This window comes from Mytilus trossulus, chromosome 2 (assembly GCF_036588685.1).
Source record: "Mytilus trossulus isolate FHL-02 chromosome 2, PNRI_Mtr1.1.1.hap1, whole genome shotgun sequence".
NCBI lineage: Eukaryota > Metazoa > Mollusca > Bivalvia > Mytilida > Mytilidae > Mytilus > Mytilus trossulus.
Genome location: NC_086374.1, coordinates 8,212,669 through 8,356,847, shown reverse-complemented (window position 1 = coordinate 8,356,847; position 144,179 = coordinate 8,212,669). Strand labels below are relative to the sequence as shown.

Genomic DNA, 144,179 nt, shown 5'->3' with positions numbered 1-144,179 from the left:
ACGTCTTTCTTAACTGTCGTATTAGACTGACCAGTGCATATCGCGCATGGCACTTTAAATGTATTTTAGCGCGAAAATTAACGTACATTTAGCTGGATTGATTGCCGTCGTAGTTCCATCTTGTCGCCTTCGTACTTTTATTCGATGGCAACACGATGGGATTACAAGGTCTTCACGAAGTCGTGTTGCCATCGTAAGACCTTCAGGTAGCTTCGTGATTCATTCGTGTAGACATCGTAATGTCAAAACTGTCCGATGGAAACGATGGAAACACGAATGCAATACGAGGTTCAAAGATGCATTCCCGGTGACATTACGATGGTGGGGATGGTGATACGAACTCAATACGAACCCTCAACATCGGACGCAACTTCGGGGATTTTTTAACATGTTAAAAAATTTAGAACCCTTCCCGACGTTGTCCCCGAAGGGTAGAAAAAGTTGCGGATTGTTCTACGATGGTTAAAGATGGCACTACGAATAGCCCGATCTGGATACGATCAGTCCCGATTTTGAAAATTTCCATAATCGTGTTGTTATCGGCGTAAAAATCGGGACAGTGTGACGCGGGCATAACAGAAACGATATAATCACTTATGTGAACAAAATGATAAATAAAGTTGTATCGTTAAAACCAGTAAAAAAGTAATACTACGTACAAATGATCCCAACATACTGTGTGTGCAAACTTTTTTCTTTGAGACAAAATATCCCATTTCTGTATGAGCCTTCATCAAGTTCACTTAAGGATCACTATGACATATCTTGATATCTTTAATATACACAATTCTGTTATCATGACGCAGAGGAAGGAAAATGGTGTATAAACATAATATAATTGTTACATAAGGTGTAATTTCAATACAACCAGCAACAACAACAAAACTGTAAACCATATGTAAAAGGGCAGATGCATTTTCAGTTAACCTTCATGTGTTTTTTCAAGTACTATTCAACAACAGCGATGTCTTCAGCAGTGGAAGTCGTACAATGAGCTATATATCTTCAAATTGTCATAGAAACAACTATTGTTAACCTAGAACAATGAATGTTCTATGCGTAGGTCTGAAAAGTAAATTTTTCATCTGCTAGAAGTTGTGTTATTGATAATCAAATATAATAAGGTAGGAGTGGTGGAAATTGTAGGGGTCAATAATAAAATGGTAGACTCTTGTTGTCGTTTTAGGTAATTCGCCGCCGTGCATTGGCCCAGTTGCAAATTGAAATCCATCATGCATTCCTGTGGTATGTAATTTCGGAGGCAGACTTTCTCATAAACAATTCGTTGGTTCCCTGTACAGAAAATCGTTTTCAAGGACTTTATGAATGTTTAAATGATGATTGTCTTGATTAAGTGTTTGTCTTCGACCTTACATGATATAATTATTACACAGAATGCATTGGGATGCGTCCGTGTTACAATTAATTCATACAGATGCTAACGATTCCACAATACACTTAATGTAGTACTATTCTCTTTCAAAAAGATATCTATAAATACCTAACTTTTCTCGGTCAAAAAGATACCTAACAATACCTTACTATTCTCAGTCAAAAAGATACATTACAATACCTTACTATTCTCTGTCATTAAGGTACATGGCAATGTCTTTCAGCCCATATATCTATGATGAGTTCATTCACTGTTCTCGGTCATAAAGGTAAATTGAAGTATCTTTCCATCTTGGTATCTATGATGAGTTCATTCACTATTTTCGGTAATAAAGATACATGCCACTGGTGTCCATGTTGAGTTTATTGTTTATTTAATATTCTAAGTCATAAAAATACATGACACTGGTATCCATGTTGAGTATATTTACTTTTCTCAGTCATTAAGATACATGAAAATGTCATTGTATTCTTGGCTAAAACATGAAGACTACAATGTCTTATTGTTCTATTCTATAAAAGAAACATTGCAACGTCTTACTCTTATCGGCCAAAAAAATACCCCTTTTACAATGTCTTAATGTTATCAGATACATATTGATGTCTACTTTTTCTCGACCATAAAGATAACTAACAAGGTCTTACTTACACAGACATTAACGACTTATCACCAAAATACTGAACTCCGAGTAAAATGTCTTACTATCTAGGCCATAAAAGATGCATTACAATGTCTTATGTCTTTTGGCCATGACGATACAATTCAATGACTTACTTTTATCGGCCGTATGGATTAATTTAGATGTCTCTCGGCCATTAAGATAATTTAAAATGTCTTACTATTGCTGGTCACAAAGGTACATAGAAAGTCCAAAATAAGTATTCTTGGTATTTGGACATGTTTTCTGGTATTTACTATAGATTATAGTATTACAGGTTTAATTACAATGCCTATTTGGTGCTGTATTCCCTTAGCAGAAAGTACGTAGATCAGATGTCTACACGGTATTACGTACTCAGTTTTATCAACCTTAATTGACTGGGATAATAAATTAAATGTAAAATATCATTAGTAGACTGTGATAAGGCGGGTAAATTATCGATGCAACCCTGACACATAATGAATCAGGAATATTTCAATTTAGCAATAAACAGTTAGTAGATAGATATTGAATAGATACAGTTGCTTGTAATTGTAGACAATGGGTTCAAATGATTTCGTCTTAGATGCATAATTATAAGTTGTTAAAAGGCTTTGAACAAGCTGTCAGTAACTGCGACTACTTTCAAAACTGAAATTAGTGTCTTTTTGTTGTTGAGATGTGCAAATACCCGGTCCATTTACTCTGTGTTTTTGTTAAATGTATTTCTTTTTGTACCTATTTGATATATAAATATGGAAAAGAAGGTGTGGTATGATTGCCAATGAGATTATTTTTTTCACAAAAGACCAAAATGAGACAAACATTAACAACTATAGGTCACCGTAATGCCGTCATAATGAACAAGGCCCAGAAAAGCTCAGTAGTCAGCTATAAAAGGCCCCGAAACGACAATGTAAAACAATTCAAACGAGAAAACTAACGGCCTAATTTATGTACAAAAAATGAACGAAAAAACAAATTTGTAAAATATAAACAAACAATAACCACTGAATTACAGGCTTCTGACTTGGGACAGGCACATACATAGAGAATGTGACGGAGTTTAACATGCTATCGGGATCTAAACTCTCTTCTAACCTTGGACAGTGGTGTAACAGTAAAACATGAGAACAAACTAAAAACATCAATTGAAGAATTTATTAGATTGATAAAAATACAAATAAAATTGACGTGGCCGGGTACTTGTACATCCCGACAAAAAAAGGCACTAAGTCCAAATCTGAAAGTACTCGCAGTTACTGATAGCTAGTTCAAAGCAACTAACAACTAATTAAAAAATAATATATCTAAGACTAGATTATTCATCAGTAAACACCCAACATCCAATGGATTAAGTGTAAAGACGTCTTTAACAGTCAGAGAAAAATATAACCTTGTGCAATGTCAAGATACAGGTATCGAAAAATTGTAGATCCATACATGTGTATATGTATAAAACAAAAGTATTTAGTTTGCTTGTAATTTTCTGATAAAAAATCCAATATTAATACCAATAAAAGTAAAATTCAGGGATCTTAAGCCTTTTTCAACTTATAGTTTGTTATTATGTTGTATTGTTTCAACATTTTCCTAATGTAGGGGATGGTTAATATCCCGCTCACATGTTTAATCCCGCCACATTATGAATGTATGGGCCTGTCCCCAGTAAGGAGACTGTAATTCAATAGTTCAGTAAATTCATTGTGGAAGGCCGTACCATGACATATAGCTTCTAATTTATGTGTTGTTTGGTTTCTTGTGGAGATTTGTCACAGTAGCAATCGTACAACTTCTGTGTATATTATCATAAATACCAGGATCGAAAATGTGTAAAAGACTCATTAGTAACGATTGAATTAAAAAAACTTTAAAGGCTAAACAAATTGCGATGTTGAAAGGACTGAGAACCAACTATTACCAGAGGTTTTGGCAAATACAACTCAGGTAATCTATTCATGAGGTAAATTGTTCAGAGTAATTGTAAACATTCCTCTGCATTTCATACCATACAAGAGGGAAAAAAGATACCAAAGGGACAGTTAAACTCATAAATCGACGAAAAACTGGCAACGCCATGACTAAGATTGAGAGGAACAACCAGACAAACAATAGTTCACATAACTCAACATAACAAGAAAACTAAAGAATAAAAACCACGAACCCCACCAACAACTAGAGGTGATATCATGTGCTCCGGAACGGTAAGCAGATCATGCTCCACATGTGGCACTCGTCGTGAGATAACAAATCGGGTAAGCAACTAATTCGGTAGGTCACATTTATGAAAGGGAAGGTGACTGTAGATACGACGTAAAGAACATATCAGATATCATTTATGAAACGGTAATTCCATTACGGTCAACCAACTCGTGGTGGCGTCCGTAAAATTTACGAAGACATGATATCAATTTCACCATTTGGAACTCTTGATTTTATAGCTTCCTTGTGAGCAACAACCCTCTTACAAGAAAATCATGATAAGAAACGCAAGCACGGGAATATAGTATCAATTGGGAGATATATACACCGTATGCAGGTGCTGCTGAAATGTTGATACTAAGAAATGGAAAGTTCACAATTGGAAAGCTGGAATAATATCTTTTGTCGTATTGTTTTCAATCAACCCTCATTGTCAATTTCTAGATGTAAGTCAAGATAAGAGGCCGACTTAATTGTATCTGTTGTACCCTTTATATCTAGTTAAATCGGATAGATGCATTCAACAAAGTCACCAAATTTTGAATTATTTAGTGAAAGAACATCATCTATATAGCGGGAAAAAGGGTTAAAGGATACTGCCAACTTCTTATCTTTCTTCCTAAATAGTTCTTATATGAATTCAGCCTCATAATAATAAAGAAACAAGTCAGAAAGAAGAGGGCATACTTCGTTCCCATTGGAATACCGATAGTCTGTTGACAAACACGTCCTCCAAACGTAACAAATATGTTGTCAATCAAGAAATCAAGCATCTTGATAATGTCAGTTTCAGAGATTTTTTTGTTTGAATGAGAGTGATCCTTTACAAAGTAGGATTTATCCCTCCCTAAGACAAGATACTTGTATCTACGTTAGTCATTCTTTTTTATGAAACACAGCAATACCAACTCTTTCAATTTGTCTTTAGTATAAAGTGTAGAAAAATCAAATGTTTTATTACTATTACAAGATGAAAGAAAGTTAAATTGTATGTACTCTAAAAGATCTTTGGAATTTTCATATTCTACCTAATCAAACATACAATGTATTCTAGATTTGTAATATTCATCATATACTACAATATCATTTATTTATAAACAGACTAGAAACAATTGGGATAATTAGTTTTTCAAATTATTATTCTTATATTGTCGTCCATATCAAAATAAGAGTAAAAGGCAAATTAAGGTTCATGTGAGTGTCTAATGTTATTATCTTTTTGAACTTTTCTCCGTCGGTCAGGGAGTTACATCTATTTAAGTCCTACTCACAATCCTTTACCCCTTTTTGACGTCATTTATATTATTTATTTTCTTTAGCTTTCTTTGTTTGTAAATAACAAAACCTTATTACTGTCGGTTATTTTACTTTCCCTAATTTTCTGTTTTGATGGCAATTAGATTTACAATGCCAATGAATACAGGACAAATTGAACTTTGAGACACTCATATCAGAAAGATTACTTTTCAATAGAAACTATTAATCATAAATAAACTAACATGGTCGCGACATGATGAGGCTTTTAGAGGAGATTGGATTTGATTGGTTTATATTCTTCTTAGGAGACTAATATGTATATCTGTTTTGACAAAGGGCATGAATTATACTACAACTCTGTTTATAGCACTTTACGGTATTTTGTACCGATTAAAAAAAATCCAGTTATACATTAATCATTCATATATCTTTCTAAATACAAATAATTATGCTTTATTTTCTAATAATATTTTGATTGTACTATATAATAATGAAATGTTTCCTTAAAGAGCCTTGGATATGAGCTGTGTATAGCTGAGTAGGTAATTAGATTTAGCAGTTGATAATAGGACTCATTCCGCTTTACAATCAAAACATTTGTCTACACAATCAAATATTGTCCGCTACATCAGTCTCATATCGTATTGTTTAAAATAATGACATATCTTCTTAAACGAGCTTTAACTCTGTATGACATCTCTAATGTAACATTTTTGACAATCTTATTGGAAGCAATGTCAGAGATGAATTAAAACCTGCCAGATAAGATAACAGTAATGCAGACGTAATATACATCCAGTCATTGTATAATTGAATACCGTAAAATTTGTTGATTTTTTTTCTTAAGCTAAATCACTGCTTATTATTCATTATATTTCCATGTTCGATGTGACTTTTCCATTCTGAATCATGAACCGCTGTTTTTGAATAAGAAAATCAACTGAGTCACTCAGGTTACTTTTGAAGTGTGTGCTCAGGATATTGAGTACTATGATTACATTTTCTATTTTCTTTGAAATTCTGTTATTTTGTAGATATCATAAGGTAAACAAAATATTGTGTTTGCAAAACAAAAAGTTGATAGCCAAGTATAGGTTTGTTTTTCATTGAATTTGCTTATCGTTTTGTACTAAAGTTGTGACAGCAAGATGAATAATAGTCTAAATCAATCTATCATATTAAACTGTATCAGAACATTGATTAAGTCTAACCTACAATGTTATATTCTTCTACATATAAAGCATTTGGTAGTGTGACTTAGTGCACACGTATTTTGTAGTTTTAACAGTCATACTAAAGTCGGATGTCTGTTTGGAACTTAGTAATAATAATATCTGCAAAATAAAAACGTATTTATCGTCAAAGATGATAATTTACATATATTTCTTGTGTCCCGGGAAGATATGAAGATTTGTTCACTCAAGAAAAATCTTATTTCAAGAGTGTGAACAAATCTTCATATATCCCTAAACCAAGGGAAAGGAATGTTTAATGTCCTAGCCTATACTTTTTTTTCACTTCTGAACATAAGATATAAGTTTACATAATTGTTTTCTTATCCGTTTCTTTTAAAACTAAACACAACATACACTATGATAATCAGTACCGATGAAAAGTTACTTATTCATTTATTCTGATTTCGTTTAGATTTGAAATATTTTTTAAAAACGAAATTACTATACTATCTATTAAAAAAAAGAAAAAAAAACACTTTTTAAACGCGGGAAACGTCACACGAGGCAATCCCGACGTTGAGAAAGGAAAATGGTATGCAGAAGAGATTATGATGTATTGTTTGAAGTCACGTGGAATAGTTATGCTACATTATAATTATTGAAGACGTGAATGACAAATTATTTAATCTTGAGAAACCAAAGAAAATATGTAAGCTATAGACATTTTGGCAAATCAATGATTACTTGTTTTAATAAAAGAGTTTGCTTATAACTAGGGATGTCAACTAGTACTCAAATACCCGAGTATAGCTCGGTAGTACCTAGTATCGATTACCAAAATGATACTAAAATTTTCGGTTTCCTGTAAGAATGTTGTTGTTTTTTTTAAATTTCCTTATGCAGGATATATGAACAAGAGGATTTTTGCAAGGCTAACACTTTTAGCTAATCATAGTCACCCACATATCAGTAAGTTATAATTGTCACCCCTTTGTTGATCATTAAATGTGTGTTTTTTTTAACGGTTTCCATATACCGTTGTTTCAATAATAATTTTTATTTATAGATATTCATTAATGACTTGATTAGATTATTACCAGTTTACATAATTAGTGCATGTAGTAAATGCGCTATTAATTTTGCAATGGTATAAAATTCCTTTGACTTTAATCTAGTTCAAGCTAGTAATGTGAAAGGCTGACGATCATGAGACAACTACCTACAATACATATAATAATATAATTATGTGTTTCCATTTTGTAAATTTTAAACCGAGCGAGTACTCGAGTATCGCTTGGTAAATCCAAAGAGTAATCTATTGTTAAATCTTGACCGAGTTGACATCCCTACTTATAATCGTAAGAAAATGTGATTTAAAACAAAAAGTTGTCCCACTCTGTTAAAATAATGGAGTCATATAAAACGTGTTCAGCTGATGTTACAAATCTCAAATTTGCAAGATAACGGTACTAGTTTACTTGTGTCGTAATTTATAGAGGGTCGAAAGATACCAGAAGGACAGACAAACTCATATATTGAAATGTACAACATTTAGAGGGGCGAAGGTACCAGAGGGACAGACAAACTGATATATTGAAATGTACACCAATCGGATCTTGTTTGTTTGTTTGACTGCCACACGTCGAAAAAAAGGATTACTGCTTTCCTTATAGATAAAAATGATGTTCTGCTATAAATGATTCAACATTTGGTTAATATGTTGAACGTATCTATCCCATCGATCTTGAGATAAAAGATACAACAGTTACAATTAAGTCTGCCTCATATCTTGACTAACATCTCAAAGTCGACAATGAGGATAGATTTAACAGCAAAAGAGATGATTTAAGCCATTCAAATGCGAACTTTCAATTTCTAAATAGTTTCGCCTGCATACGGAGTATATGTCTCACATTTGATACAATATTATAGGGCTTGTATTTTTCTATCATAATTTCTTGTTAGAAGGTTGCTGTTCAAAAGGAGACTGTTTAACCAAGATATCCAAGTATAAGCTTAAATCACCCCTTCGTAAGTTTTACGGACGCCATCACAAATTAGTTGACCGTTATGGAATATCCGCTTCAAAGATGATAGCGGATATGTTTCTTATATCATTACTACAACCCGCATCCCCTTTTGCCGAATGTGACTCACCGAATGGTACTAGTAACCGGATGATCTTACTATCAGGAGCACATGCGACCACTCGTGTCGATCAGTCTTTGATTTTCTAGGTTGTATTTTGTTTACTTAAGTTTGTATTTTTTATATTTCTTTTTGAGCCATGGCGTTGTCAGTTTTTTTTTTCGACTTATGAGTTTGAATGTCCCCCTTGTATCTTTTGTGTCTCTTTTAATTAACCTTATGTATATACGATTGTTAATCCTATTTCAACATGTAACCTAACATTAAGCATATGGTTTTCGTTAGACTTTGGAATCATAAAGGCTTACACGCACTCAAAAACAATTATACGCAGCATTTGAATCACTCCATATCAAAGAGGAATTAGATAACGTGTATGTGATAGAAGGGTAAAAATATATGACGTAAAATTAATATAATACATGATGAAGTGAGTTTTTGTTTAAAAAACACCAATCATATGGCAAGTATCCGTTTTATCCATTGACACATAACACGTTAATGATTAACAAAAACCAGTTGGCATTCCCAATGGAAATATATGTGCACCCTTTTTGTTTCTTTATGCATATGAGGCTGACTACATACAGAAACATCTCAGCAGCATTCTTTGACTTCATTTTACGCTATATAGATAATGTTTTCTTACTACATGATTTAATATTCAGTGACTGTTGAAAGAATACAGCAGTGTTGAATGAATACAGCAGATACAGTTAAGTCTTCCTAATATCTTGACTTCCTTTTAAATTTGTCATGGGAAACAATACTTTACGACATAAGATGATTTAAGCGCTTCCTAATTGCGAACTTACAATTTCTACAGCGCCATCATACGAATACAATTAAGAATGGAAATGGGGAATATGTCAAAGAGACAACACGACCATAGAGCAGACAACATTTATCCCAGCTGATATGATATTCCATGACTTGCTTTTTCTATCGCGAGGGTCTTGATGGAGGGTTGCTGCTCACAAGAGAGTTAATAAATTAAGAGATCCAAGTGATGAAGTTGAAATCATCCCTTCGTTAATTTCACGAACGCCATCACTTGGTTGCCCGTTTTTGAATATCTGTATCACAGATGATGACGGATATTTGTTTTCTCTTATTTTTGAGTGTGAATTCACATTACTATAAGACGTGTCGCGGTACTTATCTATTCCAAATTCCTGTATTTGGTTTTGATGTTATATTTGTTATTCTCATAGGGTTTTGTCTAATGCTTAGTCCATTTCTGTGTGTGTTACATTTTAATGTTGTGTCGTTGTTCTCCTCTTATATTTAATGCGTTTCACCTCAGTTTTAGATTGTTTAACCGATTTTGGTTTTTTTACATGGAATTATGAGTTTTAAACGGCGGTATACTACTGTTGCCTTTATTTATATGTTCTTATGTTCTACAGTCTTTAGTATTCTACGCTGAGTATTAAGTAGTAGTGTTGTTTTTCTGTATGTGTTGGTTTAATTCCGATATAGCGAAATACATTGGGATAGCTATTATTCGAAATTTAACGGAGTTTATTGAAAAGTTGATTCTTCAACCCACTCACAAACTCAACAGTCCTTGAAATCAATTGAGTTTTGGACTGAGTTGGCCGAGTTGATATATCACTATGTTTCGAAAGAACAACCTTTATTGTTTTATAAACGATACGTATATATAACCGGTAGTAGGACTATAAACAATTTTTAATACATGGTTATGCATTTTTCCCTATTTTTTTTTATTAATTGTACGTTTGAATTGAAATTTTTACTATATATACATATACAATCTTAAAGTTTGTGCAACGATATGATATGGTTATATACGAACTAGGTGTAATAACGTTTTATATACAAATATAACAGCTCGACAAATCCTAATTGGTGGTCAAGTTGTTTATCGTATGTAATACAATAGGTGTTTATCTAAAATATGCTTAATCATACAAGTCATTTTTATAAACTATTGATTTAACTGAAATCTTGAATCTGATAAACTAAACATTATTGGTAAGGCTGCTCATTCATACATCCAAACATCCAAATCCAGTCTGGGAAAATATTTGAAATAATTGTTGAACACCTCAATTAACGAAAACAGCTAATTTTTCTTTGTCGATACCGTTTGGTTGACGCACATTTAGTTCTTGTATTGACATAATTTACCGACCTGTTGCATATCATGACTTCAGTCAATATTTGTTCTTTTACTAGAACTTTATTGCGGTTAAATTATTCAAGGTTTAAGTGTTGTAAACTGGGACAAGTGGTGTCTCCGTGATAACACACATGTTGACAATGGGGTGTTGGTGGTCAGACTGTCTTATGTTTTGGGTAACTTGGACAAGTGGCGTCTCCGTGATGACACTCATGTGGCCAATGGGGAGTTTGTAGTCAGACTGTCTTAAGTTTTGGCTAACTTTGATAAAGTGGCGTCCTCGTGAATTCACTCACGTGGCCCATAGGGAGTCTGTGGTCAGACTATCTAAAGTTTTGGCTAATTGGGACAAGTGGTGTCTCCGTGATAACTCTCATGTGGCCAATGGGGAGTATGTGGTCAGACTGTCTAAAGTTTTGGCTAACTGGGACAAGTGGCGCCCCCTGATAACATTCATGTGGCCAATGGGGAGTTTGTGGTCAGACTGTCTTATGTTTTAGCTAACTGGGACAAGTGGTGTCTCCGTGAAAACACACATGTGGCCAATGGGGAGTTTATGGTCAGACTGTTTTTAGTTTTGGCTAACTAGGACAAGTGGCGTCTCCGTGAAAACACACATGTGTCCATTGAGGAGTTTGTGGTCCAAATGTCTTAAGTGTTGGCTAATTGAAAGATGCGGCTTCTTTGTGATATCACTTCTGAGTGCATTGAGAAGTTTGTGGTCTGACTTCTTGATCAATCTTGTGACCATTAAGGAGTGTATATGTCTTCGAAGAGTTAGGAGCAACGTAGTGTTAAAAGATCTGTGTTCATTGACGGGCTTATATAACGTCGCATTGCACAAGACGAATATTCTTAAATATGAGATTGTTTTCACGTGATTTCAAACGTGTAAAATGACACAGAAGATGTTTCCATAAGATGATTATAGATAAGAATACACGAGGAACCAGAGCTTTGCATAATAAATTCCTTAACTTAAAAAATGTCCGAAATTTTGAAACATTAATTTTCATAACATAAAATCCGTATCGTACCTAACCGGTAGTAGGACTATAAACAATTTTTAATACATGGTTATGCATTTTTTCCCTATTTTTTTTTTTTATAATTGTACGTTTGAATTGAAATTTTTACTATATATACATATACAATCTTAAAGTTTGTGCAACGATATGATATGAGTTGGTTATATACGAACTAGGTGTAATAACGTTTTATATACAAGTATAACAGCTCGACAAATCCTAATTGGTGGTCAAGTTTTTTATCGTATGTAATACAATAGGTGTTTATCTAAAATATGCTTAATCATACAAGTCATTTTTATAAACTATTGATTTAACTGAAATCTTGAATCTGATAAACTAAACATTATTGGTAAGGCTGCTCATCCAAACATCCAAATCCAGTCTGGGAAAATATTTGAAATAATTGATGAACACTTCAATTAACGAAAACTGCTATTTTTTCTTTGTCGATACCGTTTGGTTGACGCACATTTAGTTCTTGTATTGACATAATTAACAACCTGTTGCATATCATGACTTCAGTCAATTTTTGTTCTTTTACTAGAACTTTATTGCGGTTAAAGTTAAAGTAAAGGTTTAAGTGTTGTAAACTGGGACAAGTGGTGTCTCCGTGATAACACTCATGTTGACAATGGGGTGTTGGTGGTCAGACTGTCTTATGTTTTGGGTAACTTGGACAAGTGGCGTCTCCGTGATGACACTCATGTGGCCAATGGGGAGTTTGTAGTCAGACTGTCTTAAGTTTTGGCTAACTTTGATAAAGTGGCGTCCTCGTGAATACACTCACGTGGCCAATAGGGAGTTTGTGGTCAGACTATCTAAAGTTTTGGCTAATTGGGACGAGTGGTGTCTCCGTGATAACTCTCATGTGGCCAATGGGGAGTATGTGGTCAGACTGTCTAAAGTGTTGGCTAACTGGGACAAGTGGCGCCCCCCTGATAACACTCATGTGGCCAATGGGGAGTTTGTGGTCAGACTGTCTTATGTTTTAGCTAACTGGGACAAGTGGTGTCTCCGTGAAAACACACATGTGGCCAATGGGGAGTTTATGGTCAGACTGTTTTTTGTTTTGGCTAACTAGGACAAGTGTGCGTCTCCGTGAAAACACACATGTGTCCATTGAGGAGTTTGTGGTCCAAATGTCTTAAGTGTTGGCTAATTGAAAGATGCGGCTTCTTTGTGATATCACTTCTGAATGCATTGAGAAGTTTGTGGTCTGACTTCTTGATCAATCTTGTGACCATTAAGGAGTGTATATGTCTTCGAAGAGTTAGGAGCAACGTAGTGTTAAAAGATCTGTGTTCATTGACGGGCTTATATAACGTCGCATTGCACAAGAAGAATATTCTTAAATATGAGATTGTTTTCACGTGATTTCAAACGTGTAAAATGACACAGAAGATGTTTCCATAAGATGATTATAGATAAGAATACACGAGGAACCAGAGCTTTGCATAATAAATTCCTTAACTTAAAAAATGTCCGAAATTTTGAAACATTAATTTTCATAACATAAAATCCATCCGTATCGTTTCATGCCAGTACCATAGTACTGGGTAATGGGCTGGTGATACCATCGGGGAGTATCAGTCCACCAGCAGAGACTGTTCTAAGGGTAGTAATAACATTAAAGATACCAATTTTTTGCACCTTATGCATATGTTTGGTGTGTGCGTAAATGAACGATATATATCACAGTGTCCACTATTGCAGACATTAGGAAAGTCAATGATACTTTTTACTATACAAAAGAAACACAATTGAATAATATCTTGTAGGAGTCTTGTCAAAGAAGAGATTTTGGAGCTTACAATTTTTGCCGGCCAATTTGTTTTATAATAGTAGACAGACATAAATAACTAACAATATAAAAAAAGCAATCAGTGTCTTTTTTCAGGAACTAATCACTTATATTTGATATAACAGACATGGATATAATACTTAGATTCCATAATAAGATGTAAATAAAGATATAGGAGTGGATTTTTCTGATAAGAAATGGAATATAATCTGTTGACATTGAGCGATGAGTTATGGTGTTTGTGTATTAAAATAAAGAATGAACAACATTGCAGTTATATTATGTCATTACTATTGTTTACAAAGCTTTAAATTGTCTGAGCAATCCATGTCATTGTTAAGTGTTTTAAAAATAATCAACTGACAGTTAAAAAAACATAAAATTTTTAGCTGTGGTACGATTTATAAGATAAAACCAATAGTTATTATGCAATCATTATTTTTTTTTCTTCACTTGAATTATTTGCCTGTTACGAGCTCCATATATTGATAGAGATAAATTTTATGCTAGATAATGTTTCAGACCTATAATCCTGATTTTTTTTTATATCGATACAGATGTATGTCAGATTACAGTGTCTGTCTCCCCAGCATTCCTTTAATTGTGCTTGGGCAATCTATTATATACAACACATAAATAAATTTAAAAAAAAAGGAAGTAAGTAATGAGATTGCTACATTTGATAATATGCCTATTTGTGCATCTTTGTTAAATATATCTTTATTTTGATTGGTGTGAAGATACTTGTGGTACATGTACATTCTGTCATTATTGTTTATGATATTATCGTATTCTTGTCTTTCACTTTGATAATGTGCTTTGTCTATATGCCTTTTGGTGTAACTTCGAAACTTGTTTGTTGCTCGTCTTTCATCTTTGCTATGTGCTTTGTCTTAATGACTTTTTATGTTTCTTCGACGTGGCTCTGTAATTATACATCTTGTCATTGTTTTATTGTAATATGGTACATTATTGTATTCTTGTCTTTAAATCTTACTAATATGCTAGGTCTGTTTGCCATTTAGTGATTAAGATGATAGCACAATGTGAGCTGCTGTATTATTGACTTTTTTACTGAATATGTCTGTTTGTTTTGTTCACACATTGTTGTCATTATAATGGAATTTGTTGCGACTGTTATAAAAGTAAGAGGTTAAGAAAGCTAGAAACCCAGCTTCAATCCACCACTTTATACATAAGAAAATACCCGTACCAAGTCAGGAATATGAAAGTTGTTATCTATTCGTTTGAAGTGTTGGAGCTTTTGATTTTGCCAGTTGAGTAAGAACTTTCCGTTTTAAACTTTCCTCGGAGTTTTACAATTTTTAAATGTTATTATTTCATACATATTTAATGTTTTTGGTCAACCAGGTTTTAACAGTTTCGGTTATTTGACATCCTTGACTTGTATATGTGCATTTGAACATTCCTGATGAAGATAATTTGTGAAGATAATTCATCGCATGCGTATTTAAAAGTGTTATTTTATTTTTTAAAAGCACTGGGTCGATAACTTTGCTGGTGGAGTATCAGTCCAAGTGTATTCCCAGCTCAATAGTTCATAATTTGTTGAATTGTAATTTTATAGATTTATAAATTGTTTAATTCATAAAGCTCTTCAACTTCGTACTTTATTTGGCCTTTTTAACTTTTATTTCGTTCGAGCGTCACTGGTGAGTCTTTTGCAGACGAAACCCGCGACTAAAGCTGAAACAAAATTTCAATCGTGGTATCTATGATTAACTTATTTACCGCGATTTTATATTTTCAGGTAAATTGTGTGCAACGGAAATATTAAAGCAAAATCAACATAAATGCGAAAAAAATAGATCTATAGAACAATCACTAAATAATACAACTATCAAAACCGACAAGGCGTGAGTTCTTTATTTTCATAATAATTTTTTTTTAACAGCATGGAACACATACTACTATCACAAGCAACACTGGGTGGGATACATGGTGTTTTGCGTGTGACCCAATAATGATTACACTCAAATGGATTGAATAGAAAAATACTTTATCATGGAGACTTCAACATTTATTTATCGTATAACCTTTATCAAAGATAAATTAAGCTATTATACAAATCTAAACGATAATTTTGAACATCAGGATGTGTTGTTATATATTAAATGTTTGCAAAAATATGAATTATTCGAACTACTTAGGATTTTCTTATCTGAGGCTTAGATTACCTTAGCAGTATTTGGCACAACGTTTTGGAATTTTGGGTCCTTAATGCTCTTCATCTTTATAGTTTTTGGCTTTCTTTCTAATTTGATCAGAACGTTATTGAGGAGTCTAATGTAGATAAAAAAAAAGACTGGCGATTCCAATTGTAAGCCTAGTAATAGGAATTCATATTGCACTGGTTTTAGATTACCATTCAAATTGAATTAAACCATAGATCACCAATGAGGCTCTACTTTCGTTTTGTGAACCATGCCATTGTCTTATCTCAATAAAAAAATGTGTTTCCTCATGTTAGATTATGAATTTTGTAATTGCAAAGAGGTAAGGCTGATACATCTTCTCCATGATGATGCCATTTTCAATTATTTTCAATTGAATGTCAAAAAAATGTCTTCTGTCAGAGTACCAGAGCTATATCTGATTTTAAAAGTAGTTAATCTAACTGGAGGAAGACATACATCTCGATATCAACAAAACAAAAATGATAAGAAGAAAAGACAAACAGCAATACAAACTACCCCCGCCCCACACACCTCACAGATATCAAACGATTGAGAAAATTAACATGTTTATAAACCTGGGATGAAACTATATCTATAAATTGGATTGAGTTGCATTTTGTGATGGGCAAACATATAGGAATGAGAACGACCATTTCAACAAATGAACAACAATATGGTAATGAAAAGAAATTTAGAAGACGTATCCTTTTTATATAAGTAAGATTTTTCTAAAATGTACCAAAATCAGTTATTCATCAGAAGTTTCACTAACTATATCCAACATATTGACATTTCTTTTAGACCTTGATATCCAAATGTCAAATATGACACGAGGTGTGGAGTGATCTGTTTGCTCGATATGCATATGTTTGCAGTTGCATATCAGTATTCAATGCGCGTTTTGATGAGTTAAAGCATTAACAACAAAGATAAGAAGTTTGTTCATTTGTAAAAACCTTGATTTCCATAAAAAATGAAAGGTTAATATTACATGAAAGAACGTATATGATTCTATTTGGACAAATTAATTAAACAATTGGTAGTTCTAGTATATTTGAATAGTAAACAACTATAAGTAGGAATAAATCGAAACGTCAGTTTCAGCCTAAATACGTATTGATAAAGGTTATAACTTTCCCTTTGTAAAATTAGTGTACATATGACATGTGTCAAAGATGTTGCTGTTTGAAATGAACATTCGAGTAAAGGATTTATTGATTAGGAATTTTGAAGTATTCTTTATTTGTACCTCTGCTTTTGTCATTTCTATTAAGGTAAAGCGCCCAGTGTTACATGAGTGAGTGTTATTACATATGTTTTTCTATGTATAGTATTGTAACTCAATTTATTGAGGTACAAAATGTAAGAATGTGAGGCTAGATAACTCTGCAAACTCTGACCAAGCAGCATTTTATTGTGTATGTTCATTGTCAATATCAGTATACTTAGCTCAGGTAGCTAATTTGTTGTGCTTTTCCAACTCGTTGTTAATATCTTTATCGACAGAAATCTCCTTTTAGATACGTGGATTTGCTGTGTATGGCATATCTTTTATAGTTTCTGGTCATATACTCGCTAATATAAAATCGAGGCTAAAACATGTGGCATAGGTACTGTTCTATTATCAAAAAATACACATTGAACTGTTTAATTTTAAAATTTGAGCTGCATTTGAAACAAAATTTACACATTGACCTCTTATTGTCCAGTTTGATAATTTTGCTGACTGGATTGAAATAAACACACATCCCACTTCTGTCTTTCTGTAAGATCTAATTGAACGGTGCTAAGAATTAAAGTAAATCAATGCACATATTAACGATGAAAAGAAAACAAACCAAGAAAAATAATATTTCACTTACCAAATGCCTCCATAAAACCCACAAACAATAATGTATAACAGCTGTAAATCATTTCATGTATTCGTGTAAATAATTGCTTTTAGTGAAAATCGAGAAACGATTGGAGAAAAATATCAGAATATGACAACATCAATATCTATATAACGTTTCATAATCATGTTAAAAAAGTATAATATAAAACGGAATTTTTATTAATCTCTCGAAAAATGTCGATGCTACGTATCTGAGGACAGCTATTTCAAAATGATACGTTTTACTCTTGTGCACATATCTGAATTCTGTTCTTATTTTCTGTGGCAACCAACACAGTATATTCAATCATTATCAAAATTTGTAAATTACAATAAATACTTTCTTATAATTCTTGTGGGAACTTGTTGACGATTGACCAATGCGTGGTAGTAAATGAAAGACCCCATTGTTATCATTAATAACATTCATATGTAGATCTATAAATGAAGGCCTTAAGGTGAATTATAGTTGCATAAATCCTTGCCATTTTGTTTGTCATTGGCAATTTGACCACATCTCCGCATGTTTTAACAACTGAGCCTATAAAAACATTTAACACTACAGTAGTAACAACATAAAAAAATAAAAAATTCTTGTAATTAATAATCGTTTTTGTTTTGATGACATTTAACACTAATTTGGTTTGTAAATGTCAAAAGATTAAAGTTCAAACTGTTGATTCAAAGTTATACGTTGATAATATACTACTAACATTTTGAAATGTCAACAAAATAAGAAATGACGAACAATACTTGTGAACAACATCAAGACACATACAAACATACATCTTCCTACAGGGATTTTTTGTCAACTAATTGTTCCCAATGACATTTTAAAGTAAGAATAGTACCAATATTAGTAATAAATAAATAGGTTTAAAACTACATTGACTTAGTATCATGCAAAAATGGAATATGGAGATGCTAATTTGTAGTAACAATATTATATTTTCTATTAACACATTTTTGGACCCTATTTATCTTAAAATCCATACATAATGAAAACAATGACAATATTTCCATCTGACATAAGGCTTACCAATTTTTAAATATAAAAAAGGCCTTTTTGGCATAGTGATCTTCCCTAAAAGATTCACAAGTTTTATGCTTAAAATGTATATGTTATGAGAATGTTATCACACCTACACCTGTACAAGAACTATTTCTGTTTATAGAATAGGTAGTAAAATTAATAACATAGTGTGTGGCTGAGGCATTTAGATTGAGCTTCCGTCTTAGCAATTGTGTTTGAAAGGCGTCAAAGGTCAATCGATTTAAAAGCTACAAATCAAGGTTACAAACAAAAGGAGGGAGATACATGAGCTGCCGGGGAGAGACCAGGTTTGTAAAAAGTAAGTGTATACGGCTCTGCATCCACGCTCAATAAAACGGTCATATTTCAGCACCCCAATTATAAACTATTCATTTCTATGTAGCAACATACCAGCAGCGCCTGCATACGGTGTATAATATATCTCTCAATTGGTACGACATTCCCGGGCCTGTATTTTCTATCGTGATTTCCTTGACAGAGAGTTGCTGCTCACAAGGAAGTTATTAAACCAAGAGTGTCAAATGGTGAAGTTGAAATCATACCTTCGTAAATTTTACGGACGCCATCACGAGTTGGTTGACCGTTATGGAATATGCGTGGAACAGATGTAATCGTATTTGTTCCTAATGTCGTAGCTAAAATCCCTTTTCACGAATGTGACCTACCAAATTACACTATTCGCCGGGTTTGCAATAAAATGAACAACACGACGGATGCCACATCTGATTGCCTCCAGTTTTTCGTAGGGTTCGTGTTGCTTAGTATTTAGTTTTCTCTATAGTGTCTTGTGTACTATCATTTTTCAGTTTTTCTTTTTCTTTTTAGTCATGACATTGTCAGTTTGTTCTCGGATTATGAGTTTGGCTGTCCCTCTGGTATCATAAGCCCCCGGCCCCTTTTATGGAGACTAAGATACGATTGGTTCATTTTAAGATAAGACAAAATTTCTGGTATCAAAAGACATAAGACCGCGAAAGTAAGTGAAATTGAAAAGATTTGTGATGTTGACTGTTAAACTTATATGTAGGTCCATGCACACTGTTATTTCGTAGTGCATTTCTTTAAGACAATAAAAGATTATTAAAAAATAAATCCCATCTGCACTTTTTGAAGTATAATTTTACAGTGTGTTGTACTACTTTTGGAACAAATTATATCAAAATTATGGAAAATTTAATCTGACTCAAAATATGGACACTTTTATGTTAAGGGGTCTTGACATCTTTTGATAGTTCCCTAGGTGATAATTTTTAACCTATTCACGCTGCACCACATAACTATTTTACTTTGAAATTCATGACCCAAATATTTTTACAGTTTCATTTACCCCCCTTGCTATTTGAAGCATAAAACATGGAGAAATGAATTTGAATGGAGTATAACAAAAAAAAACAAGAAACACACTGTCCACACTAGGGACTATATTCGTTGAAAACGAAAATCAAAGGACGACAGCTGTGTACTCGGAACTATTAATATCGACTTCATCAATAGTATGTGTTGTTGTTGTTTTTATGCCAGGAGAACACCTGTTTTATGAAGCCGGTATATCTATACTACTAAAACTAAGATGTCCAATTATTTAGCCGTCACGACGTTGAAACGACAAATACAAGAATTTAAATATAAAATAACTCATATAGGACATTTAAAAATAAAAAAAAATACACCATTCCTGGCCCTTTTGATTTCCACTTCATTGATATAACCAAAAATTAACAAGTGCCGGTTCATATCTGATACCGACACCAATAGTGTACGTCACATGTAGTTTTCTTATTACCTTCTATTTAAGACTAATGTCTTTCACCTCAAAATCATTATAATATTAATATAAATCTAATTTATAGTAAGTTTTTTTTATAGGAAGACAACAAGGACGGATTTAGAAAGAAAGATGTTGAAATATAAGATAACTGATAACCTAGCAATTAACATGTCTTTATCACATGACAATACGAATATTAAAAATCTCGTTTTTTATTCTGCGTTTTAATAATGCAATTAGTGTTTTTCATTTGAAATGTTTTACATTTGTCATTTCGGAACTATCTATTACTACTATTCGGTATGAGTTTTGCACACAGTTGAAGTCCGTACGTAGACCTATAGGTGTTTTAAAACTTATATTTCATTGATTTTCTGTCTGGTTAAGAGTCGTCTCATTTGTACTCATATTCTTATTTTTATGTTTATGATGTTAACTCTATAATTTCCATGTAGTATGTTGTGGAATTGTTTGTTTTGATATCGTCCTTCGTTTTTGGTGTTGTCACGTCATATTCTGCTTGTGAGTTTTTGCAGAAAAAATATTTTTTCTCTGTCATGTTTTTGAAATTTTGGATGACGGTTAAAGATTCTTATTGTATTGGTTACCATAGAGTTGTTCTTGTTAAAACAAAAATACAAACTGGAAATAAATCCCACTGTATGGTTCGTGTACAGGAACGTGTATTTAAGCAAGGGCAATAGTAGTATAAAGCTGTTCAAAGGTCATAAATTGAAAGAAAACAATTCCGGGTTGCTATTCAAAACCAAGTAAAAAATCAATTAAGGAGGAAAACAACAGAATAACAGAAACACTGGAGTGCAAAAAAAACCAAACGCCAATGCTACATACATAGAAAAGAACTATTTGATAACAGGTGCCACATTCCTGACTTCATACATTTCAAGACAAAAATAGTGGGTAGAACAAGTAATATATCATATCAAGGATACAAGTCTTATAAATTGGTATGCCAAACTTGTTCCTTCATAGGACTAATCTGAGACAATTATATTATAATAGTTGAAATCAATATGAAATTAAGTAGCTTTGAAAACCAAGAGTTTAGACAAATCTATTCATGTTATCCATGCCTGGAGTTGAAGAAAACCTTGTGTATATACACTGTCAGTATTCAAATAAGACAAAAACGGGTGCGGGATTTTTTCACTGCGTTTAAGATCCATTGGTGGCCCTCGGCAGTCTAAGGAATAGATTACAATAGCCGTATTTTGCACAACTTTTTGGAATTTTGGTTCCTCAATGCTCTTCTAATTTTTATTTGTTAGGATTTATAACTATTTTGATCTGAGCGTCACTGTTGAGTCTTATGTAGACGAAATGTGCGTTTGGCATATTAAATTATAATCCTAAAACCTTATATGACTATTTACACCGCTGGGTCGGTACCACTGCTGGTGGACGTTTCGTCCCCGAGGGTATCACCAGCCAAGTAGTCAGAACTTCGGTGTTGACATAAATATCAATTTTTTGGTAATTTTTATAAATTTCTGTTTTCAAAACTTTGAATCTTTTGCTTAGTTTTTCTCATTCCAGGGATAGATTACCTTAGCCGTATTTGGCACAACTTTTTGTAATTTTTGGTCTTCAATGCTCTTCATATTTGTACTTGTTTGGCTTTATAACTATTTTGAACTGAGCGTCACTGATGAGTCTTATGTAGACGAAACGCACGTCTGGCGTATTAAATTATAATCCTGGAACCTTTGATAACTCATTATGCTCTTTGATCGGGTTGTTATCTCTTCTTTATATATATATATATATATATATATATACAACTCGTCTAAACATCAACCCAACAATGTTAGATCTGTAAATTTGCTTTCGCAAATTTTTGGTTCTTCCCTCGCCGGGATTCGAACCCATGCTACTGTGATATCTTGACACCAAATCGCCTGCACTGCAGCCGTCCCGCTAGACCACACGACCACCTGGGCTCTCAAAAAAAGAGCTTTCGGTGGCCATATGTTACCTTTCCACGTCAGTTTTAATCTAGCGGCGTACTACAGTACATGATATATAAGACATGAAGATGTTATATATATATATATATTCCTCATTTCCAACTGTATATTCTGTAAGAATAAATAAGATCACTGTCCACTAGCAATCAGCATGCCTTTATCAGATGTCAATACGAATATGAAAAATAAGGCATATTTACTTTAAATAAACTGAATTCGAACAAGAATTTCTAAAACAAATTAATCATGACCATCAAATTATTGATAAAACGTACGTAACAATACATAAAATGGAAATCAGTACATACAAAAAAAACTGTTTACGTTTATGAAAAATACCCCAAAAAAGTGATTTTTCATAAAAAATGCCTGTAACAAGCTTGGAATATGACAATTGTTATTCATTTGTTTGATGTGTGTGAGCTTTAGATTTTGCCATTAAATTAAGGACTTTCAGTTATTAATTGGCTCGGCGTTCGGTATCCTTACAATTTTACTTATTTGACAGTGCTCAAAATGATGAGTATTTAAAAGGGAATAAAAATAACAGAAGTATATCGCTGCTCAAAAGTCATAAATCGATTGAGAGAAAACAAATCCGGGTTACAAACTAAAACCGAGGTAAACACATCACCTATAATAGGAAAACAAAGAAACAACAGAAAACTAAAAATATCTACGCTAGTTCCCTTTATAAACAATATAAGAATATATAAATACAACGGCTATTATGAGTGGATAATTGTTTATATTATCAATGTTTTTGTTTTACATTTGTACCTAACTCGCACTGCGTCAAAAATATCAGATTCAACTATCTGACCTACTTTTATCAACGAAAATTCTATGTATGAGGTATATCTTTTAATGTCAAGTTGTGACTTTTCAAATTAAGTGACAAAACTTAATTAAGCTGCATTGGTATACGGAGAAGTCAATTCTATATGTAAATAATGTGGACATTTGCATGTCTGTTTTGGTCATGAAGTTCTTCAATCCTTTCGGTTCTTATACATCGTGGCTTTCAAATATTCGACGTTGAGTGTTCATTGTGCTTTGGACATTCGAAATTTTCAAAGTGTTGTTTTAATTTCATTTCATATGAAAAGGTTATTTGTAAATTAACAGAACATATAGAACAACAATTCAATAAATGTAAAAGGTTGCAAAAGTTGACATGTATCAAAAAAATTGTTACTTCAACTAAACTTAAATCAATGGTTAAGTTTGAACTTGTAAAATATGAATAGTTTGAGAGCACCAAATCACAAATGCTACATGCTAAATATTCTATGGTCATCTCTTCTCGATGAGATTGCTACCTAATCAATTGTTTTACACCGGAAAACTATTATGCCTGCTAGAACTTATGTCAGATTTATCCATCTGTTACATTTTTAAAGTAATAAAATAACAGAAAAAAATTCAGGGATTGAACGCTTTTTAGGTATTTGCGCTGCTTGTTTGACAATATCAAATAAGGAGGAGTCTTGATATTAAGTTACAAAATCAGCCTTAATATAACTGCGCATTTTCGTAGCCTGTATAACGTTCTCTCCTCCGTATCGTGTATTACTATTTGCACACAAATTGATTACAAAATTGTCAATAACACTAAAATATTTTAACTCACGATAAGTTTTACATATTTTAAATATTTATTTCTCATTAGTATTGCATAAAGCCAAGAATAAATAAAACCAGAAATATAGTGATGATCGATTATTTATTCCTGTAAAAGACTCTTTCTTTGGATTTTATGGTCGCAGGTAAATATGTTTCAGGGCACCTGTAAGTTATATGCGGAGAAGATACAGATTTTCAACAAAAGGAAAACCAATGCAATATTGGATGAACTTTTGAAATATACAATAATAAGTGAAAAATTACTTTTACAACTCTCTATCTAGACACTGGAAGAGAATTTGTGGTAAAATATCGCCAATTACTGTAATACATTCTAAATATATAAAAAGATCAACGTTCTAGACAACAAAGTTTATATTTGTTTTAAATTTACAAGGAATAGTCAATTAAATTGTAGGTGATGTAACTGACCATATCTACAATGATAATAACATTCATGACGCCCCTACAGACATGTATTCTGGGAATTTTTTCACGTGAAGACTGTCGTCTGCAGTCAACAGACTGAACATCATTAAACAGAGCAGGAGAGAGTGTCAATAATTATGGAAATAAAACTTAATATAAATTACAGTGAACACGATTTTGTTAAAAAAACGTAAAATGATACTATCCATAAATATGTTGGCGGAAACCACCTACTGAAAATATGTTTGGAGTACAACATCCACCTTTGAAAAAAACCCATAATATCCGTAGACTTACACTCCTTAGTTTAGAAATACATATAATTACAAAAAGCTTATATATTTGTCACGACGAAAAGAGCTATCATATTTTCATTGATAACTAAATCTTATGTATTCTTCAGCAGTGGATTTTTTTTACAACCTTAAGATACTAGAACCTTATTATTAGGGAAAACAATTGATAAAAATGTGTATTTTTTTTAGTATTCATATATTTAACTTCCATTCTTCAATATCAACATACCATTTATGACAGAAGCAATTCCGTTTTACAATTATTGATATTATATACATTGTCATAAACACACGAGAAATTTAATCAACAATGTTAAACTTTTGTAGCAAATTAGTGGTAACACATAACCATTCTTCCTACTGTTGGATTTATATACTTATATACTTCTGAGACCTCGAAGTAATTGCGCCTGCACTGTCTACTAGACTCTTTGGCCAAGTAAAATATATGTAATATTAGTTTCCCTATTCGGGTGATGTTTTTAATCGTCGCCTCAATCCGGGGTTGAAAAAATATATGTATGGTGGAATATTTTGCAGAAATGAATTTTGCTTTTGCGCCAATTGTTAAGGTTGATAAAACTTGCAAATAAACTCATCATAGATAGCAGGACTAAATTTAGAATATTCGCCAGACGCGCGTTCCGTCTACAAAAGACTCATCAGTGACGCTCGAATCCAAAAAAAGTTAAAAAGGCAAAAAAAAGTACGAAGTTGAAGAGCATTATACTGATATCATTTTTTTTTTAAATTTCAAACGTACATATATTTGACAACAATATGGTAGATCCGCGATCAAACATTAAAGACGTGTTCAGAGCAAACATCACCAATAGACAACTTTCGAGTTCGATGCATTTCCGTCAAAAACTCTGGTTTTAGTGAACGTCATTTGTGCGTTTAGTGGCGTCGTCACTTCCATTCCAATGTTGAGCGAGTGGTTGGAAAAGCATAGATCCATATTGTACGAAATATACGGCAAATTGAATTCTCAAAATTGACCATTAACACTGCTGCCATTAGGGAATAATCATTAAGTACCTTCATAGCAACCATTATTTTTAGTTTATCCTGAACAATGACGATCACTAAGACGCTTGATGAACGTAAATAGTGCAGGGATACAGGCGATCCCCTCATTCTGGTAAATGACGTCATAAAGGTGCGCATAATTGACGAGTTTTTTTCGGTGACGGATGAACTCGAAAGTGGTCTATTACTGTTACCCTGTTTGAAATTCAGTCCAATAATGTAAGCTGCAAGTTTTTGGTTAGAAAGTGTTGTCCTCCCCTTAGCTGGAACTTAACCCTTGTCTCTGTGTCACCATTGCTACGTTACCATGCAGTCAAATCAACATTTAATCATTTGAGATATACATGTATAATTGAATTGGAACATCGTGGTAGTTTGTTCATAATAACTCAAAAAAGGTAGAGTAGATGAATCTAAGTCGAGGTGAATGTCAGACGTTGCTGGTTTCTAATTAAAGCACATCGAACATTATGTCATAAACTGCAGAATGAAAAATTACTTAATTTAATTGATTGATGCATGAAGTTGAGGGGTATTCTTTTTGTACGATCAGTATTTAGAGTATTTAAAGTAAAAGTTTGATTTTTTTTTTATGAAAAATGGTAGTAAACAACACAGTGATAAAACAGTCCAGTATTTCATCGATGATGTGATTAAATTCTACTCTTTTTCAATCCATATAAATTAATCCAATAATTGGTTTGAGTCTTTATCATAAGTATAAGGTTCATTTTATTTTCATATATTTTCATATATTATAAAACAAAACAACGTTCAAATGTTGGCAAATTATGCTCTTTTACACTTTGGGATGCAATAAACAGAAAGAGTGTAATTTTTAGAACAACACTAGTAAAAACAAATAAAGAAACAAAAGGAAAAAAGGAAAGACCAAATAAAAAAATCATGCTGAAAAGCAGTTGATCTCACTATAATCTGGCAGAATATATTTTTTTCATGTTTGGGTTGTTTAGTAAAATCAGTCAATCAACATCAGAAAAAAACCAGACCATAAAATTGACTGATCTACTGTATAAAGTACTGATCTTTTAATTTTACAGTCGTTTTATTCGTTAACTCTTACCTCCCCATAAAAAGCTCTATAAAAATATAAAGTTGTTAACATGACATAAAATACCTGGTAATAAGAAGATAACTGTATTGTATTTTAAGCTTGGCCTTCGTAAAACGGAGATTTTACTGTCGCAAATTGAGTTTACCTAGCGACGCGGAGAATAGATAAGTAAACGGATATTTGCGATAGTCAAATCAAGTTTTACGAAGGCCAAGCTTAAAATACAACACAGTTATCTCCATTCTAATGACACATATTAAAATAAATGTCATTTAATAAATATTTTGGCTTAAAAACGGCATAAATGAAAAATTCCGCGAAACTGTTGCATTGTCTTTAGCATCTAAACAATGTGACGTCATGTGTTTACTCTGGATGTCAAACATGAATACTAAACGTATTTTTACTTTTCATACGCTTCAAAATGGTTTCAATATAGACAAAAAGAAGATTTTGAGGCTCATCATGTGAATATCTTGTTTATTTTTTGAGAAATTACATATCCCAAAAAATATCGGCATTCAAAATGGTGGCTTTCTTAGTTACGGACCAGAAGAACGTGGAATCTAACCCCTCAAAATATTTATCAACGTCCAATGAAAAGTATCGTTACAAACTAATTGCATTATAATGTCATATTCTAAGAAAATTATATTACATTGTCGTTCTAGTATGTTTGAAGAAACTGTTTTAGTCAAAGTTTTTACTTTTGTTTATCAGGTTGTACAGACTTCTCCTCTGTTTAAATATATTTTGGTAGGTCGTATATTTTTGATAATGTATATTTTACAGATATAAAGGAAACGTGTCATTTTCTCTGCAGTGTTGTTTTTTGAAAACAGCGACACTTTTACTATGCGAAATGAGAAAAGTACAGCCTAGTTAGCTGTTACAATTTGCCATAGATATTCTAATTTGTTTAAGTTAAGTAAAAAAAAGTTATTAAAGAATATGAAAGTTGTTTTACGATTGTACCTTTTGTTGATTTCGTTTGGTGATGTTAGTTTATACGGACTACTTTTTTTGAATTTACCTTTGAGCTTGGTATATACGTAATTCTTTTTACTGACCATTTAATCATAATTTCTGACTATTTTTTAAATTTTACTAAAATGTATTTGACCTTGCCATAAAACACTTACTTACTGCATATTGCTACTTGGTGACTTAATTGTATCGTTGTGACTTAAAATATTTTTTTATAGTGGTGCAGTCAAAACCATTAGGAAATATAATGAGGCATGTAAAAAGTAAAATCACAAAAAATACTGAAATTAGAGCAAAATCAATTCGGAAAGTCCATAATCACATGGCAAAATAAAATAACAAAACGCATCAAAAACAAATGGACAAGAACTGTCATTTTCCTGAATTGGTACAGGCATTTTCAAATATAGAAAAGGGTGGATTAAACCTGGTTTTATAACGTTAACCCTCTCACTAAAATATTTTATGTATATGAATTGTCTTCTAGAGCAATGTTTTTTTCCATTGTAACGAATTTTAATATTCTTAAAGCTTCTTTTCCGAACTGAAGAGTTCGGCTAATGTCATTTTCCAGATTTTTTAAGACTTAATCGATTTAAAAATGAAGTCGTGGCATATAAAAATAAAAAATTATCAATTAAAAACAAATTTAAGAATATTAAAAAAAAATCACAATTGTCACAATGGTCCATATTCACATACTTGTAGATTCGACGTTGACGCGTACGGTTGTGATTAATTGTTTCTCTTAAACATAAAAGTTAGAAACATTAAAATCTCGTCTTCTATTCAATTCACTATTATACAAAATTAAAAAAAAACATTCAAGAGAATAAATATTCTCATAGATAATAAAGAAGATGTTAATAAATAAGGTCACAATTGAAAATAAATAGAGACAACGTTTAGTGTTCAACAATCGTTAAAGTTTATTTGAGGTCAAGTACACCTAACATTTGATATTAGGTTCGATATATCTGAAAAAATAAAAACGACTATGTTATCAAATTGCAAACATCAGAATATATGTCTAAACTGTTAACATTTTGATACTTGTATACTCAACTGTTAAATGTAGTAAGTCTTGCGTAAGATAATGCATGTTATGGATATAAACAATATCATGATTTTCTTTCAATAGTTAGTTCGTGATCTGAATACATGTTGTGCAAAATGTCATTTACATTTTAAGCACGTATCATTGCTGATGATTTTTTAGACCTTCAAAGAGACTACCTATGGTATAAAATCTGATCCGATAGAAATCGGTTTTTATTTTATTTTTTGCAGATGAACATTTTATAGCTAGTTTAAAACTAGTAAATGATCTCCTCAAGACAGCTTGAAAAGAAATAATCAGCTTATTTAGTATTTTCCAGGTAATTGTTGTAATTAAACCATACTAGTCAGCATGCTGTAATATATTTAAGAAGTCGTCATGACATATGACACTGTCTGACTAAGCATGTCAAAGTTAAGAATTTGGTGAGGTTGCGTCATAAGATACTCATTGACACGTCAAAGTTAAGAATTTGGTGAGGTTGCGTCGCTGCATGGTTATCTTTCTATGAGAAAATCATTTCATTAGATCACTTCAAAGATGCAAAACTCCAGAATGATTATTGAAAATGAACAAGAAATCATTACACAGAATATTTATAAACAGTTTGATATAACCATAAATAAGATGCTCCTCAATTGAATATTTAACATAAAAGATAAAACATGTAACGACATTTCAGGACAATTGTTAGGTCTGTATTTGAGTAAATGTTCGAAATGTCTACATCGAAACTTTTAAACTCAATGTTTAATATTCAATATCACTCTAGATTCAAATCAATTCGAAATTCTGAATTCAATATCCCAAACAAAATAAAACTAAGTTATGAAACTATTACGGGCAAAGGAATATCATGCTAAACAATTAACACATGATATCAAGGATGAAATGATAACAAATGAAGTTGAATTGATTTTGAATTTACTGCGTCTGATTTTATCGGTTTTTAAACTTGATCAGGTACGATCGTTTTCCAATGATGAATAAATACATGGAAAAACATTTACATTCAATATAAATAATCGTATCATATTTAAACTACTCAATATGTATGTGTCTGTTATGCAGATGAATATTTTTATTTAAACATAACTGTAATCGGCTGGAAAAAATATTTTACTTGTTGTACCAATGGAAAATATGTTTGTTAATGTGGATGACTATATATCATGATAATAGAAAAAGTATAACAACGTTTTTAAGTGAACTTTACCCTGCGAGTATTTCACACTAAGAAGAAAACTTATTCATAATATTTATGTTTTATACAATGGCGAATCTTATTTTCTTTCATTTCAAGACTAAATTTGTTTGCTAATGTAAATTAAACGTTGTTATGTAGACCGTCTACATATTATCATGACAATTCTCAAGGGTACCGATATGTTTATATTCGATCAAGATTTAAGTTACATCCTCAATGCATGTCTATTAGTCTAAAATTTCTTGTTGTCATTGAAATTCATAAAAGTATATTAGATTATGAAGAACTTTCCTTGTGACAGTAATATTGACTCCAACATTGATAATGACCTAGCCTTCATCTCGGGTATTATCAATACTTCTGTCAATATTATTGTCCCTGGAGCAGTCAAAATATAGTCCTAATGTCCTATTCATGAAAACTATTCCATGTACAATAACATTGTTGACGTCTTCACATTTTCACTGTGACGTAGATGTCGTCATACTAAACACATAATTATGTTGTAATTCCTTTTTTTGTGAATTTATCTTAAAACACAGGTTTAATGGAGTTGTTGAAAAACAACTAAAATTGACACATGAAACACAACGGGTGTCACCTGTAGAGAAGAATCTTCCTACCCTTTTAGAGATTCGGAGACCCCATGTCTGTTTGGTGGGGTTCGTTGTTCTCAGTCTCGATGTTTTTTATATTATATTTTGTATACTGATTTCTGTCTGTTGTTTTTTTGTCTTTTATTTGAAACATGGTATTGTCAGTTTATTTTATCTTATGAGTTTGAATGTCCTGTTTGTATCTTTCGTCCTCTCTTTTACGATTTTATCGTAATTACGCCTGATACCACATTACATGTTCGAAAAGTTTGAAATGGGTATGCTTTAACCCTGCTGACTGCCAATGGCGATTGCCAAATAAAATTGATCACAAGATGTAACAAAATGAATCTTAATATAAATTATATATATATATATATTTGGCAAAACCTCTCGGATTTGAGTCCTTCCTGCTTTTCAACTCGTTACTTCATTTTTCTACGTTTTTCATTCGAGTGTTACTAATAAGTCTTTTGTAGACGAAACGAAAATCTTGCGAACACAATTTTAATCCTGGTATTTATGATAAGCTTATCGGTAACTTCTGTTATAAGATATTATGGTTTATATCTCAAACAAAAGTTAGTAATAAGTAAAATCACAAAAAATGCTGATCTCAAAGGAGAATTCAAACGGAAAGTCCCTAATCATATGGCAAAATCAAAACCTCTAACATATCAACCAAATGGATAACACCTGTCATATTCCTGAATTGGTACAGGTTTTTTCTTATGTGGAAATGGTGGGTTGAACCTGGTTTAATAGCGCTAAACATCTCACTTGTATGACACTCGCATCAAATTCCATTGCGTTGACAACGATGCGTGAAAAAAACCAAACAGACATAATAGATAAAAATTTCAAAAAAAGTGGTGTAGCAGTCAATATTGTGTTAAAATCTTATTCACTATAAAAACAAACAAAGAAGCCCAAAAAGGTTTATTTCATATATTGAATATAAAACATATAAAGTAGTCGGGTTCCAAATATCTAATCATTCGTTCATTGCTTTCGTAGTTTGTTGACACATTAATAATTTTCTTTTTCAACATCTTATGTTTTATTTTAGAAAATCAAATTTAGATTATATGTGTGCTTAATTAAAAATTGATAACCAGATAATTTGATAATCAAGTGACAACAGATGCCTGGGGTTAATCAATGAAAATATAGCAGAATAACAATACAATAATGTTGTCTTTCGTGTTGATATATAAATTTAAAAAGCATTGGTGTTTCCTCAATACTTCTTTAAATATTGAAACACACACACTACTAAACAGATGTGTTTAATAAGCTACAAACTACTGTGAGTTTGACTGTCCCTCTGGTATCTTTTGTCCCTCTTGTAAACATATGAATATACTCTGCTTGAATATAATATAAGTACAGTTGAGGCAGAGGAAGAATTAAAAAAAACCAATCAGTTATAAATGGTCCGAGACCACCATTGTCGTCCCTTGATTTTCGTTGTTCACAAATATAGTCCCTAGTGTTGACAGGTGGTTCTTTGCCATTAATTTGTATACCCCTTCCAAACTTATTGCTCCATGTTTAATGCCTCAAAATTCAAATAGGGGGTTAAATTACACTGTAAAAAAATATGGGTCCAGAATTTTAAAGGAAAGTAGTGATTTAGTCCAGCTGAAAAAGGTTTGAAATTAGCACTTCGGAAGCTGTCAAAAGATTTCAAGACGCCCTACCTTTAAAATTGTCCATATTTTGAGTTAGAGACAATAAAGTTTTCTATAATTTTGATATAATTTGTCCCAAAAGTAGTACAACACACTGTAAAAGTTTCTTTGGTAAAGCGCAGGTGGAATTTTTTTTATTTTCATTTATGTTCTTAAAAAAATGCACTACGAAATAATTGTGGTCTCGGACCAAATATATATTTATAGACTGAAAATAATATATTTATTAAATGAAAGATTAAAATGGTGAAATAAGGACATTTTGATAGATAAAGTCAACAGAAGTATACCGATGTTTTATAGTCATAAATCGATTAAGTGGAAACATCCTTTGACAAGCAATCAAATTTGTTATATATTATTGACCTTTTAATTCAAGATTTATATTTCATACCCTTTTATATCAATATATATTAATTCTGAATTTTGTCTTTCAGTTTTGCACTTGCATGTATACATAATGTGGAAACTAAAATTTCGTTCCAAAATTGACAATGGCAAACACTGTTTTATTTGAAACATTTGAATTACTGAAGGTTCACTTGCATGGACATTTAACTGAACCTGATATCAACAAACATTTACCCATGCATGCATACATAAATGATTACAAACGCGATGGAATTTAGAAAGCTTTGAAGTTTGAACATAGTTTGCATTGCTTATAATGACCAATTCATTATCTTCGCTGTTTATCTAAATGTTTTTATCCTAGAGGTCTGAAAGTATGAAAAAATTAAACAAACGTATGTTCGGATATTAAGATTTTTTACAATCATTAAATTGTTCAACAGGCAAATATAAAATGAAAATGTGGTTTGATTGCCAAGGAGACAAAATTCACGATGTCACAATAGTTGAGCATTAATGAGGTCAAATGTTACAAATTTAAAACTTTAACGACTGTATCGTAAAAACAAAATAGCACATTCACAAAATTTATGAAATACGATATCGATATCACGTAAATTGAACATATTGAAAAGTCGATTAATGTATTACTTTAAATGTAGCTTAACATATATAAAAAATAGCATATACGAAAACTATTTCAGAACATCAAATTGAAGAAAAAACATATTAAAAAGTAGTTCAAAAAGAGTAAAATCACAAAAATACTTAACTTAGAGGAAAATCAATTTGGAAAGTCTATAATCATTAGCAAATGATCCTAAAAAAATAAAGCGTGCAGACATTTTTTGTGTATGTTTAACGCTACACGAAAAAGTGGTGTAATATTACAAAATACACAAAAGCTTTTTATCCTGTTTCGGGTTGGTACTTATAACTGACATAAAGGGTCACAATCACGTGTGGAGAAGGTTTTGTGGTAAGTCATTACCCTCATATAATGAATATTTGTTTTAAAAAAGAATGCATTGCAAAATATGGAAGAAAAATATTATGATATTGACAAAAATGATAGACATGAGTTCACACTTTTAGATAAATTACGAACACAGAATGTGTAGCATTATAAACACACGTTTATATGTTTAAAATGTCTATGAAAGGCACAAAATATTTAAACGTGCAAACTTGAACATAGATGGATTAGGTTTTTATTTTTATTTTTTGGTGATATAGGTCGCCATCGGTGCTGGTTCCTGTAAATCCTTGGCTTTCAAATATTTGGCTTTGATATGTTAATCAAGAAAACTGATCGGACGCAATGAATTTTTACTGCATTGTTTTCATTTTTAAAAGTTGCTGTATACCATCAGCAGTGGAGAAAAAATATTTGGAAGATGAAATGAATTTGGATATCGTGTTGAAAATTTGGTTCAGTTTCAAGATATACTTTGTCAGATAAACAAGTTGATTTTCTGATTATTTCATCGATCTTATTATGCAATAATAAATTAAGATTACATGTAAATTAGTTATATCATGAAAAAAACGTGTCTAGAAGGTGGAATTGTAGCTGAAAACCAATATTTTAGTTGATATATCTATCAAGCAAGAACCATGTTTTATTCGCTGTTTATTTAAATATTTGTCCTTGTAAGTATATAGGTTTTTACTGGTATTTGACACTTAGTCTATACCAGTATTATGACTATTCTGACTGATGATCAAAGTGGGAAAATATCTTTAAAAGTATAGGAATAATCTTACAAGGATCAAACAATCTATAATTTTTACGGTTATTTAGTAAATAAAATTGAGAATGGAAATGGGGAATGTATTTAGTAGTTCATTAATTGAAAATATTTGAATTTAAAGTTGGCCATTTGATAATACCGTGTAAAGAAATTTGTATTGATAACTTGACTAAAAATATCAATAGTCAAACCTTTTCAGTTGTATTATCGGTTTACCTTTCAGAGACAAATAGGTGAAAAGTATAATTATAATATTTTACAACTAATGCAGATGATGTGTGAAGGCAATCACACACAATCATGAGTTTGGCCTGCAATTGCTTAAAAAAAGGAGTAAAATCACAAAAATACTGAACTCAGAGAAAAAACTAATCGGAGAGTCCATAATCACATGGCAAAATCAAATGACAAAACTTAGTGTTAATGAATGAATACTTGAATATAAAAAAAACATTTACTAGTGAAAATAGAAATGAGAAAAAAGTTAACAAAAAAATAAACTCCAAGGCAAATTCAAAAAGGGTCCACAAAAACTGAAAATAATTCAACACTATCAATCAACGGAAAAAATGAAAAACAAAACTGCCATATTCCTGACTTAGTACAGAAGATGTGGTATGAGTAAAACAAAACAAATATCCACCTAAAAACAGAATGAAAAAATAAAAGATTGAACTTTTCTTTAAATGCTTTTTTTCAGGATTTCGAAGCATCTGTTTACGATACATAAAATCCACGAAAGACTGTTAACAAAAAATGCGCATGTAAAATTAATGAAACCTGTATGTAAATGGTTACTGCAATTTTTATACCTTAGTTATAAAAATGCTTCCGCCAAAATGTACCTACTATTTTATTAAGTTTGACACATGCGTAGATTGTATAAACTTGTAAACTTAAATTTTTTTTTCTTCAACAAAACAATAAAAAACGAAATGAAAATAGATATTTTCAATATTTTTGCTTTCTGAATATAAGTCTGTCCAAATTTTGGACAATTTGTTTTTAAAATGATATTGGTGTCTAAAAAAACCAGTTTGTTTGTAGTTTTTTGTAAATTGTTTGTTGTCTTTACATCGTTTTTCCTTGGAACACTGTATATAAGTTTTATCTTCGAAACGGATTTTGATTGTCCCCATAACTAGCATCTTCTTTCTTCGTTCATACAACCAACATGTACAGAAAACCTCCAAAGTAATCAAGGATTTAGATTGAATAGTATATAAGGTATGTATTACCATATTATATATATAGGTTAAATTGTAACTTGACTATTTAATAGAATATAGACGTATCACAAACTGTTAACCAATATACAATTACTTATTACTACTTTCTTGTTAACCAACAACTAAAGTCACAAAAGGGAGACAAAGGTCGATCATATTTCCTGGTTTATTTGTTTAAAGCTGATTTAATGCAGTAACAGTTTATTTGAGTTATACAAATATAAAGAGATAAACCTTCTTGAGACTTGTTACTGTACAATCAAATAATGCGACTATCAGGAATTCAAACCAGAATAATAATATGAAGAACTGGTACCAGAGAAGTCACTATGAATGAATATGACTGATTGTCGATTCCAACTTCCAGGGACTTGACGTTTCAGCTGTAAATGTAATATTTTTAACTCAAGTGCTCTTGGAATTTGAAATCAGTCCAAGATTTGTGATGTTAACAGATGTCAATCTGACATTATCATCGGATGTGACGTGTTCCTGATGAGTCTTATGTAGACGAAACGCGCGTCAGGTGTATTAAAGTATAAGACTGGTACCTTTAATAAGTTTTTATTTGTGTATTTCCCTGTCCTAGATGTTCTTGCATTTATTTGTACAGTAGTCCTGTCCTGTAATGTTGTCATTTAAATACAAAATTAAGTATTATTGAATTAGAGTTTATTTAGTGTTATATTTGACATTGCCATAAACGTGTGAGTTTTGACTAGCCACAAAACCAGGTTCAACCCATCATTGTTTTTCTTAAAATGTCCCGTACAAAGTATGAAAACGGCATATGTAAACTTATAGTTCTTTTCTTTGTTTGTGTTGCATTGTCGTTTGGTTTTTTGTTGCACTTCAGTGTTTCTGTTGTTTCTTTATTTCCCACTTATAGTTGATACGTTTCCCTCGTTTTTAGTTTGTAACCTAGATTTGTTTTCTCTCAATTAATTTATTATTTTTGAACTACTGTTGCCTTTATGTAGATCCTTGCAATATGATCATATATCATGTGACAGGTAATGGGTCATGCCATTTAATATCTGTGAAGATAGTGGATGGTTACATTGTCAAAGAACGCCGTTAGAAAATTTCCAGGCAATTTTCAATTCCTTTGTCGCTTGGTTTAAACCCTCCAAGTGCAACAATGGTGCTATCAACTCCTCAATTTTACATATTAAGACAAGGAAGACCCCTAACAGACAAGTATATTATAAGAACATCCGTACATTACTGTCCCCTAAGAAATAACTTTTAAAATAGCATGCACATCTTTCGTGATATTAAATGTTATGACCCCTTGCATACACCACTCGAGCCATCTGACAGATGTTTATCCTATTTTTCAACATTATACCTGTAAATATTAACTTGTAGTATGTCACAAACTAGAAATTTAAATGTTGAAGTTATTTTATTCAACTAAACATCAGAATTATACAATTTCCAATATAACCTTGATAATGGCATAGCAGTAGCACAACGGTATGTAAATATATACACCCAATGTTAACATATATATATAAAAATAAAACAATTTGTATTGAACAATAATAAATATGCCACATTCTTCAATGATCGTAGTTTGAGGACCTACCTTAAAATAGTTACATCAACAAAGATTGAAAGATGCAGTACTCAGTTGCAATGAAGAGGAGAATTGTGTGATATAAACAAGAGGCTCAAGAGAGAGTGTGTCACTCAACAAGGTATACGTGCAGTTTTAACATTTAAAAGATTGGAATCATGATAAATCACGGCTGAGATAGATTAATTTTTTTTTTTATAATACATATTTTTTTCTGTTGCTCTATATCAGCTATAGGTCTTTCCAAATATAAGTAAGATAATTGTCGTAACTGGAGGAAGATATTGTCTTGCTAATCATTTTGTTGTTCTTCTTTTTATATTTTATATATTTGTCCAACACATTAGAAAGCGTAGAGTATATCATTCTAGGACAATAACTGATACTAAGGAGTTAAGTTTTCATTTTGCAATATTGACTTAGTCGTATAGCTGATCTTGTTAAACATTTTAACAGTTTTCTTGATCGACTTTATTTATTTGTAATTAAGCCAAAACACAATTTGTAATTTTAACACAAAAACACTTAAAATGAACAGAATTAGAAGTTCAGCCACGAATAAATGTATATATATATATACTCGTGTCATGGTGATCATTTTTACTATATAGAGATTATCTTTATCTTCTTCATTTAAGTTAAAAAATGCAAAATCTGGAAAAAATGTCATTTTGGAACAACAAGTCATATCAGGAGTTGTTGACTATACCGGCTATTTAGACCAATTGTATACCTGGTTTTATTACTCGTTTTTGTTACTGTAGGTTTCTGTTAATTTTTTATTTTGTTTTAAATGTTTTTAAATTATCAATCAAAAACGTGAAAGAAAAAATTTAATAAAATGACATCATGGGGCAATATTTTTTGTAAGGAGTTGACTGACGATTTCGGAGATGCTGACTAAACTTGCTGGTTAATTTTGGTATCTCGAACTGAAGATTGTTTTTTGCACAAAATTTCTCAGGGACACATGCGGACTAACAAGTATTCTGAAGTTTCATGAAATCAAATCGTTTAATTGATTTTTGATCTACTATTTTAAAATATGAGAACAAATATTAGTTTTATCTTTATTTAAATTATTACTCATGCAGACTCTTATAAGATGAACCGGTTTACTATTTTTAAAATATTTTTATAACTTTTGATTATAGAATAATATAAATTATCTTTTTCATGATAAAGATGGGTAGTCTGACAACTTTTAGAATACAACAATGCAAGGTCTACTTTCGGGTTTCGTATGTAAATACCTTACAACACACTTTATATATTAGTATCTTTTGTGTAATAAATATGAATGTAAACGATATGGTGTCATTTGTCAAAAAATATATGCAGTGTATTCAACTGTGCAGTGAAACAACAGAATACCCATTGAATTCGCTCTGTCGTTTAAGATGATGCACTCATTGTTAGTTATACGAGGATCGTGGAATTTGTAGACTACGTATTGTAACGATGCTATAGTCTTATCCATGCCTATAACATTATATTCCATGCTAACTTCATTTGGTACTTATTATTTCTTTCCTACATTAATTCCCTGAAGTTACAGTATTTACACGTACATTATAAGTACTTTGTACTAGCAATTTAAACAAAATTTAGAATAGTCATTTAGGTGTATGAGTTATATGCTATATTCAGTACTGTTTATTATTAATTTCTCTCAATATTAAACTTATGATTGGAAAATTAATAAATTGATTTAAATATGTACATGTGACTGTCTGGTGTCGCATGTTTATCGATAGTTATTAGTTTAATAAATTAGTCTTTCCTGTTGATCAATTGTAATGGTAATTGGTATTGGTATTGTCATTGCTTGTTTATATATTATAACTTAGTTTGTAAAGGAAATATTTTAAACTATTCACTTCAAAAGAAGTTTGAAATATAAATTACCATATGACGAAGGTATATGCATAAACGTGTTGCAAAATTTGCATAAATGCAATCTACAAATTAGATATATCATTTGGGGGAAATTATTTATTTCCAATGGCTCTTTACTGAAAAAATTTGCCACTGAACGTTCAGCAATCGAATCAACGTTCAATAATCAATCTTTCCACAATTTAAGAAATTTTACGGATTGTTGTGAAGAAAAGTAAATAAAACTAATAATATAAATAATTTTAAAATGGTAACAAGAAAAGTAAGAAACGTTTACTTTGTGAAAATATGTTTATATTTTATAAAAAGGTATGATATTCTGTCCTAAATTACTAATTGCTATTTATAATAATTTACTGCCAGTTACTAGTTATGATAATATACTTCCAATTACTAGTTATTATAATAAGCTGCCAATTACTAGTAATATAAATATACTGCCCATTTATACTAGTTATAATAGAATACTGCTTACTACTAGTAAAAATAAAATACTGCCAACTAATAGTAATCGGAATAGTTTTTCTTCAACAACGGTATGCAGTTAGATAGTCTAGATGTTATGGAAAACAAATATCACATACACGTATTATATACAAGTCGGTAAGCTCATCTGTCCAATGGAATAGCCTTTAGAAAATAAATTGTTTACATACAAAAAAAATAAAAATAATAACAGACAAAGACTATTAAAATGGGTATAATATTGTAAGCTCTATGGTTTAAATGGCTTGACATTTGATGACAGATTGGTACAAAATATACCAGGGAGAAGATACGAAACCAAATATGAAAAGGTCGTAACAAGTGACTCGACAGGTGTTTAAACCAATGAAAACTGATGTTTAAAAACACTGAAGATATAAAGTAAACTTCTGCAATATTAGTTCCTTAGACATGCTACCAGCTGTTCGGGATGCACACCATGCAACAAATGTTTTGAATGTTTGTATATATAAATATATATAAATATATGTAAATTAACGTGGTCCTTTCATTTAACTTCTGAAGATATTTTGCATATGCGTTAGAACTGATCATGAAAACAGAAGATGGCGCGTAAGTGACCTAGAATAAAACTAGCAGAATGCAAGACATTCTGGTCAATAATAGACAAGATTATTTAATCTGTATCGTTTATCAAGACCTTAATCAGTACACGGATAATTCTTATTTTTAATGTATGAGATAGTTCATTTTAAAAAGACCACCATGGAACCCTATTTATTGACCATGTGTTCACGGTGCGACATACCATGGAACCCTATTTATTGACCATGTGTTCACGGTGAGACATACCATGGAACCCTATTTATTGACCACGTTTCACGGTGAGACATACATTGAGCTTAGTTGAAATCCTTTAACTGTTCAGAAACAAGAAGTTTACTGTTTAACAATTTTGGCTCATGGCAATAACAGTTATCCTTTTTAATATTTTGTTGTATCGTTACCGTATTTTCAAAATCTGTAAACAGAATTCCAAAATGTGGCGCATGATGTATTTTTGAACAGATGTGCATGTAATTGCAGATATTCTGACTACACAATAGGCACAACTGTGAAACCCTGAAAAATACTGGACATACAATTCACGAGACGCCATAAATAGAATAAGAAGGAAGCAGAATTTAAGGAAAAATGGTTGAAGATTTTAGGGTTCTAAATAGCATATATTTAAGTTGTTAATACAAATTTTTACTCCCCATCGTTATATATGTAATTTCGGATTTCTTATATAATAAAAATCAAGATCAAGGAGCCAAAGTTTAAATATTCAGATACCAAAATGCATACCATGTTTCAGTTTCATAAAAGGAAAGCTATACAAGAGTGCAGATGAGCTAAAAGTACAACGATAATTTTCAAAACAATTTATACAATAAGGACCAAAAAGATATTATGGAAAAGAGAAAGACACGAATTAGTTTATGGCGAACGTTCTGATGTAACTGGATCAGTGGGATTAAGGGGGATTGTCCTTTCACAGAAATCTATATGAATGCATACAATGTTAATCAATAATGACAAACAACATTAATTTGATGCCTCCGTGATGAAAAACAATATTTTATGAATATATGGCATGTGGAATATACATACGGACTTTATGAAACATTTGTTATGTATATATTTCTTGATCTTAGCAGGTTATTTGATTTCATAATAGTCAATTATGCATATTGGAAATAGAAAGCTCTGTAGAAATGGCATATATTTTGATCAATTTATCGTTAAATTAGAATTATTCATAAATACATAACATTAAAATCATAAAAAAAGAAATTAAAGGTATAATGATAAATAAGTAATGCGAAAGTTTGTTATACTGATCATAAAATTTATTTTAAATAAAATGAAATGATGTGAACTTTATCTCTGCGATTTTTGTGAGTATTTGCCGAACAATATTTTATGAAAAGCATGTCGAAACTCAGGACTAAAAATTGTGTAAATTATAGGATTCAGCAAACTATTAAAATAGCCCAACCAAAGCACTATCGAATGTAAAGCAGGCGGAAATTCATATTGTCCTAAAGGTCCAATTAAAGCTATCAGAAAAAATGGCAACCAGCAAACAATGTATGCACCTGTGATTATTCCAAGAGTCCGAGCTGCTTTCCTCTCACGTTTCATTTCTAATTTTTCCTTTGCGCGTTTAGCTTTAGCAGCAATAGAATCTCCCTTCGGTGTTGGCACTTGTTCTACCAAAGCATCTGAATGAACTTTTGAGTTGTCGTTCTTGTCTGAACTTCCGTTGACCATTCCATTGCACGATGTTTCGTTTATCAACGTTATGTCTGTTGAACACGTATGTCCATTAATAGGTGATGGCGGTGCTTTTAAAAGACTACTTTTTGCAAGATCGTCAACATTCTTGTTAGCAGCATATTGTTTTTTATGAAAGTTTTTCCGCCGAATTCTAGATCTTGCTACTTGGAAAATTTTAACATAAATAATTAACATTACAACTGTCGGCAAGTAAAAGGCACCAATAGTTGAAAACACTGTGTAACTGTCTATTTGGCTAATGATACATTTCCCCGTGAATTCAGGCGCAGGTGCATCGTCCTTCCAACCAAACAAAGGCGGAATAGAAATAAACATTCCAACTGTCCACGCCATGGCGATCATCAACAGAATTCGCCTTGCAGTTCGATTTCTAATATAGTCAATGTTGGTAACGGCCCAATATCGGTCAACAGATATTGCAACAAGATGTAAAATAGAAGATGTACAACACAACACATCAAAGGATATCCACATATCACAGACTTCACCTCCTAAAAACCACACTTCACTAACCTCGTACACTACACTTAACGGCATCACTAAGGTGGCTACCATCAGGTCCGCTACAGCCAAAGATAATATCAAATAGTTCGCAACATTATGCAAGTTTTTCTCCAGAATAATTGCGGCTATCACAAACACATTTCCGATTATTGTGGCTAATATCATTAGTCCTAATACAACGGAAGTGCTGACTAAATGTCCCAAGCTTTTGATTTGGGGACCACCAATTTTATGCGGTGTTTCCGTGATATTTTCTTGGAAAGTTGTATTGTAAAATGTTGTTAATTCCATGCCTGACTAAAAACTGTAGAATATGATAAACTGTCACTTTTTTTATGTAATATTTCCTATTTCATTTTATTTTTATTCTCCATTTGAAATGCCAAGCTGGATAATATTCCTGTTGTAAAGCATTAAGTCATTTCATATTTGCATAGAATATTTGTCGGTAATACTATTCATAATTCTGAAGTTTATTTACGGCATATTTCTGTAATTTCTACAGAATCTTCTTGTTATATCAACTGACGACTCCTCCACTTAATAAAACCAAGCATGATCATTTTCATTTTAAATAATCATTTGTAAATAACGTTGATGTCTAGTAATAATATTTACATTTGTATCTCCAAAGGTCATTGGACGATTGCGTTAACCAATCAATTGACAAGTTACATATCTATTCGAAGATCACTGGTTGTTATATTTCATTCAATCTGCTTAGTAATCCTTTGACAGATCAATAATACCCGAGTGATTCTCTTCATATGCTAAGAAATATAACAATGCAGTGTTTATTTGGCAATTATTGACGACTTTTGTCGTTTATTGTTGATCGTTATATCCACTAATAGCTAGCTGTGTTCATTCCAATGTTAAACATAATCCGGAAATGAATATTGTTGCACCACCATGACTTCGTGTTTTACATAAAACGAATACTTTCAATGTAATTCAACATTTCCGCCTTTCAAGCACACTGATATTTTATTCATACTTACATCTTGTTTGAATGTTATTTCAGTCAGATTTACAGTGCTTATAATTATTAACCGATACCTTTTCCATTTTGTTCTTATTGATCCTAACTGTCGTTCTATGTACAGCTTGTTTTAGCTGAAAATAAAATAAACACATTGTTCATTTTAGTCATAAACCCAACAAGTGTAAATTGGAGATTTCGCAGCTTTATGAATAAATTGATAATAACAAATTGGAGTAAAGTTCTACAGGAGTGTAATTTAACACATACATTCCTACGCCATAATAGCTTGTTTAATTAATATACAACTAAAGCCACTTAATTCTATTACCAAAATGCCACTTTTTATTGACAGTTCGGTTATAAAGAGATGTTATAATAGAAGCGCTGATACATTACTAACAAAAGCGACATGTCCATAACATAAACTTATCATTAACCATTATGTAAACGTTGCCTACATTGTATTTTATGAAAATTGAGACATGTTGAGGATAAATACAGATATATACGAATAACAATAATTGCTTCCGACAGAATGTTGCGTAACACTGCTGTAGAAGCTTAAATTATAGATAACCTTTCTGTAAAATAAATTTGTGTGAAGTGATAAGAATATGATCGATTTCCAGCATCCTTCCCCACAGGTATACGTTTGGTGTCATTCGATGTAAGATCACATCCTAAAAGTTGATGGGCAAAACGTTATCTATCACCAGTGTAAAAGTAATAGCATTAAAACGTAATATAACATTTCTCCGTAATGGAAAAATGAGAGTGATAATTTTAGTAACTATTATCATTAGAATAATATCTGTGATACAGCATGGTCTCAATTAAGTAATTATTATTATATAAGTTTTGTATTTAAGAGAAAGTAAAGACGTAATTAATACTCATTTAAAAAAAAAAGAAAAAAATAATTGACAGGAAAAAGTCCTGATAACGATAGTTTATATTTAATATATTCAGTAAAAGTTCACGGTAAATATTGCACTCCACGACTGTGCAGGTGGGTTGGAACATAGCAGTGTATCACCATAAGCTATTGTTTTATAAAACAACTATAAAGCATTTGTATAAGGTATATATATAAATATTTACATATACCTTATACAAATGCTTTATGATTGTATAGCATTAGGGTGATACACTGCAATATTCAAACACACCTACTCAGTCGTTGGGTGCAATATTTACCGTGAACTTTTATACTATGTAGAATATATCTATATATGAATATTTACTCGCCCTGAATATGAATGGAATGTTTACCAATGGACAATAAGCAACCAACAATCAATCAATATAAATATTTACAGAAAAGATATGACTTTTAATTTTAATATGCTGTCGGAAATATTGTCTCAATATACACAATGTGTAACCTATAATCATTTCGCTTTCTTAAGAAACAATTGCACAATATTCATTTATCAAATATTGTCTATATAGGGACATCATTTTAAATGGAAATTAGTCCTTCTATGGACATTTGTTTTTATATATGGGGACACGGTTTCGGGTTTTAAAGTCATGAAATATTGTCTTTGGAACAAAATCATGAAACATTGTCATGAGGACAATGCCATGAAATATTGTCATTGAAACAAAGTCATGAAATAATTTCTTGGGGACAACAATTCGTAGGAAAACATCTTGCTTTTATACATAATAAATAAATAAATTTGAAGTATCTTCCATTTGGTGCTTTATTTCAAGGCATGTATAACCTTTCATTATTTTTCATAGTGGGTTGCTACAAACAAGAAAAACTGAATGAAATGTTCTTGAAGGTAATAATCTCTTGGAAAGTTTAACAGATCTTATTATCATTTGATTAAAGGGTATGTCAAGGTTATGTCACAACGCAATCCTCTGTTATGACGTGTCGTCGGTTTTGAATTATCATGAGAAACACTATGGATACCGCTAGCAGAGAATTATCTACATGTTTTTGACCTTTAGGAGCATTTAATTTCAACCTTGTTAGGTTTACATAAGACGCAATTGTTTTGTGGACTTTTATATATTGTTGCCAGCCAAGATTTATTTCATCAGATTTAAAATTCGTTGTAAAAACTAACATATTTTAATATTTACATGCACGTGTTACATTTGTTATGACTTTTTAAAAAATAGAACGAGAATTGCCATAGGACCGTTTTGATCAACGCTAGACATTTATTGAAAAATAAATCAAGTTGTCATTTAGACAGCAATCAGAAAGCGCTCATAGGGCGAAGATATAACAACTATAGGGTAGTAAGATATAAGAAGATGTGGTATGCGTGCCAATGAGACAACTCTCCATCCAATGCAAAATACATAAAAGTAAATAATTATAGGTCAAAGTATAACCTTCAACAACACGGAGCCTCGGCTCATATCAAACATCAAGCTGTAAAGGGCCTAAAAAATAACTAGTGTAAAACCATTCGAACAGGAAAACTAACGGTATAATGATCTATAATCTATAAAGAAAAACGAAATACGAGAATACGAGAAATACTTTTGAACCACATCAACGAATGAAAACTGTTCGTTACTTAGGAATGGTGCAGACAAATGCAGCAGGTTTACACGTTTTATCTGGCGCCAACCTTCACCCTAAACTGAAATAATAGTGTAACATCACAACATAGAAAGACAAACTATAAAATATCAGTTGAGGTTCTTTCTTCTACAATGAGCAAAACTAAAACTGTCAAGTTGGCATTAAAAGTCCATGGCATGATACAACATGAAACAATTCAAAATGTCATTTCCAGTGATGATAGTTATGAAAGAGTATGCAAACTAATGGATTACATAACCATCGCAAAGAAGTTCCCAGACAGATCGCCAATCAATGTTAAAATTGCCTGTGTATAAATTTTCAAATTATTTAGAAACTAAGGTTTCAAATCCTCATGCAAATTGAACTTAGATGACTATGTTTATGTCATTTTTGGGCGTAAAGCTCTTCAACTGTTTCGTTCATGTACAACGTTGGCTTTCAAATATTTGGCATTGCACGTTCATGATGAAGGTAAATTCAGAAAGGCGCTTCAGTCGCATGTTATAACGTGTTGTTTTCCTTTTTTAAAGGTTAACCTCCTTGGGTTAACTAACCAACACCTTAAGTAAACTTATCTAAGATGGTTACAGATTAAAGATAGAAATGACAAGATTAATCTTGTAAGCATAAATAAAACCAAGGAGGTTATATGAGAATTAAAACTTTATGTTTTTATTTGGACAGTATATCAACTGAAGAATGGTTCTGCTGTTTGCTACATCATACTTTAACAGAGAGATATAGCATCACTATTTGTAGATCAGACAATTAACGATTTGTTCTAATTTATACCATGTCGTAGTATTGAACATAAGATATATTTCATCATTTCCAGACTATGATCAAACAATGAAATACTCATCAGATATTGACAAACCAATTAGACTTCATCAAATTATTTACACGTTACTTTAATTTAATATATTTTCATGTCTATGATTAATTATCTCCCTTAGACAAGTACATCTCAGTAATCGATATTGCTGAAAATGCATACACGTGTATTTAATTATCACCGAGGGGGGGGGGGGGGAATAAAAATAAAATAAACAGATTATAATAAAAAACCTAATTATGAACTAAATATTAGTATGAAATATACACGTTACAAGTAAGATGTCTGTCATTCCCCTCGTTAGATTTAAAAAATAAATTCTAAACCTCAAATTTTCAGGAATTATGTAACCACTGTAGCAACAAGTTGGTTTCCAGGACGATACGTTTATGTTCAGTTTATTACCATAGATATTCTATACACGTGTTCATTTATTTTAATCATTAAAAAGAAGTAACGACAAGTAGTTTATAAAGAAGCAATGAAATATGAGACAATGTAAAAGCTCTTCCGAAGTATAAAAGAAATTAAGTTCTAAACGACGAGAGCGGTAATAGTCGAATATGTCATTAAGCAGTTGACAATCTTGACAGTTACAGAAAAACAGCCAGAGTTATTCCGCTTTACAGCAAAACTGTACAGCTGTAGCAATCAACAAAGATATGGTCAAGTATTGGAAAAATAATTTATAAATGATTAAGAAACTTAGGAAACAACTCTTTGGTTGATTGATTGTTGGTTGCTTAACGTCCAGTGGCAAATATTTCATATATATTCAGGACGAAACAACTCTTTGAAGGAATGTTGTTCTTAGAAGTATTTGGATTTTCTTTATATATCATTGGCTTTCAAATATTCGGCTTTGAGGTCTCAAGATGAAGGAAATGCAGAAAAGCACTTCATCTAAAGTATCATTCAGTATCATTCAGTACACATCCAACATCCAATAGGTTTAGTGTAAAGACTTCATCTTAGGAAAAAGATACATAAGTAGTATAATTACTAAAACAGATACTAAACCTTGGATGTTAACTGAATGATAATTTAGACGCATGTTTTTTTTAATTAGTTGTCAGTGGATTTTAGCTAGCTGTCAGTAACTGCGAGTACTCTCAGATCTGTACTTACTGTCTATTAGTTGTTGATATTGTCCAAGTTCCCTTTTTTGTAGTATTTGTATTTTTAGTAATCTGATGAGTTAAGCCTTTTTCAATTGATTTTTATAGTTTGTTCTGATGTTGAACTGTTACACCACTGTTCCAGGTTAGGGTTGGGACCCTTCTAACATGTTTAGATCCGCCACATTCCCTATGTATGTGCCTGTCCATGTAAGAACCTGTAATTCAGTGGCTGTCGTTTGTTTAAATGCTACATATTTGTTTTTCGTTCATTTTTTGTAATTTGACCGTTAGTTTTCTCGCTTGTTTTTTTTTACATTATCGTTTCGGGGCCTAATATAGCTGATTATATGGTATGGTCTTTACTCATGGTGAAGGCCGTACGGTGATCTATAATTGTTAATTTCTGTGTCATTTTGGTCTTTTGGAGAGTTGTCTCATTATCAATCATACCACATCTTCTTTTTTTTTTTTTTTTTTTTTTTTTTATCTTAGATAGATAATTTATTCACTAATCAACTTTTTATTTAAGATGAATACTAATGGACAAAATTATTTTGTACAATTTCCTTCACAATAGATAATTCATCTGTTATACTTGATGATAAGTCGGCATTAAAAAAACCTGTCATTATTCTATATATAGTACCCATTTCAGGGAACTAAAATATATTAAAACGAGGAAATAACGTAAATTTGGCAATTTTTCATCCGCCTGTCACAACTTCCTTATTGTTTATGACTACGTGACGCTCGACGTGACGACTCTGATACAATTCAACCATTGTTCTCCTAAGACCTTCCTCACATTGTACAGGATAAACAACATTTCCCTGTCCCCTCTTGTTGCATAACACGTTCCTCTTTCGCTTTCGTAATGTTAGACCGATGTCATAACAGGAAAGAAAACATATATATTAATAGAATAAGGCCAACAATTGTAAATCATCATATAATTTTGATGCAATACGTTTTTAGTACATTTTTGCATCGGAGGACCATGCTTCTCAATTTGTTATAATATTTTTGGATAAACCCCAATTATTTTTTTACACCAAACATGGTGTGTCAATTAAGATATTTTCTAGCGTGTTAAATGTGCTCATCTGTTTAGAAAAAAAACCACCATAAAAATTGTAAGATTATCAAAGATCGGAGATGTGATACTTAAAATTTAAATTAAAGTAAATACACCGAAAGTCTTGAAGATAGTCCTGCTGTGAAATAAATATAAAGCAAATTGACAAAAGGTCGAAACATCAAGTAAAAGGATGAAAATAAAAGTATTAAGGCATGGATAGCGATGGTTCAGTATAAATGGGGTTAACAATTAGTACGCTGCTGTTATTCCGTCTTTCGAAACCATATCAATATAATACTGATAGCCAAAAGCTTTTTACGTACCCGATGATTCACAGTGTAAACGTTATCTATTATTTTTTAAATGATGGAATTAATATTTAATGAGAAGCTATTAACAGTAATATTGAAGGATTGTATTCGTTGCAGACAAAAACTTTAGTAAATTCAATATCATAAACATTTTGAATGGACGTTTGAAAACAAAGGTTTTGGTATGGATTATGTTAAATCGAAAATATTATATTACTATGGTAGTACATATGTAATACAATACCTTACTTCTAAATATTTTTCTATTTTTCTTTCTAATTTCAATTTGAAGGCTAATGAGTATTATTTTCTGATAAACAACCAGGCTTTTGATAAGGTTCACGGTATTTCAGTTTTTTTTTTAAATGAGTTTCTTTTACCTAGAAATAGAACCAGGCTATATATATTCCCTGAACTTGAAGTTAAACGTTATTATGATAAAAAATATTGCAGTCACTTATATGTACCTAGTTCTTCAATATTGTCTCGATTTATCTATAAAAAAAATAAGTTTACAATAGAAATATCTAGAAATAGGAAGATAATACAATGATCATGTAATATCATAACTCGTTTGGTTGACAACGTCATGACATTAACCAACAAATAATAAAGTCAACTAAGACATGGGAATACGTCAACTGTGGCATGCCAAATTTTTCCACAACCTTTTTCAACACCACAATTGAGACATCAAACAGTTATTCAGAATTAGGCATAAGTAATGAGCCAAATGGTGTGGATAACATCGGGCCACCAAATTTTACATCTTCACCCTTACCAAAAAAACAGGGGAAATACAGAAATAACAAAAACAAACCTAAAAATTTGGAAATTAGTATGGCGTTCATTATCACTGAACTAGTATATACTTGTTTAGGGGCCAGCTGAAGGACGCCTCCGGGTGCGGGAATTTCTCGCTACATTGAAGACCTGTTGGTGACCTTCTGCTGTTGTGTTTTTTTATTTTGGTCGGGTTGTTGTCTCTTTGACACATTCCCCATTTCCATTCTCAATTTTAATTTTACTAATCCATGTAAAACACCACTGAGAACACTTACCATCAATTTTCAGTCTATGAAAAATAAAAAGCCTGAAATAGAACAAATAATTGAATCTTGTGAACCAGACATAATTTATGGCACAGAAACCTGGCTCTCAAATACTATATCACCATACGAGTATATATCACCATCAAAGTACACCGTATACAACAAAAATAGAAAAGATGGATATGGAGGAGTACTACTAGCAGTATCAAATAAATATGTATCATCACTAGTAAATGAATTTGATACAGATTGTGAAATAATTTGGGCAAAAATAACATCACCAAATAATAAAACGCTCTACTTAGGTGCCTACTATAGACCACCTTCAGATAAAGGGGAATCATTAGAAAACATGGGTATCTCTCTTAATACTGCATGCAAGAAAACAAATGCAAACATCTGGCTGAGTGGTGACTTCAATCTAGGCCACATAAACTGGGAAAAACACTTGGTATTACCAAACAAACCTGATCCAGCACTACACCAACAACTGCTTAATATTCTGGATGATAATAACCTAGCACAAGTAATTGACAAAAACACAAGAAATGACAGAACTTTAGATCTAATGTGCATGACAAACCCATCATTTATCAACAGAGTTGAGACCCTCCCACCAATAGGAGGAAGCGACCATGATATTGTCTTTTGTGAAATCAACTTTGCTATACCAACACCAAAACTACAACCACATAAAGCACTAATATACAAAAAAGCAAACTGGGAGAACATAAAAAAGGCCTTATTCTTATATATGATCATTTAAAAGCAAACAAGACAAATATGACTATCGATGATCTATGGACCACCTTTAAAACCAAAACAACAGAGACCATCAACAAAAATATACCAACTAAAGTAATTGGAAAAAAATCAAAATTACCATGGGTAAATAGAGACCTGAAAAGACTCATAAGAAAGAAAAAACAAACTCTATAAAAAGAAAAGTCTAGACTCAAAATTCAAAAATAAATACAAAGAGATAAAGACCAAACTCCAAAAAGAGATGAGAATAGCATACTGGGCATACATTGATAATATGATCTTTGACATCGATATAAAAGAACCAGATCAGCATTGGTTCAACAAACAACCAAAAAAGCTGTACTCTTATATAAAAAGCCAAAGAAAAGAAAGCACCGCCATTGCATCCTTAATACAAACCCCTCTCAAAAAGCCAACATACTAAACCAACAATTTCAATCTGCTTTCACATCAGAAACTGACACAGAAATACCAACGAAAGAAGCTAGTACACACCCTAAAATGGAACTAATTAACATCAGTCGGGAAGGTGTATACAAACTCATAAAAAAACATAAACACCAATAAAGCTACAGGACCAGATACTATCGCTGGCAAAATACTGAAGGAAAACATCGAAATAACCTCAGACATATTTGTAATCATTTTTGACAAATCTCTTGAGACAGGCAAAGTACCATCAGACTGGAACCATGCAAACGTTACACCAGTATTTAAAAAAGGAGACAAACATCATCCTGTTAATTATAGACCAATCTCACTTACCTGCATCTCATTTAAATTACTTGAACATATACTAGCTAGCAATATGATGAAACATCTTGAAGCAAATAACATCCTATATAAACTACAACACGGTTTTAGAGCAAGAACATCTTGCGAATCTCAAGTAATATCTCTTATACACCAACTAGCTCAAAACAACGATAAAAATATACAAACTGACTTAGTTATCATGGATTTTGCCAAAGCATTTGACAAAGTGCCACACAAACGCTTACTTTTCAAATTAAAACACTACGGCATCTCTGATCAGGCAATAAACTGGACCCAGTAATTTTTATCTAACAGAACTCAAACAGTCCTTCTCGAAAACACGACATCCGAAAAAATTCCAGTAACATCAGGCGTTCCTCAAACCACTGTACTAGGACCAATACTCTTTCTTATCTACATCAATGATTTACCTGACTACCTTAAACACAGCCAAATAAGACTCTTTGCAGACGACAGCATTATCTACCGGCCTATTACCTGCCAAAACGATTGTATTAGCTTCAAGAAGACATAGAAGCAGCTATTAAATGGGAACAAGACTGGCTCATGTCATTCCACCCTGACAAATGTAACACATTAAGAGTATCAACAAAGAAAAAACAAATACACTTCTATTACAAAATGCACGGTCATATCCTAGAACAAGTACAATCAGCTAAATATCTAGACATTACAATCTCTTCAGATCTCAAATGGAACAAACATATACAACAATCAGCAGCAAAAGCAAATCAATCTTTATCTTTCGTCAGACGCAACCTAAAAATTAGTTCAAAATAAGTGAAGGAAAGAGCATATCAAACTATAGTAAGACCTAAACTCGAATATTGTTGTACCGTTTGGGACCCATACACATTAGAAAATATATACAGACTGGAACAAGTGCATAGAAGAGCTGCACGATATACATGCAACAGATTTCACAACACCAGCAGTGTATCTGATATGCTTCAAAATCTGAAATGGCAAACTCTACATGAACGAAGGCTAAAAACCAGATTACAAATGTTCCACAAAGTAATAAATAACGAAATTGCTATACCATCACAAGATATTCTGATAAAAAGCCAGTCCAAAACAAGATCTACTCATCAATTAACATTCAGACAGCTCCAATACAATAAAGACAGTTTTAAATTCTCATTCTTCAGCCAAACAATCAAAGACTGAAATAAACTACCACCTGAAATTTAAACAAAACTTCTACAGACAACTTTAAGGATGCACTTTCCCATGAAGTACTCCTTAAAACCTTTTCTCACTTAAACTAAATGTACCTATTGTTTTTATCTTAATTAAAAAAAAATAAAAAAAAAAATGTAAAAATTAAAAGTTCAATAAAAATTGTAAAGCTTAAAAATAAAGAAAAATTGAAATTAATTTTAAACAGCAACCTCAATCAGGCATGCGCCAGAATGTAATCTTCAAAATGTTGATGGTTTTCTGTAACTAAAGAAAAAGAAGAGCATTCCATAGAATAAACAAAGTGCCAAATTGGACCACGCAAATTCTCTCCGCCCACAAAAAACATCAAAAACAAACAAATATAAAAAATACAACCAAGGATAAAAAAGGGAACCGGAAGGGTTGTAGTTCTTTCCTCATTAGTTTCAACCAATAAGTCCACTCAGATAATTCGGTCCGAGAACACAATTAATTCGTAGTGCATTTCTTTTAGAACATAAATGAAAATTAAAAAAATCCCACCTGCGCTTTCTCAATGAAATTTTTACAGTGTGTTGTACTACTTTTGGGACAAATTATATCAAAATTATAGAAAACTTCATCGTCTCTAACTAAAAATATGGACAATTTTATCTTTAGGGCGTCTTGAAATCTTTTGACAGCTTCCGAAGTGCTATTTTTCAACCTTTTTCACCTGGACCAAATCACTACTTTCCTTTAAAATTCTGGACCCAAATGTTTTTACAGTGTAATTTCACCCCCCTACTTACAATTTGAGGCATTAAACATGGAGAAATAAATTTGAAAGGGGTATATAAATTAATGGCAATTAACCCACTGTAAACACTAGGGACTATATTCAAATCAACGAAAATCAAGGGACAACAATTGTGGTCTCAGACCAGATAATTCGAAATTCGTAGTCAGTATACCTGTTTTTCCGGATGCCTCCAAATTATATAAAAAGAAATGGCTCTTATCAGTTCCTGATTTGTAATTGGAAGCAACATAAATCAATCAAAACAGAAGGCTAGCAGATTCATGTTATGTTAAAGAATCCGAGCAAGTTAGGTGGAGTTCTGTCAATATTTTTTTAAAGACAATACCGATGGAGACAAAGATATAAGCAGCAATAGCTGAGTCAATATTTTAATACTCCATAAAAAGTAATTGGATAAAAAAAATAATAAACTAGCAGATGCAAAACTGTACGTACTGTAAAGAATGTGTACAAGTTGCTCATTGTTGAAGGCCGTACGATGACCTATATATATTAATTTCTGTGTCATTTGGTCTCTTGTGAAGAGTTGTCTTATTGGCATTCATTCTACATCTTCTTTCTTATAAGTACGGAAGAATTCTGTTGCACTTGGGTTACACATCGTTTTGTCTTTGAATCAAATTTAGATATTTATAGATTATTTATGTTTTTTTAAACGAGATGCATTTTCTCATTCTCATCTCATCGAAGGGCGGAGCCCTGAGATGAGATGAGAATGAGAAAATGCATCGAGTTTAAAAAAACATAAATAATCTATTTATCGCTGTTATTTGTATTTTCGAATATCATTTAATTAAAATTTCAGTTAAAAAAGGTATTTTGGACGATGATAATGCATTTTCTTTTGTGGTACTATTTTTTTGGCGTAGGCTTATTTGATATAAATATGTAGTCGCTCAGAATGTTCATTCATTTGAAAAAAGGTGTCCCATTTGAACATTCGACGTGATCAAGTATGGCGAAGACCATTTTCACTGTTTACAAGCTGTAATTTGGTGTTTCTGCGTATCAAAATGAAGTGAACGATTGAATATATAATGTAAGTGTATTTTAAGTAAGTGTCAACCCTTTTATATCTGTAAAATGAAATTTATTGTGTACGAGACGATATATCATATAGACTGCATGCAGCATGGTCAGTAATCTCGGACTACATGGTCAGACAATAAGTTAATATCCCACACATTTAACAGATAAATGTGACAAACACTGCCCTGTTGTCAGTACGATTACTGGTTATTATACAATACATGTATGGAAGAAGATGTGAAAATGTCCTTCATCAAGGCCTCGCCCCGATCAAGCTCCCCCCCCCCTTTTTTCAAGCTGGAGAACCATGTCTCTTCGGTCCTTTTGATATTTATTGACAATTTGTAGACAAAATTAATAATGAAGACCATTAATAGTTACTATTTCCATCCACAGCTACTTTTAATTATGAAATAACCAGTTTAGAAGCAAAATTAAAGATATACAACACCAAAACATATTTCATTTGTATAATTTGGACACTTCAATTGCCTCATTAGCAATCATATCACTTTTATCTGTTTAACCCAAAACCTTGCAGTCTGTATAAATAGAAATAATTTGTCAAACTTATCCAATAACTTATATCACACATTGTCAAATATATATGTAAACTGTTTAATTAACTATAACAATAATTGAATTGTAACAAAATAGTCCATTTAGAAAACATTATGAATTTTGATTATTTCATGTATGAAACAAATGTATAGATTAATATATCAGTAGATCAGTCACTGTCTGAATCAATAACCTGAACACGTCTGCGCTTGGGTTTTGGACCAGCATTGTCATCTTGGCAAGTACTTGAAGTAGTTGAATTTCCAAAATTGAAATTGAAATTTCCTCCATTTATTATAGTTCCCTGTGGAAAGAGCATTGCTGAATTTTTAAGTTGAGAAGTGTCTGCATTGTTGTTTTGATCTGATTTAGTTGGTACACCTGGACTTTCAGATCTTTGTTCTGGTTGACCTTTACTGTTTGATACTGACTCGGAAGAACCACCATCTAACACATGTGCTATTTCTTTTTGTTTCTTAAGACTGTTTTTCTGATATGATAAGAGGGATTGAATGTTTTTATGGCCTGTATGCTGTTGAACAACAGTTAATGGAAGGCCCTCTTCTATAAGACGTGTTACAGCTGTCCTACGACCAGAATGATTTGTAAGTTTTTTGTCTGTTATGTTGGCTTTTGTTGCTGCAGATTTCATCAGTGTGCGAAGCTTTCCTTCCCCCATAGGCATGTTTTTGTACCAAGTGACCGCTTTGCCTTTTTTAGAATGGTTTATTCCAAGATAAAATGGACTGGTGTCATTCTGCATTTCTTGCGGTCTGTGATTTTTATACTGCAAAATTATTAGTAACATATTACAAAAGATATACATTGCTAGAAAATTTAGACAAACTATTCGTTTCAGGATGTTCGCTACTCTTTTTATATTATTTTTTTTAAAAGACTGGTATAAATTAATAATATTCAAATACAGGATTGCAAATTAAGGGTCTTTTTGGTTGTTATTGAGATGTAAACCATTGGTAATTTTTGTTTTTAATTGGGAGGGGGGGGGGGGGGTGCGCATAAATCACAAGATTAATTATACATTGGCACCTTTTTCCTTTCAAAAACTATGAAATAATGACAATGACTTTAAATACGGTATACATTGTATCTGTCATAAATAAAAAAAATTATAGCGGACATCCTCATTTGGCAAATGACAATAAAGTATCTTTCTAAAATGTATGGTACATGTACTTATGGTTTTGGCCTCAATTGTATGGTTCACTGAACTTAGTAATGTGATCATGTAATACAAATGGTCCATTTAATATCAGGTTTATAAAGCGCTTGGCATGGTAACAGTAATGAAGCAAAATATGTTCATTTTTGGAATGGTATTTCTTAATTGTATGTACACAATGTAATTGTAGTGTTTAACCTCAAATTCATGGTTCACCGAACATGGGAAATGCCAGTGCTAGTCTCTGAACTATCATATGGACACATTTTCTTAGTTTTATAGTAACATGTACCCTATTTACAACATTTTTTTTATCTGATCAAGTCAAGCTGATATATATTTATTTTCGAAACCTTTTACAAGATACACGAGTACACAATTGTATAAATTTCATACAACATTGCATACGTACAGATTAAATGTCCTTACTAGGAACTGCCAGTGTGTTGAGTTATTTTTCTATCTTAACACCTGATAGTTGTTGGATAGGATGTTATTGTTCAACTCATCGTGCATATGTATGTGTACAATATTTGTATACTCTTTTTTTGTATTCAACTTAATATTTAGAATATATCATACCTTCTCGTATGCAGATACATGACATTTTTCGGGATTGTCATGGTTTATCCATGCTTTAGGCGCATATGCTCTGGTATTTTTGCAGTTTGTTCCATCCCTTGTTTTTGTGAGTCGCTCATTATAGACCAGGTGTTTTTCTGGGGTAGCAACCAATTTAACATCCCCCCACTTCAACTGCCTATGCTCATGGCATCCACGTAGTCCAAAATTTCGTGTATTTAAGTACCACAGGAGAGTGACCAGACCTTCAGGGTTGTCCATGCCTAATGACCCTGCCTCTATCATGGTCTCCTCATCAGATAATTCCACTGCGTCTGAAACATATGGTCGGTTGCCCATTCCCATCTCTTTCAGTTGTTGTTTTTTTGCTTTGAGGCAATCTCTGGATTTCTTAAACTCATCATCTATTTTAATGTCATATTTATATCCATTTTGCTTCAGATATCGGCAAATCATGGACATGTACCCATCAAGTGTGCTGGGTTGATACTCATTGGATTCGCCTTCTTTGGCATTTTCTTTTCTGAGACCAACATAAAATTCTTGTAGATACTCATCTAACTGTTTCGGATCAATATTAAAGATCTCCTCTTGAACATTTCTGATACTTAAAATGTAATCAGTAAAAATCTTTACACAACTTTTCATTTTTCTTTTAGTATTGTCATTCTCTCTGTCAAGCATAAATTGCTCTCTTTCATTTTCATTTATCTGTTCAAATCTCTTGTTGAATTTATCAGACTTTGAGCAACTTGGAGGGGCAATACATGTAGCTGTGTTGTTGACATTTGAAGAACATGTAGCTACATTTATATCAGTACCAGTATTTGTTTCAGATATTGTCTCTAGAATTATATCATGAAAATCATTGCTGTCTTCCAGAAAGTCTATGTTAGGTGGTAAATTTGATGTGTGATTGATATTTTGTGTTGTATCTTCTTGTTTTTCAGTGTCAGTAGTTTGATTTGTCTTAAATGTCCAGTGATTGACATTGGGAATGTCTAGTGAAAATGTTCCAAATGGTTGTGTACTTAAATTTTCCTGGTATTCAAAGTTTTCTATGTTTTGTAAGGCTGTCTCTAGGTCGAAATCTGAATCCCACAATTCCGATGTGTCCATGGCTGAGCTTTTGGGATGTATTTTCAAAGCAGACGAAGAAATGTACATGTACGAAGAAATGTACATGCAGACAGACCTACGATGATTTGAAGTAGACTTATGTAAAAAAGGACATTTGTTATTTGTTATAAACATGATATGATTACTTTTATTAACTTCCAATAAATTATTTAACGGCGAAATTCACGGTAAAATATTAAAACGAGAAATCATCTTTTATTGTTGACATTTCAGCGCAGTCATTCGATAACATTTTTTTTATAGTTCCGGCTAACCTTTTCTGATTGGCCGACACTTTAGCGCATGAATTAGATTATTACGCTGTTGCTAAGGTCCTTAGAAACTAGCGATAATTTTCATTCTCACTCTACACGAGTGATATGAAAATTATCACAAAAAAACATCAAAGGAAAAATACAGATAATAGCGATAATGAAAGATATGGGGTACTTATCAACCAAACAATCGTATTTCTAATGTATCGTGCTTATAAGAAAATTGATATGCAAGAAAAGAGACATAATTTCTTCTTTTTACTTCCTAAAAGTGCTTTATAAGAGCGATTCCTTCGGTTATTCTAGATATATAGATACAAATAATAATCTGGCACATGTAGATGGTTGAGACTCCCTTATAAAGGTACACTAATACCAAATGTCAACAGTTTAAGAACCTGCATATAGTTTTAAAAAATATCAAAGTCAATCCCATTTGTTTAATTTTTTTTTATCATATCTTTTCAAAAAGTACGCGCCACAAACCATAACGTTTAGCTTATTGCACCATGCTACCTGAAATAAGGACAGAGGATATTTAGATAATAATATCGCTGGGTTTTTTTATGATGTTAAGAATAATAGTAATTTTATATATTGATGGTTGTCTAGTAGATCTGTTAGATTTGTTGTTGATGATTATGTAAGCATTTACCGATGACTTAAACATATCCTAAATATTTTGGTAAAGATTATTAAGCGCAAAAAAAAAGAGAAGGAAAACAGTAAGACAAAACACTTCACATAAAAACGGTTAAACTTGCCTAGTATATATGTATTTGAACACGATTGGTTTAAAAAACGCAATGATCTACTATTTGCTATTTTTTTGTGCTCGTTTTTTCCCTCAATGTCCTTATTTATACATAAATTGAAATACAACTTGAGGAATAATGAAATAATAAACATCATGTATATTAGTATTATGATTACTGTACACTAACTGACAATAATTCAGTCGTCAAGACACAAACTGATCAAAATAAATCATACTCTGATAAGGAATAAATACGAGTCAGTAATCTATTAAAGGGTCAAACATTTCCAATTCCAAGAAAATGAACTAGTAATTGTTCTCTTTATTATACTCTTAATTCGTGTTTCTTGGTAAAATCCTTGTATTCTACATGATACAAATATAATGGTTGATTTAATGTGCACTTTTAACGTCTGTTTCAATTATCATGTTTTGTTTCCAACACTTTCAATGTATTATTTAAACATACTTAATATATGGATAGAATAAATATTTAAATATCAAGATGCATGTTGATGTTACAAGGATTTTTATCTATTTCAATGACAGTGTCCAAAAAATACTGTTCAAATATAAAGTACAAGCAATATCATTCAAAACCATTAAAAATGTATGTCTCAGTTGTTCAACAAACTATGTCCGTTTAATTACAATGAACGAAAATGCAAGATTTCAACAAAGTAACAAACAATCTAACTAAAAACGAATTAAGATCTTGATGGCCTTTACATCTGACTGTCAGTCAGCAGGGGGTTCTGCAGCCTATTTTCTTTGTAATCGCAGTGGATACACAGTGGATACACACATTTGTGATACGCTCACGACACGTGGTTGGGGTTGTGTCTCTGAGTATCCTTTTAAATACACAGGTGTATATATATGCAGACGTGCTACTGTTTGGGCCACTCTTTTGACATGTCAAATATACCATTTGGGTACTATTTCACGAATATACTATAACATTGGTGTATGTATGTCAATGATTTATATATATTCATCTTCAGTTAAGCTGTCTGTAAAAACTATGTACTTATCTTTAAATCTTCTTCTTAAGAATGATTCCTGTCGTTAACATCTAATTTAGATGTCAATTGTATGTCTGATAGTTAGGAAATGTATAAATAAGTGATCGTTTTCATATGAAATTAATGCATTGGTAGGTATCTTTGAATACATCAATATAAATTCGGTTGGTTTTTAAAGGCATAGTCTGACGTCTGTACCAAATTTGCTCACAGTTAAAGCACATTAAACACACCAAAACGAGCTTAAGTTTGATACGGATACCGCTAAGCATTCTGTGACTGATTATAAACATTAACCTTGTTTGTCTCAAGACTTGAATGCCTCCTTTTATTGAAATAAATGTTTTATTTGGCATTTTGCAGACTCAGCGATCGTTGTTTCGATGGAGACATTTGGGCAATGTGTATCTAACTGTTTAAATGGCGGGATATCTTGTAACTAAGTATAGAAAATAATTACATTATATTTGTAATGCAAAACCGTGAAATCGTTTTTTAGCCAGAAAATGTTACAAAAACATTTAAATTCTAACATTCACAGATGAAGCCATCATACTCCATGACTGTTTATTCAATCTGTAAAGACAGGAGATTGACATGGATGGTTGGAGGAAATATACAGAAAAGACACAAAATATGTCATGTACATACATTTGTAATTACAAAATCATTTTTTTAACATAATTACAAAACAAGTTTTTTATTCAATGCATTATCCACCGATATAACGAATTTCATGACAGTGGCAATGTAGATGAAGTGATAAACATTGTCTTCAGTCACGATAACGCCTAATATTCACAAGACTACATATACAGCTCAAACCCGCCAAAAAAAAAAAATAGCTAAATTATTCAAGTGTTATAAAAAAAGCCAACATTTGTTACATGTCAACGAAAAGACCTTCGTCAATCTTCTTCTCAGTAGTTACTGCTGTTGCATTTCATACTGTTCATTTTTGTTAATCAGTTCAATTCAATCTTTTCTAAGGAAGTTCGCTCCTATTGTTTTCAAATTTTTGCAAGATATTCGGAATCCTCGGGTTTTATCTATGTAATGGCTTTTAAAAATTTTGCCCAATAACCCATACTTTTCCTTTCATGATTTTATTACATTTAGTTTCATATTTCAAAAGTCATATTTGAAAATCTTAGTAGTGTTTTCGTTGTTTTTGAAAAAAAAGGGGTGCAAATTTTAAATGTGAGAACAATCTAGAGAGAATTATTTCCTGCCAAATTTTAAATGGCTAATATATCGAAAACAAGCATACTGACCCTTTATTTTTTCCTGCTTATTTAGATCAATTATTTATTTTAACTGTCAATTTATAACAATCTTTTAAAAAGCGTGTTATTTTGAATCAGAGTAGCTAACATCCTTAACCAAATGTTGCTGGTCGTCAATTTGCTTTGATTTTAAATAAAAGTACCACAACAATTTTTAGACGAAGCTTTTTTGGCGTCCTAAATTTTAAGCCTGATACCTTTAATTCAAAGAATTTTCTTGAAACAAATGTTCAAGATTTATGTAATGGTCGCATTGAAATATAAATTTTGTGTTTGAATGAAATTAATATTTATTTTTCATTAATAAAACAAGCCGGGAAAAGACTTTTTATTGTTTCAACAAAGACTACTTTTACGTTTGCGACATGTATTGAAACATCAGAAAACTGTGAAATACAATGTTCCTCTGGTGTTAAGCTCTGGCTGCGGCACAGTGATATTTTGTTTCGTGCTTTATGTTTTTATACTGAAAATGTGCATATTTCAACGCTTTTATTCCCTATAAAACTAAGTTACGAAGTATTAATTTCTAATGATGACAATTTAAAAGTTTAAACAATGAACGTACGAACTTAGTAAGATTTTCGTTTGTTGTGTTTTTTATATCCCTACGTATTGACGTTTTAGCAAAGGTATTCATAAATATTGCGTTTTATTGGAAAATAAAAATAATTTTAAAGTGACATAAGCTTCGATATAGACAAAACTTTGAAATTCGATTGTTCAAATATTAATAAAAGTGGAATATTTTGTTATTTGAAAAAAATATCCCAAAACATTACTTATCTTTATTGATTTGCAAGTAAATAATTCATGCGGATTCGTATTCATGTGAACTTTAATATCATAGGATGGGGTGAAGACTAAAATAACACAAAGTGTTGATATATATTATTTAAGTATGCATTGTTAATTGTTTATTTTAGACTTTTTGGATTCTGAGTCAAGTTGTTGAAAATATTTAACAGCCAAAATTCTTTTTTCTATAATCCAATAAAACATAGATATAAATATAAAAGCACAGACAATCTCATCCTATCGTTAAACGCCGATTTTTTTTTAATGTCCCTTGGATTTCAAGTCGTAGATTAATTAAAAAAAGAGGGTCATTAAATTTTTGTTCACCATGTTCACTAGGGGTTGTATATGAAGGATTTTCTGTTAGTTTTACCAGTCAACGACATGGTTTCAAGTGGATCCATTGTTTCACAGTTCGAACAATGTTGATATACTTTTCATTTAATAACCGAACATGTTCAGTACATGCGTAAGGAATATCAGAACAGTAAATGGTTGAACTAAATGTCGCATGAATACAGATTTAAATGATCTTGGATGATTGATTTGTAATTCAATGAAACATTAGCAATATTTCTAGCTTATTTTGGTAAAATATTAACCAAATCGATTGTTTAAAAAAATATAAAGTCCACTTTTAGTAATGTTTGAAACAAAATAAATCATATTTTATTTATTTGTCCAGATCGTATTTAATGCCCACGTGATTTATGTCTGACATCCAAACCGATGGGATGGTATAAATTATATATAAAAATTACCCTTATTCTTGTGTATAAATGCTTGCTACATTGTGTAATTCTGACAATTCACTATGGCGTTTAAAATAATTTAGTATCTGCAAACGTAATTATTTTAAATAATAAATAAACTAATCGGTAAAACCCAAAAGGAGAAAAAAGGAGATAGTCAAATAAAGGGGAATTGTAATATTCAACAAAATATTTTATCAGTCTTCTGGGAACTGATATAAATATATATAAATCTTTATTATGACATACTGATGGTAATAGAAAAAGTAAAACGTGAGTAATGAAAGAAAAAGTGGGCTAATAGTGTCCGGGAAATCAATATTAAAGTACACTTGTAACTCGGAGGAAGACTGTTATTAGTTGAACGATTGGCGAATAAACTTCTTATTTTGACTTGGTAAGGGGATTAATTATAGTGTACAGAACAGTTCCTTGACTAACAGACTGTTAAAGTTACGTATACTATAAACAACACAAAATGGCTACGTTGCATTTTGTCAATTAAAGCAATGAGCTTCATACAATTAACACGCGAAAGTTATGAATTTGAAATCAATGTGAAAAAATCTGTAATAATTAAAAGATTTTCGACGTTTTATACAAACCACAACTAAGGTCAAATCTACGTTAGTCTTACATCTAAACGAAGGATTTTGAACATTTTAAAGGTCATTATCAATGAGACATGATTGCAAGGTTGCCCGTCAAACCCCCACCTAGTCACAGTTATGATTTTATCATATTAGAGGCACCTCTGGATGAGAACATGAATTGAATAAATTTTGGAGAAACAAGACGATGATTAGAGATTGCCACGTTTGTGATCATTCCAAATATATCATTCTTATTTTCATTTGTCATATATACCAATCACCATTGTAGTCATTTTTTCTTGGAAATGTTCCAGAATTAAGTAGAGAATCTGTTTTTTTTTCCAATGGTTAATCTAACAATTAATTAATGACTTCACAAAAATTACAGTATTCTGTAAATAAGAGTTGTCATCCTTTCCCTGGTTTAAACTAATGAAAAAAATCAAACATGTGGTATATCAATTGCTTGATTTATAATCGTTGGTTGCTTTACGTCAAGTGGCAAATAGTTCATGCATGGATCTTTAACTCAAATATTTCAACACATGTATTTTGATTACATTTCGAATGTATGTCATTTTAATGTTAACTATTATGTAAAACTGTCAGTTCTCGTTTGCCTTAATTTCTCAAACAAACAAAATCATTATGGTAACGATAGTAATTGTTTGTTCGAATATTTGTTTAAATTGAATCTTCGTAAAAATTATTATAGACCTTCTGTTTAAAAAGGAACAGAAAATTTGAGAAACAACAATCCAAGAATCGATCTATTTATTGGAATATTAAAATGAGCAGCTGTTGAAGGCATGTTTGCCCCAATGCGATAACTATCTACCAAGGAGCAAAAGACAACGATGTCAACAACTCAAGGGCACTTTTTGACCTTCAAGAAAATTAAAATTCATATTACGCTATAAAAAAAGTCCTTTAGCAGTTGCCTCTATTTATTTCTTTTTCAGACATTTGCCCTTTTATCCGCTAATGGAATATACTTTGCTAAGGCCGATTAACTACTCCTACAGTTTTGAAGTTGGTCATGATTTGTATAATTTAAAATATGTTCCACTGTTTCCCCCTCAAATCCACTGACAGTTCTAGCAAACTTTTTTTTCGTAACATGCATTCATATTATTGAGTAGTGCATATTGTCATGATTTTGAAAGAGTTGACAAAATAAATGTTAGTGGAATCAACATTTTTATATAAAAAGCATAATCTACTTACAGAATTAAAGAATATCTTTTATTTTGATATTTGGACGTAAAGTATCAATCGAACATTTTATTTTTTTGGTAAACGTTTATGTTTGTCCATATATGGTGCATACTATTTATTTTAAATAAAAGCGCAAGTTTTTATTATGTTTTTGTCGCGTATACGTTCTCCTTTAATAAGGCACCTTGACGTCTAGCGTCGCTTCCGGCCACTAGGTAAATGCAATGGTGTCTTCCTCGAATGCCAACATTTTATATGTTAACTATTCCTTGAATGCCAACAAAAATATTTCAATTGAAATATTTAATTCCATATCATTTTAAATTAAATGGTAAATATGAATAATATGAAGATTTAAATTGAACTATTGATTAAACTATAAAAATCATCAGAAATGATAAAGTAAATTTGATAACTTCTCAGTTGGAAACGCTACAAAGTTTTAAGAAAATCCATAAAATAGGGTAAACAGAATTCAGATGAGTTGCAAATATAATAAACAACTTAACAATATTATTTCATGAATAACTTGCAATACATAATATTATTACCAAGCAAAATATCATGAATAAGCTGATCAAAATAAAACATGGTAATCTAACACGTGATACAAAGTTTAAAGAAATTCCATGAAGGTATGTGGTAGTAAATTACAGCACGCAACTATAGAAACAAAGTAAAAACAAAATCAGAGTCCAAAGAGGCTATCGTAGAATTTGTGCAAACTGAAATTTCTCTCAATATGTTCATGTTGACTTTGTGATACACCACTTTTCAAAGTTTTGTTCGAGCAGTAACAGCAACAAATGATTTTAAACAACTTGACAAACAGGAATTAGATTTAGCTACCGCTAATTTACCTATCTGTTTTGATAAACATGTATTTTTGTTGTAATAACTACTTACACCTATTCCTGGAACGCCTACATAATTTTTCAGGTAAATTGTCAGTAGACCAAAGGATATTGGCATTCAAGGAATTAATTATAAACCAATGCAATTACTGAGAACCAAAAAATATTCACAGATAAAATTCCTGGTTCTAAGGTTTTGTATGGTATATAAATAAAGGCAACAGTATTATATCGCTGTTCAAAATCTATGAACAAAAACAAAATCGGGGTAACAAACTAAAACTAAGGGAATCGCATTAAATATAATAGAAGAACAACGACACAACATTAAAATGTAATACACACAGAAACGATGCATTAGACAAAATCCGATGAGAATAACAAATATAACATCAAAACCAAATACAAGAATTTGGGATAGAAAAGTACCGTGACACGTCTTATAGTAATGTGAATTTACACTCAAATATAAGAGAAAACAAACGACACAACGGAAACACAACGTTAAAATGTTACATCCACATAGACGAACTATGATATAACAATGGCCATCATGCTTTTATTTCTATTTAAATCACGTCATTAAATTTCATATTTAAAAGGATAAGTGAAGTTGTTTACAATTTAAATTTGACATGCTACATGTCCCTTCCTAATCTTTATTTTTTTTTAAATGTTATTCTTAACACTTTTACAGCTATTATTAAGAGACTTCGACCAATCTGACTCATGGGGAGGAAAAAGAAAGAAATAAATAAAAGAAAGGAATTAGCAGCAAGTCACAACTTTTGATGCATAATACGTGTTAAAATGATCTGATAATGTTTCATTGCAAGAAGTGGCACCTACAACTTTTGCATGGTTTTAATATCCATTTTAATAGTATTTTAAGTGATAGCGGCTAGTTTGCTTCATAAAAAACATGGTAAAAGCTTGATACTAAGAATGTTGGTATCAATTAGCTTGTTGGTTTCCGAGGAGAAAAAATGTTAAAATATATAGTGTCAAACAAAGTTACTATATAAAAAGCAATCAATGCAAATTCCTGGCATAAAAATTATCAATAAAGGTTGTTAAAAGACAATAAGGTTCTGTTATGAAGTTAAATTGGAGGTTATAGATAGTACTTACTCTAGGATTAAATCAGGTAATACGCATGTTTCTACACTTTTAGTTGTAATTACATTCATTCTTAGCATACGAATCGGATTTTATGTTCTGAACACGAAAAACATATACATAAAATATATATAATAAGCAAAAACACAGGTGATCACCCTTGTACAAAATTACAACTTATATTTTTTTGTAACTCTAATCTTTTTACAAAGCAGTGTAGAATAACAAAACAAATTTCCACCTTCAACATGACGAAAAAGGTTATTGACTTTTATAATTAAACGCTTTTAGCATGCATTATCTTCAATGCGCATTAAATTTGAACTCCAATCGGAAAACATATAGCAATTGTATCATCGGAATTTAAATACGATTATATAATCAGTGAAATTAAAAAAAAATACCACACTTCTGTTATGCTTGAAAGTTTATTGTTCTCCAATGGTTTTCATTTATAAGATTACTATCATGATATTTATAGCGAAATGCAACACCAGAGCCAAACAATACCCTTGGTTTTAAAATTCGTCCATTAACATCATTGTAAAATATATAGTGCCATTGTTATTCGAAATTTTATTAATGTACAATTTCTAAACCGATGCAGAACGGTAATGATAAAATAAAATACTGTTGTAAATTAGTTGAAAGTTATTAATTTTGCATTATATGTTTTTCAACGATACATCAATCACGAATCAATATGGTTTTTGTCCTACATGTATCAAAACATCAAATGTAAAGCATTTGCAATGTTTATCTTGGGAATTTTCAAATTTGATAGAATCAGTTCATGAATAAACAACAAGTCAAACATATTATTGTTCAGAAATTTTATAAGACCCTAGATTCACTTCAAAAACTGAAAAATAAAAAGATTCTTTTAATCTTATTGAATAAATGTAAAGTGCATGCAATGTGATTCCATTACAGTTGAAATATTATCAGTATATTTCACAAAAGGAGGTTGATTTACGACCCCATCAACAGCCAAACAAAGCATTTGATTCAGAAGCCTTTGAAATACATTTTTTTAATTGAAAACTCAAAAGGAATATTCTGAATTTGGCTGAGTTCAAAGCACTTTTATTATTTCCTCTACGGAGTGCTTACAAAAGAAGTCTGGAACACAAAAGATAATTTTCAGACGATTATCACATCATAAGGAAGACGTGAAGTAGTTTCAAGGTGATACCATCGCAATGTCTAGTTATACTACCTTGACATACACTTAATCTTATACACGGCAGACGAACGACATATATACATACCCGAAAACACAATCCTCCTTAATATCGTATACCATGTTGTGAATGAAATAATCAAAAACTTACAACAAATTATGTTGAATGTACTTTTACTCGGTATTTATGAGTTTGACGGTCCCTTTGGTATCTTTCGTCCCTCTTTTATCTTGAATCACGTTTTTCCTAAATTGGTTTTTATTTGTAAGTGAACTGGGCGCGATCAAAATATTAAACCAAATGAAAGCTGCGAGTGTAATTCCGCCACATCTTCAAGTTGTTTTTCATTATACCTTATTATTTTTATCATGAGAATTTGGTGCTGATTACAAAAATTTGATTGTTTCTAATAAATCTTTTCACAATGTGTTTAACTAGGAACGATTAAAAGCTCGGAATATTGTAAAGACACCTACTCGCTAATCGTTGTATTACAACAAAACAGTTTCGGTTTTATACATGCATTTTGTGCATTTTTATTAAATCACGGCACAGAAATCCATTTGAGAATTTGACAAGATTATGTTATAAAATCTTCTTGGGAGTGCAGGCGCCGATTTAAGACTGTAAAGAGACATCAGCAGATAAATACTTTGAACTAGCTTTCAGTAAATGTTTGACATATTTAGACGGTATTATGAGATCCTTGGTGATCTTTGGTTTTATATGTATCTTGTCTAGACTGGAAAACATCACCTCTTCAAATATGCGTAAAGCAATTGTCCAAATTCCCCCTAGATATCGCTTCAACTTTTATCGATGTCTTTGAGGGTTATTCTTTAGATATTGCTTCGGCTTTAATCGGTGTCTTTGATAGTAATTCTCTGATATCGCTTCTGCTTTAATCGATTACTTTGAGGGTTATCCTCTATTAATCGTTTAGGCTTTACTCGGTGTTTTTGAGGGATATCCACTAGAAATTGCTTCGGCTTTAATCGATTCTTTGAGTGCTTTCCTCTAGATATCGCTTCTGCTTTAATCGATGACTTTGAGGGTTATCCTCTTGATATCGCTTCGGCTTAATTCGGTGATTTTGAGGGTTATACTTTAGACATCGCTCCTGCTTTAATCGATGTCTTTGAGGGTTATACTATAGATATTGCTCCGTCTTAAATCGGTGTCTTTGATGGTTGTTCATAAAGACACATCCATGTATGCACTGCACAACTCTGTATATTCACATTACTCTATGTTCATGTGCAGTTTTTAATAATGAATATCGAAACTTCAAGGATGCCGTTATCACGAATTTTCTGTCAAGTCTACTTAGACCCATGTAATAATGTATTAATAATCGGGATAATCACCTTTATCGGTTCCTGTTTTAATAACATTTTCAGCGATATCTCATTATTGATAATTTCATAAATTTATAACAATTTAATTGTTTCTGTTGGCGATGTAACACTGATTCGTGATAAAGATAAATGTTGTATAGTTTCATAATTGGTTTTCACACAAATGACAAAACCATTTATTGGACTGCTTCCTTTAGTACCATTCAATATATTTTGCAATGGAATTCACAGTTCGTTTACCTTGACCATGAGCATACCAAATATTCGCCAACATTACATTACGCTTTATTCACAAATTCCCATTAGCATTATTAAAAAGTGATGTGGGGTATACGTCAATGGACCCAATGGCATAAAAAGAGGGATTTAGAGGTTATCATATGGGTATCTACAATTGAGAAATATGTAAACTATAGGTATTATAAACGATACTGAAGAATCAAATTATTAATGTTTGTTGTAAATTTCAATTATAAAATCTCTCAATTTTATCACGTTGTCTGTTTTTCGAAACTCTTTTGAAATTCAATGTTATAATTGATTTAAATACCAGGATATGATTTTGCTTCTATAGCCCATTGTGAAAAGACTAACACATGAGGTAATGCGTTTTCATATACTTCATAATATATGCTTTAACATCTCGGACTACTAACACAAAGGTTCCTGATTTGATTTCCGTTCCGGGATGAAAATTTCAGGGACTGAATTTTCGGCTCTCCCTTGGCACCATTTGCTAGTATAGTCTTGAGGAAATGGTGATAGTCCGTCGGAAGGGGACGATAAATGGATGACCTGTGTTAAGATAGAGCCATATCTCCTGCACGTTAAAGACACCCTTGAAGATTTGGAAAAAGAGCAGGCTAATACAAGGCAGCACTTGCACCCGCAAAGTGGGAAGGGATTAATATAAGTTGCAAAACTTGTTTCCCAATCCACTATAAATAAATATGTTTAATCTCAAACAATATTTCTTTTACTCCGTTGAAAAAAAATATGATTTGAAAGAATCAATATTTTGTTTTCAGTGACATCAATGTCCTTATTGACAAGGTTGCACTTTATTGTAAATTATACCGAACAAAGACAGATCGATGAACTATTTGGTTGGAATATTCATGATATGTAATATTATTGTAGAATGGATTATAGCTTTGCATGACAAAATTTGGGTTATGAATACAATTAAACAGTGATTTCTCAAATGAGAAAAAATATATCAAGATAAAAAAAAACACAACAACAAAAAATATGTTTTAAATCGAACAAATTAAGTTTGAATGTTGATTTAAACTTTAGTATCATATTATAAAGGCAATTGGTTTTTTTTACCAACCATTGTCATACGAAAAACATTCATTTTGGCATTGCTTATTTACACATGCACTACTTTATCCAACTATACCCATTATAGATATATACCGGGATTTGAATTTTGTATTTACGCAAAACGCGCATTTCGTCTACAAAAGACTCACAAGTGACGTTAAAAAAATAAAATAAAATAAAACGGCCATATAAAGGTCGATGGAGAAGCCATTGAGGACCAAAACTGCCTACAAAAGTTGCCAGATACTGCCATAATTCCTGATGTAGAAATACGTTATAATTGCAAGACTTCAAAATTTTGTTAACAGATAATTTATAAATATGACCATATTAGTGCTAATTCATGTAAACACATAAGTGCTGACTGATCAGTAAAACAACAAATAAAACGATCTGATGGTTTCACTACCTGCTCAGTACGTGCAACAACAACAGAAACAGAAATATGAGAATCCCACTACCTGACACATTCCACAATAGGCAATAAAATGCGGGATATAAAGAGTTTTCATTGTTATTTCAGAGTTTGACTATAGAAACTCAGATAAAACTTGTTAGTCAGGAAAAATACTTATTTTTCACACCTGTAGAGTGTTAAATTACAACAGGGGAAATCGTCCGTTTTCAAATTTCCTGTTTGTTCGAAATTCTGTGCAACTTCGTGAACTTTAATTCCTCTCTAACTTTGATCTTTTTCAAATAATACAGTTTTTTTCACTTCTAAATGGCAAAGCAGAAACGAAAGTTCAAAATTAAACAATTCCAATGTAAAACAATTGATGTGACGCGAAATGAAACATTTCAAACGTGTTGTAATTGATATCACATTATCATTATGGAAAATGGAACCCCTCAAACGTAAACCTAAACACGCCTTATCATTACGACAGATACAATAGGATATTATGTGTTCACGAGTGCCATTAAAAAAATATGCTTTTTCTGTCAATGTACAACAGATTTTTGTAGTTTTTGCTATCATGTACAGCATACATCAGTCGTTTTTGCTATCATCACAGCAGGTATCAGTCTTTTTTGCTATCTTGTGCAGGATACTTAGTATATCAATCTTTTTTGCTATCATGTGCAGCATTTATCAGTCTTTTTTGCTATCATGTACAGCACATATCAGTCTTTTTAGCTGTCATGTGCAGGATATATCAATCAGTCTTTTTTGCTATCATGTGCAGCATACTAAGTTTAATATCAGTCTTTTTTGCTATCATGTGCAGCATTTATCAGTCTTTTTTTTAGACAAGTGCAGCATTTATCAGTCTTGTTTGCTATCATGTACAGCACATATCAGTCTTTTTAGCTATCATGTGCAGGATATATCAATCAGTCTATTTTGCTATCATGTGCAGCATAATAAGTATATCAGTCTTTTTTGCTATCATGTGCAGCATTTATCAGTCTTTTTTTTTAGACAAGTGCAGCATGTATTAGTCTTTTTTTAGATCATGTGTAGGATATATCAATCAGTCTTTTTTGCTATCATGCGCAGCATTTATCAGTCTTTTTTGCTATCATGTGCAGCATTTATCAGTCTTTTTTTTGCTATCATGTGCAGCATACTAAGTATATCAGTCTTTTTTTAGATCATGTACAGCACATATCAGTCTTTTTTGCTATCATGCGCAGCATTTATCAGTCTTTTTTGCTATCATGTGCAGCATTTATCAGTCTTTTTTTTGCTATCATGTGCAGCATACTAAGTATATCAGTCTTTTTTTAGATCATGTACAGCACATATCAGTCTTTTTTGCTATCATGCGCAGCATTTATCAGTCTTTTTTGCTATCATGTGCAGCATTTATCAGTCTTTTTTTGCTATCATGTGCATCATATATCAGTCGTTTTTTTCAATCATGTACAATCATCAGATTTTAGTCGTTATATAATCAGGTACAGCAGATAGTTTTATTTTGCTTTTACATACAGCAAAATTCAGTCAGTGTTTCCGATTGTCATTGCAAAACAATGAATTTTGTAATCGTGTAGATGTATAGATCACCGGTAATAGGATATGTTATATATGAAAGAATAGATCATGAAATAAATAAAGATGTCAGACAATTTATCAAACCATGGAATGATATTCCTAGTAATTGTGATGTTAATTTTACAAATTAATCATTTGATAATTAAACAGGGTTTATTTTATATAAACGATAATAATGCATGATCGTATATGACAAACTTATCATAGAGGTAAGGCTGTTATAATGAATATCCTTACGTTTGTACAATGTACAACATGGTAAAATACACCTTCTAAAAAAGAAGTCACACGAAAGAGCACCAATGAACTAACCCACCCCTAAACAATAACAACAAAAACAGATATAAAAAAGAACGAGTTGTAACAAATTAAAGTTTAGATTAGAAAGCAAAACTCAGTGCAATCCTGGCTTATAAGATCATACGATAAATTATTTCTTGTTTTTCTAACGTCCAGTGACGAATATTTCATTCAAATTAAGAGTTAAAACACATAAACAATTATACATTAAATAAGAAGGTTCTACAAAGTAAAAGCAATTTTGCTTGTTTCTGAATCCTACATATTTATATCAAGTGTATGGTATGTGATGGTATATTTTAATCAATATTGTTTAAACTAAGGTTCTTCCAAGTTGGTCATATTTCTAGAAGTTACAATTCTTGGTACACAATACTATATTTAGTTTATTTATACGGTAAAGGATATTGGTGATCTAGACGCGATGTGTATATCAAAACGGAGGCGAAAGCAGGTGGTCTGAACAAAGCCAGGAAAAATAAATTAATGCTGCAGTAATTATATATGATCTTACAAGAACACATATGTTTTCGACACAAGATCTTCATAGAAGCGAATCAGATACTTTTAAAAGAAACCATAACTTTTTGAAACAAAATAATCAAGCTTGTCATAAAGTTTTCTGTTCGGATCTCTAATTTGTTTTGACAGAGGTATATTTACGTATGAAGGAACTAATCAAATTCGAAAATGGAAAAAATCTGTAAAACAAAACAGAAAGCGAAACTTGATAACGGACGACACGTAATTATCTTAAAAGTTAATTGTATATCGAAACTACATGTAGGTACAAACATAAACTTTGGTGATATTAACACTTTTAAAAACATATAAATACCTATGCATATATGTGAATTAAAAATAAGAAGATGTAATATAGTTTTTTTTGTAATTTATTTTTATTTTATCTGAAGATATTATATAGTTGACACTGAGAAAACCTTCCAACAGAAACCAAATGACACAGAAGTTTACAGTGAAAGAATAGGTCGCGAAAACAATAACAACGTCAGAACCAATGGGGTTCGTGTTGCTTATTCTTTAGTTTTCTATGTTATGTCATGTGTACTATTGTTTGTCTGTTTGTTTTTTTCATTTTTAGCCATGGCGTTGTCAGTTTATTTTCGATTTATGAATTTGGCTGTGCCTTTGGTATCTTTCGTACCTCTTTTACAACTATACGACTTCATCACTGAGCAAAACACATACCAATACATATGTAAATGTGAAAGGTAAAATTCTGCCTTCTTGTAAGATAAATCATGTATTTGGATGCAATTTTGAAGTCATAATCAAAAGCTTCGTTTATGTTTACAATTGTATCCCATTTCCGTATTTTATATTGGCAATACTTTAGTAGAAAATACCCGATTTGACATCTTCGAATTAGTTTTGAAAAACAAATCGATTAATAGAATATTATTATTTTTCAAATTATATTTTCTCGAGCATTACTTAATCTGTAAACTTTAAGATTTACTTTAAGAAACTTAAATTACAATCCACAAATGAACTTTGCAACATGTATAACTCTTTTACTGACTAATTTTGCCAAGTCCTTGGTGTGACAATTTTGAGATGAAATGGAAAAATAATGGAAAGCGAGTATAGAATTTGTGCTATGAATCAATGTTAACGTGATTATTTTATGAGCACTATTGATTTTGATGGTTCTCTGGTGACTTTTCCCAGGACATATCAACAAACAAACGATTCAAAATATTCTGATTTCTTATTGTAATACATTGTAGAATAACGATTTTAATTGGTAAACACGTTTTCCTTTAATTTTCCAGCGTTCACGATATTAGCCCTCTTCTTTAAAGATTCATCAAAATATCTTTACACAAAAATATATATTGAAGGGAACTATGTTATCCATATTTTGATGACAAATATTGGCGAAAGAGTATGGACATCCCTCCAATAGTACCTCGTATCAATTCTAACAGATGAAGCAATTTTGAGTAGTGATTTTTGTTACGATAACAAGGTAAAGCAATCTGTATACGGAAGGTATGCATTATTCTCTTTAGTCCCAGTGGTAATAGCCAATATACATATTTGATTCTAAACAATCATGTAGTATTAAGTTTGCAATAGACATCGTTGAATCATAACAATTTCTGGCATCGACTTGAAACCAACACTAGACACAATGACTTTGTAGATAAGCTACGGAATTTTAGTGACAGACTCTGACCACGCAATTAAATACAAAATTGTATTTTACGGCATTGAATTACTCAACGATACCCTATACTAATAATATGGTTTATTATTTAACAAAAGGATAGACATAGGTATTTTTGTTCGAGAAAGTAATGCGCGGCGTTTCCACATTAGAAATATTGGACTTCGTACCATAAGTCACATAAATGGTAGTCCGTCGGGGTCTCTGCGCGAACAGAAATCAACAATTCTCGCTGAATATAAGTTCAAACCACCAGTTTAATTGGATATGGCCACTTTAGATTTTTTGTTCATGTATCATATTTTATTGAAATCTGTACATTTGTTAGTTTAAAACATTAAGTACCGGTACCTTATCCTGGCCTCGTTATATTTATAAAGTTTTTAGTTTTTGTTAGTATTAGTATCAGATTTATTATATTATAGGAATAGACATGATCGATCGCCGCTAAAATCATAATATTCTAAGTGCTTCAAACAGGTCCCGCTTGTGTTTTTTTTTAACAAACCTTTAATAATTTGCGTACTGTAATATTTTTTATTATTACCACCACGACCTTGGAAAAAATGTTCGTAACTATTATCAAGTTTGTATTTAAAAAACTTGATGAATAATTTATAAAATTCCTAAAGCAAAGAGTCTTAATTAAAATTGCATGGAAACTTGCCAAAACTTTACCATCTTGTTTTCGTAGCTTCCATTACTAAATCTGTTTGCAGTTTTTGTCATGGTCATATCTTCTATATATCCTTGTTTTAGTAAAACGAGGTTTGTGTTATTATCATTAAAAGGCAATTTGTAGTGTTGACTTTACCAAGTCTTTTATAATTACATGAATAAAACACTGTAAACATAATTATCAAAATGGATTTGCAAGTCCAAATAGTTTTTAGGAAATTATTTCAATCTATCAAGAGTTATTGTTCATGATATTTGTTTAGTTAACATCGTTAATTAAATTATGTTTATTAGAAAAGGGTTAATTGATTAGATTAAACCGCAACATTAATGGCATTAACTGTAACATATAAAATGGTATGTTTCAAAAACAAGAGCGAAAGATACCAAAGGGACATTGAAACTCATAAGTAAAAAATAAACTGATAACGTCATTGGTAAAAAATAAACTGATAACGTCATTGGTTAAAAATAAACTGATAACGTCATTGGTTAAAAAGAAAAAGACCAACAGACAAACAACTATATAAATAATGCTTTTGAAATTTAGGCAGAGTTTCATCATGATATATTTTAGCGTTCTATACAACACTATGATATCGACTAACACTGCTTTCAACTTGCATGCATACTTAGCTTTCTGTTGTTATTTGAGTATTATGTCAACACCCGAAGGGACTTCTAGTTAACCAATAACAGAATCGACAATACTGTTATCTAATGTGTTCTAATGGGATCAGATTTTTACCAACAGTAGTAACACAAATACTGTCTTCGGTGGAGCCCTGAACATGCTGAAGCAAATGCTAGTTGTTCACTAGCAGTGCCGAAATACTGTCATCGGGGTTGTCCCGAATGGACTATTAGTAAATCGCCAGTAGTACTTAAAATAATGTCATCGGGGGGCATCCTGAATGTACTGCTACGTATTGCAACGGTTGTTTCTATTGTTCCCTTCGGTGACTCATATACCATGGGCATAAACATTTCACCGGTACAGTAGTGGTTTATTGTTTTGAAAGTTTTCTACGTGACTTCTAGCCCATACAAAACGATTTCGCCCGTGTAATACTTAAATACGTATGAAATGACACATACTACGTGTTTATGAAATATCGTTCACCCTGTTCCGTTCATAAAAATACAGACATAAAAACAGGAAGGACAAACTCGAATGTACCTGATGGAGATGTCGTGCATATAACAGCTAGGTAAATAAGTCTTCCCGGCAACACAAAACATGATTGGGTATGTGTCAGCACTAAACATATTTGTATAAAGCCTTTTGCGTATTGTTCGTAAATTGGGTTTTAAATTGTATAATGATTATAGATTTGTCTTGCAAACGGCAGAACATTTTCTTCTAAATGATGACCTCGTACGATAATTATATATGTGTACAAAATCTGACAGACTAATTTACTGGCATTCAAATAAAGGTTCAGAGCTACGCTTTGTACAACAGAAAACATGGAGACATAGTTTATGGAAGCAATGTCCTATGAAAAATTGTAAAAACAGTCAATTTCAAATTTAGTATGGATCTTGTACATTAAAAAGATATTGAAAAAGCCACTTTTAACCATCATGTGTGAAATATTGAAATACGTTTCATTATTCAGTCAGGTGTTTCAATTGCCATTTGATGTGATAGTCCTTACTTGGTTCATTTATGTCCCTTACTATAAAGTGAAGGGAAGATGACACGCAGATTAGTCTCTTTTTAGAATTGTACTAAGACGTAAGTGAAATTATCACAATTTAGATAAAAACGGCTTTAGTGGTGTTATGTTTTGGTTGACTTTTAATGCTTAATGGAAAAAAATGTATAACAGATATATCAACATGATTGATGCCATAAATAAGTTTCATTATTAGAAAAAAATCAAAATGTGTTAACCTATTTGATATTATATCAAAACTAATATTACAACACTAATATGTCGTCATCTCCCACTTAGGACTTCTATCGAGTTCTATATTGATAACATACCTTCATTTATAATTAATAGAAATAATTAATGTGTAAACATTTTATGGAACTGAGATATGATAATCGGTTTAGTCAATTTATGATGCCTTAAACGTGACAATGATATGAAACGGATATTGCAAAAAAATGAAAAAAAATGAATAATATATTGTTTTTCTCCCCCTTAAATCGTGCATTTCAAACTGTCAGAATGATACATTATTATATAATAGATAAAACATAACACAGGCATTTTTACAAATAATTAAATGCGTCTTACCGTTTATTTGGATTCTTTGCGTAAAATGAATCAGTAAGTCCATTCGTGTAAAATACAGTTCTGAAACAAAAAAATACTTTTGTTAACTACACAGAGTCTGATACACAAACTTATACTTTTTATACATAATAACGAAAGTCCAATGTCGCCAATACAATCGTAGAAATATAACTAAACTGAGGTATTGTGTCAAATATATTGAAACCGCGTTAATTAACGAAGAAAATCCCAACAACTATCGCTACTGCAGAAATGATATAACACAGTATTTCTTTCCCTTACTTATTGACAAACTTATTAAAACATACAATATGTTGACTTCCCATGACAAAAGTAAGCATCTGAAATTAACGAATTCTCTGATCATGCTGCAGGAAAAAGTAAACAATTAAAGATCACTGGAGAAGTTTATCCATTTCACAGTCATCTTTGATTACAGGGTTTAAACGCCTGTGGTAGTATTGATTCTGGGAATATATCACATGTGTGTGATCAAAACTTAAAAATAATCAAATTGAACATTTCTTTAGAAATGTTCGTCAAATATCGTGTGATTGTTTAATTTGTCATTTTTCTACTTCGGGTTCGTAATGTGACTCCTCAATAGGAATACAAGCAAAGATAATTGAAAATTTAAGGTTTCTCTTCGTGATAATCTTCATATTATAAAAATCTTAAGGAAAAAGTAATTCAATTAAACTGAAGCCGTTTTATTGTAAAAGATTAAAACTATTTTAGCGTCAGATTTATTGCGATGTTTTAAGATGGCGGTTACATACGCGGAGATTTTCTTCATCATTTTAAATCAAATATGTATCATTCAAAGCTTTCCAGGATCAATGGTTAGAACAGTCATATAATATGGTTTTTAAAGTTAAATAACAATATTAATAATTGATTTCAGGAAGGATTTATAATTTGCATTACCAAATTTAATATAACCATACTTATAGTTATCAAAGGTTCCGGGCTTATTATTTGATACGTTTCGTCTAAGAGGGACGAAAGATACCAGAGGGACAGTCAAGACTCATCAAAGACGCTCACATCAAAATAGTTATACATACAAACACGTATAAAGTTGATCAGCATAGAGAATAAAAAAAATCAAATAGTTGTGCCAAATACGGTTGAGGAACATGTAACCTATGCCTTGGGTAAGAAAATCCTTAGTATTTCGAATAATTCATACTTTTGCAAACATTAAATTTATAATCATAAACATATAATTGATATTCATGTCACCGAAGAGCTGACTATATATACTGGACTTGTGATACCTCCGGGGACGAAAGGCCCACCAATAGTGGAATCGAAACAGTGGTGTTAAAAGTTATCAAAGGTACCAGGCTCATAATTTGAAAAAGTAAACTCAGATTAACAACACCACATATGTGCATGCATTGTCACTGACGCTAATTTTTGTTTTCCATTTTTCACCGGAATTCCCCTCTTTCTCAGTTTGTTCAGCAGTTTGGTATCAAAATCTCTATTTTTATTTTTTGGAGCTTATCGTTAATATATACTCATCTTTATATATCACATCGTGACATTAAGATGACTACATGCATTGTATTAGCGTGTGGACATTTCAAGGAATTTTTCCTTTATCATTTCTTAAAATCAATAAAAAACACCTCGATTGTCTCATGGGTTAGCGAATTTTAAGTTGTCATTTGCTGCTTCTCAAGTAAGCATGCATCATTTAGGTTTAGAACAAAGTAATTTTGATTCGAAGTCTGAATAATATCGGAGTAGTTATAATGTGTGTTTGAGATTGTCGAACATCGACATTGTTTTTCCGCTGATTGGTGCACGTTCAAAAGTAAACTCTTTATATCGGTAAAGTGCAAATAAGAATATAAACATACTTAGTGTACCTATATTTGTTATTGTCAGAAATGTACATTTTACATTGCCGACAGACGTTAACGCAATCATCTTTCAATGTTCAAATACTTACACTGCATTTTGTTTTTAAAAAGAGAACTGAAGTTTATATGTCATTTTTTATATTACTTTTTGAGACATTAATGTTTTCCTCAAACAAAAGTGAGTTGTTTGGTTAATCCAAGTTTTTACCTACCTATCCGTCCTGTTGTAGATATTAATTGTCTACTTATTAGTTTCTAACTTTATTCAAATCGAAAGAATTATGTTGTTCAATCAAACAAGATTACATATATGATATGCCCAGCCAGTTTGGACATAAATTGAATATGAAATAAAATGTAAAAAAGGTTAAGAGAAAATCTATACGGCAGCTCGCCAAATTTATATCTAGAAAGTAAAAAATCATAACAAGTTATGACTAGACATTAAGTAAGGTTAAAGTTGAAGTCGTAAGTCATTTTTCCTCGCGTTAGTATTCAAGCAGTAACGTTATCTTGACGTAAAATCGATGTCGTAGAGACGCTTGAACTCAATTTCCCATGTTCCCATTGTTTCTGAATGAAGAGTATATTAAGGGGAAGTAAATGAAATTATTATTATATAGCCATGGCAGGCAGTGAATTTCTAAACCAATCAAACAGTGTCATACTTCCTATTCATCACTCAAGGACACGTTAATGTTTGCATTTTAATGACTTATCCAAAACAACTTTTTATATTTTGTTATTTATTGATTTCCAAAAAGAACATGCTCATATAAAAAAAAAGTGACAGATTAATTGTGATTCATAAAAACAAATGACAGCTTGTTCGTTTGTTTTACTAATATTGAAATTGCATTGCATGTGGTACTTTTTTTCAGAAAGGCATTTGAAATAAATATCTGAAGACTTTCGAGTTCTCTGTGGAGAAGAAAACATAAAATAGTCAGTCTTTCTAATGGTCTTTTCTAAAATAAAAGATGTCTTTATCAATTACCTAAGTTATATGCTTTTAATTTTATACTGCATTTAATTTCCATTCATCAAATTCTAATGTTAGCAGAATCACCGTATACGCCTAATAAGTATTTTTTTCCTATTTAATGATAGGTTTGTTTTTGTTTTAAATTTTGAAATAAGAATACAAAAAAGTATAACTAAATCAAACTTCCCATTTCAAAGGGTACTCGTCTGGTAAAGTGACTGCCTTACAAAGTAAATCAAATGTAAGAAAGGTCCAGGACAAAACACAAGTATAATTTTGTCCTCGGACCATAACAGAACTTGATCAATCAGAAACACTAAGCTGTAGCTTGTGCTCCGGAATGATGCGCCATTTTCATTTGGTTACCTTCTTTAACTTGTTCGGGTTTTCTAATGCATGTTGCTTTTAATGTTGACATATGCAATTTTTCATTTTTGTTTTGTTATATTTCTTTGAAAATTGCAGTGTCAGGTTTATACAAAGAAAAACACTGTATGAAAAAGTGTATGAGTAAAGTATTAACATGGCTATCTTTTTATGTTAAAAAATATTTCTTAAACACTTTTTTTTTTAACCCATATCATCGACCTATTACATAAGTAAACTGTAAATTGTCGAACGCGTATGTTGTTTTAACGTGTTTGATATTTTTTTTAAGTCTATACAAAAACATGCCTACTTTTGATTTTGTTTGGTGCTTTTTATACCATTGTCCTTCTTATACAATGTACATTAATCGCGCTATCTGCAGAATAGGTCTGTTTCGAGAAAGAAGAAAAAAAAACATTTTGATATGTTCCGTGAATAGTTCATGCTAGGCTAGAATGAAAAAAGGGTACCATGTTATGACAAAAGCAGCGAGTTTGAATATTATTCAATTTGATTTCAATTTTTGATTTCAAACACAGAAAAGGCAATCTTGACATGTATTTGAAACAAAATAAGGCATTTGTAGTCGTTCGTTCCTTCTCCAACTACTAAGTTAGATTGAACAGTGAGACCTTCTATTGTGAAGCTAACAAACACTTCTATGATATTCTCACTTTTCCTGTTTGCTTTGAAATGTCCTCGAAAACATTGCGGAAAGAAAATGTCTTTCGCTTCTCCGTTTTTACTTCCACTACGATCCTAGCAAATTGTAAGTAAATATAACTCTAAACCAACAACACAAACATATATAAATGTTAAGTTAAAAGCAAACAGAATACAATAATACCAAACAAAATTATAAATGACACTCATATTCACAGACTTGAGATTTTTTTTAAACGAAAAGTCCCTTAACAAATGGCCATATCAAAACAAATTGATAACAACGGCTGATAAAAACAGACATAATGGTAAAAATGGTCAAAAATAGGGGTATGAACAGTATGAAAACATAAAAAATATGTCAACAAATAAAAATAAAAATACATATATACAAAGCGCATTAGGAAAAACAAAAGACAAGAATACACAGTATTTACCATAGCACAATAACACAATGACGGGCTGTTTAAGAACTTAATCACATCAAATGGGTATCACCAAAAATAGAATAATCAGTAAAAGTATGGTAATTTACACACACAAAAAAACAAATAAAAGAATACTATAACACAATTCAAGAATATACATATAACGAGCCATGTAAACAGTAAACTTTAGGGTTAAAAATGTACAACGACAAATAAAAAGTACACTATAAATAAGTAATTAAAACGAAAACAACGTTAATCTTGAATCTATACTTCAAGATCATCATGTATTATTTGTGAAGTTGAGAAGGAATATTTATTAACAAGATCTTCCGATGATCTTTTTTAGAAAGAAAAAACCGAGACACTCTTTGAAATAACCGGTTAATCAATAATGTTTCCTAACACTTATTTCTGCTAATTACACGAAGTACTGATATCTGTCAATTGAAAAACTAATCTAAATCGAATTTAATACTGAAAAGTGCACAAATGTGTGCATGTTAGAAAGCATATGATCTTTAATGATAAGAAGTAAAATATAGAGGGGAATATTTTTTTAACTGAAATTAGTTTATAATAAGATAGAGTATATCTTGGGATTGAAATTTAGTTGTATGGTTGTTATCAGTGATCACACTGTCTTGGAGTCTCGATATACATTACAGGTCGAACCTTATTTCATTCCATAGTAAATAATAGAAATCAAATTAATAATCTGATTTTAAAATTATTGATTTTGATTTCATATCGGTTTGACTTTTATTGGTAGGCTATGTATGTACTGTCACTTCATAAGATGTCAAATCAAATGATTAATCATTTGATGGATACTCTGTAAATAAAAACCGATTGGTTTTAAATAACACTTTCAAATTTTGCAAGTTTATTTAAATTTGGGGGTACCATTGAACTGTGCATGGTTATTTCAAAGTTTTAAAGACTCTAAATTGTTTTAATTCTCTTATCGTATGTACTATCTAGAATAACAGACACCACATGAAAATCATCCCTTGCTTTACGAGCTATATAAGTACTTTATAACCTTAAGCTGGGGTCACACATTCACGATTTTTACTATCGTTCTTGACAGGACCATTCCCGATTAAAATTTATTAAAAGTCTGATCAAGATCCTGTGAATCGTGGATGGAAATTCAAACATAAATTAAAATTTGTAAAAAAAATAATTTGATCACGACAACAATCAGATAGTGTTCAGGAAGCACCGATATTCAACCGTTTCTAAGCGAATAAGTCCCGATAATCCCGTTCTGAATCCGCTTCTAATCCGATATGTATTTTTCGCCAGGTAAAATTCGACCGAGTCTGTCACGACTGCGTCCCGACTCTACCGAATGTAATCCGACTGAGATCAGACAGTGACCAGACTGTGAACCAACGCTGACGGAAGTTATTTGTTCGAAAACTGTCGGCATATTCGGGATGATCAGGTACTGTCGGAACGTAATCCTATCACGGTCCGCTCTATCGCATTGTAAACGGCTTTGTCTGGTCTCAGTCGTATTGTATTCTGTAGTTTTCGGGACTCTGACGTGGGTATCGTTGACGAATTTCGTATTAATAACGGGACTGTTTCGGAACGGTTTCGGCAAAAAACGTTTCGCAATCGACAAGATCTGGATCCAATCTGGACTCAATCGGCAGAAAAACAGCTATGAAAAATTACTTCGGATCATTCCCGTTCCACAGGACACCGTCCAGAATACACAAGACATTGTTCGGAATTCGATCCGATACAGCAGAATCTGTCACGACATAGCCACGATTGTAATCTGATTAGACAAAATCGGCTGAGTTGCCCCGAATGTTACGGGACGCACCTAACTGTCGGGATGCTTTGCCGAACTATTCGGACCCTTCCCGATCCGTAGGAATCTGTTACGAACTAAAACGAATGCGTTCAGACAATGATAGGACATTCCAGATAATTGAGGATACCAATCCGACTTTTTCACTTTTCATATCGTATTGCTGTCTGATCTCAAACGGGAGTAATAATCGGCAATGTGTGAACCCCGCATTATATAGTATTGACTGTCTATGCTGGTCGATATCAAAGGGTGTAAACTATCCGTCATCAAGTGTAATAAGCAAATGTTTTAGATGGTGACATTTGAGTTACCCGGATGTAAAACATATATGTTGCTGTCATTATGGTGTTATTACAGCTGTCTGATTGCTAGACACAGGAAGCGTTTTCAGTCAACATTACAAGATGAATGTTATGGCTTTTTTACGTTACCACAGGCATTTCCGTCTAGTTCAATAAATAAAAGTTACAGGAACTTGTTTGTTTCACTGCGATTATATTATAAGTCATCAAAGCTTCCATCCAATCATCCTTAGTGGAACCATTATATTACTGTTTCATTGGAATTTTTGTTTGCATTTTTAAGTCAATCAATCAAAAACGGGCACACATTTTTCAAACATCATTAATTTACTAGTCAAGCTATATCAGTGAAAGTGCATGTCTTTTAATACCAGATGAACAGGGAATCTAATAGAAGATGGAATGCAATTACATGTATCCAAATCGTTTTTAAACTATGTTCAATATATGAAATAATGAGACATGGCATAAACACTTGTTGATTCTAAAATGATTTGTTCATCATTTAATGCATATTGTATTGTATTGCTATCATCATATCAGAAACCCTCGAAATATTGCAATACACTCTTCTTTTACTTGAAATGTTTTGAATACAGAAAAACTTTTGTTTTAACCTTGCAAAACGAAGGTTGTTGTATTTTGTGAATAGAAAACTTAAATTCAACTGGTTTATTTTTTGCGAAACTCTGAAAAATCAGGATGGTGAAAATATCCTTTGCTATTCAGCTATCATGATGTATCATACATTTTGTACCTCTTGTTACAAAAGTATTTGTATTAGAGGGTTTCTTATAGAGTATTGCTTTTATGTTTTTATATCATAAGTGTTAATTTCTATTACATTGAGTTTAGACGGATCTGATAAACGTAGATTCATTAATCAAACGTAGATTCATTAATTAAACGTAGATTCATTACAATGAATGAACACGTCTTCTTTTAAATAGGCGCAATTGGTACCCTTAGGATTATCTGCATAAAGATAAATATATTTACCAAAACAATACAAGACGTTGTCAAGGAGAATATTAATCCTTTTATTAATTTCTACACTATAATGATAAAAAATATTCGCACATTCTGAAAAGATTTAAGTGATTTTTTTACGTTTTTATGATTTTCTATGAAGAGGATAATACGGCACAATTAATTATGCTTGCTAAATTAGAAATGCAAATGCGAGAATTACCTGTGCTACCTATAGCTTACTTTTCTAAATTATCTCTTTCAATTTTAGCCACGCATCTAGTATCATAGATCATATGTATGTGTTTTCCTAACTGTTTTTTGTTTTATTATGCTATAAGTGTACTCGGCTGTCCAACCTTTGACGTTAAGCGTAATTTAAGAGATTTATGATGAAGTTAAAAGTAGAAGGAACAGTTGTATATCGAATATAAAAGAGTTATATTTCAGACTTGCTGTTGAATAATGAGAATGCACTGAAAAGATGTCCTTGAAGTTTTCACGCTGCAAGCGTTACCATTTAAACATTAACGGACATTTTTTTTTCGATTTTTGCAATTATTCCTTAATTAATTTAAATTCTTGAACACTTCTCCCTTTTCTTTAAATATCTGACTATTTGTCGCGTGTGTGTGTATGTATGTGTTCGTGTGTGTGATTAGTTTATATAGGTAAAGCCAGATGCTTGACTTTAAAATTTCGTTATAAATGAAGCAATATATTTAAGGGGTTTGTGTACTTAATATGAACAAAAGGGGCTTATTTGGTTAACTTAATGAGGCAGCAACTCATCAACAGTCACAGCAAAAAAAAAAAAAAAAATGTTCACAAATTAAGTTTTACATTGGGTTCATCTTTTTATGAATCTGCTGATGCCCATGTATATTGAGAGTTGATTAGATTGAAAGGGACAATTACTATAAAGATAAATACATGACGAACAATTTCTATATTAATTTCTCGTCTTTCCTTCACAGCTAAGAATCGTTTTCAACTTGAGGGAACTTTACAAAAACGATTTTCATGCGTTAATTTAACACTTGGCCACAGATAATATAGGGAAATAATTGAATGCAATAAATCTATCATAGGACTTAAGTACACGCCATGGTTAATTGCGAATCACTTCTTCAAGCAATACTTAGCTGAACAAGGCTGGAATTGTCAGAGTATCATTTGACACTATTCTGTCACATTGATTATTGACCAAGGAGGATACAGGTTGTGTAACCTTGATGTTGTTCATATATGCACACAAGTTTATACGTAAATCTCATATATTTTTGTATATTTTCGAGTCGTTTGTTTACTTAAAAATTAAAAAAAAAACCGGCAATGTTTTAACTCTTTAATTGAGATAGAAGAAATGGTGCTAACATTAGAGAACATTCTCCGTACTACTTTGAATAGTTAACCATCTTCACAGAAACAAACTTGATAGGAATAATTTGTAAAGTACAAGTTTGATATTACACCTCTTTACTTTATAATATCAAATCCTTTTTCTATAAATTTCCTGTAGTTTTAGATTACTTTTTTTTCTATTGCAAACATGACAGCTAGTGTGATTTTCTGTCAAACCAAATCCTCTATCCTAGAGCGATTCTCTGTCAAACCAAATCCTCTATCCTAGAGCGATTCTCTTGTTTTATCAATCGCTTACAATCATTCTATAGTGTCTGAGCTTGTCATTGCCGACTTCTACAGCCTCATTACAATTTGTGATTTTCTGTGAAATAATCAGTTCTGATCAAATCAGTAAGAATAATAGACACAAATCATAAATGAAGATATCTGAGTAAATCCCAAACAAACAACGTTACGAATAATTCACAGAATGAGAACAAATATTGTATAGAAAATCGATTTACAGCGTATGTAATATTTATATATATCTTTTATTTTCGCTGGAAAATTCTTTCTTTGCCATAATGTACCTTATAATAAAAACTGCTTTGCCATCAGACAATTCTTGCATTGCTCAAAACAAAATTAACTTTGTAATAATAATTTGCCTGAAGAAAACTATTCTTTTGCCAAAAGTGAATTCTTGCTTTGCCAAAGTCAATTATAGCTTACTTCAAAGTTGTTTTGCCTTAATTGAATTTAACTTCATGTTTAGAAAATCTTGCTTAGCCTCAAGTCATCTCGGGGTCTTATTAAGTCTCTGAAAAATCTTGAGCAAAACTCTGCTAGCCTAGAATCGCCGAAATTAGAGCAACATAGTTTGTCGGACAGCTATTTCTTATTGTTTTTGACATCATGCTGTCCTCTAGATCTTTTTAATTTATCCAAATGTCGTTAAGAGCCTAATTTGATTTGAAAACTACCTTAATCATTGATAATGTGAAATAACATGCAATTCAAGATAACTGATACCTAATTCAATATCTTAACATGTTATATGTACATCAATTCTCAATTCAACATCTTCATTTGTAATTTATAGAACAGGTAATGAATTTAATCTTACAGTATAATTAGCTTTTGAAACTGTCTGAATGCTTGTACTATATATCAATTTGCCAACAGAAAATAAAACTTGATGAATAAAAAGACATAACAAAATGCTATGTTATACTTCAACATTTGAGTTGATGAAATGTTGATGTACAAATACATGCATGTTAACATGTGTTATTTACAGTCAAATGTGTTTCAAACGTATATAATTTACAATATTTCCAGACGAGGAAAGAATTTCAATGTTATAACATTGTGTATAATGTTCCTACGCTGGAAAAGCTTTTCTCTGAATCACAGAATGTTCACCCAATGCACGTATGAAGAAAAAAATGAGACATACAACAAAATAACTTGGAATAAGTCCCACTGATTATACACAATCAACTGATGAGGTTGGAAGATTCGGTTTTGATGTTGACGATTCAGTAGAAAAACTTATCAATGTGATACAAATTGAACCCTACCCTGTACCAGACAGACACACTTATCTTGATTTCATAAGAGTCGATCAGAATTTTCTTTTACTTCTCAACTCACGTCCTTATCTGAGTTGCAGACTAGACTTGATGCAGCTAAGCCGGAGATCGAACCCGCACCCGAGACATTTTTGGGTGTCAAACTGCCAATTACTCCCTCCAATTTAGAAAAAGGTAGGCCTACTCGGACAAAAAATAGTGCATTTGATGTCATTGTTTACCTAAACCAACCAACAGTGTAAAACCACGTTGATTGTCTTATAGACAACCACAGTGCTTCAGTGTAACACTACGTTAATTGTATTTTCCACGTTGTTTGTCTTTAAGACAACCACAGTGCTTCAGTGCAACACCACGTTGATTGTCTGTAGGCTTTTACGGTGCTTAAGTGTAACACCACGTTGATTGTCTTTTAGACAGTTACAGTGATTCACTTTAAAAGCACTGGTTTTATACACTATCACATTGCCGCTGTCTAATACTACTGTGATGGTCTTTCATTGGTAGTTTCAACCTTCTTTGTTGTTTTCTTTTGGATATAGGATAAGAGCGAACTGAAGTCGGATCGTTGAAGTCAATATAATGTAACTTGAGGTGTGTGACTTTATGATTTATCATGTCACTGATTAGCGTTTCCTTCTAACCTAGGGATATTTTCGCATTCAAATTCGCCTCTTAAAGATAATTTTATGTTTGACTTCCGACATTATATACAGGTTTTATAGTCCACTCCTTGATTGAATGAATATAATTACAACTATCACATGTCTTTAATATTAAATTGATCACTTTACCTTTATTATCAATTTATAGTTATATTTTATGATACTTTGCAATCCGAACTTTTAAAAGACCATGCAATTAAGTGCCCACTCTCGAGTGCAGTAAAAATGTATCATAGCACAGAAAAATGATCACTTTTAACGATAAAAGCAGATTTTCATGTGAACAGAACATTATCAAGTAAAACCTAATCTCGTATCCTACAGGCAGAAAAACATGGTTATTATTCTCCATTGGCAAATAAAATACTGAATATACTGAATATTTAATATGGTCGTGACCACGATAGTAAGTATGAAGGTTGATTTCTGTGCATTTGGTGAGTATGGAAAAAAGACTCCAACATACGATATATATATGTCCTCCCTACATAAAAAATGTTTAACTCGATAATGAACAGTAGACTAAAGTTAACAAACATTTGCAAAATACACGACACTGACAGATATTAGTAAATTATTTGAGGGATTATCATATATATCAAATTATTATCATGATAATTTTGCTTGAAATCAAACATATTCATATTCCATACAAACTGCCACTGTTGGTTTTCCTCGACGTATGGTCGCAGGGTAAATATAATCTTGGAAGAGCTAAAAATATCTTTGAAAGATACCTACTGAATAAGACTGATCACCGACTTTGTACTTTATACGAGTTACACGCCGGGTGCCACATGCGGAGCAGGATCTTTCTAACCTTCCGGAACACCTGAGATCACTTATACGTTTTGGTGAGATTAGTAATGCCCTGTCTTTAGATTTCTTTGTTTGTTTGTCTTTTGGTCTTGCAATGGGCCCGGCGATGTAAGTAAATTTTCAATTTTGTGAGTTTAAATATCGCTTTGTATCGTCTGACGTTGAATTGAAAGAGTGTCGTAAACTCATTAATGACTACTTCGTTTTACTATAAATATTATTATCACTATTTTGTGCATTTTTCATTTAATCTGTTTTTGTGATAATTTTTTCAAATCATGCTACTCGCTTGAGATGGAAAATTATCGCTAGAAACTAAGGAGGCACGAAGCGTTGCTTATGAAATTGATTTAAAAATGTCTTTACAACCGGCTATAAAGCTATCGACAAATCCAAGGAAGGAAAAGAACTTGTACTATTATATGTTTAAGTCAATTAGGAAGTACAGTCTAAAGAGGAAGATTGCAGTATTGTTATTTAAATATATGTATTTGATAATATACGAATGATGGAAACTATGAGAACATCTCGGTCAAAGTATAAAACCTAATTCATTCGGCTGCAATTTTCTGTATACATGAGAAATGAGTTTAGAATTTATATCAAATAAATAGAAAGGGGACTCATAATACCCATAAAGCCTGCATGCAAACTGTCCTATTATCAATCTAAAAAATTATGCATTTTGTGAAATTGATCCAGGTATGTTTTGTTTACCTAGAAGTGGGATTCTCGGTTCAGTATTTTGTTGAAAGTTGATTGAAGTTACCACATAGAGAGAACACAGCTAACCATTTGACTCTCAGATATTATCAGCATTAGGTTACTGTATTATGGATATTCCCGACAGCGATCCTTTTGTTCAGATCAATTATCTATGCAATTACATTAAAGTCAACCAATAATTACACATGACATTGCAGCAGATACTCATCAAGACAGACTGGATCCTGCAACGTTATAAAACAAATATATTTTACTGAAACCCGAGGATACACTTCAATTAGGTCTGTTGACTCTATTAAGATCGTTAAGTAAGTTCCAATTTACTAATAGAATTATGTGTTTGCACAGCAAAAACCTATCAATTTATCTAATGATTGGTATTAAATTATTAATGAATGAATTTTTATTATCTGCAGTAATCCAAATGACAGAACAGGTGAGATGACTTTAACAAGTTCTGGAAAATCCAGAAATGTATATCATATTGTACTTTACCCATATTTCTGTTAGAAGGTCATAATAGAAATAAAGAAAAGGGGAAGATTAGATTGCATTTATATATTTGAATAAAAAAAGGAGATGTCGTATAATTGCCAAGGAGACAACTTTACACCAACGCTTAAATGATGTGAATTAAAGTAATTATAGGCAACCATACGACCTTCAACAATTAGAAAACCCATACCGTATAGCCGACTATAAAAGGCCCCGACATAAGGAATACGGTCTTCAATACGGTAGCCTTAGTTCGCATCTACAGCAAGCTATAATTGTCCCCCAAAATGGCTAGTGTTAAATAATTCAAACAGGAAATTAAACGATCTTATCTATATAAAAAAAAGAGAAACACTTATGAACCACTGTGACATAAACAGACAATAACAACTGAACATCAGATTAATGAATACGGATTCCATTTAGTTTTATATAGTTGTAAAACAACCGCCTCTGTGGTGAACAACTACACTTTGATAATTAATCATGTCTTTTCAATAAGATTATTGTAATATTATTGTAATTGGTTAATACAAGTATGTACAGACAGACGTGTTTCAACATATTTAAATGTAATTAATGTTTCTTTTTAGCTTTTACGACAATAAGTTATTAAAATATATTGTTTTTTAGATCAAAGCCACAAAAACATGTGAGAAAGTTAGTTTAGAAGAAAGCGTATATGGATCTATAGTTACATCAAAGTCATCATTAAACAAGTTGATGAATGACCATGGTCTGATCTCCTAGCACGATCTTTGTTAATAATGATCTCCTAACAGACAATAACAAATAGCGCCAATAAACAGACGTCACAGGACGAACTAAGATAAATTAACCATGATCTTTCACAACAAAAGTGATAGCTTAATATACGCTTTAGCCATCACTAGCTGGGAAAACAGCTTGAAAAGACTCCCGTTGAAATTTGAAATAAATTGCCACTAAAAAGGAATGTGATGAATTAAAAGTTAAACACATTCAGCGACAGATCCTTGAATAAGTCGGGATATGGAGTAAACACATAAATAGAACAATTTATTAATTAGATGCACAATCAATTGAAAATATAACATGAATATTCAGGACGAGAACTAATTAACATATACACTACGCAAAGTGTTGATCACCATGCATGATTGTTGGATAGGGTCATTTTAGCCTTCGTACTATTACAACCACTTCGACCTTTCAGGTTTCAATAGAATATAACGAGAAAAATTTAAATAACTGAATTAAGTCCAATGATTACACAAAACAGAAAAGTTATCCACAAATCTAGAAAAGTTATGTATTTTACCTTGAATACATTTAAACTTCAATACGAGGTACACTTTTAACGGTATACATTCTTTCATTATCAGTCATTATAGGCGAGCAAACCCTTGCATGTTGAACCATGCGGCAGATACATATTCTATATTCAGAAATCGATAGAATGTTGCTACATAAAACTGAAAAGATCGCAATAAGAAAATTGTAATAATATATTTAAATGTAAAGTTTATTTTCGTTCAATATTAGTCTAGATAACCTCAACTTATTTTAGTGGATTGGTGCTTTTTGTAAATAACCCCTGTATGAAGTCCACGGATAACAGATTGGTCGACCAAAACTAGAATCACTGTCGGTCTACAAAGGAACCTGACTGTTGAAATCTCTAGCATAAAACGTAAAAATATATGCTGTCTACAAAATATTTATCATCTAAAATTTGAAATGAAGAAAGAAATACATCATCAGTTAATAATCAACCACAAAGAAGAACTCCATAGCATGAACATACTTTATCATATTATTAGAATGATTTACCGTAAAGATTTCCACTTATCGAGTAAGCTTTCAGAATATGCGACATGAACAAATAGAGAACTTAATCGGAATAATCATTGTCTTCGAATTGCATACTACAATATAGGTCAATACAGGCGACATCATATAAACGATGTTCAGATTGATTAGAAAGGAACCAAGGTCGCACACGCAATGTAGGAATAGCATACACTCAAATAGAAGAGTAACCGGGTGTGTCGACATCATAACCCGTTAAGTTTCTGAAATCGTCATCCAAACTATTTTACTATGATTAAGTTGATTAATCTAAAAATTTTGCTGTCAGAAACAAAACCATGAAAGCATACGCCGACAGCATAAAACGTCAAATTACGATACGACTACAAATTTACAAAAACCTGATTTGAATCATATGACAACAACAGGAATGAAACAACTTCAAATTAGCAAGCACTAAATATGAATGCATCGCAATGCAAATTTTGTTTCCGGCAGAAGATAAAGTAATATGATAATCATGATTTATCTGAAGAGTTACTCTACTCAATACAAGTACCAGATCCTAAAAGATTTGATTTACACAATTGTGTATGGCCTATCTTGGAGACCTAGTAAAAGCTATCAATTAATTTGGATTATTTTTCAATTATCTTTCTATTTCATAAAACTGTCTCTTCCATCAACGCAACACGAGTTTATTGTCTCTGTTAAAATCAATCAAATGCATTATTTAAGCTCAGTATTGAATTATATTTTGTAACATGATTATCAGAACTGGAAACATTGCGATAAAACATAGTTGTTTACAATGTTACTTATAAAAAAGGTTGAAATCTACTATGTAAAGCCCAAAAAGAAATGTGAAAACATATATACTTATCTGTTATAGCTAAATCATTTCACCCGTCTCTTACTGCTATTTTATTTATAGTGCGTTTAAACATACAATTTAGTGCAGTTTATATTTCTGTATCAGTAGGAATTCGACAAACTTTTGAAGTTTGTGTAAGAGTGTTTTTGTGGTTTAACATTCACAGAAAGCACCAGTGGTTAATATATGGAAAGTCAAATAAAACTTTAAAATGCCGGAAGTAATAAAACCATTCAAACGAAAGTAAAGAACAGTTAAGGCTAATTTTACATGAAGAAGATCAAGGATGATATTTTGTTGAAAGTTAATAGCATAGAAACAGATAATTACTCTGAATGTGTAGTAATCCTTTCAGTCACTAGAATCATTTACTTCTAGACGAACAATTTCTCTCGTGTAAGTATATGACAATCAAATATTCTGTTTTTACCGATCGAAGCGCTTTCCTTGTCTTACCCTGACAGAACAGTCATATCAAAGCCTTTTCTCATTTGAGGTTGTGTAGAGAGAAGTACTATAAACATGTATCATTATTAGCATTATCGCCTAAATCTTAATGTAACAGACGGCCAATCATGCGATTTAATGAAAAAACGTTATACGATATTAATTTAGATAGCCTCAACATGTATTATTGGACGGATGCTGTACGCACAGATAACGTGTTTAATAATAAACGAAAAGCGTAAAGAATAATCTTTGTATAAAAAGAATGGATTTGGATAAGTTCTTTACAATACCAACGAACAGTACCTCCCAGGAGATATAGGATAGATGTTAACTATACATCGAAGATTAACTGACAATGATATGGAGAAGATCCTTATGGTAGTAACACATACACAGATCAACATACAAGATTTAACAGACTTCACACATCGTTGTCATTGTAATGGAATTTTATGCAACTGACATACAAGTGAGAGGTTGAGCTAGCTATAAAACAGGTTTAATCCACTCTTTTCTTCATAAGAAAATGCCTGTACCAAGTCAGAAATATTACAGTTGTTTTCCATTGGTTTGAAGCGTTTGAGCTTTTGATTTTGGCATTTGATAAGGGACTATCCGTTTCTTTATTTCCTCAGAGTTTGTGATTTTACTTTTTAACATTGAAAGGATGTTGCTCATATGACGTATACGACGCTAAAAAGAAACCTGAAATAAAAGTAACACTATAAAAACCACTCGGGGATAAATATTTTTACAACAGTCTTGTGCTTCTGTCAAGAGTAGATTATACTTTGATGCGCTCAAGCAAAGCACGAGACGGGATTAACATTCATAGACTACTCATATTAAATCCCTTTTCAACACTATAGATATTCTTGTAGAATTGATTCCAATGGTAAATTTCATACACATATAGAAAATATTTTAAAGTGTGCAAGCACAAGATTAAATGTTCTTAAAAAATTGAAATCTGTATTGAATAGAAATTATCTTGCTCGTATATATTTAACTTGTATAAGACCCGTTATGGAATATGCATGTGAGTTATGGGATGTTACTCAACAAGAAGCCGACAATTTAGAACATGTTCAGTTAGAAGCAGGTAGGTTAGTAACTGGGTTGCTCGTGTTTGCTTGTCGGGAAGCTATATATTTTGAAACTGGCTGGCAATTGCTTGTGGACAGAAGAAAATCCAGAAAGCTCAATATGTTCTATTCTTTACATAATGGGACTGCCCCTGATTATCTCTGTTATTTTAAGCCCCCGCTTGTTGGTCAGGTATCTAACTACGATTTACGAAACAGTAATAATTATGTAGTACCCGGTTATAGACTAGACATAACTAGAAAATGCTTTTTCCCATCCACTACTATTGAATGGAATAGCCTTCCCCCCGACATACGTACGTCCAAAAACATAAATATTTTTAAACGAGAGATGAAGTCCAAATTGATATAGCCACCTTCCTATTTTAGTTGTGGGGATAAAAAACTTAATATCATTCATACACGTTTGAGAAATATGTGCAGTTCTTTAAATTCAGATTTACATCGTGTAAATATTAAACCAAGTCCCGCATGCAGCTGTGGCCACCCTGTTGAGGATAGTATACACTATTTTTTAGAGTGCGCTCTTCACAACGAAGCAAGAAAAATACTGTTTTCAAAATTAGAAAGTTATGCTATATTCATTGAAATTCTATTAGCTGTAGACGTTGACCTTTCTTTTCAGAAAAACAAAGACATTTTTGAGTCCGTACAATCTTATATCAGAATAACACAAAGATTTAAAACAATCAATTAACATTCTAAATTTCTACTTTACAACCTTTCACTCCAGTCTAGTTGTTTCATTAATATTCCTTATTAAATTTTTTTTCTTTTTTCTTTTTATTTCTAATTTTTTTTTAAGTATGTATTACATGCATTACTACTATGTTGTATTTTTTACTTTTTCGCCATTATCTAATGTACTTTGTGTTTATATTTATATTGGGAGAGGACGTCGTCTCTAATGTTGTTATAACTTGTGTCCATTCCCTTTTGCTACTTTTGCAAATAAAATATGTTTAAACTAAAACTTCTTGTAGAATGTTTTACTTCAAGTGTAATTAGTATTATCGCCTTCATCTTAACAGAAAGTCAATCACGCGATTTAATGAAACACGCGTTATATGGTATTAGATTTTGATGACCTTTTCTTAATTTGATTGAAAGTCTTTATATTCAAGATGACCTCTAAAATATTTAATGAAAACTGTATACTTCGTATATTCAAGATGACCTGTACATTACTTGATTGAAACTATATGTTTAAGCTGATCTAGATCATATTTGTATGAAACTGTATATATCTAAGCTGGCCTCTACATGACTTCTACAATATTTGGTTGAACCTGTATATATCTAAGATGACTTCTACATAACCTCTACATTATTTGATTGAAATTGTACGTAACGATTAATGAATGAAATTGCAACAAAATTGTGTTATATATGAAAAAACAGAATTTACAGTAGATATTTCCAGTGCACACAAATTTCGAATGGAAATTCAGCAGAGGATAACTGGTGTTGTTGATTATCTTAACAACGTGTTTTATTGTTCTTTCCTTTGTCTTTGTTCTATTATTAATATTAATTTTACTGTTGGATTGTTTTATGTGATAGATATAGGAAGATGTGGTGTGAGTGCCAATGAGACAACTCTCCATCCAAATAACAATTTAAAAATTAAACCATTATAGGTTAAAGTACGGCCTTCAACACGGAGCCTTGGCTCACACCGAACAACAAGCTATAAAGGGCCCCAAAATTACTAGTGTAAAACCATTCAAACGGGAAAACCAACGGTCTAATCTATATAAACAAAACGAGAAACGAGAAACACGTATATATTACATAAACAAACGACAACTACTGTATATCAGATTCCTGACTTAGGACAGGTGCAAACCCGTTTAACGTGGCTCGGTACTTATACATCCCGTCAGTGTGTTTGTATTGTCTTTCATTTTGTAGTGGTGTGTTTTGTTTATGCAACGTTTTGTATTTCTTTGGTTCTTATAACGGGACTCTGTACTTTAAAATATCCCGTCAGTATGATATTGTTTTATTTAATGTCATTATGATATATTTCTATTATGAATTACAGAATACGTTGAACCACAAACGTCAAAATCATTCAATCGCGTAGTGGAATTAACTATTTGTGGATTTTTATAAATTCTATATAACTTTAGGGCTATTTTAAATCTCGGTCTATTTCTGAAATTTATTCTTACATACTTTTGATTTTTGAACCATGTATGCTAACATTGCCTATGTGAAATTTTAAAATTGTTTGTAATACATTGAACGACAAATATATGTGACGTATGATATTTTCAGACGTCAGATAAGCAAATCGGTGAATATAATTCTAGCTATATGTTTTTGTGTTCTGTTAAATTGTTCCTTTTAAAATTGTTACACGATGATGAATGCTGTACCCATATTTTTACTATTTTATTTATTGTGTCTGTTTAGTAAACGCATCATTGTAAATATAACGGAATATGCTCCTTTCGATTTTATCCGTCACCGGAAAAAACTCATCAATTATACGCACCTATGTGATGTCAGACGACCAGATTGAGAGGCTCGCCTGTATACCTACAATATACGCGTTCATCAAGCGTCTTAGTGATCGTCATGGTGCAGGATAAACTAGGAATAAAATATGCTAAGTAGGTATTTAATTACAATTCCCTTATGACAGCGGTGCAGATTGTCAATTATGAGAATTTAATTTGCCGAATAATTCGTGCAATATAAGTTTATAGTTTTTCAACCACTCGCTCAACATTGAAACGGAAGTCACGACGCACCGAAACGCACGAGTTACGTTTACTAAAACCAAAGCTTTTGACGGAAATGCATCGAACTCGAAAGTTGTCTATTTGATGAGACTGTCATCAAACTGAAAAGTAAAAACACAAAAATACTGAACTCCGCGGAAAATTCAAAAAGGAAAATAAAAAATCAAAACACATCAAACGAATGGATAACAACTGTCATATTCCTGACTTGGTACAGGCACTTTCTAATGTAGAAAATGGTGGATTGAACCTGGTTAGCGCTTTAAAACCAGGTTTAATCAACCGTTTTCTACATTTGAAAATGCCTGTACCAATTTAGGAATATGACAGTTCTTGTCCATTCGTTTTTGATGCGTTTTGTTATTTGATTTTTCCATGTGATTATCGACTTTCCGAATTGATTTTCCTCTAAGTTCAGTTTTTTTGTGATTTAAATTTTTACAAGACCACCTAGTATCAATATTTTAGAGAAATAGCGTGAATGTTTACAGCACAAATTCAGATCAACACCAAAGGTCGATATAGTAGTTGGCATTATCGCCTAAATCTTAACAGAAAGTCAATCACGCAATTTAATGAAACACGTTTTTATTTGATGTTAATTTATGATGATCTCTACAACATTAATTGAAATTGAACATTTAAAAGTTGACCTCTACAACACTTGAGTAAAACTGTATCCATTCAAGATGACCTCTACAATATTTGATCGAAACAGTGTATATTAAAGATGACGTGCATGTTAATTTTTTTGATTGAAACTGTATTTACTCAAGATGACCTGTACATTATTTGATGGGAAACTGTATACTAGTATTTTTTAGATGACCTCTTTTCGACCTCTACATTAATTGATTGAAACTGTATATAACGATTAATCTATGAAATTGCAACAAAACTTGTCGTATACATAAAATGAACAGAATTCAGAGTAGATATTTCCAGCGCATACGAACTTCAAATGGAAATTCATCAGACGATTACAAGGCAAATTGATATCAACATCGCAGGGAATGGAGTGAATGTGTTTTTGTAGCTCAACATCAAAGCCACACAGAGTAGTTGATATCAACGGAAACAAAACCAGACGGCCAGTTGCGTTAACCACACAAACACAGCTTAATACTATTGTTTGTCTGTTTGTCTTTTTTTATTTTAAGCCATGGCGTCGTCAGGTTATTTTCGATTTATGGGTTTGACTGTCCCTTTGGTATCTTTCGTCCCTCTTTTAATACCGTGGAAGATAGAGAAGATGATAACACTACAGCTAAATGCCTGAGAGAGGTCAGATCTATACATGTGAAAATGAAAATTGCAGTACAACAACCACAGTGCTCGAAAGAAATGTTTCCTGTACAATATTAGAATTAAATTTACAGTTTTGTAAAGATAGATGCAACAAAGCAACGTAATAAATAATTGATTTGAAGTAGACTTTTACAATACAAACATCAAAAACTGGTCTTTAATACACATATACAACTTGACACGTGATTGAGATGGTGGTACCTACAACACAGCTGGACGAGAGAGCAAATAACAGTTTATAAACTTCGTACGTTTGTATAGTGCGTTTCAGCAATTTACCTTCATCAGGATTGTTCAAACTAGAAAGATCGGAAAATATTTGTATATGTATGAAATAATTACAGGTTAAAATCAGGCACTCATATATCTGACGACATCGAACAAACGTTATATGATATAGAAAAAGTTGATTTAGGTCTCTATCCAGGTGATCTAATATACGTTTTCTATTGTATGCTAACAAAATACAGTCTCCAGCATGATGAACACTGTATAAAACAACAAGTATTTACATAACATATCTATATGCATAACAAGTTAAGTATAAAATCAATCGAAAACCATTGATAGCAATTCCTGATTTTGAACCTTGAATATTCTAGATCATAGATGAATAAACCAAGAATAAAACAATTGAAATTGGTTTATAAAGAGACAGTTTGAAATGAATAAAACATTCTTAATACCACTGAATGAAAACAACAAAACTCCGATGTTTGTAATGAATGAAATTTACATATAATCAGAAGACAACAACTGCTCGCAACGAATAACGCAAAAATGAAACGAATTGTACAGACTTGAAATTCTGAAATGAATATTAAATATTGCTACTGCGTCCAAAATTCTAACATGCAGTAGTTTTAATGAATATATTTATACAAATCAATATGTCAACGATGTTTGACATAAAATAATACTCCAAAAGTGTGTAATTAAGTTCAAGTAGGCAATTCATAATTCAGTCACTGTATTCAAGTTCTGTAACCCCTGTTGCTAAGACAGTAATTCTTATGTAAATTATAATAACAACTATGACCTTTTTTTTAAAAATAGAAGTATATATGATTTGTTTACCTTCCAAAGTTGAATATGTCTTTGTCAAAGTGTTGGTTTGTTTCGTACCTGATGGAGTAAATGGAAAATTTACTGATTGCATATTTTATGTTTTGAATATGAAACTGAATTTCTTTTCGATTGAGTTTAAGTTGAGTGTTTCAAATTTTGATTTTCTCTGACGTTCATATTCCTCTTTCTGACTGTGTAGTACAACACGATTACTGTTATACAGTACGTCAAAGAAAGTGTGACCTTGAGAGTGAAGACTGATTCATATATATTCATCAGCGACCATTTTTACTCTTTTCTATCATGTTGTTGTTATCAACCCTTAAAACAAAAACACAAATTCAAACGCACGCGCTGAATTTTTAATTTCAAGAACACCATATTGTTTTATGGGTATGGGTTTGAAGACCGTACGGTTGCATCTTAAAAATGCATGTTTCTAGGAATAAAGATGAAACGAGAAAGCTCAAGTTGATCTTGTGATTACAACTACCCCGTCCATATAGAAAGCAAGAGATTATAATTTTGTTTGATGTCAGAAACACTTCATTCAAACTTGAATCAATAATAAATATACGTTCTCCATCCCCCCCCGGAAATTACAGCATTTCCAATTTCAAATGTTTAACATTGTTTGAATCATGACTCTGGAACGGTAAAAATGAGAAAAACGAAAATAAAATTTAATATGTTTTTATTGGTCCTGAAAACGACACAATCGAACTTATCAACCAGAAACTTCCAATAGATTTTTTTATCTTAAAAAAAACTCTGAAATAGTAATAGTATAATTATATAAAAACGAAAAGTGGGACAAATAAACGGACGGACTTAATGATTCCTATATACCTCCGAATCTGTTAATCAGTGGTATGAAAACCTGAAGCTGATAACTGCTATTGCGGGACTGCATTTGACTTTTCGATTTGATTGAATCTTATTAACGATGATATACCATTCAAGTTCACCCATTATCTAATCTGATTTTTCAGTAGTTAAAAACGGTAGAATAGGCCTGTGGAATTAAACATAGACAAATGAAATGAATAAATCTCAAACATTATTGGTCACACTGATCACATACCAATATATCAGTATTGTAAAATAGTTCTTTAACATTTAACTTTGCCCAATTAATTTTCTTACCTTGTGCAGAATAGAAACCACTTAACACAATCTCTAACATTAAGTTAATATTGTCAGTTGTTAAAACTTGTCGGAAACTGTCACTTTCACTGAGCATTTGGTGAAGAATAATGTCAATTTTACCTCCTCTAGATGATTATGAAATGTTTTCTGAGCTGCTATTGCGTTAATAGAAGCTTCTTATTTCAGTGCGATAATAACTTTTCATTTTAACTACCAGCGTTATACTCATCTGTGTAATAAACAATGTTCCGCAGCACGAATATGCCTTGACTTTTATTGTTTTTCAATACTTATTACAGCCTTAGTGAAACTTCTCCATAGAATTCAAAAAGTGGATAGCCTTGTTTTGCACAAGCAATAAGAGGAGGTATTAGGACTATAAAAGTAACATTATCCAAGCTGTTGATCCAATATGATTACGTGCCATTAATGGGATAGGAAAGCTCTTTACCTCCATTAAAAATAGATAATAACTTAGAGAAATGTGTGCAAGGAAAGGTCAATAGTGTATTGCAGGACAAACTCTCGTCATAGATTTCTACTATATTGCCGCTATAATATAAACAAATAATTGTTATTTCTCACTTAACTCTTGTTTCAATTGCACCAAATCTATGAATCGTTTGCAGACTTTGGCATTCAAGTGTTGGCCCTCTGTTTATATTAAGTGACCACAAAAATAACTTGACTACCGTTAAGGTGGCTCGTGGGTACAAAAAAAATCAGCAAAAAAATAAATCTTTATTTTTTCATTACAAATTGTATTTATTACACTGTTAGTTGTTACTTTATGATATTGTACAAAAATCAACCCCCCAAAAAAATCATTAAATTTAAATTTGAAATTTGAACCGTTGGTGACCTACATTTTTTATTATTGTTTTCAAATAAGCTGTACATAAACCTTAATTTTTGATAAATTTTTGATGAAAATTTAAGCGATTTCTGTAATAAGGTTATTTTTTTATTTCGATATAACCTCTATTTTTCCTATTGGCTCAACAGAAAAAAGGACATTAACAAAAATGTATGCTTCTTCCGGACGCAGATTATGAGCTTAAATAAACGTTGATCCCATTTGTTTATTTCATTTTTCTTTTAAGTATATGATAAAGTTCATTTATAAAAAAAATATAGCGAAATCCTGTATTACAAAAAGAGAACATTGTTTCAAAGTTCAAAGTCCATTTTGACCGAACTAGCTAAAAGAATTTAACTAAGTGTTTAAAGAATAAACAACAAAAACAACTTTGGACCACACAACATAGACATGTTAGATAACATAGACCTTGCCTAATCGATACCAACAGTGCAAAAGACGTTGTGATTATCAAAAACTATTCAGGCTAAAAAAATATCCAATCTATGTATCAAATTTCCCATGGTTGTTAAAATGCTTGTTGTGGTTTCTTACGACGTATTTGTCCGCAAAAAAACTTCAAATATAAAGTACCCCACATGTTATCAATTCGCAGACGATGCATTATTGAAATCAAGCTAATGATCTAGCCGTTAGGAACTTCTAATAAGGTGTAAGCTTTTGGTTTGTGTCTTGGTCTGATCCGACTGTTATTTTAAAATGAAGCATAATAATAAGACTAGTTTACCTTTGCTTTAGATTGATTGAACAATTTTTGATATAAATCAATACACCCCATTCCATCATTTCCAAAACAAACTATCCCCAGCTGGCCTTGTCTTACATTAGTCTACGATCTGCCTACTAATCGACCAACATGGGTGTTAACTACTAGAGGGAAATTTAAATACATATCTATAGTTCGAACTATTAACTAATTGTTGAGAAGAAGAAACAAAAATGTTGCACATCTTTTGAGAGAATATCAGACCAAAATGACAAAAAAAAACTTACAGACACTGCAATTCTTAAAAAGTTATAGCTGCTTCATTTGTAAATAAAAATATGGCCACTGAGGAATGTGAAATGACAAGTTTGAATTTTCTTTAAAAATCAAAATTATTTCAATTGATAACCTAGTTAATATAATAAAAAAATAATAATTAATAGTTTAATTTTTTTTTAAATAATCAAACAAGATACCAAGATGTATTGCCTCATTTAAATGTTTAAAAAACATTTAAAGGAAAGCATAAAGTTAGAAACACTATTTCAATTAAAAACTTATAAAGACTATAACAAATACTGAAATCCTAAAGTAAACTTTTCATAATAAAGTTTGATCTTAACAACATTTATATTCAAGAAAGAAAACAAGATTCTCTCTTCATTTATTAGTTACCAATTATTTGATACTTTAACATCAGTTAGACAATAATACATTCTTTATTTTCTCCTTTTAATTTTCTAGTCGCGAATATGTTATTCTGTAAAACTTATGTAATAGATGTTGTGACAGCCAATTTGTTTCAATGAATTAAATTCAATATAAAAATAAACAATAACTATTCCTTAACTTAAAAACAATTAGACAATTGACCATGGTTGTTTATAGATTTTGTAATATTGGGTGATATAAAAATGATTTCGTATGGGTTACATTTCTGACACCTTGGGGTAATATTCGTTTTCAAGTTATCACTATATGCATATATGGTATTGCAGAGTGGTAAAATATGGCTTATTTATTAATTGAACTTGTGCTTTGAGATAGATTTCAAAAACATCGAGTACTCTTGAGAAGGTACTGTATGAGATTTTTCGTTTTCTTATGAAAATATGTAGATGTGGTTTGGGTGGCAATGAAACAACTATTCACCAAAGTACAATTGAAGTGGATGTAAGGAATTATAGGCGCACAATAAAGGCAAAAGAAGTAGTGTTCAATCTTCTTGTTTTTATTTGTACTGTATTCCTGTCATGTAATGTTTTCATTTAACTGTTATATTTAACATTGCCATAAAAGCGCGAGGCTTTGCTAGCCACAAAACCAGGTTCAACCCACAAATATTTTCTTAAAATGTCCTGTACCAAGTCAGGAAAATGGCCATTGTTATATTATATTTTGTTTCTGTGTGTGCTACATTTTAGTGTTGTGTTTCTGTTGACGTGTCGTAGTTCTTCTTTTATATTTGATTGGTTTCCCTCAGTTTAAGTTTGTAACCCATATTTGGGTTTTTTTCTCAATCGATTTATGAATTTCGAACAGTGGTATACTACTGTTGCTTTTATATACCGCTGTTCAAAAGTTCAAAATCGATTGAGAAAAAACAAATCCGGGTTACAAACTTAATACGAGGCAAACACTTAAACAATAAGAGTAAACCCTAGTGGTGTCACAGGACAACACAAGAACAAATTATAAAAATCAGTTGAAAATTAGTTGTTATTTAAGTACCGATGGTAATTAACAGTTTGTAATATTGGTGCGCTTTTTTTACCTCTTTCTATGGTGTGGGTGTTTTAGAGCTGACAACCTTTCAAATATCGCAACACTCATTATGTTAAAGTATCAAATCGAGGTACTGTATGTTTGTAGTTGTCATTTTTCATAATGTTTTTGTCTAAGGCAATTAATTATAAAATATGGTTTTACATTAATTTACCTTAACATTTCAGGAGCAATCTGTATGGAAGCAATCGCAAAGTTCCAAGAGAGATCAACTTTACATTTTTGTTCATTTTTTTCTTTAAGCTTAAACAAACAGCACAATAAACATTGTATAACCTGTATCATGTGTTGAGTTTTGACACTCAGTTTGGGTGTTTTAGTTTTCTCCTCTGAATAACATTGAATTCTGCCATTAACTGGGTCTATTACAGCCAACTATCATGACTATACAGTACGGGGTTTGCACATTGCTTAAGGCGTGTAGTACCTTATATCCACTAGTATGTCATTTGATATCTGCTTCGAACTTTGAATGTTCAAAGTAAGCTGGAGTTTGGTACAGCATCAAATGCTCAGATTAATATAAAAATAAGAAGATAGGGTATGATTACCAGCAAGACATCTATCCACTATTTGACAAAATGACGTATATCTGAGTATCTATTTGTCATCGTTTAGCCTTCATAAATGCACCAAGCTATTACCGTATGGAAAGCTATAAAAGCCCCAATATGAAAACACGTAAAATTATTCAAGCCAGAAAAAAATAGGAAACAAGTTAATTAAAAACAGTAACCAACGACAAGGCACATTTAGCCTTGACTCATCTGATCAACACAAAGCACTCAAAGTTACGGAAAGCTAGTTCAAACCAAATTATATTTGATATTTCAAACATGTTTCGAAGGCCACTCAACAGACATTATTTTGATTTATAAGTTTAGTTTGTTTGACAGAATTAAACAACAACTGCATCTAGATATAATTATGTGTCAATTGTTTTCTCGTTATTATATGTTTTGAACACAAATACAAACAATAAGCTATGCTTAAGCATATCATTTGAATGTTTAATAGCATCAACTGTGCCAGCAGTTGTTGTTATCTATCTAATGTTTGTCAATTTTCTTTGAAGTTAGCCATTTCCTTTAAATTAAATATTTATTATAGGTTTGCATTTTACATTTACCATACAATTGGAATTTTGCGGTACGCCTTTGTCTCTAATTCATAATGCATTATTTCAATAAACCTCCGTTTTTACAACTGTTGTTACCATCATAGCCAAAACCTTGATCTATTTTTATTTAAAACTCCGAAATCTATGCTGCAACAGCGTTTCTCGGATTTTGTGCGTTTTGTTTAACTAAAATGAATTCTACAAACAAATACCAAATAGAGAAAAGCAAATCCTAACGTCAAATCACATACAGTAAAATAGAAATTAAATCGAGCATGCTTTCCCAAAGTACACACTATAAAATGATCAACGTGAAAAAGTACGGGATATGTTGTCAGGTGTATAATGTTATTTCACTCAGACAATGACTCTGTGAGTTCAATTGGATAGTGTATATATATATATGTTCCAGACCCTGTCCGATCATAAACGTACAGTCAGACCATATGAGTATACCCGTACAGTCTATAACAAACAGGATTATATATTTATTAGGACCATATATGTTAATTTTCGAAATATTTATTTATCAAAAAGGGGCATCATTTTGCTTTTATGCCGTAAATTATATAGATTCATTGGAATTGTTCCTTCAAGGCATATCTAATATGTATTTCCACAATTGTGTACAAGTTAAGTCTCGTCCATTGGTTAGCACAAAATCAACAAACACGTTTGAATGTTATATACACCCATTTTTATGACATCTCAAGTAAGAATTCTGTCAAAGGCGAAAAGTTCAACTATACACAAATATTGATGGGTTTACTAGCCGTCTCATTAACAATCTGGTCATCAAGAAGTATTCACGTGTGTACTTGCTGTCTCATTTAAAAACTAAACATTGATGAATTTGCACCTGATCATATTAGTAAGTTATAATGAAATTATATATTATGTATATATACTATAATATGTAGACAATAGATATACAACGTATTGAATTCGTATGAAACTTAAAATTTATTAAACACGGTTTCATATGTTGTATATACTTGAAAAGCTAGATTTGACTATCACGTATACGCCAACTTTCTTTTAAGAGACCATCCTAATGCTATAAAATAAATCTTTATACATGTAATGTTATATTGTCTTCCCTTACATTATTTTACCGATATTTATTCGTATGCAGTGACCTTTATTACTAGACCTCTTGTTAGAACTTCGTCCAACGGGCAAATACAATGGGGAAAACTGCGATGACAGAGTGTACACAAACGTACTTTGGAAAGAAAATAGTAATAACTTATTATTAATAAAACACCAAATGTATACCACAGATCAGTTAAAATATACAATTGGGAAGGCATAGAAAATATAAAAAAGGTAATTCACTTTTCTATTTGATTATGGACTTTCCGTCTTGAATTTTCTGCGGAGTTCAGTATTTTTGTGAATTTTACTTTAACTCTTCTTGTTAGTAATTTTCATCACATTCTATGTGTTCAGTAACTGTTTATCAATGTCACGATCCGGTACACTTCGTCACCGTATGAAATATCATTAGATTGTAAATAATTCCTTGTGGTGTAGTGGTTAGTGCAGCAGATTACTAACACAAAGGTTACTGGTTTGATTCCCGTCCGGGATGAAAATTTCAGGAACTGAATTTTTGGCTCTCCCTTGACATCAGTTGCGAGTATGGTATTCAGGAAACGATTATAGTCCGTCAGAAGGGGACGATAAATGGCTGACCCGTGTTTAGAGAGAGCCATGTATCTTGCACGTAAACAAACACTTGTAGATTTCGGAAAAGAGCAGGCTAATGCCTCTACAAGGCAGCACTAGCTACTGCAAAGTGGAAAGGGATTAATATAAGTTGCAAAACTTGTTTCCAAATCTAGTATAAATAAATATATTTAAACTAATAATTCCTAATAGATTCGTAACAAATAAAAAACTTAGTTTCCCTCGGTTTTAGTTTGTCACCCCGATTTTGTTTTTTGTCCATTGATTTATGAGTTTTGAACAGCGAGCGATATACTACTGTTGCCTTTATTTAGTTCAATAATTTTGATAACATTAAAATTACAAGAAAGTCGGTTCATATGACTTTAAATAAGCGCATCTGAAAAACTAGTTTGATACATATAGATTCCACAACTGCAACAAGTGTGTTACGATATTTCTCCACTCGAGACAGTTAAATTTTAATATTTATAGCGCGAGGCTTTGTCGAGCTTTTTAAATAGTTAAAATTTTACTGTCGAAAGTGGAGAAATATCATTATACACGAGTTATAGTGGTTGACTCTGTTTCTCTAATGATTTTTATCCTTTTTTTTCAAAAGATTTGAAGAAAGTTGTATACTTTTTATGTGACGTCATCATACATGGTCGCCTTTTTTTCATGACGTCACAATAGGAAAATCCGAAGAAACAAAGAAAATTTAACGTCACAATAAAATTTCGACCAATCATTTGCCGAAAACAAAATTTTCACTAGAGATTAGATATATTTTTCTCACACCGGTCAGGAAATGTGAAAATAACATGAAAAATTAGAGAAATTGCAGTACACGATTGTAAGACAAATGCTACTTAAATAGATGGTACATATTTTTAATTCATACAACATATGGTGTATACTGTAGATCTAAGTTGTTTGAAAATCAAGAATCCAGGGGTAAACATTTTTTTCTTTTATTTTCATTACAAATATATTTTTCTGTAAATGAGTTTTAATTTAAATAGTTATTTTAGCGTTATCATATTAGTTAATTCAATGGAAATTTTTTTTATCTATCCAGTTTGATTCATATTTATCTAATCTGCCAATTAATCATCAAATTAAGTATCCATACAATTTGAATCATCGTTTTGTTCATTTTATTTTTAATTCTGTATTTGACAATATTTTTGTTATGCTATTATCTCTAAATTTTGTTTGATTAGCACGTGTTAAAATTAAATTATTCAAAGGCTAAAAAAAAACGTAAGCAAGAGCCGACCATGCAAGACCCACGTGAGTACTCAAGGTAGTTATGCACCCCTTAGACTTTGTAGATAAATTTGTGAGTGAGTCAACCGAGATTACTCCAATAAACTAACTTGCATTGGCGAATAATTACATTAGATGTATGTTTCATTATAATACGTTATTCTGATTGGCTAATTACACATCACATGTTATCCGTAAGCAGTTGCATGAGACAATAACATTTCATTCATGATGACATGAGGTCCCACAATAAAGTGCACAGGTGAATTTAAAAATTAACTTCATGAAAATCGTGTTTTTTATAATCCTAGCTAAAAAATGTAATTATAAGTATTGAATGCTTCTTTTTGTAACTTTATAGGGTTGTAAAAGCGTTGACCGTGCGTACATTTTTAGAATGAAGCGCTTCCGCGCTTCATTCAAAATGTACTTCGGTCAACGCTTTTACACCCCAATAAATTTACAAAAAGAAGCATTCAATTCTTAAATAAAAGTAATTTACTCACTTTTGAAAGATGCATCCTGACATTTAAATAAGTCTTTTAACACTAAAGCTTGCATCACGATAATTCCCTGTAAAAGGTCAGAAAGTTAACATTTGTAAGACTTACATGTTGGTAAATCTATGCATTTCTATTATGTCATAAGGTATGGAAAACATATCATTGCTATCCTGTTTTTGTCGTTACAGTTTTTTTTGTAGTTTCTATGTCTTAGTTTGTATTATCTTAATTACCAATGTAGAAGATCATATTTACATTTTGCTAATCTATGAATAAACGTGGGAAATAGTTTCTTTGTGTCTACAAGCAGATTAAGAAACACAAGACTCGTATCAAAAGCAAGTTGTTAAGTAATTACGTACAGGAGAGAACACTTTCATTAATCAGTGTTTGACAAGAGATAAGAGATAAGAGAAAACTTATGTCAGTAATTCATTTTTGAAAAAAGAATTTCATTTTGTTTTTGTAAATAGATGTAATATTATGTAACAGGTCAATAACCGACCGTAATAAAATGTAAAATTAACAACACAACATTATCAACTTCAAAATTCAGTTAAAAACAAAGTCAGTGTAAGCCATTGGGTACAATCAGGCCCGTTTTCTATCCTGCTTTTATCTAAATCATCTTGAATACATTATTGCTTGGATGCTACAGACATTTTCAACATGTAAGCAGAACAAAAATGAGTATGCAGCGTCAAAGAATGATTGAACTTAATTGAGGCCCAGCTGATCGGGAGTAAGTAGCTAAGAATAAAACATTGGATCAAGCTTCTAAGTCAAACTGGACATAGGTGATCATAATAAAAAAGTAAATTGTTTGAAACAATTAATGCTCAGTGGAGCAGAAAAATAAAGGCAACAGTGGTATACCGCTGTTCTCAAGTCATAAATCGATTGAGAGAAAACAAATCCGAGTTACAAACATTAAAGGTACGTATTTAGTATACTATAATGACCGTTTACAGTTAAAATGTCTGTAGAAGAAGGTATAAAAACATTGAAGGAATTGAAAAAATTGATGAACAGCAACCATGTTTATGATCTAACAAACTTTGTCCAAATTATAAGATTAATTGATGTAGGTTGTTCTGGTATAGACCCATGTTGGTTTTTTAAAGATCTTCAGTAATTTGTATTATTGCCTTCATCTTAATTGTATATGTCATGTGTATGTATTTATAAATTTACTGTTTTCAAATTTTTGAAATACTAAGGCTTTTCTACCTCAGGCATAGATTACCTTAGCTGTATTTGGCAAAACTTTTAGGAATTTTTGTCCTCAATACTCTTCAATTTCGTACTTTATTTGGCCTTTTTAACTTTTTTGGATTCGAGTGTCACTGATGAGTCTGGTGTATATACTAAATTTAGTCCTGGTATCTATGATGAGTTTATCTGAACACATGCGTTATGCAATATGTACTATGTGAACAGCTATAAATGTAATGTTAGTTTGTTGAGAAATTAAGATGTATCCTTAAAAAACGTAATGTCCCAAGTCAAACAGAAAATAAAGGTTATAGTAGTATACAGCTGTTCAATAGTCATAAATCGATTTAACTGAATCAAATCCGTGTCATAAACCAAAGCTTAGGGAAACACATCAACAGTTTTATAAGATGAACAACGGAACACACAAACACTTAACTGCTACAAAAGAAACCACAAAGACACCTAGGCAAACAGAAAAGTGGAATATCTAGCATTATATGAAAAAAAAACTGTTAATGGTTAAAAGACAGTAGCTTAAATCATCAATTCAAATAGATTTAGTAAAAGTCATACAGAAAAGTAGCCAGTTATCATACTCATATTATTAAACGTTTGAATGAGATTTAAGGCCATGTAAACATAAATGTTGGTAGCCTCGATCCCACAGTTATAAGTTGGAATGAAATTTAGGCCCAGAAAAACATAATTATTGGTAGCTTCATCAAGTTCAAAGTTTAAATGTTATTTCGACGGATGCAAACGTTATTGTTGGTACCTTAAATATCATGGTTAAAAGTCTGAATGAAATTAAGGCCCAGACAAACAAACATGTTGGTAGTTTAAAATACAGTTAAAAGTTTGAAAGGATTGTAAATTCAGGCAAACATAAATGAGGGTAGCTTAAATCATATGAAGTTAAAAAATGATAGAAATTCATGCCGAAGCAACACGCATGTGGATAGGTTTAACCAGTAAAAAGTTTGAAAGAAATTTAGGCCAAATCAATCATAAATGTTGGTAGCTTAAATACATATTTAAAAGTTTGAATTGAAAAATCAAACATAAATGAAGTTACCTACAAATATATAATTGAGAGTATGAACTAGATAAAAGCCCCAAACAAAACAGGAATGTAGGTGGATATTGATAGAATCATGTAGTAAAAAAACCAGAATAAGTAAAGGTCCCAGCCAAACATCAAAGTAGGTAGCTAGGAAGAATAGTAGATTTTTTTTAAATAATAAATTTGGATTAAATTTAGACAACAGTATAACAGAGAATTAAGTAACTGGGAAAAATAGATTTTAAGCGATAGTCGAGCAGTTTATTTGTTTTCTATGGACGAATATTTGGTTGTGAATGCTTAATTATGATTTTTGGTGTGTTATAAAAATACTAAAAATAAAAAAATACTCATCAAAGATATAAGGTTGATAATTTTGTACCAGCTATTCATAATTTTGGGGTAAAAGTCCGTAGTGCTACGAAAAATTAAACAGTTAATTAAAGTATCAAAGATAGTTAATACCAGTACAGAAATGATGACTAAAAATACCCTATAGGGGAAAGACATGTCCACTTACGGTGACATTAATGTAGTGGTTACCAAACTCATTAAACATACTAGAAAAAATGTTTTTGTCGTCAGATAAAACAAAATAATTTAAAACATATAGCAATCACAGAGTGAAAGAAAATAAAAAAACAACGTCGGTCATTAATATCTTACCGTAAAAAAACACATGTCAGCATTACCATTGGTTCATGTCAACATATAAATGCAGACTACAAGGCTAGTAATATCACCGGCGATTAAACGTTCACCACAAGATACACATTCAAGACATCGGGCTGGTAATACGGTATGTCATACGCCCGAATTGTCTATTCAAGACTCCCCTTTGTGGACTAGCAAGGCATATTTTTGGAGTTTAGATTATTAACGGAGTTGAAGAGCATTGAAAACCGAAATATTCCAAAAAGTTATTTTCATATTGCCAAATCCATCTATGGATTGGGACAGAAACATGAGGGTTTTTGTTTTAAACAAAGGTATGGACTCACCAAAGGCCTATAAGTTAGTGCGCTAGACGTTTCGTCTTAATAAAACTCACATTTGCAACTCAAAGCAAAACATTGAAATGTCAAATCAGTATGAAAATCAAAGGACACTGAAAAACAAACATTACTACAACATTTTGTTTCAAACCTTAAACTTTTCTATATCTAGTAATATTGTTGTTTTTGTATTTATGATGGTTTGATGGTAGTTGGTTAGGGTTACAATGGCGATAATGCATATTTTATAAGATGTCTGATAATAAATATAACTAATGCACTGTCTGTAATGACCTTTTTGTACATTTTCCAACATGCCACTATATTACAAAAATAGATCATAAAGTATAATTTCATTGTTAATTGTTTTCAGGTGTCTGATCTAATTAGTTAACTAAGTAAAATAGAAGTGTTGAGATCAATTAATGCATTTAGTGTGCATGTAGCTGTTTCTGGTTTCTTCATGCACTGATTGGAGTTGCTTTCAATTAAAATATATTTTTGAAGGATATTTTATACTTAATAACGCCCGCAACAATACATTCGGGTCAACGTGATAAAACATAATATATAGAGATAACATTAATTCCATTGGTCGACTTTACAACTTAGCCTTTCCACGATATCAACGTCATAAGTATTCAATATATTGAAAGCCCTAGTTAAGAAAAACACCTTTAGATGAGTTAAACGTCCTCGGTGGGCAACACGTCACTGACACAAGCTACCATAACTCGAGTTCGTTTAAGTAGTAAACAACAATATACATTAACTCTTGAACATTTCTTTCTGTGTTTTTGACCCATACGTTGGTTTTGTCTACAAAAACAGAGTTATTGCTTGGACCAGTAGTGCGGTACTGCAAACTTCGAATGCACCAACATCTCCGATAACTTATCCATATAATCATGATAATGATAATTGAAACAAAGCATATAACGTAAGGGTACCCAAATTGCACCGAGTACCCAAATTGCACCTATTTGGAAAAAAATTGCAACAAAAATCTTACAAGATTTCCTAGAGACTAAACAATTTGTATTTCTATGATTTGATACTATGCACGTCTTTCAACATAGGTAAACGTATTTAGATATACACAAAACGTTCACAGTTTTTATCAACAGATGGACTGTTTACTGAAAAAGCAAAATGTACGAAAACGTCACCATGCGACGTCATCAAAACGTCATCTTTTTAAAATTAGCAAATACAATATATTATAAGTATCCATTTCGTAAAATATGAAGAGTAAGCATGGACAAATATCCAATTGTTTAAAATACTTGAAGAAAGTAAACAAAAGCCCAGTTATTAGACTTTTGACGATGTGAATCTAAGCATGGATGCAATTTGGGTACTCCTCATTACAGAATCATGGATAGTTTGGAGGTTGATTCAAACCCATTTTTCAATGACTCAATATGGATTAAAATTTAAATTGGTGTACCTATACAATCAAGAAGGATAGGGCTACAAAATAAACACAGTATGGACATTTTTTTCTTGATCATAAAAAAACGTAGGTGAAAAAACTGTCAAAATAGGTGCAATTTGGGTACCGTCACGTTATACTTTTACCTGATATGGGATAATATTGAAGGAAATTAAGACATTGAATGACATAATTACGAATTTGTCGCTTTGTGGTTATAACAGTGCTAACTTAATTCAAATTGATTAAAAAACCTAAGAATGTCGATATTTTTTATGAATATATTCAGTAGAAAACTACTTTTTGAATAAACCCTATCTTCCTTTCCATTTTTTTTTTAAATTTGACCTCAGGTTTCCAAACGCTATGTCATCGTTTAAAATGTGCTTAAAACAAGTTGTGTAAAAAAAAGTTGTTTCACAGAAACTATAGTGACCACATATTTAACACTGAAATACCCATAACATCCAAACTTTAAAAAAAAACGTAATATATAAGTAAAGTACAACAGCAATTAATACAACAAAGTTGTAAATTGAAAATAGAAAAATTATTGACGTTACATGACGGCCAGGACATATATTACTACAATCAATATAACGGTTATGTAGACATTCTCTAGCAACTAGGAATTCACTCTGATTGATGAGGGAAGAATGTCAAAGTCAATGTAGATAGCACCATAAACGCTGGCCGATCTTTGAATTAGAAATAGACAAATATACATTACTGAACAAAACTGTGATTTACGAAAGACTAATTTAAATCACGTTTATGGTAATAGACTGAAGAATCGATAGTAGTCACAGACGTAGAATATAAAGAGTTATCTTTCCTTTGTTGTTGGTAGTCAAATCATTGAAACAAACATATAAGTAAGGTTTTCTGGTTATCAAAATAAAATAACCAATCGTTAACTATTGTCCGGAGTGTTCTTTGATACAAGAATAAAAAAAAAAACCATTTAAATCGTTTGAGAATTATTTTTCCGTAATTACACTGGCTGTTTTTTTATGCAACGCCAAATATAGAAGTTGAGGAAAACTGGTTCCACAATAGGATGTCTAGATTGATAATCAACACTATGTTTTAGTTTTATCATTCCATGTTTACCTGTTATCACCAATATTCATGTTATTTTCAATTACAAAAAAAAAAGCCTAATTGTGTCAGTAAAAATGTGGACTAGTGTCTGTGAAAGCAAATGAGATTTAAACGAGAGTTAATATGCTCATTTAAAATCAGAAAATATGTGATTTGTTCTTCCGTTTACAACTCAGTGAACAGGAAGTCATTTGTCAATTTAATGGAACCCATTATTTTCTTCTCCATCAACTTGCTTCACCGCTTCCGGTTGCGAGAAAACCTCTCTATATATGTTTTGATGTGACTTATAGAGAAGAACAGGTTGAAACAAATGGATATGTAACTTAATAGGTTGTTGAATGTTTTATGGCGAGCGCTTGATATTCAGTATAATACAGTATAGTAGTGTACTTTGGAAACTAATGAAATAACTTTAAGATTAGTTACAAGGCTCATATAGTCACAGCCCACGCCTCTGTCTTCAAGATTGATTGTTGTTAGCTTAACGCCGCATTAGCACAAAAATGCTATATCTACGTTAAAGAGAAGAGCTTATAATGGCCTACAGGCATAGTTTCCAAGAATATAACTTTATCAACAAAGAATTTAAGAACGGAATTTACAACTCGTGTTTAATTAGTAACAAAACTACGAAACCTACAGATGAATATTACACTTTAAATACTTAGAGAGATAATATACATGTATGCTCAACACGGTCTTTAAATGATTTATTTTATACTTAAAGTTTACAAAAGTACTGGCACCATATAATAATAAGATATGATAAAAAAAAATATCTATAACACAACCTGGCTGTATTGTCTTTAACATTACTGATGATGCTTTGTATAATTGTACACCTCTTTTAGTGGGTATATTGTTATATATGTATTGTACTCGAGCACCAATTCAAATATGTACAGCGTATACCACATGTAATAACCGTTTTGGTATATAGCAGTATTACCTCATTAAATTAACTTAAGTAATAATTAATTTGACAATTTTCACTACTGGTATTAGAGGATGTACATGTAAAGTCACTTATTTTAAGTTTCGAGTTTAATTTAGTTTTGCGACTCATACTGATGAATCTAATGACCTTTTTTGTAAAATTAAATAACAATCTAACGAAATGCAAAACTATCATCAATAACAGATTGGTTCATAAACAAGTCAATACGACCAATATAAATAGTTTTCGATTGTTAAACATTTTATCTTGTGAGAAATATTATCTACAAGGGCATATTCGGGAAAATATACATCTGTACATGTAGAGTCAAGGGCACACACAGAGTTCGTATGAGTTAAATGAGTTAAAACAGACAAGCGAAAATCTACAAATCACTGCACAAAAATCGTAACACTCAAAATCTCAACACGAACCTTAACAAAACATGTAAGATGAAATTGAATGTTCGAGCTAGTAGGATGATCATGTTTCTCTGGTATTATCCATTTGTCTCTCGTTGCATGTAAACAGTTTGTGATAAGACGCATTCGGTGATGGAACAATGGAGGAAAAAGGAGGGGATTGGGACTTTGGCAATTTAAACATAGTCGTTGTCAATCCCAAAATGGTCAACCAAATCATTATAGCGTCCTTGAAACTTATGAAGGGATCGCTTCGACTTTTCAATTTTAGTCCGTTGGTTCAGCAGTTTCCTTGTAAGCAACACCACTATTGCAAACACATCACGATAGAACGCATAAGAAGCTCTTGACTATTGTATCAACTATCCGATAAATACTCGCTAACGTTATAATGCTACCTAGAAAATAGAAGTTAACAACAGTTGAAATCATCTCGCCTGTTATAAAGTATAGTTGACAACCGACGCCTATTGTCGATTTCTAGATTTAGTTAAAGATATTAAACATATATATCTGTATCTGTCGTGTCTTAAATCATATATTTGATTTGATAGATTTGGTTAACATTGTCAGCCAATGTTAATAAAATAGAGAATAGAAAATGGGAATGTGCCAAAAAGACAACAACCCGACCATATAATAGACAACAGCAGAAGGTCAACCGATAGTTCTTCAGTGCAGCGCGAAATTCCCGCACCCGGAGTCCTTCAACTGGCTCCCAAATAAATATATATATACTAGTTCAGCGATAATGAACGCCATACTAAACTCCAAAGTATACACAAGAAACTAAAAGTAAAAATAATACAAGACAGCCAGAGGCTCCTGATTGCGGCGGGGTTAAACATGTTTATGATATATCAACCCTCCCCCTATACCTCTAGCCAATGTAAAAAAGTAAAACGCATAACAATACGCACATTAAAATTCAGTTCAAGAGAAGTCTGAGTCTGATGTTAGAATATGTAACAAAAGAAACTAAACAAAATGACAATAATACATAAATAACAACAGAGTACTAGCAGTTAACGGACATGCTGGCTTCAGATTTTAATTACACTGATTGAAAGAGTATGTCTTCATCATATGAATATCAGGCACAATACCTCCCGTTAGGGGTTTAGTATCATACCATCATAACATGTATGAGAAGAACACAACCCGTGTCGTGCCAACTAGTGATTTTGAATAAATATGTTTAGTTCGTCCCCGAGGGTAGCACCAGCCCAGTAGTCAACACATCTGTGTTGACATGAATATCAATAATGTGGTCATTTTTATAAATTTCCTGTTTACAAAACTTTGATTTTTTCAAAAAAATAAGAATTTTCTTATCCCAGGCAAAGATTACCTTAGCCGTATTTGGCACAACTTTTTTGGAATTTTGGATCCTCAATGCTCTTCAACTTTGTTCTTGTTTGGCTTTATAAATATGTTGATATGGGTGTCACTGATGAGTCTTATGTAGACGAAACGCGCGTCTGGTGTACTAAATTATAATCCTGGTACCTTTGATAACTATTAGTTCAGATGCAAAGACCCTATAAGTGAATCAATATTAAAGTCAAAATATGCCATCTTTAATGACCTGACAAAGTATCGTAACTATATCCCTTCTTCATAAGTCTATTTAAAGGCGTTGGTAGCTTCTGAGGTAAATACTGACATTTTTTTGCTTTATAAAGAATATTACCATAAAAGCTTGAGTTATTTAAACGCCAAATTAACGGAACATGAAGTTAAAAGATAATACTAGTTTTGTTCTATTCTTATTGGGAAGCTACTGTATGAGATATTCCTTATATGAATTGAACAAGTCGACAAGAGGGTGCATAGTTGGTCCCCATAGAAATGCCAATGGTCTTTTGAGAAAACACGCACAGAAAAGGCTACAAGCATTCTGTAAATAAAAAATCAAACATCAACATGGTGGGTTTTCTTAGCAGATTGTGAATCCCAAAACAATATATTCTATATCTAGGTTGGCCACTCTTTATGTTGAAATGAAATATAATAGACACCTATGGAATGTAGTAGTGTTAAGCATGCTTTTGAGTTCTCAAACGCCACTAGGAATATATAGCCTGATACCAGACAGCAGTATGTTTCCAATATCATCTCCACTTTAACTAGAGTAGTAATCGGATATGATACCGTTATATCTTTAATTTTAAACAGACCACTTAATTCTCTCATGAATAGATATGATATCCAAGCTTTACTTAATTGTTTTATTTATGCAATCAATGACTTCCTTTATGATGGAAACCATGCTATTCGGTGTGGGCGGCTGCATATTGTTGAATATCGAAAAGTGGCTTTTAGATATTCCTTTTGTTGTTTTTGGTCCCGTTGCTTTATTTTGTTTATCTTTTGAATGCGTTTGTACTTGTGCGTTTTTTCCAATTTTCCCTGATATTCGGGCCAAAAATTCGTACGATTCCTTTGTACATTCATACTAAACACCTTTAGGGTTTCAGATATACAAATTATAAAATAATTCGAGTCACGAAATTTGATCAAATTGATTTTTATATATTTTATGGAAAAAGTTTGAAAAAAGTTTGATTGCATTTCTGGTGATAGTTTTCCTTTTTACCAATAATTGAAATAGGTATAAACAGATTTGTGTGTTTTAACAAACATTTTTCAATCTCGCATGTTAAAATTGAAATAGAATATATTGGAACCTTAATAGACACTTTTCAGTTTGCTGTTCAAAACTGAAGTTTAAATTGCACCGTTTTCAAATTTTGAAGTAAAAAAAACCAGTACTATAATAGATAAAAACCACTTCAATGATTTTCATATTTTGGTTTTGAAAAACTACATAAAAATTGAAAATTTAAGTTTAAATTGCACCGTGGCATATACCGTTTTAAAGTTTAGCAGCAAAAGAAACTTCAATGATTTCCTTATTTCAGTGTTGAATAACAACATCACGTGATTGCAGAAACTTCATTTATATTACATTATTTGAATTCGTCGAATATTTATAATGATTTGTAACACTTGTTAAAATCCGCGCGACTGAATCTTCTTACAAATCCCATACTTTTGCCTTGTGACGGATTAACCCTTGTCTTTGTTAACCTTGGTTAGTACTAATGCTAAGGGTTAGCAATCATTCTAGATAAACAAACAACACCATCACATTTCGTAACACATTATGAGGTTGTTTTCATAAAAAATATTAAAGGCGAAAGTATATTTACTTTTGTCTGCGTTATAACTTTATTTTGACACGATTCTAGGCGGAATTTGCAGGAAAAAAAATGTAAGAAAGTAGATATAATCAAAACATAAAAAAACCAAAACAATCGTCGTTGAAAAAAATTACAATCCTAGCACTACACAAGCAAGTGATCCGTGTACGACAAAGGTAAATAATAATGTTTGTTCTTTATTTGGGTTAATGCTGAATACTATAAAGGATCCAGTAAGTGGAAAGAGGAATCATATAGACTATTTTGAAGAGACGAGGACGTTAAGCAAATAACAATCAATCAATCATGTATTTGTTCACTCGTGTGTGTCCTCGTTATTTCTACTGGTTATGTTGTATGTTGGTTATTTCTATTGGTCACATGGTATGTTGGTTATTTCTATTGGTCATGTTGTATGTTGGTTATTTCTATTGGTCACGTGGTATGTTGGTTATTTCTATTGGTCACGTTGTATGTTGGTTATTACTATTGGTTACGTTGTATGTTGGTTATTTCTATTGGTCATGTTGTATGTTGGTTATTTCTATTGGTCACGTGGTATGTTGGTTATTTCTATTGGTCACGTTGTATGTTGGTTATTACTATTGGTCACGTTGTACGTTGGTTATTACTATTGGTCACGGTGTATGTTGGTTATGTCTATTGGTCATGTTGTATGTTGGTTATTTCTATTGGTCACGTGGTATGTTGGTTATTTCTATTGGTCACGTTGTATGTTGGTTATGTCTATTGGTCATGTTGTATGTTGGTTATTTCTATTGATCACGTTGTATGTTGGTTATTTCTATTGGTCATTTTGTATGTTGGTTATTTCTATTGGTCACGTTGTATGTTGGTTATTTCTATTGGTCACGTTGTATGTTGGTTATTTCTATTGGTCATGTTGTATGTTCGTTATTTCTATTGGTCACGTTGTATGTTCGTTATTTCTATTGGTCATGTTGTATGTTGGTTATTTCTATTGATCACGTGGTATGTTCGTTATTTCTATTGGTCACGTTGTATGTTGGTTATTTCTATTGGTTATGTTGTATTTTGGTTATTTCTATTGGTTATGTTGTATGTTCGTTATTTCTTTTAGTCACGTTGTATGTTCGTTATTTCTATTGGTCACGTTGTATGTTCGTTATTTCTATTGGTCACGTGGTATGTTGGTTATTTCTATTGGTCATGTTGTATGTTGGTTATTTCTATTGGTCACGTTGTATGTTGGTTATTTCTATTGGTTATGTTGTATGTTGGTTATTTCTATTGGTTATGTTGTATGTTCGTTATTTCTATTGGTCACGTTGTATGTTCGTTATTTCTATTGGTCACATCGTATGTTGGTTATTTCTATTGGTCACGTTGTATGTTGGTTATTACTATTGGTTACGTTGAATGTTGGTTATTTCTATTGGTCACGTTGTATGTTGGTTATTTCTATTGGTCATGTTGTATGTTGGTTATTTCTATTGGTCACTTTGTATGTTCGTTATTTCTATTGGTCACATGGTATGTTGGTTATTTCTATTGGTCACGTTGTATGTTGCTTATTTCTATTGATCACGTTGTATGTTGGTAATTTCTATTGGTCACGTTGTATGTTGATTATTTCTATTGGTCACGTTGTATGTTGGTTATTTCTATTGGTCATATTGTATGTTCGTTATTTTTATTGCTCACGTGGTATGTTCGTTATTTTTATTTGTCACGTTGTATGTTCGTTATTTCTATTGGTTACGTTGTATGTTGGTTATTTCTATTTGTCACGTTGTATGTTCGTTATTTCTATTGGTTACGTTGTATGTTGGTTATTTCTATTGGTCACGTTGTATGTTGGTTATTTCTATTGGTCACGTTGTATGTTCGTTATTTCTATTGGTCACGTTGTATGTTGGTTATTTCTATTGGTCACGTTGTATGTTCGATATTTCTATTGGTCACGTTGTATGTTCGTTATTTCTATTGGTCACGTTGTATGTTGGTTATTTCTATTGGTCATGTTGTATGATGGTTATTTCTATTGGTCACGTTGTATGTTGGTTATTTCTATTGGTCATGTTGTATGTTGGTTATTTCTATTGGTCACGTTGTATGTTGGTTATTTCTATTGGTTATGTTGTATGTTGGTTATTTCTATTGGTTATGTTGTATGTTCGTTATTTCTTTTGGTCACGTTGTATGTTCGTTATTTCTATTGGTCACGTTGTATGTTCGTTATTTCTATTGGTCACGTGGTATGTTGGTTATTTCTATTGGTCACGTTGTATGTTCGTTATTTCTATTGGTCACGTGGTATGTTGGTTATTTCTATTGGTCACGTTGTATGTTGGTTATTTCTATTGGTCATGTTGTATGTTGGTTATTTCTATTGGTCACTTTGTATGTTCGTTATTTCTATTGGTCACGTTGTATGTTGGTTATTTCTATTGGTCATGTTGTATGTTGGTTATTTCTATTGATCACGTGGTATGTTGGTAATTTCTATTGGTCACGTTGTATGTTGGTTATTTTTATTGGTCACGTTGTATGTTGATTATTTCTATTGGTCACGTTTATGTTCGTTATTTCTATTGGTCATGTTGTATGTTGGTTATATCTATTGGTCACGTTTATGTTCGTTATTTCTATTGGTCATGTTGTATGTTGATTATTTCTATTGGTCACGTTTATGTTCGTTATTTCTATTGGTCACGTTGTATGTTCGTTATTTCTATTGGTCATGTTGTATGATGGTTATTTCTATTGGTCATGTTGTATGTTGGTTATTTCTTTTGGTCACGGTGTATGTTGGTTATTTCTATTGGTCACGTTGTATGTTCGTTATTTCTATTGATCATGTTGTTTGTTGGTTATTTCTATTGGTCATGTTGTATGTTCGTTGTTTCGATTGGTCATGTTTTATGTTGTTTATTTTTATTGGTCATGTTGTATGTTGGTTATTACTTTTATTGGTCATGTTATATTTTGTAGTTTTTGTCATGTTGTGTGTTTTTCTATTTGTCACATTGTATTTGTTTCTATTGACTATGTTGTTCTTTTGGTCATGTGGTACGTTGTTCTATCAACCATGTTGTTTTTGTCATGTTGTATATTGTTGTTTTTGTCATGTTGTATGTTGTTCTATTTGTCATTTTGTTTTTTTTGTCTATTGACTATGTTGTTCTTTTTGTCATAATGTGTGTTGTTCTATTAACGATGTTTATTGATCATGTTGTATGTTGTTCTATTGGTCATGCTGTATGATGTATGCTTTTCAATTCATCATGTGTATGTTGTGTGTTGTTATTTCTGTCATGTGTATGTTGTGTGTTGTTATTTCTGTCGTGTGTATGTTGTGTGTTGTTATTTCTGTCATGTGTATGTTGTGTGTTGTTATTTCTGTCATGTGTATGTTGTTTGTCGAATAGAAATTTGTAATGGCCTTTTGAGATCTTCCTACTTATTATACGAAAGAAAAAGGCGTCAATTAATTGTATGTAGAATATGGTTCTAAGTGTGTCGTTCGTTACATATATCGAGCATTGAACTTAACACCTCACATAGTTTCTTCGCATAAAAAGTTTGCACTTTTTTACAAGTTTCCCTGAAGACTTTAATCCTTTTAAAGTACAATTAATATTATGTAATTTCACATTATCTTGGATTCTCATACTTGTCGGATTCATATTATCCAAGTATTGGATGGCAGTTTTGTATGTTACGACCACGAACTTGTATTGATTGCCATTTCACATTAAACCGCACTGACAATCCTATTGACAAACTATAATGTAATTACATCAACTAATTCCCGCCAATAATCTACAATAACATTAAAAAAGTAATATACACTTGAGAATGTTTGTATTACCATGACTTGTAGAGCTAGATAAATACGTAACAGTATTTCCGTTAAGACTGGACATGACTTGTAGAGCTAGATAAATACGTAACAGTATTTCCGTTAAGACTGGACATGACTTGTAGAGCTAGATAAATACGTAACAGTATTTCCGTTAAGACTGGACATGACTTGTAGAGCTAGATAAATACGTAACAGTATTTCCGTTAAGACTGGACATGACTTGTAGAGCTAGATAAATACGTAACAGTATTTCCGTTAAGACTGGACATGACTTGTAGAGCTAGATAAATACGTAACAGTATTTCCGTTAAGACTGGACATGACTTGTAGAGCCAGATAAATACGTAACAGTATTTCCGTTAAGACTGGACATGACTTGTAGAGCCAGATAAATACGTAACAGTATTTCCGTTAAGACTGGACATGACTTGTAGAGCCAGATAAATACGTAACAGTATTTCCGTTAAGACTGGACATGACTTGTAGAGCCAGATAAATACGTAACAGTATTTCCGTTAAGACTGGACATGACTTGTAGAGCCAGATAAATACGTAACAGTATTTCCGTTAAGACTGGACATGACTTGTAGAGCCAGATAAATACGTAACAGTATTTCCGTTAAGACTGGACATGACTTGTAGAGCCAGATAAATACGTAACAGTATTTCCGTTAAGACTGGACATGACTTGTAGAGCCAGATAAATACGTAACAGTATTTCCGTTAAGACTGGACATGACTTGTAGAGCCAGATAAATACGTAACAGTATTTCCGTTAAGACTGGACATGACTTGTAGAGCCAGATAAATACGTAACAGTATTTCCGTTAAGACTGGACATGACTTGTAGAGCCAGATAAATACGTAACAGTATTTCCGTTAAGACTGGACATGACTTGTAGAGCCAGATAAATACGTAACAGTATTTCCGTTAAGACTGGACATGACTTGAAGAGCTAGATAAATACGTAACAGTATTTCCGTTAAGACTGGACATGACTTGCTCGTTAATAACTATGATTACAGATACAAGGTAAAGGGTAGTGCCCATTTTATAATTGCTACATTTAATACAGCGAAGATATGGATGACCTCCATAGACATAACAAAGCTTACAAAGATAATAAAAACACAAACAACAATATCGAGTGATAAGTAACAAATAAAATGTCCATTAGGATCAAATTACAATACAAATATAGAAATCCTTGTAAGCAATAGTTTATTTACAGTCAATATGGGTAAGGCCATTATTACTTTATCAAATGTTGCAAACAAAGTCATAAAATATATATTGGCTCATATCTAGAGCTGGTCTGAATATTAACTATTTGTACTATGTCTCTTTACATTGGAGAGCAATTTCCTCAGCACAACAGTGAAACAATAGACAGTTATAATTTTAATAAACACTGTTTTTGTTGCCGGATAGCTGGTAACGGCATGTCATTGTTTATGAAAATGAAATAATAATTGAAAGACGCGAGATAAATGCGTACGCATATCATGTACTACTAAACAGATACTTAGTAAAGTCACTGATCAACATAAACAATATGAAATGCAATGATAGATAGAAGCCTTTTGGTGTGTCCAGTTTGCACACCGTACTATTTTATACGAGTGGTGAAAAAAACATGCTTACCATTCCAAAACACCTGCTTCAACAGGTGCTAAGATTATGGTCACCTTTCTATTACGATTTATATGACAGAGATGAAAGACTGATTTCAAGATGGTATACTCATCCTTCCGTAGCAATTGAAAGACGGATATCAAGATGGTTAGCATCGGAACCGTAGCTCATAGGTCCTTATGTTATTTTTGACTATTTGCGGACCATAGAGCTACGGATTTTTCCTATTTCAAAACTTGCGGAATTGCGACCTAGGTTCAGGTCGCACTTATTTCCCCAAAAAATTTTCTTTATAATGTTTGCCAAGCTTGACAATATATCTAATTCGTTTCGTTAGATATTTTTCTAGGATATGACGTACCTATTTATGTTTGAATATTCATTTCCTTAACACTTTTATCTAATTATTTTCATTTGTATACATTCTCCGCCTATATTGTTCGGCCATATTGAATCTCGTGGTGACGTCACGAAAATCAAGAAAAGATAACTCTTATACGAAAACACGTGTTAGTTTGTTTACGCTGTCTTTTATTTTATTTCATGACTTCTTGAATGAAAATACGTTTAATTAAAATAATATATTAACGTAAATAATATTTCTTTCATTCTATTCAAATATTTCGTATGAATTAAAGTATTAAAGATTTAAAAACACTCGATTCTTGCTTATGATTAAGTAAACAAACCAACACGTGTTTTTCTATAAGAGTTATCTGTTCTTGGTTTTCGTAGGTGTTCCTCACCTCCAACATAGGAGATCGAGGGTATTTGAGTTATCTTTTCTTGATTTTCGTGACGTCACCACGAGATTCAATATGGCCGAACAAAATAGGCGGAGAATGTATACAAATGAAAATAATTAGATAATAGTGTTAAGGAAATGAATATTCAAACATAAATAGGTACGTCATATCCTAGAAAAATATCTAACGAAACGAATTAGATATATTGACAAGCTTGGCAAACAATATAAAGAATATTTTTTGGGGAATTAAGTGCGACCTGAACCTAGGTCGCAATTCCGCAAGTTTTGAAATAGGAAAAATCCGTAGCTCTATGGTCCGCAAATAGTCAAAAAATAACATAAGGACCTATGAGCTACGGTTCCGCAGCTACAAGATGGTATGCTTAACTTTCCGAAATACCTAAAAGACAGATGTCAAGATGATATATTTACCCTTCCGTAACACTTGAAAGACAGCTGTCAAGATGATATGTTTACCCTTCCGTAACACTTAAAAGACGGATATAAAGATGATATGCTTACCACTCTGTAGCACCTAAAATATGGATATCAAGATGATATGCTTACCCTTTCGTAACACTTGAAAGTCGGATGTCAAGATGATATGCTTACCCTTTCGTAACACTTGAAAGACGGATGTCAAGATGATATGCTTACCCTTTCGTAACACGTGAAAGACGGATGTCAAGATGATATGATTACCCTTCCATACACTTGAAAGACGGATATCAAGATGATATGCTTACCCTACCGTAGCACCTATAAGATGGATGTGAAGATGATATGCTCACCCTTTCGTAACACTTGGAAGAGGGATATCAAGATGGTATGCTCTTTCGAAACACTTGAAAGGCGGATATAAAGATCGTAATTATGCTCACCCTTCCGTAACACTTGGAAGACGGATATCAAGATGGTATGTTCACCCTTCCGTAACACTTGGAAGACGGATATCAAGATGGTATGTTCACCCTTCCGTAACACTTGGAAGACGGATATCAAGATGGTATGCTCTTCCGAAACACTTGAAAGATTGATGTCAAGATGATATGCTTACCCTTCCGTAACACTTGAGAGATGGATATCAAGATGGTATGTTCACTCTTCCGATACACTTGAAAGACGGATATCAAGATGATATGCTTATCCATCCATAACACCTAAAAGAATGATATCAAGATGATATGCTTATCCATCCATAACACCTAAAAGATGGATTTCAAGATGATATGCTTAAGCCTTTCGTAACACTTGAAAGATGGATGTCAAGATGATATGCTCACCCTTCCCTAAAACTTGCAAGATGGATGTCAAGATGATATGCTTACCCTTCCTTAACACTTGAAAGATTGATGTCAAGAATCTTAGATGATATGCTTACCCTTCCGTAGCACCTATAAGATGGATATCAAGATGATATGCTCACCCTTCCCTAATACATGAAAGACGGATGTCAAAATAATATGCTTATCCTAAATTATAATTGATATATTGCCATTTCGTAGTCAAGTTTCGTACACTGTTATAGCTATCATATTACATGTATAACTTGAAATAACTTGAAACTGCTTGATAAAATTGATCAGTTAAACGATTGTGAATGGTCCCAGACCTTTTATGTGTCATAAATGCACGTAATATTATGCAAATGAATTCAATATCCTATAAATCTTGTAAAAATCACTTACTTATTACCATAGATATCCCTGTAATAGATCATCCAATAGATGTCAAAATGATTTATACAAATAATCCAGTAATAAGTCGACAGGGACTTCATGTAGCAGTAATCAAGCAAAATAACAAATTCCTTTCAAACTGTTCGCTTTTGTCGTTTTATTTTGTATCTGTCTGATATTGTCTGGATGTCATATTATTGCCGAGTGATAAATCTACAACTGTCATCTGATATAATATAATTTGGACTACCTTTTAGAAACGATATAGGCTTCTGTATTGGTAAAACCAATTGCATTTATCATCAATTGTGTGTGTAATTTTTCCTGATATATATATAGATTCTTACACTGCAACAAGTGTATTACGATATTTCTCCACTCGAGACAGTTAAATTTTATTATTTAAAGAGCGAGGCTTGCCGAGCCCTTTAAATAATAAAATTTAACTGTCGAGAGTGGAGAAATATCGTAATACACGAGTTATAGTGTCGGAATCTGTTTCTCTAATGCTTTTTATCGTTCTTTTTCAAAGATTTTCAGAAAATTGTGCTTTTTATATGCGACGTCATCAGGCAAGGTCGCCTTTTTTCATGACGTCACAATAGGAAAATTGAGAAGAAAACAAAACATCTTGACGTCATAATCAAATTTCGACTAATCATTTGCCGAGAACAGATTTTTCACTAGTGAGGAGAAATATTTTTCTCACACCGGTCAGGAAATGTGAAAATAGCACAAAAATTAGAGAAACATTGTTCTGCACTTGAGTAATCATAATTTCACATACATTTGATGTTCAATATTGAAAATCTAAATGAAAACATTGAGATTTAGAAAAAAATCGCTTACATTATATTGAGGCCATTGTGTCATTCCAACTAATCATGTCTGAAAGAAATGTCTTATCTATAAAACTGATAACAAAAACCCATCAATAAGCAATTCAGAACACTGTTTTGCTCATGTTTGGAAACCTTTCCCGCTTATTCAAGGACGTGACTTTTCAACGTGCATATACTAGTTTTAAAAATTGTTAACTGAAATATAATGATCCTAGAGTCAACAAACTGAGAAAAAACCTCACACACATTTTTCGTTATGTTATTATCCACTTACCCAAAAAGTTTTAAAATTGTTTGTGGTGTTAGTTTGATTATTATGTTGTATTCGCATTGTTCCGTGGCTAATATTTCATATATATATTCAGAACATGAACAATTTGAATATTATATTTTTAAGGCAGAAGATGACAACATTCATTACGTCAGGTTGGGTCATATATTTTACCATATAACCTACTTACACCAACCCCTAACTCTCACGTGTACTTGACTACATTCCAATACAGAACAAACTACATGTGCATGAACTTATATCTATGGTTAAGTCAAGTTTTTTTTTCTTTTCTGAAAAACATTTTACATGCATACATATGTATCTGGACTATTCACAACACCTTCGGTGTCTCTTTCTTTTTTGTGGAAGCATCTGAACTTTTCAACTAGGATTATTGTAAAGGGTAAAACAAATTTTCACACATGAACCTGACAATTTAATCCTTTCCAATTCTGACATTTTTTTTACAGAGGTTAATGTTCACAATCGAACAGTTTCTATTCCATTCTCCGAGCAATAAACAGTTTCCAGAGAATTTTAACAATAAGATTCCATTTTTATACACAAACTTTCAAGGATCTGATGTATAAAGGTTTAATTCTAAATTCAAACCTTGCAAAACGCAAGAAAAAAATATTAATACCAATAACGCTCAGACAACTATAGGCATTTTTTTCAAAATCTTCTTGTAAATATTAACCAAGCATACTGATATCTCAAAAAATCATGTTTAACACCGCCGCTTTTTTCCATCTGTCCCAAGTCTTGCGCCTCTGACCTTTGTTAATCTTGTATGATTTTTTATTTTAATTTCTGATGTATATTTCGAAGTTAAGTATGACCTCCATTTACAATTAACTAGTATACATATGTGTTTAGGGGCCAGCTGAAGGACTCCTCCGGGTGCGGGAGTTTCTCGGTGCATTGAAGACCCATTGATGGCTTTCGGCTGTTGTCTGCTCTATGGTCGGGTTGTTGTCTCTTTGACATATTCCTCTTTTCCATTCTCAATCTTATCATAATAATAAAATGAAAAGTTCAAGCTGCAAGTAATAAAATTTCAAGCTAGAAGCGATTGTATAACGATAATTATAGTAACAACTTCAGTGCGTACCAGCTACTTGAATACTATTTAAGTTATTAGACAAATAGGCTTACCAATAGTGCTTAATGTAAAGACAAACTAGTCAAACAGGTTTTCTAGGATGTTTTTGTTAATATTCCTATCATTTGATTGGATAAACTTATAAATGTCAAAAACCCCATCAAAGAATTAATAAAATCAAATTACACTAAGTTTATTATTATTCTGTCATCGTGTTATTATATTTCAACAAGTGTACTGCAATGATTATATAATCCAATAGACAAATCAGTAAAAATCAGAATAAATGTCAAACAAAAACCCCGGTTTGGAAGCAGAACAAATCTAATCAAAACTGAATACATTGCTCGACTTAGTGAAAATCAATACATGTATCCTGAAAATTATAATAATAACGAAAAACAAAAATTAAACTTCCAAAGAAACAAACGCAATTAGGCATCTTTTAAAATGATAAGAAAAAATAATCCCCAGACTACAAGTTACATAATGTTATACGTAATCAACTTTCAGCGAGGAAGAAGTACGTTCCTGTAAAATATACCAACAGCAAAATTAAGAAAACCTGGTATGATTGTTTGAGATGCATTAGACTCAAATGTTTTTGAAACAAGATAGGCCATTGCTGACTTGTTATCGAGAACGTTCGCCGTACAGTTGTTGAAAAAAAATGTGAATACAATTTTAAATATTTGCAGGGAATTTATAAGATATATTATTAACCATGTATAGAAATGCCCATGCTTTATAAAAGGAAAATTTCGACATCTGGTCATTATGAACGGAGAAATTGCTACAGCCGGTCATCATACGAAATCTCAGTCATGCATTACGGAATCACACCGGTGCATTACGAAATCACAGTCATGCATTATGAAAAGATGAAACGGGACATCGATTAAATCAAAATGTCCTTTATTTCTTTAATTAAGTGTGACAATTTTTTTATTTTTTTTAAACTTAATATCATTAAAACAAGTTTCAATGATGTTCATTGTTTTGTAACGACTAGAAACGGAAATATTTCACAGCCTTTTTCGAGTACGACTTTCGATTATTATCACTGTTTCATTTCCGTTGTTCAATTCTCAGAAGAGTGCAGAATTAAGAATAGTTAAACTGTCTGATTTATTCTTCCCAGCTACTTTATATGTGCTAGATGAAATGAATTTAAATAGCATAAATTTAAGTACTTGGATGAGAAATCAGAAATTACATCTGACCAAATTCCATGCGAAATTGAATGCGAAAAAACAAGTTCAAGTTGAAATTCAGCTATGAAATTCCTGTATCTTTTTCACGGTAAGTTTCTTACTCTTTGTTTAATCGAAGAATGAAAACCATTTAATAAAAATGTTATAAAACGAGCTTTTTTCTGTATTGGTCCTGTTGTAGTTTGTGGATAGCTGTATAATTTTTGATCCGAGACTCGTAGACTTCTTGAAAAAAGTTGCCTTTATTAGTTGGTTAATAAAAGTATCAATACATGGACTTTTTCATATTGGCCCTGTAACATGCCCTTGATATTAATAATGGCCTCGGACAGTTGTAATGGCCCTCGGCGTTGCCTCAGGGCCATTACAACCATCCTTGGTCATTATTAATACCTCGGGCATGTTACAGGGCCAATATGAAAAAGTCCATACATTAATACTATACTAGTAGTTTGGTAACAACAGTAATAGAACACAAAAGGAACAAACCATAATAAATATCATAGCCAGATAAAGATTGATGCCATATACCAAGACAATGTTATTGTTGAGACAAATGCGACAGAAATGTGTACCGGATAGACGGTGACAGACAGAAGTTAACCAGTTTATCCTATATTTGGAGTATGGTATGATAATATTATTAGTAAACCTATAACAAAGTAAGTTCTGAATGCTATACAACAGTTGGAATCGCTTTGAATCAAGTTCAATAGCTCATTGATTGGTGGTTGCTTAACGTCCAGTGGCAAATGTTTCATGCATGTTCAGGACGAGAACAACTCTTTGGTCGGCATGTTGTTTCTTTGACACATTCCCCATTTTCATTCTCAATTTAAATTTTCATTGAATAGAGTTTTATTTTAAATCAATTATTACATTTTACTTATTTGTTTTCTCATTTATATTTATGTACTTGTTTGTTTGTTTGTTTTTATTTATTTAGTTTGTGAATATTTTGTATACTACGTATACTCCCTGGGAAAATGATATGGTCACTTGTAATATGTTACCTGCATGAAAAAAAGAGACTAAAATATATTAAGATTGTAAATCTTTTACTAGTTGATTTTTGAAAATCTAAAATATGACTTACATCGGCACCGTTCTAAATTACGATCATATATAGAAATAGGAAGATGTGGTGTGAGTGCCAAGGAGACAACGCTCCATCCAAATAACAATTTTAAAAAAGTAAATCATTATCTGCATTGATTCTAACAATTCAGAGTTGTTTTGCTGTCTGACAGTTTTGTCCTATTACTGATCCTGACATTTCTACATGACTTTTACTCTTTGATTTGAGTTACATAAACTAAAAAGACAGATAATATAATAATTGACTTTTAACTCTTTGATTTAGACATAAACTACATAGCCTCGTGGTAGTATTGGATTTTACTATTTGCGAGGATTAGCATTTCAGATTTGCGATTATAAAATGTTTCATCAAGCGTATTACATGATTTTCTATATCTTATGTCACATCTGTTTTTCACATAAAACGTTAAAACATTTGTGATCATTGTTATAGAGAGATCAATTTCGACAACATCAATTGCAGTTACTGTTCTTTTGTGATAACAGAGAAAAATAACACAATTATGTGTGATAAATATATGAACCATATAATCAACTCTTAAAAGATAGAAGTATTATAGCATAATCAATCATTTAAAAGATTTGAAACAACTATTATATTTTGCCTTGAAAAAAAAATCAGTACTTTGATTCCTTTTAAATTCTACGAAATCTAACCTAGATTTTAGAGATGATGGCTCATATGAATTACACGGGAAACTAAGATTTCCCAAGGGCATACAAAGTGCCTTATTCAATTTATTGATGATATTGCGTAGAAAACAAATTTCTAGTTTTGAAAGTATATCAATAATTCCTCAGACAGATTTTATTTCACAGATGAAGAGTTTTCTACAAAATGAACATTTTAATCGAATCAGATTGTAAGTTAGAAAATAATCTCTTTCTCAACTCAGTAGCACGAACCATTAATTAGGTTATTATAGATTAAGCACCTCTAAAACTATCAACTATTTCTCTATAAAATTGGATTAGCATTCTAAAATACGATTTAGGAATGACAAATGTTAAACTGCACTGTGCTTAAATAACATTTGATTTTTTTTAACTGTGTTTGAAAATTCTCTTTTTGCAGACAAATTAAAGCCACAGTCGATTTTGGTTGGTCTTAAAACCCATTTTGATTTTTAATAATTCCCCCTTTTTTTTTTACATGTTCTGGACCGATCTATTCGACATGATCTGTGTTAACACACGTTTCCTTTAAATTCTATTTTTCACAAGTTTACGATTTAAAGTTCTTTATTAGGTCTTATCAGTTGAAATTGTTTTGTTTTTGTTCTGATTATTTTATTTCTCCTTCCTCCAAACTTTATTCTCCGTGTATTTTATTATTTCTGAACATGTCGGTTAAGATGCTTGGTATGTGATATCGTGCAGTTTTTTGCGCGTTTTTTTCAATGTTAAGCCTGCTAGATTGTTTGCCCAAATATTGTTTTTCTTGTTATTGCTTCTAATTTCCAACCATCATGCGTATAAGAAACCGACAATGATTTCCAAATTTCTCCTTACTTTCCTCAACATGTTGCAAAACATTTTGAACATAGAGACCTGGAGACTCCATTTGAAAGTTTATGTGAGCATTTGATGTAAGTGCAATATATTTGTATAAACTGGCAACTCATAAGTAATAGAGACTAATGTTCTTTTGATTTGAGGTCCTTGGTCCAACTAAAAGACAATTAGATCAAGGTCAAAAGTCAAATAAAGGCAACAGTAGAAAACCGCTGTTTAAAAGTACTAAAATCCAATACTCAAAGTCATGTTCTAAATGTTGTCACTTCCCTTCAGAAACCGTAGAAAATACCGGAAATGACAATTTAACCCTGATACCAAAAGATGTGCATTTGGGGTAGAAAGATATTTAAAGATTCAATTCACAGCGAATCATGTTACAATTATATAAATTATATCAGAATCATTTGTATAATTTATTTTTAATGTAATACATGTGCATGGGCCCCACAACTTGGCTGTTAATTCTTATTTGAATTAAACAGTCTCAGTAAGCTAAATTGTATTGGGCACACAAACAGTTCGCATATTATGGATTAAGCATTTATTTGATCCATACATTTCCTACAAGAAATCCTTTAGCATTGACCGAACAGAAAGGAGGGTGCTGTATACGGTTACCATAATGATAATAATGACAGTTTACAGGCTTTACAGAGAAACCTGTGCAAGTGAAGAAGTTTTATGGTTGCCTGACATGACCTATATAGAAGAAAGAAAAATGCCCTAACTTGTTTGTGTCACATCTGCAGTAGTTTCCCGAACTAACTGAGGCAAAAAAAAAGACCAATGCGGGATGGATAAATACACTGCCACATTCGGTTTGAATGGTAATACTCAATCCAATTATGTGAGTTTTTGTGCCACAATATTTGAACGTTGAATAAAAACTTGTAATAATTCGTTGAAAGGTGATTAAGTGAATGAATTCGGGGGATACAACATTAAGTGACTAATATGAGATGAATATGGTTGATAAAGGATCCAGGTACAGTTCTTGTCTTTTGCAAATGAGCTTGGTCTATAATGCCTTTTTATGTTTCTTTGATACATATTTGACGTGGCTCTGTTCTTATACACTCCGTCATTGTATTATTGTACCATAATAAATTTGTGTATGCTTGCCAATATGTTTCGTCTATATGTCATTTTGTGCTTGTTTGTTACATGTTTGTTTGTTTTGTTGTGATTTATTAAGATAATAACACAATATTGACTGCTGAACCCCTATTTTTGAAATGTTTACCTATTATAATATGTCTGTTTATTTTGATCACATATCGGTGTCAATATACTCGAATATGATACGACTGTCATACAAGTGAGAGATTTAACTTCTTCAAAACCAGGTTTAATCTACCATTTTCTAAATTCGAAAATGCCTGTACCAAGCCAGGAATATGACAGCTGTTTTCCATTCGTCTGATGTGTTTGGGCTTTTGATTTTGACATTGATTAGAGACTTTCTGTTTTTTTTGTGATTTTACTATTAACTGAGTAAAAGGAACGGATAGAGAGAAAAAAAGATGGCAAGCGTTTACACAGCTCCTGTTATTTTTTTATTTTAATCTTAAATTTTGTAAATATAATCATTATTTTAGCAATTAAAAAAATAAATGAAAGAAACTTCAAGACTCATTTTTTGAAAGGAACTACACAATGCCATAAGTATATCACGCAATCCGCGCTTACCTTTAAAACATTTAAAAACTTTCAAGAGTTTATGAATAGATCATAATTTGTATGTGCTATTTTTATTTACTTAGTTGCATTAGAAGGTCGTTGAATTATATTTATTATTTATTGCGAGAAAAAGTATCGGATATGATGCTGACGACGGTCTAACACTTCTGCATAAAAATGTTTGCAAGTTGAAAACTATTGAAACCATCAAAACATTTGTATATCAATTAATATCCTAAATCATAACCTTTTTTTTTAACACAAACAACAAACATTTTGTTGGTATCAGATAAACTACTTACATTTGCTGTTGCCTTTAATGTGAGTAACAGTCGCTAATTATCCATTTGTATACAAAACTAAAACATCTATAGTCAGATGAAGCCCAGTGAACAAAAAGCTGCACTCTAAGAATCTATTGAATAAGATGATTTACGACAATCAGAAACAAATCAATTGTACAAGTCCGTGTCGCACAGTAAAATACATCTTTGGAAGGCAAATTATGTATGTGCAATTTAGATTCAGAACCATTTGGTCGATACCACTACAAACTTTTAGTTTCCAAGGCTTTTGAACAGCCCAGCGAAAAGACGTTCAGTCTCTGAAGGAATCAATCGCCTTTAAAAAAAAACACCTCTAAGTGTCCGAATGTATCAACTGCCTAGTCAAAAGACTTGTTTCCGATGGTTACAACAACCCATTCAAAGGACTTTGAATCTCTGAGGGTTTTAACACGCCGCCTTGTGAAACAAGGATTTATACCACTGTTTACTTTAAGTCTATATCAACCGCCCTGTGAAAGCATGATTGAACTAATTTTTACTTTTAGTCTCCGAGCATGTCAACCGCCCAGTGAATGAATAATTGAAACAACTGCTTATTTTAAGCACCCGAGGGTATAAACAGACAAGTTAAAGAAGGACTACTTTTAGACTCCGAGCATGTCAAACACACAGTGAAATAATGATTGAAACCACTGCTTACTTTTACTTTTACTCCGAGCATAACAACAGCCAAGTGAATGAGTTATGAATACCACTGCTTACTTTAAGACTCCGAGCATTTGTTGTTTAATGCAATGTTCATAGAAGCCATGAAATACTTATGATTCGCCAAAATCTCATCCTTGTCAAATGATATGTTTTTGAATGTGGGATTACCTGAGTGCTCATTTATTCCTTATTCTTTTACAAGACAGTCGTAGTAATACGATTTACACATAAATTATTTGAAGCTTTGTCCGCAGGAACAACAACATACTTATCTGGAAGAGATGATAGACATTTTACAGCCTCTTTGTCACTGAAAACGGACTTAGGTCGATCATTAAACAGTTTTTCAACTTATGAATGCGACGTTTTATCAGAGACCTGATTGTTTTGACATATTCTGACAAAGTGTCCAGTTGAACTTTTTCTCGTTTAGTCCATGCTCTGGCGTAGTCCTCAATGGAATCCATAATTATTTTGAAGTTATGGTTCCAATTGATGTGTTGGGGTTCTCTAAACTTAGGACCATGATAAATCATTTTCGTGTTGAATTATGTTAAGATCCCCAGTAATAACATGGCCAGAGGGGTTGTAATTGTAAGGCGACTGGGAACAGTCACATGTCAGAGGATTTTTTAGATATTGTTCTAAATCAAGGTCCTGTAATGCTTGTTTATAGTTAAATATTAGGTTCCGATCTTACTGGTTTAAAGAGACGAAAAAGAGCTACATCACAAATTATACTGACAAGTCTGTATATTGGAGAAAATGTATTGGTGCCTCCTTTGTCAAGTGCATAATCTCTCAAACATTTTAAAAAATTAACTGGCAGTGAAAAAAGAATAGTTCTAATGTAATGTAACCCTAACGGATGATGAACACGAGAAAGAAGGTCATTAAAGCTTCCAGAGGGCGATCTAGATTTGGAAGACTTTTTTTCACATTAGGCCGATGGTAAAACCACTGCTTACTATTATACGCCGAAGGTTCCAACAGCCCAGTGAAAGAATATCTGAAACCACAGATTACATTAAGTCGCCTCATGTATATACAATGTTGTTCATTGTTTTGCGGGAGTATCACCCTGTATTAAACAATACTAATTGTTTATTTTTCCCCGATAAAAAAGTTTTTCAAAATTGACGCATTATCCATAAGAACCAATTGTGCTCTTGCCTTCCAGAATGTATAGAAGATAGCATTATCTTTTAAATACAGACTGTTCTCTTACTCAAACAGCAATGACCAAATGAATAATTATATTGATCGCATTTATATCATTTAAATTTAAAAGAAAAGATATTCCATACACTCTAAAGTCGACTTCCTTTTATTTTAAAGATTTATCTTGACATCTCTGGTTAGTTGAGAATTTAATTTGCCGACAAAAGACATTTTTGAACTTTCCTTTTTTATACGTAGCAATCAATTTAAAATACGATACCCAGGGCATTCGTTCCTTATTGTGATTCGTTGTTTTCGCCATTTTGATTTAGTACATCGTTTTATACTGTTACATGTGTCCCAGATGATCGCGTATCTATTTCACCTTTCTCCTTTCCCACTTTTATGACATCCTCATTTATCAGCTTTATATTTTCATCTAGTAACACAGTGGATACCATTAAACGAACAAAACATACTTTCCTTTGGGAGAAGAAGAGTAAACCCGGCCTTTGAGATTTTTGTCGGGTTCTTGGTGCCAAATCCTAAGGTGTTTTTTTACATATTGAACAGAAGGTGTTGTTTGATGAATCAATCGACGGTTCTTTATTTTAGCCCTTGTGTTTTTTGTTGTCTTTCGATCTTTGATTGTTTTCCTCTAACACAATCGTCATTTTCCTTTTTATTATTAGAATGTGTGAAATCATTCAACATTTTTATTCGATAATTATTACTCTATCAGTATGGCAACTTAATATAACTGTTGCTACTTCAATGGATAGTAGATCTATTTCGAAAATTTTTGGTATCGTACTCCAGCGTTATATAAACTTGTATTGGATTAATAATATGCATGGTGTCAATCCGTTTAGTCTCCGTTGCTCGTTCCTCAAATTTGTTGGAGATAGAGGTACTTTGTGGTCTGTTTTATGTTTTTGTCGATTTTAGTTTTTTGCCATGATAAATTAAGTTTTTTTCTGACTTTTTCTTGCTTATTTATCTGCTTCTTTTTTTAACGTTAATACTTGTAAAATTTAGATATCTATTAGTTATAGATTATAAAATGTCCAAAGCCGGCCATTACAGTATCTGATACTTTACTTCACATGACATAAGATCTAAAGAGCACTTTATATTCTAAGGTAATAAATCTAAGTATACATTGAGGTACTTAGCTAATTCAACTAGCGATGAACCGTTTTAGAAGTAGACCTAGTAATAGTGTAATAATGTAATTATCAAGGGCAATAGACATTTTGTATCAACTATAATCATTACGTTTAGGGTCTACAACGTATATCAATCAATTATACACACATTAACGTTATTGTGGAATATCTGAAGACAAATGTATGTTGTCATTGTTGACATTAGGAAGATGAAGGTAATGACCCTGCTGACGAATTTTATAACGTTATGTAAAAAATGTCAATATCAATGATAAAGATAAACTTCACTTTTGATAACTATTCACCCAAACGTAATGATAATTTGAAAAAAGTTTTTATAATGAACTAACACAAATATATTTCGTGTTGATAACCTTTATATTAACGTGTTAGGGAATTTTCTGACTGGTTATTTTGGAATGATATTCAAAAGTTCGTTACGAAAAATGTGTGTAACATAAGTAGTTAACAACAACTACACTGTCAAGCAGAACATTCATTGCTTGTCTAACTTTTTTTTAGTGTCGCTAAAAAATTAAATCACTAGCACATGGTATTTTTTTGTAAACTTCATTACTGACCTTTGAAAGGTAAACGTTTTTATTATATATTGTCCTTATTCAAAGTATTATGCCTGACGTGTGCTTTTTACATTTTTTAATTATATCGATTGTTGTGCTGCTATGAACAATTCTTTTAGTATTTTTTAGTCTATCAGTAAATTCAAATGTTTGTCACTCTGATAGATTGCTCATGATATTATACCTTGTAGTTCACAAAAAAAACTAACTCCGAGGAGAATTTAATCGGAAAGTCCATAACCAAATAGCAAAATTAAATGACAAAACACATCAAACAAATCGACAACAACTGTCATATTCGTTACTTGGTACAGACATTGTCAAATGTAGAAAATAGTGGATTGAACATAGTTTTATAGCGCTTAACCTCTCACTTGTACGACAGTCGCATCAAATTCCGTTATATTTACAACGATGCGTGAACAAAACAGACAGGCTCCGTGTTGAAGGCCGTACTTTAACCTATAATGGTTTAATTTTTAAATTGTTATTTGGATGGAGAGTTGTCTCATTGGCACTCACACCACATCTTCCTATATCTATAATACATAGAATAGTCAAACTATGGGTACAGCAGTCATGACTGTGCTACTATTTCAATACAAAAAAACACAAAAATGCATCTATCAAATTAAAAAAACATCCTCATTGCTTCGCGTTTCTGACGTCATAAAAATGTTAACATCACATAGACAGACATTTAGTCGTTCGATGATGTTTATTGAAAACAATTATAATATCACATGGAGAATGATGGTATACCGGTTTTAAAAAATCGAATTAATTAATTTCAGAAATAGATCTAGATTTAAAATTATCCAGAAGCTCTTTAGAATTTTTAAGAATCCACATATGGTTAATACCACTACGCGAGTAAACTAATTTTGTCATTCACAGTTGACGAGACATGTATGTCGTTCTAAAGATTCTGACTTTTTTTTCTCCTGCCAATTTTTTAGTTTTAATTTCTACATATGTAGAAATTTAAAAATAGTTATACTCCAGTTATATGAAAAAAATTGAAAACAACAAGTTTAATAATTTCAATGCGTCCGAAGCGCTTTTCTGGATTTGCCTTCATCAAGAACGCTCAAAGCCACATATTTGAAGTCTGAGGATGTATAAGTACCCAAACCGTTGAAGAGCTAAATGACAAAAATACCTAAAATTGATAGCCAAATTCACTTACAATCAACTTTTCCTGAGGGATTTGAAACCAAATGTAGACAATGTGAACGACTGTTTCATGGTATGACTTTATCTCATTTAAAAAAAAAAAGCAAAACTGCACAGCATTCTACTGCGAAAACTAATGCAGTGATAGAGTTATCAACTGTAATATTGTTCAGGAATATCACCAGATCATGGTTTTATCATTAAGCATGGGTGTTGTTTGGTTAGGTATAATTTGGTCAATTGATGTAACACATTTTACATTGTCAATTAACTTTAACTAAATTATCCAATTAATGCAAATGTAAAGGAGAAGACGGTTAAAAATTAATGAGACAGAACCTTTAAAAAAATAGGCTAGTGAATATTTACTATATGTAATATGTGGAGCTCGGAATAACCAAAGCTTGAAGCGTTGAAGAAAAGGTTATCATATGGAAAAATTAAAAGCTCAAACACATCAAACGAATGGAAAACAACTCTCATATATCTGACTTAGAACAGTCATTTCCTTATGTACGAAATTGAAAATAAAAAATAAAAAAGACCGAAAATAAATCTTGCCGAGCTTAGATTAACCTTGTTTCCTTTTAAGATATAAACCGAACCTTTTTTTATCCGTAGATTATCAAAGGCGGGTATATACAAAAACCTTTAAATCATGTATTTCAAAGTAAGCAATAGACATTTCCAACCAGTGTATAAACGATAATTACTGGAAGTGGACAAAACAATCGTGTGTTGTCTTATTAACAATCCCTTTGATAAAGTACATTGCACTTACAAAAGTGATTCTACTGTATCTTCACTTTGTAACTGATATGAATGATCTTGAATAGTATGTCATTTATTTTGTTAAAGTAAAGTAAAGTACTATTTGTCAGCTGTAAGCGAAATAATCAAGTTCTAGATAATTAGTATTTTTTTTGTTTTAGAGAAAACTTACACGTGTACGATATAGTAAGTTTTTAACAAAATTTTTAAAAATAATGTCCTTTTTAGCTCACCTGGCCCGAAGGGCCAAGTGAGCTTTTCTCATCACTTGGCGTCCGTCGTCTGTCGTCGTCCGTCGTCGTCCGTCGTCGTTAACTTTTACAAAAATCTTCTCCTCTGAAACTACTGGGCCAAATCAAACCAAACTTGGCCACAATCATCATTGGGGTATCTAGTTTAAAAAATGTGTGGCGTGACCCGGTCAACCAACCAAGATGGCCGCCACGGCTAAAAATAGAACATAGGGGTAAAATGCCGTTTTTGGCTTATAACTCAAAAACCAAAGCATTTAGAGCAAATCTGACATGGGGTAAAAATGTTTATCAGGTCAAGATCTATCTGCCCTGAAATTTTCAGATGAATCGGTCAATCGGTTGTTGGGTTGCTGCCCCTGAATTGGTAATTTTGAAGAAATTTTGCTGTTTTTGGTTATTATCTTGAATATTATTATAGTTAGAGATAAACTGTAAACAGCAATAATGTTCAGCAAAGTAGGATCTACAAATAAGTCAACATAACCAAAATGGTCAGTTGACCCGTTTAGGAGTTATTGCCCTTTATAGTCAATTTTTAACCATTTTTCGTAAATTAAAGTAATCTTTTACAAAAATCTTCTCCTCTGAAACTACTTGGCCAAATTAATCCAAACTTGGCCACAATCATCTTTGGGGTATCTAGTTTAAAAAATGTGTGGCGTGACCTGGTCAACCAACCAAGATGGCCGCCACCGCTAAAAATAGAACATAGGGGTAAAATGCAGTTTTTCGTTTATAACTCAAAAACCAAAGCATTTTGAGGAAATCTGACAAGGGATAAAAATGTTTATCAGGTCAAGAACTATCTGTCCTGAAATTTTCAGATGAATCGGACAACTGGTTGTTGGGTTGCTGCCCCTGAATTGGTAATTTTGAGGAAATTTTGCTGTTTTTGGTTATTATCTTGAATATTATTATAGATAGAGATAAATTGTAAACAGCAATAATGTTCAGCAAAGTAAGATCTACAAATAAGTCAACATGACCAAAATGGTCAGTTGACCCCTTTAGGAGTTATTGCCCTTTATAGGCAATCTTTAACCATTTTTCATAAATCTAAGTAATCTTTTACAAAATCTCCACTGAAACTACTAGGCCACAATCATCTTTGGGGTATCTAGTTTGAAAAATGTGTCTAATGACCTGGCCATTCAACCAAGATGGCCGCCACGGCTAAAAATAGAACATAGGGGTAAAATGCAGTGTTTTGCTTATAACTATGAAACCAAAGCATCTAGAGCAAATCTGACAAGAAGTTAAATTGTTAATCAAGTCAATATCTATCTGCCCTGAATTTTTCAGATGAATTGGACAACTGGTTGTTGGGTTGCTGCCCTCCAATTGGTAATTTTTAAAGAAATTTTGCCGTTTTTGGTTATCTTGAATACTATTATAGATAGCGATAAACTGTAAACAGCAATAATGTTCAGCAAAGTAAGATCTACAAATAAGTCAACATGACCTAAATGGTCAATTGACCCCTTAAAGAGTTATTGCCCTTTAAAGTCAATTTTTAACAATTTTCATTAATTTGGTAAATTTATGTAAATTTTACCAAATATAGTTCTCTGTTACTAATGGGCAAAGTTCATGATAGATATAATTGTAAGAAGCAAAATCGTTCAGTAAAGTAAGAACTTCAAACACCTCACCATCACCAAAATACAATTTTGTCATGAATCCATTTGTGTCCTTTGTTTAATATGCACATAGACCAAGGTGAGCGACACAGGCTCTTTAGAGCCTCTAGTTTCTATATACAACTCATTTAATACATGCATAATGTTAATAATTCTCAGAACCGTTATGCTAGAGTTTTTTTATATCTCTTATTAGCTATAAACAGTTT

The 144,179-nt window shown here is 31.8% G+C and overlaps 2 protein-coding genes across 2 annotated transcripts; both read right to left on the bottom strand.

Moving 5' to 3' along the window:
* Window positions 1–40,485: 40,485 nt before the first annotated feature.
* On the bottom strand, window positions 40,486–110,308 carry LOC134706421 (5-hydroxytryptamine receptor-like). Its single transcript, XM_063565341.1, has 3 exons — window positions 110,197–110,308; window positions 78,687–78,746; window positions 40,486–43,907 (listed from the first exon to the last, which is right to left on the bottom strand). Exon 3 carries the CDS (start codon window positions 43,080–43,082, stop codon window positions 41,868–41,870), a length of 1,215 nt encoding a protein of 404 aa, XP_063421411.1. The 5' UTR covers window positions 43,083–43,907; window positions 78,687–78,746; window positions 110,197–110,308; the 3' UTR covers window positions 40,486–41,867.
* LOC134704821 (uncharacterized) lies at window positions 55,998–58,712 on the bottom strand. The gene is made up of 2 exons (XM_063563603.1): window positions 57,594–58,712; window positions 55,998–56,615 (listed from the first exon to the last, which is right to left on the bottom strand). The coding sequence occupies exons 1-2, from the start codon at window positions 58,710–58,712 to the stop codon at window positions 55,998–56,000; spliced, it is 1,737 nt and encodes a 578-aa protein (XP_063419673.1).
* Window positions 110,309–144,179: the final 33,871 nt, after the last annotated feature.

Bases quoted from the DNA above. Each gene is read 5' to 3' on its own strand.
- LOC134706421 (XM_063565341.1), bottom strand. From the start codon at position 43,082: ATGGAATTAACAACATTTTACAATACAACTTTCCAAGAAAATATCACG.
- LOC134704821 (XM_063563603.1), bottom strand. From the start codon at position 58,712: ATGGACACATCGGAATTGTGGGATTCAGATTTCGACCTAGAGACAGCC. The intron at 56,616-57,593 runs GTATGATATATT...ATAATTTTGCAG, and splicing joins ATGTATCTGCATACGAGAAG to TATAAAAATCACAGACCGCA.